Here is a 144,179-nt window from a genome sequence, read left to right as displayed (position 1 = left end):
AATCAAATACAAATTAGTTGTTTGTAATACCTCATTTTTTCATGATAGAAGTGTTATTCAGATTATGTTTATTTATATTTTTCAAATTAACACTTGGTATGTGTCTCTAAATCAAATTGGAATGCTTAAATCCCCCCCCCTTTAAATCTTACATGTTTTGGATCCTTGCCCTTATTAAGCATCCTAGTGATGATAATGTTAGAGGTAGGTGTTGTAATCTAGTATCTTGTATGATTTATTCCACTATAAAAGTGATTCTGATGTCACCTATTTTTCTTACAAGTTTGCTAAATATATTTGGCATTGGCTTAGTTACTTGTTAGAGTTTATTATAACTTATTTCTAAGTTTGACTTAGGCCAACTCTTGTGATTGTATTTAGAGTTAGTTGTAGTTGTTAGGAAGTTATGAGTTGTTAGTTGAAGTAATTATCCTTTCGCACAAGCTTTACAAGTTTGTTGCAAATCCCCTAATTCCTCCAATTTACAAATGGGATGCAAATCATCTTTCCAACACCATATATGAGGAGTGTGAGGCCTGAATTGTGCAAGACCAAACATTGTTCTCATGGATTCCATAAAAAAAATTGAGTTTGTGCTTCCTAGGCTTATTTCTTGCAAGCACTCATATTGAATTTAGGACCAAATTCACAAACATTTCAATGTGTAGCGGGAAATTCATGATCATCAAGCCATGGATAAGCAAGACATCAAATAACAAGAGTCGCCACCGCGCTTTTATTGTTTCCAAGGGAAAAGGGAAAAGTACGAACAAGACCCAAAAATAAGAAATTTTCAAATTAAAACTAATAAAATGCCAGAGATTACAGGTAAGGGGGTTGGTTACACAGAGGGAAGGTGTTAGCATCCAAAGTGTCCTAGGAACTCCTAGGGAGCCCTTTCTTGTGTGCATATGTATTTTGTACAAATGATGTTTGCAAACAAATAGAATGGGGGGATGCGAAAAGAATTCATTAATTATATTTTTGTGTTTGACAAGACCTTCGGACTTGCGCCTACGTACCAACGTAAAAATGAGAGATCAAAACCTCGTAGTTCGTGGTATAAATTCCAAAGTGGATGCATTGCTTTTAACAAAAATTTAAGTTTGAAAGCCACAAAAAGCCTAAAAATGGTTTGGATGAGTTAGTTCTTTTTGGCTTTTGAAAATTTTAAGTCAAGTATAATTAAGTATATTTACAAGTTTGATTAAGAAAAAGAATTTAAAAAGGCAATGGCATAGGGCCAAAGTTTCTAATTTGCAAAAGTGGTCAAAGTTTAGAAATCAATCAAACACAAGAAAAGAAGATTTTTGAAAGGAGGGAGAGATTTTGAAATTAAAGAAGTGGGGAGGAGATGAAGAGATTAATCCTAAGCATAAATTTAAAAGTTAAGAGTTGAAAAGATCTAACCAACGGGCTATAATCCAATAGACAAGAATGTCATATAGAAACCCAAATTCCCTTTGACATTAAAATCAAGCAACAGACAATGCACACAATATTAACTTGAAGAGAAAGGCATCAAATAAAGATAGCCACATCCAAGCTTAGCAACTCCATGATCTTCTTCAAATTTACCCATGTAGCAGATGAATTCCACAATGCCATAAGTCACAGGTTCAAAATAACAGCTTCACAATGATCATGTTGCAAATGAACTCAAATGGATCTTCAATGATGTATCAGATGAAGTTTTAGATTACAAGCACTTGGTTACATGAAAGTTGGCATTGGCCAAGTCCTTTGCATAGGGAGTGTTGCCTAAATTCTAAGTCCAATTGCCTCATATCAAACCAACAGTTCACACAAGATGATTTTTATTGTTTTGGTTTTTATTATGTACATTAATGGTCAAAGACCACACAAACAAACACAATATACACAATCAAAATATATCACAAAATATGGTCCAAATGGACAAAGTGAAAAGGACATTAACATAAACATTTAGAATGGTATGAATAATGGCAGATGAATAAGGCTTAAAAATAAAGTGCATTAAAGTAAATGACTTAAAATTAAATGTTAGTTGTTAATAGTTAGAAGTTAGTATTGCTTTTGCTTTTTATTTTAAGTCATTCTTTGGAGAATACTCAACCCACTTACCACAAGTATGGATCCTTGAACCAAGACATCTTCCAAAGAAAGGAAAAAAGGCCAAGTTTCCACACAATACCATGAAAGAGGGGAGACTTACAATCTCACTAACTAGAATGCTATGCCTTTTGTATAAAAAATTTAGCGCTATGTTAAGCAATTGTAATTGGACTTATGTAGAAGTCACAACTATTTGAGGTCGGGCAATAGAATCTTGGTGTTAATGCATGTTAGAGACATAGTATAATGGACTATGCTCATGAAACATACCACACACAAAAATAATATGCAAAAGTGATAGCCTAATCTCATCCATACTTATGTTGATTTTGCAATCAACTAGCCTTAGGATGTAGAGATATCATAGGTTCATGATATGAATGCATAAAGAAAGGGAATGAGATGAAAAGGGAGGGGAATGGATCAAAACTCAAATTGGACAAAGGAGGACTTTTACATAATTAAGATCATTCATTCATTTTGGGAGATGGAATGTACATTCCATCAATCCCCTAAATCCAATGATCTTAACTTAATAAAGTCAAATCAACCTTGACCAAGGCGCAACAACACAAGTCAAACTTATACAAACAATCAAAATGGCTCAACACAATTATTTGGCATTTATTCAATTTTAAAATACTAAAAACAATGCATTAAATTAAATATGGTTTGTCGAATTCCTAAAACTTCATCAAAACACCAAATAAACGGCCATGAGATTTATCATATGTCAAACAAGGTCAAAGGACCTTGGAGAAAAAATTTCAGAATTTTTAGAGACTTAAAAGTATTTTTAAACAATTAAAAATAATCACAAAATCAATTAAATCATGACAAATATTAATAATGATCCAAAAAATAATTTTAATTCAAAATATGAAAGAGGATTTTATTTAAATTTTTTTCGTGAAATTCTCATATTTTTTGGATCAATATTAAAATTAATATGAATTAATGAAAATCAAAGGAATAAACTGAACATCAGAAAATATAAAAAAACGTGGGCCACTTGATCTCCCTCATTAATTGAGGTGGCAGATCAAGTGGTCACAAGTGCGCTTTCCACCATAGTCACTAGTCAACGCGTAACACAAGTGGTATTTACAAGCAACGAGATTAAAACAATTTGAAAAGGATCAATGGCTCTGAACCATGCCAACACATCACCGGCGTTAAACCTCCGGTCACCTTCTCAGGTGAACCTCACCTGACTGGTTCAGTCATCACCATCACATAAATGAAAAAGAAGGACATGATCTGAAAGAAAAAATGGCGTAGAGCACGAATCTGACCTCAATTTTAACTAACTTCAAAGATATAGAAATATATGAAGAGTTAAATTTTGAGGTGTGTCAACTGAGTTGCTTCGATTTGACCTCAAAGCAACTCAATCTTCTTGCCTACATTGGTAGGACTTCAGACAACCAAAGATCCAAGAGAATTGATGAGGATTGAGTGAGAATCAAAGAGAAATTTTTTTTTGGAAAATACCTTCAATGTTTTGCAGAACTTGCTCTTCCTTGCTTCAATTCTTGTTTGATCTTGCTCCAATGACTTGCAGAAGTGGATTAGGAATGGAAAGAAGCTTTGGATCCTGGAGTTTTTGAATCTCCAAATAGTGAGACTCAAACTCAATTTTCAAGTGAAAACTATCAGGTTTTCCTTTGAATTGTGAGGGTTTTAAGAGAGGGGGCAAAGCTGGCGCGCAAGGATCCTTTCAAATGAGCTCAGAGGGTCCATATTTATAGCATTTGGAAGTGTTATTTGCACACTTGAATTTTCTTCCAAATTTGGAAATGTCATGCACAAACTTGCATGGGCGTGTACAAGCCCATGAAACAATCCAATTAGGTCCAAATGCATCTGAAATGAGGTTGGAATGAAGCTTGAATGGCAAGGCAATGCTATGTGATCATTTGAACTTTGATTTCCACCAATGATGCATGCCTGTTAAAAGCATGCACAACCCTAGCAAACTTGGTCCAAAATTAATGAATTAAGACTCTTTGGAAAGCTTAGATCAAGAGGAACAACTCTTATGTTGAATAATTTTACATTTGAAACTTGGATCAAGGTGAATTTTGAGGTGGAAGTTTGGAAATTTCAACATGTTGAAATTTTTTCTAAGTGTCAAGCCATATACCTCAATGTCCCACCTTACTAAACTTTTTATGTGAGGTCCAAATGAGAAAAGTGTATTCATAAAAGTTGTATCTATTTTAAATACCTTCAAAATGGTCACCAATTTGACATCATTTGGATTTAAAATTAGAGAGTTATGCATTTTTAAAGTTGAGGAAAATCACTTGTTCAATGGTATTGGTCCAAAATGACCTATAATGTATCCTCATATCAAATGCTCATAAAAGTTGATTTAGATTTTACTCCAAACATCAAAGTTGAAGTAGACATCTTGAATTTTATTTTGAAACTTCGAAATCTTTCATATCATAAAAATTGAGCAAGTTATGGCCTTGGGAATTTGACTTTCAAATTAGGGTTTAGACAAAATAACCTATAATGTTTCAAGATAGAAATTGACTTTCCAAGAAACATTAGCTCTAGACTTCAAAATGAAAGTTGTTTGTAATATCATTGATAGTAACTTTGCTTTTGGAATCATTTTCATATGGTGAAAAGTGTAGGAGATAGGGTCTAGGGGGACCCAGTTTTGATCAGATGAATTCATCTGGCCAACCTGGTACGCCCCTAAAGCTTGTCCGGTCAAATGTAACATTAATGGTGTTACCCTTGGTAGCACATTCCTTATAGTCTGTGGATGCATCTTTAGAAATAATTTTCCTTCTACTTTTGGTAGATTTTCTCAAAATATTTTCATCAATACTATTTATATTTTTAACTTATTGGTATGAAATTAGCCATTGAAATTACCCACCATAAAGGTTATTTATTTTAGACAAAATCAAATTCACAACTAGAAAATATAGCTTTCAAGAACCATAACATTGTACCTTTGATGTAAAGGTTTATTGACCTTGCTAAAACTATTGTAGAGATTGGAAAAATTGTAGGGCTTCGAATTTCCCCAATCAACTCTTGATGGAACAATATCTTATTGCACATGAACGAATCAACAGGTCACTAACTCTTGGAGTATTGGATCTTCTTATACTAGAGGAGGAGAAACCTCATTAGCATCAGTGATTGTAGCAATGACGTGACATTAAGCAGATGGCCTACTAATATTCAATGTCACCATGGCTTTGTGAGTTCGATATATAATCCATTAGAAAAAGAGATCAATGTTTCTTGAAAATTAAATCAGTTATATATGTTTTGATGTAGAAATGATGGATTTTATGGAAAAATGACGGGAATTTATTGGACCAATTACTCCAAACACAAGAGGGAGTGAATTGTGTGAGTTTGAAAAACGATGATGTCCAATGAAATATTATTTGAGAAATATGATTGTTTAAAATTATTTTGTAAACTAAACAAAGAATAGGAATCGTAATAAGTAAAGAAATGAATTCAAAGTAAAGGAAAGAACAAAAAACAATGGAAATAAATAAATATTGGAAAAATAAAGAGATAAGGGTTGAGAGATTCACACCCAGAGATTTATAGAGGTTCGGCCTAACCACTTGGCCTAATCCTCTTCCCGAGAATTTTTATTTGAGATTTTCCATTATAAATGTGATTTTTTCATAGGTTATACACTATCTATATTTCAAACCAAATGCGGGAGCTTAAACCATGTGAATCTCGGAACCAAGCGAGAGCTTTTACACCTGGATAAGCTTATGAATCAAATGGAGACTTTGATAGACAATATCACGAACCAAATTAGAGCTTTTACATAATTCTCAACTCATAAACCAAACAGATATTTTCATTGACAATCTCACGAACCAAAATGAGATCTTTTACCGGCTTAGCTCACAGGCTAAACACCAACTTTTCGCAAGAGATATTACACAAAAGATACGATCATCTTGAATAAATTTCAATAGCAACCCTAGCACCATAACTAATAAAAAACCTCACTAGATATTTTCACTCTAAAAGAACTAATTCAATTTAGTGAAAAAGAAATAAATGAGAAAGTAAAGAGTTAGAAAGTGAGAAAGTATATAGAAATATGTTTTCTGGTTTGTTTTGAAAATGAAGAGAATACCTTAATTTATAAGTGAAAATTTTGGCCTAAAAAGGAAAAGTATACATTGTCCTTTAATTTTCATAATCTATTAGACCATACAGTTAATAGATTATGAGCTTCAAAATACAGCACCCTAATTCCCCAAAAAATAAAACCTATAATGGCTAGTATCTTAATTGAGTAAGAAAGTGTATGCATTTCTCTAATCAATTGGCTAAGAGCCTTAATAGATTATAAAGTGTATAAAAACTTCCTAAATCTTTAGGAACATTCTTGATCAATCCCATAAGCACTTTTATGGTTCCTATAAAGGTTTTAAGGTGTTGCACATAAGCACTGGACACCGCTTGACATTAGGTCTTGCTCTTAAAGATATTTGATGGGACATCTTGATCTCATAAGCAAAATAAAATTCATCATCTTTATTAGAAATTCAGATGAAAAATTCATATCATAGTGTTGTCATCCTCAAGCCCATTAAAATCATTATATTGCTTGAGACATTGTATTTACAAGCACATAAATCCATATTCTACCCCTTTTTGATGATAATGACGCATCTCTCGGGAGGTGGACAAAAAGAAAAACAATGATAAAGGTTTGGAGTGGTTAAACTCCACTTAACAAATATAGAGAGTATACCATACTCCCTTTGAGAAAATACTTCTCCCCTTTTGTCAATATGAAAAAGGCAGGAATAAACTGATAGGGAAACATAACCAAGCTCATAGATCATGCATTTCAAATAAGGAAAAGGAAATATAACACATTGATTCAATTTTGATAAATCAAAGGAGAATATGATTACAAAGGGAAAAACATATCCAAGGGAAAGATAGAAATAAGCAACATACAAAGAAAAGCAAGCATGCAAACAGGTGAAGACTACTTTGCGTCATTATCACCATTCCTGAACAACTCTGATGGAATTGGTATCTGAGTGAGTGGACGTGCCAAAATGTTGATCTTCTTGTTGTCCCTTCTTTGATCTTTGATGCGAGGTTGGAGAAGAGCTTTAGTTAGAGGAGTCTAAGGGATTTTGCAATCCAAACCATCTAGAGTTAAAGGTCTTGCCTGCTAAGGCACCTCTTTAGGTGCTTACCAGAAAGCTTGACTTTGAGCGATATTATAACTTTGGGAGGCTTATGCGTCAAATTTCCTTGTTGATATTAATCTGCATCTTCCCCACTGCACTATTTCCTATCCTTGTAGTATTTTCTAGGGATTCCACATCCTGAAATAGAAGCCATTATGCTCCAAGAATTTCAATATTAAGTGACAATATGGTAAGCATATAACCCCTTTTCTCTTACTCCCGATCATGTTATGGATCACTGTGTTAACCAATAACCAGGTTATGGTAACATCAGTTGTTGATGAATATCTCAAGTTATGTTTTCTTGGGATTAGAATTTGGTTCACCATATAGTGAATAAGACGAATGTCTAGGCATACACTGCCCACAAGTAAAGGAGAAGGATACCACTATTTGGATCTAGAAGAAAGGAATGAGAAAAACTAAAAGTAAAATCTTCACATTGACGTGATTAAGTGTATATGGGATCAATGTAAGGAATATTTCAGATCTCAGCGAACTCTTTAAGAGATAGAGAAATATGATGCTTTTGAAATTTAGATTTAATAACACCATATACATATATAAAGTTGGAGAAGACCTTCTTTACTAAATTTGGATAAATCTCATGTGGAGCATCATTGATGAGGCTTCTCATATTTGTCTCTTCAAACATCATGAAGAATTTGCAATCTTTGAAAACACACGCAAACGTGAAGTAGGATATCAAGATCTCTCTAGTAGCATACTCCTTGTTGAATTTGTTTTCTTGCTCCAAGGATGAGAAATTTTCTGAAAAGTATGTTGGTGCAAAATGGATTCTTGATGTTCTAAATCTTTTTGGTTCCATGATGATGGATGAAGACCAAGAGTAGAATTCACATAAGTTTGCAAAAGTAGTGCAATTAGAGAGCAAGAAGGTGAAGAAGAGGATGCAAGATGAGATGAAAAAAGGTGAGGAGCGGTTTACCTTTTATAGGTCACTACTAATTGATTATTTGGCATGTTAATTGATTAAGCAATTAATCTCATTAATCCTGATAATTGATTGATGGAGGGCCATGTGCATTAAAGTCATAATCGAATAACCCATTAAGGTTAATCGATTATATTACATAAAATTTGAATTTCAAATAGAGGATAGTCGATTAAACTTTTAGGTTTTATCAATTATGGATCCCTTTATTCAACTTTCTAGTCTTTTAGGCCTTGGGTGGCATTGGGCTTGATTTTCTCTTTTCTTTCAGCACCCATTTTTCACTAAGATTACACCTCTTTAGTAAATATATCATTTTGCATGACAACCTTGTTTAATATTCAAGTTTATGTCAAACAAAAAAGGTTAGTGATAATAAAATAAATTTATAAAACATATATAAGACCACTTGCTCAAGGATTTCTTCAATGTTTTCTGATTTAATATCGATAAAGTGTTTCACCTCAAAAAAGTCTCAAAATATCTTGAGAAAACTCCATCTTTATCAAGAAATTTGGATCAAACTTATTAAGAGTGATAAGACAATCACACCGTCTTTAAATTCAACTTTCCACAAGGTTCCGTTATCGTCAAAATCATCAGAGCCATTTAAAGTCATCTTTCTTCAGGTATACTCGAGGTATATTCATGATTTGCATAACTTCTTTAAATTTTCAACTAGCTCATTTAAAGTTGCAAAGCATTAACGCAAAACAAATTAATTTTTCACCTTTGGTACGCAAGAGTTCTATAGTTATTTCCTTTAGACCATCTTAATTCATTAATTTGGTGTAACTATAAGGTTCCAAGTGACCAAGCTTATTACAAAAACTGCATTTAAAAGCAAGACGGTTGGATTTATTTCTAGCATGGTGATATTACTAAATGATCTATTAGATTTATAATCTAATCCATTTTTATGGTATTTATATCTTCGATTAAACAAGATTAGATTTTCCTAGTGTTTCATTCAATTTGGTTACTTCATTTCTTAATGTTTCACATGTTTCACATTTATTCGATTTCTAATATTGGTTTCTAATATTAGATATCTCTTCACCAAGAATTTTATTAGTATTTTCAAGAAATTCAATATACTCTTTAAATTCATAAGCTCTTTAATAATTTATCATTATCTCTACTGAGCCTAACACTTAACTTAAACATTTGTTTATAAGTTATATTTGTTACCTCAATGTTGTTGTCTTCTTTAGTGGTTTTGAAGTAGATGTGTTCCTCTTTGCCAGATTCCTCTTTTTGAGATAATATTTTATGAGAATCTTTTGACGTGTTGTTGGGGAAATTATTGAAGACACATTTTCATGTGTTTCTTGAGGTTACATCCTCTTCATGTGATGAATCTCCGTAAGTTTTTCTCATCTTTCAAAGGTTCTTCTAGATCCAATTTCTCCATCATTTCTTCTCTCAAAGATTATACTGGATGAAGCTTCTTCAAATATTATATTGGATGAAGCTTATTCGTTTATTTTATTGGATAAATATTATTCATCATTTTCATCAAAGATCGGTTCTTTGGATGATCGTTCATCTATCGTGATTGTTTTTGAAAAAGATACCCCTAGTGTTGATACTTCATTTATTTCTTATGATGAAGAAGATGACGATTCTTCCTAAATTCATGAATCCATTTCTTCATATTTCTATAACCGTGATTATTTTTTGAACATTCAAGGAGAAGGACATATCCTTCTTCTTGTATTCTTCTCGAAACTCAACAAACACATTTCTATCTTTTGAATAAAAAATTGAATGAGATTTTTTGCCCTAATTCTCGAATCTTAGATATATCTTAAATATCAGGATTTTAGTACATTCTCTAAGGATTTCAATGTTTTAGCTCCACCTATTGATCATGAGATTATGAATCTATTGGATTAACTAACTGCAAGTATACAATCTATCGCGTAGTTTTAAAAGATATCGATCCCACAGAGACCTATATGTCAATCTATCGTTTCTAGTTGCTGCTGTGTTTATCTAAGGAGAATGAATTAAGCAAAGGAGAGATGAAATAAATAACTTTAATAAATTCAGACAAATAATATTGGGATGTGGCTCTCATCAAACAACATTACTCTTGATTATTTCTAAATAGGACCGCTCTACGGGGCAATATTTTCTACTTTGAAAAGAATGTAATTGAACAGGAATTGTCGCCTTCGCGTATTCAGAACTTGATTTGACTCTCTAATTTATATTGTCCACTATCACGTGTGACCGACGCTTATTGCGTTAAAGTAGTAAATCCTATTTTAAGAAATCAGACTCTTTACTCAGTTGAAAGGTAATTTTTATTGGAAAATTTAACCTAAAATAGTTCCATGCTTTCGCTCGGATAACCAGATCCTAAACCTATAAACGTGTTCACAAATAGTTTTAAAATCTGTTTCTAGAAATATTAGACTTTCCTAATCAATTAACAAAATGCTTTCGCGGTATTCGTTAAATAAAAACAAACCAATCTTATTCTTTAATGTCAGACGACTTTCGATCTTACCCGATGTTTTCTCGACTCTACTTTCGTAGTGACCAATTAAATTAAGTTCAGAAAAATTGAATTAAAATCAAAACATCCCACAATTGAAATCCTAAAGAAACAATAGTTAGAGTACCGCCAAATGTAGGTTCTTACATCCTAGCATCAATAAATTAGCTGCACATGTTTATGACAAACATAAAAGCGTAGCTTAGAAACTTAAAAGCAAACATTTCAGAAAGGTAACTGAATTTAAAAGAGCGGTTCGGGAATCAGTGTGAAAATGAAATAATGATAAGAACATGCGATTAACAAAAGTAAAGTAATATGGTGCGAGAAATAAGACTTGAAAATAAAAAAAAAGTAGTGCGAGATGAGGAAACTAAAGTGAGAATAAATAAACAAATAGATATAATGAAAATGCATAATATAATGAAAATCTGCTCCAAATGGAGACTTGAATCTGGTACGGAATAAATTGCTGAAGACTTGTAAAGAAATATAAGTGGCGGAAAGATTAAAGGACGGAAAAATAAAGTGCTCCAAACTTCGTACAAACTCAATGCTCTCTGGTGCTATAACCCCTCGATGTGACGAGTTATAACTTTAATTGGTACTTCTAGTGCTTAAGATTGTGCTAAGCTTGGATACCTCGGAAAGTGAAGCGTATCGCCTATTTATAGTGTTCCAAGATCCAAAATGTCAAGTGGGAAGTTTCTTCATTTGTGGGAGAGAAAGATAGGAGTGCATGGAGTGAGTGGGAAACCAAGTAAGTCTATTTTTTAACTGCCTGCCCTTCACAAAGGATGGCGAACGCCATCTTCCCAACGTGTGGAAGAGTGGGTCAATCAACTGTTGGTGAGTGGGACACATCATTCTTCTTATGGCATTCTCTATGGCGAATGCCACATAGATCACCTTGTGTGTAATTTTCTATTTTTTCTTTGTTTTGCATCTGAATTGCTTCGTTTCTTCGCACATGGCTCCTACATGGTCAAATACCTGAAATGCAGACAAAATACCATCATAACACTGGAAATAAAGGTAAAATGATAATAAGACATGTACAAAATGAGTCAAAATAACGGTATAATTTGGTGTTATCACCTATGAAGATGACATTCATGTTCATTTGGTATTTCAGCTTCCTGGATGTTTATGTTCATTCTCACTTGTTCGGTATTAGGAAAATCTCCTTGGATCATATCAAGAGTTTCTCATACTTCATTGACCGAAATACAATAGAAAACAAAAAGGTACTCTTGGGTTCTTAGAGCCCTCATCATTAAGTACTTGCCTTTAAAATTGAATTGAATTTTTCTTTTATCTTCTTCGGTCCATAAAAAATCTAGTTTATTTATTATTTTATTATTCATACAATAAGTAGGAATAAATGGATCATGGGTGATTAAATCCCACATTTTAAAATCATTTGCTTCAACGAAAACATTTATTCTTTGTTTTCATTATTCAAAACTCTTACCATCAAATGGTGGAGGCATACTCATGAAATGATTAGTCTTATGAAAAGAGTTAGCCTCTGATGCCACTTATTGGAGAATTGACTCCAAATACAAGAACGGGTGAATTTTGTGAGTTTGAAAAATGATGCCCAGTTAAAATATTTTTGAAAATATGGTTGTTTAAAACAATTTAGTAAAACAAACAAAGAATAAGTAACATAATAAGTAAAGATCGAAGGAAATCAGAGTAAAGGAAAAAATAAAACTCAGTGGAAATAAATAAATAGAAGAAAAATAAAGAGATGAGAGTTAAGATGTTTGCACCATTCGGCCTACCCACTTGACCTACTCATCCTACCAAGAATTTCTTCTTGAAAGTTTCCACTAATAATATTGATATTTTCACAGGTTATACCCATGAACCTTCTTACGAACAAACTCGAGTTTTACACTGGATATCCTAAAAAAACCACAAGATTTTACATCAGGATAATCTCGGAACCAAGCGAGAGCTTTTACACCATGCTAATATCACAAATCAAACAGAGATTTTGATGGACAATCTCACTAACCAAATGAGAGTTTTTACACTAGGCTCAGCTCATGAACCAAAATGATGTTTTCACCAACAATCTCACGAACAAAATTAGAGCTTTTGTTGGTTTACCTCACAAACCAAACACCAACTTCTTGCAAGACATATTACACAATAAATAAAATCTCAGTACAACACTAACCCCAACACAAGAACTAACAAAACCTCACTAGATATTTTCCACTCCCAAAATGCTAAGGCAATTTAGTGAAAAAGAAAGAAAGGAGAAAGGAGAAAGTTAGAAAATGGAAAAGTATGTAGAAATATGTTTGCTAGTGTGCTTTGAAAGTGAAGAGAAGCCAAACCCTCTATTTATAGGTGCAAAATCTGACTCAAAAAGGAAAAAGATATAGGGCCTTGAAATGACATAATCTATTATACTATAAGGTTAATCAAATTAGGGCAACCTTAATTCACAAAAAGAAAAACCTACAACTGCCGGTGTTTTAAATGATTAGGAGAGTTCTTAATAAATTAAGAAGTTTTATGTCTTAATCTAATTGATTGGCTAAAATCCTTAATTGATTAGGCAGTACATACAAGCTTCTTAAATGTTTATGAACATCATTGATCAATCTCACAAGCATCCTTGTGGTCCCTTTAAACATTTTAAGATGTTTTAGAAAACTTACAGATTTTGAAAGAAAAAACAAGGTGATTGTGTGGATTGCTTTAGTAATTTAAGAATTACTCTAATGTCTTTACAATATGTGATCACTCAGGATCGGGTCAGGCGAGCTTTTCCACTTCTTCTTTTTCACAATCTTTGAAGCTTCAAGATCTTTTACTTAATTTATTAATAATTCAACACTTCATCAGAGACTTGACTTCTTCTATCTGATGAAGCTTGTAAGACTTCTTGATAGACATCATCATTAGAGGTTACTTGATAGAGATCGTTAGGAATTTCAACGAACACCACTTGATATTAGGTGTTTTCCTAAACAGATTGACTTTGACATCTTGATTTCATAAGCAAGACCAGTTTGATCATCGTGATCAGAACTTCAGATGAAGACTTCACGTCATAGTATTACCATCATCAAAACTATTGAGATAATCTGACTTCTATACACATTGTACCTACAAGCACATATATCTATAAAATCAAAACTCGATTCTCATAGATGGTGCTAATGTTCCGCTCAAGAAACTAGAGATAAGTGATTGAGTGATAAAATGAAGCTCATACACATTGGAACATTCCTCAAATGCGGTGGATCGATTTTTCGATGCGGCGAAGAAGGGATGAACATACAAGGTTAACACTGCAACCCCAAGTCAACGACCGAGCGAAAAGTAGTTTGTGAGTTGAAATGAATTGAATACCTAAAGTGGTATGCTCGAATATTCTTATAGCATGGGCGGTTAAAACCGTCTGCATGTAATTTTGTACGTTATACGCGTTATAGATCGATGGAATTCAACAATGAAAGATATGATAGAGATCATGGCCATATGTCCTTTGTAGGGATGAGGACTCACATGCTATGTTTTGTGCGTCTTCCTCCTCAACCATTGTTATTAGGCCTTAATTGTAGGCCTTTGGAATGATATGTAACAATTAAAATTACATTTGATTAAAAATTTATTTTTTGTTTTAGATTTTTTTTTCTTTTCTTATAACATAAATACCCGTACACCACTTATATACATATTTTAAAGTCATATATGATAACCAAATTAAGCCTTCTCATCACAATGATAAAAACTTTGTTGGTGGAATCTTGTCGTGAGAATAATAATAAGTGTCATCAAGTACAGGTAATCGAAGCTTAAAGCATCCAAATAAAAGACATGAAAGAAAAGCAGAATATGCAACAACGAGTGAAACAAAAGATAGTGACAATAGCTTAGAACACATTGGGTTGAGAAAGAGGAGAGAGAGAGAGAAGCCCTTTCTAGATTAGAATTGTTTAAGCCTTGGTGGTCGTGTTCTGTCTAGCAATACCGTATAGTTGTCATTTAATAAATACTTGTTCATAACTTTCACACTTTTCCCTGTCCAGTATATAGTATAGCCACCAACATATAGACCTCATCCAAATGTACAATATGGCCCCATGCTAAACCCCACCTAATTATTAATATTCCCTACACAAAAACACCGCAAAAAAAAAGTATTCTCTTTACTACAAAGTTAGACATTATATGACTTGGTGATAGCAAACTTTTAGAAAGACTCGTCGTATACTTAGCTAATCCCCATTGCAAAAGTACAATCAAGATAGTTCGCTAGAGACACTCCATACATTATAGATTAAAAATGGTGTTAGTTCAACACTCACTTGAGGATAGTAAGGACCTTCAAACTCAGGTCCAAGATATCCAGCAGCATAACTTTAAAGAAAATTTTAGAAGATAATTTTAAAGATAAGTAGGACGACCCTCAACCGTTATGCCTAGATATCTACGAGGACCCCCTTATAGAGAATTTTAAACCTCTCATAATTTTGAGACTTTTGACAGAAAGTAAGATCTCCTACATTACTTGGTAGAACTCCACACACAGTCGGATGTCATTGGATCTAAAACGTTTAAAATGTAAACTCTTTTTCAGGTTGTTGAATATGGTTCATATTAGTAAGATAATTATGCGTTGTTGAGATGACTATGTGTTGTTGAGATAACTATAGGTTGTTGAGAGTATAATTTATATTGTTGAGATAATTATGGATAGAGATAATGATTTGTTGAAGGAAACTAGGAATTATGGTTTTAGATGACCTAAAACCTATTATTATATAAGACTTATAACACTGTAATCCAATGCAATTCACAAGACATAAATAAAGGAAACTATAGCTATTCTATAGTCGTAGACGTAGGCAATCAGGCTGAACTGCGTGAACAAAGTTGTTGTATGTTTCTCCTTACTCTGATATGTATTCGTGTTTCTATTCTAACAATTGGTATCAAATGACGTTTAATCTTGGACGTGCGAAATTCGAAGTGACTTGGTTCGAAGGAACAGACAATTTTGATTTATGGCAAATGAGGGTTAAGGATTTGTTGGCTCAACAAGGTTTACAGAAGACGTTTTGTGATGAGAAATTGGCGGACATCACAACCGTTGATTGGAATGATATGAAGGAGAAGGTTGTGGATTTGATAATACTTTGCATTTCTGATGACATGATGAATCATATCCTAGACCTCACACCTCCGAATGATGTATGAGAAAAATATGAAAATTAGTACATGCCCAAGATGCTCATGAACAAATTACTCGCGAAGCAGCGTCTCTATAGCCTGAAGATGCAGGAAGGGGGCGATTTATAGGCTCATGTCAACACTTTCGATAACATTCTCGTTTATTTGACACAGCTTGGTGTGAAGGTTCACGATGAGAATAAAACCATTATTTTGTTGTGTCTTTACCAAGCTCTTATGATCACTTGGTGACCACTCTCACATACGAGAAGAAAACAATCACGTTGGATTTTATTTCTTCTACCCTTATGCAACACGCACAACGTCACCAAAGTGTAGAGGAAGGCGAAGGAAGTTTAGGTGAAGGTTTGTTTGTGAAGGGAGGTCGAGACCATGGCGGAGGCAAGCGTAAAATAGTGGGTTCTGGAAAGAAAAGAAGGTTAAAGTCCAAGAGCAAATAAATAGCAGAATGTTATGGTTGCAAGAAAATTGGTCATTAGAAGAGGGATTGTCCAAACAAGTCGAGCAACAATAGTTTACCAAATGTAGTTCAGACTGATGGTTCCTGTAGTGAAGAGGATTTTCTTTGCGTTTCATATGCAAAGTGCATTGATGTATGGCTCCTTGATTCTGAATGCTCCTACCATATGAAGCCGCATCGGGAGTGGTTCAACTCTTTTAAATTAGGTGATTGTGATTTTGTCTATTTACGTGATGATAAAACTTGTAGCATCACTGGAAAATGGAAAATTAAAATTGCTTTGGATGATGGTGGCGTACGCACGTTGAGTGAGGTGCGTTATGTTCCAGAATTCAGGAAGAATTTGATTTCTCTGGGAACTCTTCAAGCGGATGGTTATTCATTTCGGTCATATGGAGATAGAGACATCATGAGGGTTAGCAAGGGTGCAATGATAGTGATGACGACAAGGAGATATGCAGACAACATTTATAAGTTGTTGGGGGCACAATTATGGGTGATGTATCATCTGTTGAAACTGATAAGGATTTAACCAAACGATAGCACATGTGCTTGGGTCATCTCAATGAACGTGGAATTATGGAACTACATAAGAGGAATTTACTGGAGGGTTTTGTAGTTGGACAATTGGATTGTGCAAGTATTATGTTCTTGGGAAACAATGTAGAGCTTATTTCAAGATCGGGCAACACAAGACCAAGTGAATCTTAGACTATGTATATTCTAATATTTAGGGGCCTATAAAAGAGTTGTTCGTTGGAGGTTCCAGGTACTTTGTGAAATTCACGGATGATTTTTCTTGTAAGGTCTGGGTTTATTTCCTGGAATATAAATCTGAGGTCTTTGCCAAGTTCAAACTATGCAAGGCAGAGGTTGAGAACCAAACTTGGAGAAAAATAAAGTATTTGCGATATGATAATGGAACTGAATACACTCCTAAGAAATTCATGCATTTATGTGAGGAGAATGGAGTCTGAGGACACTTTTTTATTAGGAAGAAATACAACATAATGGTGTTGCAGAGGGGATGAACAGGACTTTGACGGAGAAGGCAAGGTGCCTTCGGTTGAACGCTGGTCTTTCAAAAGGTTTATGGGAAGCAACACTCAATATGGAATTCTATCTAGTAAACAGATCACCACGAGGTTCGTTGGATGGAGAAGTTGCAGAGCAAGTGTGGACAGGTTACCCCATTGATTTGAGTAATTTGAGAATTTTTGGATGTCAAACATATGTGCATATTTCCAACGTGGACCAATGTAAACTTGACCCCAAGTCAAAACAATGCATCTTTATTGGCTACAATAAAGGTGTGAAGGGTTACAAGTTATGGGATCCGGTTAAGAGGAAGATGGTTGTCAGTAGAGATATTTTATTTGATGAGAAATCGATGTTGAAATAGCTAGATGTGACAGTGCGCTAGATACTTAGGTAGAAAGTTCCACTCAGGACAAGATTCAGGTGGACATTAAGAAGTCACTAGTGAGTCCAAGGCAGATTGTGGCCCAATAACAAGAACACGATTAACCAGACTCATATTTAGGTAGAGTGCAAGATTCAGGTGGAGTATAAGATTATACATTTATGCGTGATAGGGAGCCCCATCGTATTACACCTCCAGTGAGATATGGGTTTTAAAACTTAGCAACATATGCTCTTCTTACCATTTTAGAAGACCCTTCTAACTTTTTAGAGGTTATGGCTAGCTAGGAGAAAGATGTGTGGATGGGTTCTATGGTGTAGGAAATGATGTCGTTGAAAAAGAATGAAACTTGGGATCATGTTCAACTTCCATGAGGAAGAGACCTATTGGTTGCAAGTGGTGTAAAAAAAAGCCAGGAGTAACAGAAAAAGAAGAGGAAAAGTTCAAGACTCACCTAGTTGCAAAGGAGTATTCACGTTGGAAGGGGATTGATTATGATGAGATTTTCAGTCTAGTCGTTAGACACACTTCTATCATAGAAGTATTGTCCCTAGTAGCTAGCAAGAATATGCATTTAGAGCATATGGATGTAAAAACAACTTTCCTCCATGCTAATATAGAGGAGAAAATCTACATGGAGCGGCCAGAGGGATTCAATGATACTGGACATGGAAGACTTGTTTGCAAGTTGAAGAGGTCTTTGTATGGCTTGAAGATATCTCCAAGGAAATGGTACAAGTGCTTTGATTCATACATGCTCCTGTTTGCCTATAGAATGTGTGATTATGATTGTTGTGTTTATGTGATGAACCTTGATGATGGCTCTTTTATTTTCTTGTTACTTTATGTTGATGATATGTTGATTTTTGCCAACCATTTGCATGGTGTAAATGAGTTTAAGAGCAAGTGGGTAAGGAGTTTAATATGAAGGATTTGTGTGTTGTAAAGAAGATTCTTGGGATGGAAATTCACATGGACATAGGAGCTCAAAAATTATGGTTGTCTCAGAAAAGCTATTTTGAAGGTGTTTGAGTAGAGTTGACATGAGCAAAGAAAACCATGTGAGTAATCCATTGGATAATCATTTTAAGTTGCCTTTGGAACAATTTCCAAAGATAGAATCAGAGATTTAAGGTATGTCTAAGATGCCTTATGCCAATGCAGTAGGTTGTTTAATGTATGTAATTGTCTATAGTAGACCGGATTTGGCACAAGCAATTAGTAAAGTGGGAAGTTCATGTCCAAGTCAGGGAAGCAACATCGAGAGGCAGTCAAGTAGGTCCTAAGATAATTTAAGGGTACAACTGATCGTCGTATCATGTTCAGCATGAAGCAAGGTATTCCATCAGTTTTGGGGTATATTGATTATGACTATGCAGGTGATCTGGATGATAGGAGGTCTACAATAAGGTATGTCTTTACTCTTGTGGGGGGACCAATATGCTGGAAATAATCAGTTCAATCAATAGTAGTTATGCATACAACTGAGTCATAATACATGGCAGTAGCCGAAGCTATCAAGGAAGCATTATGGCTTACAAGGTTAGTGAAAGAGTTAGGTGTTGAGCAAGGTGGAGTTCAGTTGCATTGTTATAGTCAGAGTACTATCTATTTGGCAAACAATCAGGATTATCATTCTAAGACCAAGCATATTGATGTGAGGTTCCACAAGATCGGGGAGTTTTTGTCGTCCAGAAAAATATTACTTTAGAAGGTTCACACTTCAAAGAATGAAACTGATATGTTGACCAAGCCAGACACCGGTGACAAGTTCAAACTGATTATGCAGGAAGTCTTCATAAGGGTTTGATATTCACCAAGGTGGATATTGTTGAATATGACTCATATTATGAAATAATTATGGGTTGTTGAGATAATTATGGGTTGTTGAGAGTATAACTCGTTGTTGAGATAATTATAGGTTGTCGAGAGTATAACTCATAGTGTTGATATAATTATGGGTAGAGATAATTATGACTTGTAACACTATAATTCAATGCAATTCACAAGACATAAATAAAGGAACTATGGCTACTCCATAGTCATAAACATAGGCAATTTGAGCAAACTGCGTGAACAAAGCTTTTGTGTGTTTCTTTCTATTATGATTTGTATTCGTGTTTCTGTTCTAAAACATGTAATTTAAAAGTTTCACATTTTTGGTACATGAACCTGCCTCGCCACACAATCACCAGATACATTGATTTTTCTTTAAAATAATCGACGAGTGTTAACTGGTGTTTTTGGTAAACAATCACGAGTTTAGAAAGTCCGTGAGACTAACTCAAAAAATCACCAAAGAAATTTGTGCAAATGATTTTATGTGATCACACATGCGTGTGAATTGAATGCAATCATCGTGTGAACAATAACGACGTAGAAAAAGACTTTAAATGAAGTTAAGTTGAGATAAATGACAAGGTAAAATACAATAAATGACATTAAAAAAAGAAAAAGTAAAGGTAGATGTTCCGTTTAAGGAAACAAAAAACTAATGAAAAGACTGGACGTAGACACATACATGTTTCTCGCTTAACTATTTCGCTCTTTGACTTGAGTACTCTAGTGATATGAAGAGTATGTATAAAATTTTGCGACCTTTGATCCCATGTATGAGTCTTCCTATTATTCTATTTACAAAGTAACTGTAGATGGTGGTTATAACCACTAAGGAATTGTTGCATTCACTCCACGTTTAATCTTCAGGCTCCTATTAGCGTGTTTGCATGTCATCCACGTCTCTATCTATTTAAAACCCATATTGAGTTGTAATTGCTTACATTTTCCTCGTGAGTCCTTGATAGTGACTTCTCTAACATGTTGTCGATGCTGCCTACGTGGTTTACTTGATTGGTCTTCTTGCTTAAATAAAGGCCCCTACCAACTATCCTTTTCGAGATTCAGGACATGTTTCCAAGTGATCCTAGTCTTGGTGGTTTATCCCTGAGATTCCTCCAAACCATATTTCCCTGTGTCGACAGCTCGGTCGATCCTTCGTTATTATTTTGTCGACGCTTCATTATTAATGCTCTTTACAAATTCATTAATGATTTCCTATATCAAATGTCTTTTCATTGACAATCTTTGTTGACATTCTACTAGCTGAAAAATCCAAGTGTAACATATGCCCCTAAAAAAATGTCATTGTCGACCCATATTTGAAGGGAGAAAAGTGGCATTTTTGTAACCACTTTGTCAATGTTCATATTATGTTCCACATCATCTCAATCATTCTTGTTGTCAGTCATCATGACTTACTTTTCTGAAAAAACATTATGTCTTAAAACGTGCAAACGACAACACATAATTACCCTAAGTTCCAAGGTCATTAAGTAACCATGAAACCGGGATTTAAACTTTCATTTTTTGATTTTATTAATCATATTTTTCCCCGATTTGAGGCTATTCATTGGTTGTAAACACTCCATTTGTCCGCATGCTTGGGAAAAAAATTCGCCACCTTTTCTTTGTCTATTTAAGCTTGTCCTTTCTCTAGCATCTACTCTCTTCCCTCAGTTTCCTCTTTGAAGGCAACGAAATCGAAACTCTAAATAGTGTTATCCATTATTTTTTTTTCCTTTCTAATTCACTACGTCTTCTATCCTCGTGGAAACCATATCACTAAGATGTATGTATCCATGGCCACCCAACTTCATGAAGGGTGGATGTTTACCTTAGAAAATTGATCATGGAAAGTCTTTACGAATAGATGGGACATGTGTCTTACGACCTTCGATAAGAGGTTGATAGTCTTTAAATCGAGGGACCTATTTGGCTATTAGAATTGTGGCTCAATGCCATTTTTTCTCATGCCCTTGATGTTCAAATCCCTTCTAGCACTAAGGTAGGTAATAAGGATACGCGGCTTTCTCAAATCACTCTTGATGATTAAAAGGCGATGTTATAAAAATTCTTTGAGAAGTACTGCTATATTTTTTTTAAATGAAACACTTTTGATCCAACAACGGCACCATTTGCCACTCGCCAGTGTGGCCCGACATTTTTTCCTGCATCGTTCCTAACTCTGCTATCGAAGAGGAGGAGGTTATTCATGGTGTGTTTTTGAGATTTCTTCATCCTACACGTCTGTGGACGAAATTTACCATAAAGAAAACTAGGATAAGCCTTGGCCTACACTAGCCTAACTTTGTTGCTAGGCAATTTGGCCTCATCCAATTACTCAATAATCCTTTGGTCGAGGATCTGTAGGGTATGACCATTTTCAATGACGCCACAAAGGATGATATTCTAGAAGTCTGTCTTGAATTCTTTCAGGATAAACTTGATTATCTCCATTCTTTCGACTACTCCCTATATTTCTGTTGTACGAAAGAATTTGACGACTAGTGGAGTTCTTATTACACAACAATGGCATCTTCCCAATGCATATCAAAGTGAATCTCTAAGGCTTTGCCTTCCAATTGGCTAAAGGTCGAACCAGCTAAGGTATGTTCCCTCGACGCTTTTCCAGTTGTCAGATGCCGTTCTTGGTTGCCTCTTTTAACTTATGCCTTTTTTGGTTTATTTTAGATACCTCCTGACATCCAAAAAAGTCTTCTCAGGGAACCATTTCTTCTGAGAGATACCCTGGAGTTGCTCAAAAGGATTCACATGTAGGGTTATCAGATGTTTTCCCATTTAGACTCTTGCTTTTTGTACCCATATGATATTCAATTGTACTCTTCCTCAGTGTAAGGCAAAGCATGCCACCTCTTCAAGTGTTGGTACTTCCAAGCATTGAGGTATGGGAAAAATACCCCTCAAGGTCTCGACTAGACAAGAAGCATTGGTTCATACTAGATTGTTTATTTCCTTACTACTTATCTTATTTATTGGTTTAACCTCCACTTTTGTTAGTTTCCGCATAAGGAGTCAGAGTTCTACAGTGAAGAAGAGACTCTTAGTTATCTTCAACCATCTCCCCAAAAATCCAAAGTCTCTACACAACAGGCTCTACCAGACTCGAGTTATACCAGGATATTGAAATGTTGAGCCTTCTGGTAGGAAGAAGAAAAATAAAAAAAGGCTCTTACTTTAGTCCTCTGTTTCCTTTAACATGGGGGATGCGAGAGAGGCTGGACGAGTTAGCTCATAGAAGAAGAAAAAGACAAGGGCACACAATTTTTCAACTCAATCACCTCCAAGCTATCATCTTGCATCTTCTACCCATGCCACATCTATTGCCCAAGTACTTTAATTCTCTATTGACTCCTTATTTATGTATTTTTACTTGGGTTATAACTCCCTTTTTTTGTGAAGGTTTTGGTAACCAATCCCAATGGTTCCCATAGCTCATATGTTTTTGTTCCACCTCTTATTCCCATGATTATTCTTTTAGCATCAAGTACACCACTCATACTGCTATTGTTTCACTATCTACCCAAGATGGTGATCTTCTGGTTAATCAAGGGGGAAAGATAACAAAATAGGGTTTGGCAGTTGTTCTGGAGGAGACTGGAACTTTGGTAGATAAGAGTGCATTTTCAAATCTTGCCCATTTGATCATCAAAGAGATATTTCTCACTCAGTAGGAAATCGATCACTTTCAAGGTCCACATGATTCTCTTTCTCCTGCGGATAAGCAAAAATGCATACACTCTTCGCCCAATCCTGGTTTGCAACCCAAGGTTTATGTGAATTTGAATATCCAGAACACTTTTTATGTTTTTGAATCAGCTACTAGCCCATCGAGCATGAGTGAGGAGCCTCAAGAAACTCCGATCAAACTCTTTAAGCGCCTCGTTGAATCGTATGACGATCCTAATGTGAATTCTCCTGCCTCGCTTGAAGAACTTTTGGTTTCAAATTTCAGCGAGCTCTTTCAACAACTGAAGTCAAAGATGGCTGACCTAAACCTCTTGGAAGTCGTATGCGACAATCCTCCTATTTTTAGTGAACTACAAGAATTAATGTCGAAACTTAGTCAACCATAGCCTCCTTCCTTAATCATTATTATTGTCTTGGATATGGAAATCCTTTTGGACCAAGCCATTCAAATTATAGCCCTTAAAAGGAATTATGTCAGATGTGTCAGGGAGAAAGTCGTTGTCTTGGCCTAGCAACAACATCTAGTATCATATTCCCAACTAAATTTTGCCCACTAGGAAGCCAAAGTTGCCAATAAAGAGGTGTTGGCCTCTCTCGACAAAGATATATTGTCATGGACCCAACAAATCAATTGGATGCAGAAGGCTTTTGAGGAGGCAAATAAAAAAAAGGGATACAATAGTTACCAATGGCTTAAATTCCCTCGAGGCAAAGATAATAGAAGAAGTTATCTTAGGCGTTGAGTAGGCTAAAATTCCTCACAAGATGGCGAGAAAGGTGGATCGGCTGAAAGCTTTGGACCTTCGACATGACCAAAAGCTTGAGCTTGTAAGCTGACCATTGCGCCTTCTTCACTTTCTTTTGTAATAGTATCCCCATGTTTTGGCCTTGTATTATTTGTCGCTTTCAGTGCTTTTGTAATATTGTCGTTCTGACCAAATCAATGATATTTTGAGTACTATTTTCCTTTTGTTTTATTGATTTCCTAAAGCATAAGCCTATACTTTTTTAAGTATTTCCCATTTATTCGTAGTGTTCGATTATCAGGGCCTAATTCCTCAATTTCATATGCATTATTTGAAAAAACTGGATTAATTTTGAAATATCGTTCCCAATTTGGCGACCATTTTCCCAAAGACCTGTCTTTCTTGTCGACATGAAGTATAACTTTCCAGACATGATCTTCGATAGAAAAGACTTTTGACTTAACCTTTTTGTTGTAGGATTCAAGAGTTTATGTATGAAGTCAATTACAGTGTCTTGGTCGACGTTAGTCAAAGGCACTGTCTCGACCCATTTTGTAAAGTAATCAATACCCACTAAGACATATTTATCGCTTTTAGAAGACGTTAGTTTGATTTCACCTATTAGGTCTAATGCCCATTCACTAAATGGTCATATCTTGAGGATTGAATGTAATTCACTCGCAGGTACATGTTGTATTCCTCCATGTTTTTAATACTCTTGACATCCTTCAGAAAACTCAATGCAATCTTTCAATATGGTGGGCTAGTATACCCCCTTTCGACACAACAACCACTTCATCTTGTGCCCTACTTGATGAGTGCCACACGATCCATTGTGGGTGTCAAAAATTTCCAAGTAAGCTTCTCCCTCACTAAAACATTTGAGAAATACCTATTGTGGAGTCTTTTTGAACAACCGCTTCCCAATAATTGTTAGACCATTATTTTGTGTCTACAATTCATCTCTAAAGTTTTGATGATAACAAAGTATGAAACAAATTGGTACCCTGACAAATTTATCTAAGAATGCAGGACTCTAATAGAAAAAGGATCAGATAAACAACATCTGACATCACGTAAGTCGAGAATAGATAACTTAGAATCAATTGAAGAAGTCGCTCTGACTCTGAACAAAATGAAGCTCACAGAGTCTAACGGTAGAAGACTCAGACACTCAAAATCTAAAGAGTTCTACACAACTACTCTGATGATTTATACTCTGAAGAAGGCTCTACAGAAAAACATATCAAGAACTTCTGAAGAGAATTTACTCTCAGCAACTACCTAAAGAATACATGCTGAACAAGAAGATCTAGATTCCGTGCACTCTGATTCGAAGATCAACCACAAGACTTAGCTACGAACTATTCCACTTTTGGTAGGAATCTTTATTTGGAAAAGAATAAACACTCTCCAAAATTACTATGGAAAGGACAACGAACTTAATGCCAATTAAAGTCCATAATTGACAAGATATTCATTAATGCCTTAGCTAACGGTCTCATGTTCAAAACACTATATAAAGGCAGGACCATCATCATACCAGATACGAAGCTCTCACACAAGAATATTGAAAACTCAATTCCATACTCTCATTCATTCTTGTTCAAAATCTATTCACACGAGTTATTGCTCTAAGTGTGAAATCCTAACGTTCTTATTGTGTTAATACTGCTTACCTAGAAGCACTAAACACTTCATTGTAATTCCGAAATAGTTGTTGAATATTTCCTCAAGTGACTTGGGAACTTTGTAAACTTGATAGGGCTAAGAGATCTTTACTCTCTTAGACGTTTTTGTTGTAATCTTTCTAGATTATTGGATTAAGTCCTTGTTGAAGGAGAAATCACCTTGGCCGGGTGGACTGGGGTAGCTTTGAATTTCAAGCGAACCAGGATAAACTTCTATGTTGATTGCTTTATCTTTCGTGTGTGTTTTATTTGCAAAAGTTTTTATTACTTATGAAAACAATTCAAACCCCCCTTTCTTGTTTTTCTCTACCTTCAGTTGCTATTAGAGTTTTGGCTCTGCTATTAATTTTTAAATCAAACACTTAACAGTGTAGAGAGATCTAGCGTGAGAAAAACACTATGGCTAACACCAATGAAAAAGACAGCTACAATGCCAAACCTCTAGTGTTTGATGGAGAAAAGTTTGATTATTGGAAAGATAGAATCAAAATTTTCTTTTTTGGTTATGACGCTGATCTATGGGATATAGTTACAATTGGCAATGTACCACTAGTATCTGATGCTGGTATTGTTATTTCCAGAAATAAAATGACTGATGATCAGAAGCGTGATTTCAAAAATCACCATAATGCAAGAACAATATTGTTGAATTCCATATCCTACAATGAATATGAAAAGATCACCAACATGGAAACTGCTAAAGAAGTACTTGACTCCCTAAAGATGACACACGAAGGAAACTCTCAAGTCAAATAGACAAAGACTTTGGCTCTATTTCAAAAATATGAAGCATTCAAGATGGAGGACGACGAAGTTGTAGAGGTAATGTTTTCTAGATTTTAAAATTTAATTGCAGGACTCAAGGTTCTGGACAAGGGCTACACAACTGTAGATCATGTCAAAAAGATTGTCAGAAGTTTGCCAAAGAAGTGGAGACCTATGGCCATTGCCTTAAAACTATCAAATGATCTGAACAAGATAAGCCTGGAAGAACTCATCAGCTCCCTCAGGAGTCATGAGATATAACTTGAGGAAGATGAGCCCCAAAAGAAAAGCAAATATGTGGCTCTGAAGTCTAGATCTGAGAGACGCAAACCAAAAAGGAACAAAGCTCTCCAAGCTGAAGAAGAAGATAATGATGACTCTGAAAAGGATGATTCTGATGATGAAGAAGAGTTATCCCTCTTAACCAGAAGAGTCAAACAACTTTGGAGAAAAAGAAATAACAACTTCAGAAGACCAAGACATAAGGGAGATCGCTCATAATCAACTTCCAGAAGCAAACCAAACAAAGAGGTAACATGCTATGAATGTAAAGAACCAGGATACTATAGAAACGAATGCCCAAAGCTCAAGAAAGACAACTCTAGAAAAGAAGGATTCAAGAAAAATTCCTTTAAAAATAAGAAGGGAGTCATGGCCACCTGGGATGACTCTGAATCTGATGCCTCAGAATCATACTCTGAAGAAGAACATGCAAATGTGGAATTCATGGCTACCACATTTGGAAGCTCATCAGAAAGAGAATCTGATCCTAAAGAGGTATTTTATGATCTTTCTCGCTCTGACCTTGAATCTTGCTTATCTGAATCTCTAAGCTCATATCAGAAGCTTCGACAAAAGTTCAAGGCTTTAAAGAAAGTCCTTGAAGGAACTGTTGAAGAATGTGATAAGCATGAGATGGAAGTTTCTGAATTAAAAAGGCAACATTTTTGTTTTGGAAATAGAAAATGAATTTTCAACTAAAAAATGTTTAAAACTTGAAGAAGCTTTATCTCAAGCCCCACAAACTTCTAATACAATCATATACAAATATGAAAAAACATTTCAAAAATTTATGAAAAATGGGGTAGAAAGAAGCATAATGGCTTCTATGATTTATGGAGTTAGTCAGAATAAGAAAAGAGGAATAGGATATGACTCTGATGAAGACGAGCAAATACCTTCTGCATATGATAAACCTAAATCTCCTTTTTATTATCACTATACACATGTACAAACACAAATTTTTACTAATGCTAGAAAACCCAAAGTTTCCAGAAACTCTGAGAGACCCAATCACAGAGGACCCAAAAGATTCTGGGTACCAAAGGATAAAATAGTCTATGTTGTGGATATCCTATGCAATAGAGTTAAGACACCAATCATGGCACCTGGACTCTGGATGCTCGCGACACATGACGGGAAGAAAGAATATGTTCCAAAGCCTGGAACTTAAAGATGTTGGCTTCGTAGGTTTCGGAGGAAATCAGAAAGGAAGAATCAGAGGCTCCAGAACAATTGGTAATGGATCTCTTCCCTCAATCTCTGATGTTATTTACGTAGAAGGATTAATGCATAACCTGTTATCCATAGGTCAATTAAGTGATAACGGTTATGATGTAATCTTCAAGCAAAAAACATGCAAAGCAATTAATCAGAATAATGGAACAGTTCTTTTCACTGGCAAGAGGAAAAAAACATTTAAAAAATTAATCTTTCAGATCTAAAAGATCAAAATGTAAAATGCTTAATATCTGTAAGTGAAGAGCAATGGGTATGGCATAGACGCTTGGGTCACATTAGTATGAGGAGGATTTCTCAGCTAAATAAACTCGAGTTAGTCAGAGGTCTACCTAAACTGAAGTTCTCTTCAGATGCTCTTTGTGAGGCATGCTAGAAAGGAAAATTTTCTAAAAATTCTTTCAAAAAGAAAAATGTTGTTTCTACCTATAAGCCTTTGGAACTCCTTAACACTGACTTGCTTGGACCTGTTAAAACATCTTCAATCAATGGTAAGAAGTATGGACTGGTCATTATTGATGATTATAGTCGTTGTACATGGGTAAATTTTCTAAGACACAAGGATGAGTCACACTCTGTATTCACTAGTTTCTATTCAAAAAGTGCAAAACGAATTTGACTATAAAATCATCAAAGTCAGAAGTGATCATGGTGGTGTCGCATCCGCGAAAAACAACCGGCGGGAAAAACAAAACAAACAGAGCCGCCACCATGCGTTATTTATCCCAAAAGAGGGAAAGGAAACGCTCGAAGTAAACCTGGAAAAGACATGGTCTCGTGACCAAAGAGAGATGGGATCGGGAGTCGGTTATGCGAAGGGAAGGTATTAGCACCCCTACGCATCCGTCGTACTCGACGGGATCCACGCTCAGAAAGATAGAAGAAAGGTTGCTAAACACTGCTCAAAAGAACGCACACACACACGGGAAACAACACAGGTGGAAGAAAAGGGGAACGGGGCTCGCTAGGATATCGCATCCTATGCCTACGTATCTCATCGGGAATGAGAATCAGAGCTACCGTAGTTTGGCTCACGCACGCCAAACAAAACACACGCAGGAAACCGACTGCCAATCGCTGGGCTTATGTCAGACTCCACACAAACAAGCAAACATGGAAATCGAATGCCAATCGCTGGACTTACATCAGGCTCTGAACCAACAAACGCACACCGGAAACCAACTGCCAATCGCTGGACTTACGTCAGACTCCTACATACACAAAGGGTTTAACCGGACGCTGAATCATCAAAAGCAACAACAAAGTTGAACAAACAAGCTAACAGGAAGTCTGGTACTCGAGCCTGCTAGCTGTCAAGCAAACACACACAAAAAGAAAAAGGGTGAACACACAGACTAGAAGGGAGTCGGGAACTCGGACCTAATAGCTGTCAAGCAAAACACACGCAAAAAAGGAAAAGGGTGCCCGGAGAGATCTCGCACGATCTCCTGCCTACGTACCTCGTCTGGTATGAGGATCAGGGCGACGTAGTTCCCCTTAACAGGGGAGAAACTTTCTCCTAACCAGAGACTGGGAAATGACAAACTAAAAGGGAGACTGACTCGAGCCTAATAGTTATCATGCAATCCACCATGGTCCTAGGTTGAGGTTTCTATCTAACTTACACAGGCAGCAAGCTATCCTAAACAGCACAGGCAAAGCAAACATACACACAATTAGCACACACTATATATAAACAAAGTGAGCTCACACAAGGTTAGGCTGTGAAACACAAGCCAATTGGAATCGGGTGTAGTTAGCTCTTAACCCTAACACTGAGAGTTAGGGTGAAGCAGATGAAATGGGAAGTGAGGATAAGACCTCACAGCTCTTATCCCTGGCCTGGGAGAGCTTCAGACAAATGAAAGTGTGGGAGTTCAGAAAGTGGGAACTCTTCTCCACATATGACTGACTCAACAAAGATCTTGGGTTAATATCCACAATGCATCAACACAAGGTGTGTGAGCAAAGTGGATGACACACTGAATAGCAGGAGATGGATTGCACATCTCTTTTATCTGTCAATTGCCTTATCAAAGGACTTTTCCTGCTTGGCACAAAAATAAACAAACACAAGCATTGCCTCTTAAGGAGGGCTTCAGACAGGTGCCTGCCCAAGTAACAGGACAGGTCTTCCAGACTACATGAAGTCAGAGAGTTATACCTCAAATGGTTAAGCAACCAAGCAAAAGCAAGTTCAAATTGAACTTAAGCAACTTATGTACCTGTGGAAACATCACACAAGTCAGTTCAACTGTACAAACAACCAGACAATCATGAATATCAAACAGTCAAACCCAATGAGCAAAGGCATAAGCCACAACTCAAGCTCAAATGAGTTAACAACCCTACAAAACACACAAGGTTAGTAGTCACAAGTAAACATCAAAGCTCAAGTGATAGAGCATCAACAACTTATGGAACTTGAATGCTCAACCTGAAATCAAAGCTCAAACATGAGAGGCAAACCACTAGGTCAAAGCCTAGGGTCAAAGATGGAGAAAAAATCCAAAACAGAACATGAAATTTCACATGAATCAACTTCAATCAATTAAGAACACAATCCAAAAGGTCTCATCCCAATATCAATCACCAAATTCATTTCATTAACCAAACATGGCAAGGTATGCAAGTTGTGACCACATTGCAACATCAGAATGAACAAATGCACAATAATTCAAAAATGATTCAAATAATTTTGGCAAAGTTCATGAGTAAACAGAACATACAACATGATCATCACACAAAAAATTAGAGCATTTGGACAACATTAAGCATGGTAATTAAATTGTATAAGTCAAGGCAAACACAATCAAGCACATATGTGACACAACTTGGTACACCAACTTAGCACAAACCTAAAACAGAAATGGTAATTGGTAAAAACCTCAAACCAAAGCCAAAACAACCTTTAACATGCCTATAAATAGTGTGCAAAATTTCACATCCATTGGATAACCCACAAGCATTTCACGAACAAATGAAATTCAAGACACTTCAAAAGCTCAAAAATGACCATCCAGAATGAAAACACTCAATCAAATCAGAAATGATTCCAAAAATTCCACAAAATATCATGAGCAATCACAACATTCATATCAAGCACCATACAAAAAATCAGAACATTTGGAATTCATTTGATAAGGCAAATTCATCAATCATGTTGGACATCACAAGGTGTGACACAAATTGTCACACCTAACTTAGAAAAATCATAAAACAGAAATGACACATGATAAAAATGCAAACTCAACATCAAAATGTCCAGCAAGATGTCTAGTTATAGTATGCAAAATTTCATGAGCATTGGATTAAAATTGAGCATTTCACAAAGGTAGAAGCAAGGCAAGGTACAAAACATGATACATGTACAAGAACCCTAGGGCAAAACAAAATCCAACCAAGCACAATTTAAGGAAAAATAATGATAAAAAACTAGACACAAAATGTGACACAATGCAAAAATCCTGGTATTTTTTGGATCATTATTTAATTTATTATGATTTTATGAAGTGAGAAAAAAAATAAAAAATGCATGAAGAAGCATGTATGAACATGTGGAGGAAAATGAAATGAAGCATTGGAAAATCGCACAGCCAAGGTTCGAATCGAGTAGCATTTTCAAAACAGAATTGGCGCGCTGCATGGCAAATCCATGCAGCCAATCAAGACGCAACCCTAGCGAACCTAAGGCCACGCTTTGGAATCAAAAAAAACCGTTGCCAAAAGGCCTGTGTTCATCTTCATCATCCTCACGCGCATGAACAGTAAATTCAACAAGAACATGATGAACAAATTTTCCAGTTTTTGAAATTGAGCACAAGTACATGAAGATATTTCATCATAGATCAAGAATCAACTATTGGCTAAGCATATAACTTCATATCCAAAGAGAATCGAACAAATTAAGTTTCATGCACAAAACTTTAAATCACCATAACTTGTTCAATAATGCATGGATTTTAGTGGTTCAAAGCTCAGAATCATCACAGTTAACAGATCTACAACATTCACACAACAATTTCAAGAAATAAAGAGATCGAATCTGTGACCTCTTGAAGAGCAGCTTTATGAAATCGCGTTTTTCAGGCCTGGCAATGCTTCAAATGTCTTCTAGGATGCTTATACAAGTGAATGGATGAATGCTTGAGGTCCAATTGCTCACGATTCAACAGAATTTTGATTCCACCATTGATGCTTCCATAGCTTCAAGCTGCTCCAATGTGCACAAAATCTCTTGAATCTTCCTTCAATCTTGCTCCATGATGATTCCAGATGATGAATTGATCCAAAAAAAATGCAAGTTGTTTGAAGAAAATTGAAGAAAAAATTGAGAGAGAATTTTGAGAGACTTTTTTGATTCTAGATCTAAACTTGGGAATTGTGAAAAAACAGTTATGATTAAGCTTATATAGGCAATGCTAAACATGATTAATTAAGCTTAAGCCCAAATGCTAATGTAATTAGCAATTATGAGGTGTTTTGGCAAAATTGGGATTTCACCCTATGCATGAAAATGCATGGATGAACAGTACGAATTTGGCCTTAATTTTACTCAAAAACCTGTTTTGGAGCCAATGGTGATGGTCACATGTGCAAATAATTCACCAATTTTGAATTTCATTTTTCCCTCCAAAAATCAATTGAATTTTCAAATATTTATGTGAATGTAATGCATGTCATGTAATGCCAAATTTGGAAACTAGAGGTTAAGACAAAAACAATGCAAAAAGAGCCACTTGATTTGGAGTTTTGGTTGAGAAGTTATGCCCCTTTGAAGTTCCATGTTCACTTGGCCAAGTTTGATCCATATCTCCTTAACCACACATGAGAAATTGATGATCTTGGACTTTTTGGAAATGGGAGAAAAAGATATACAACTTTCATATTCAGCAAAATTTCATTTGAAGCTTTCTTGATGACGTAATCTTGAGTTGAAAACCTTTCCATTTTTGGCAATTTCAAATTACAAGTCACTTTCTATTTTTGGAAAGTTTTGTCCTGACTTTATTTTCTTCAACGTTGATGTTTGAAATGTCAAATGAGACTTTTTTGAACATGAATGAAGTATTTCCACTCACTTCCCACCTCCAAATCCATGGTTGAACTGACAGTTGACTTTTGGAGTTGATAGATGACTTGGTCATGTACAGATGAATTTGAGCCTCAACCTCTTGATAAAATGGCTCCAAGATGAAACCCTAGCTTGTACAAGCTCAATAAAATCATATGATGATCTCCATCTCCATAAAGACCTCATCTCCTTGAAAAACCCTGATTGGCATAATGCAACTGATTAGGGTTGACTAGAGGTCAAAACCCTAATCCCAAGGAACATGATCAGGCACAATGAACCTCTTGGTGATGATAAGACCATGATGATGGTGATGTACCATTGCAATCAAGATAATGATCAATCTCCATGAGGAACCAAGAACCCTAATTGAAGCACAAACCCTCAGATGATTAGTGATCAATTCATGAAACCCTCAAGCTTGAATCTTTTAACCTCTTTATCTTCTGAGCAAGACTTAGGAGGATGACTTGTTTATTGTTTCCACATGATATGCAAATATGCACTGACTAATGTCCTAAAAAATGAAATGCAATATGCTAAGCTAGTCCCAAGAGAGGAGGGCAAATTTTGAGGTGTTACAGGTGGCGAATTTGAAAATAAAATTTTTGAATAACTTTTTGTCTCAAATGGAATATCCCATGATTTCTCCTGTCCTAGAACTCCACAGCAAAATGGGGTTATAGAAAGGAAGAATAGGACTCTCCAAGCACTTTTGGGATGAAGCAATAAATACAACATGTTATATTCAGAATATAATCTCTATAAGACCTATTCTAGAGAAGACTCCTTATGAACTGGGTAAGGGAAGAAAACCCAACATTTCTTATTTTCATCCTTTTGGATGCCCCTGTTTTATCCTTAACACTAAAGAACATCTAAATAAGTTTGATTCAAAAGCACAAAAAGATATTATGTTGGAATACTCAGAGCGTTCTAAGGGCTACAGAGTATACAATACAGGAACTAAAATTGTGGAAGAAATAATACATGTCAGATTTGATGATAAGCTTGACTCTGAAAAGTCAAAGCTAGTTGAAAAACTTGCAGATCTAGAGATAACACTTATAGGTTCTGACGAAAAGACTAAAGAATCTGAGGAAGCTGAAAAGCGAAACCCAAAAACAATTGAAATCTGAAATATACAGAAAAGATCAAGAAATCGACTAAACGTCTCTGAAGAATTTATTCTGGGAAACAAGGATGAACCTATCAAAACAAGGTCTACATTCAAAGTATCCAAGGAAACCACTCTTGGATTAATTTCTCTGATAGAGCCAACATCCTGTGATTAGGCACTTCAAGACAATAAATGGATTCTGGCAATGGAAGAAGAACTTGATCAATTTGCAAAGAACGAAGTCTGGGATCTGGTACCAAAGCCAAAAGGAACCCACGTTATTAGAACAAAATGGGTGTACATAAAAAAACTAAATGAAAAAGGAGAAGTGGTCAGAAACAAAGCACGACTGGTAGCACAAGGTTATATCCAACAAGAAGGCATTGATTACAACAAAACCTTTACTCCAGTCGCTAGGTTAGAATCTATTCGTTTACTTGTATCATTCGCTGTAAATCATTCCATCATATTATATCAGATGGATGTCAAGAGTGCATTTCTGAATGGATATATCTCTGAAAAAGTGTATGTTCACCAACCTCCAGGTTTTGAAAACTCCAAATGTCCAGACATGTTTTTAAACTGAAAAAATCTCTGTATGGTCTAAAACAATCTCCTACCGCTTGGCATGAAAGACTAAGCACCTTTCTTCTAGAACATGATTTTATTAGAGGCAATGTTGACTCTACACTCTTCTATAAAAACATCTGAAATGATCTCATGATAAGTCAGATATACGTTGATGATATAATTTTTGGTTCAGCTAACCCTTTTATTTGTCAAGAATTCTCTGAGTTAATGCAGGCATAATTTGAAATGAGTTTGATGCAAGAACTAAATTTCTTTCTGGGAATTCAAATCAACCAAGCTTCAGATGCTACATATGTATATCAAAGCAAATACATAAAAGATATTCTGAAGAAATTTGAAATGTCAGAAAGCAAACTAGCAAAGACTCCCATGCATCCTACTTGCATTCTAGAAAAAGAAGAAGTAAGTCAAAAGGTTTGTCAGAAGCTCTATTGTGGTATGATAGGTTGTCTTCTCTATCTGACTACTACACAGCCATATATTCTTTACAGCGTTTGCCTCTGCACCAGATTTCAATCAGATCCAAGGGAATCTCATATAACAGTTGTTAAGAGAAACCTAAGGCATCTGAAAGGAACACCTAACATTGGCCTGATGTATGAGAAAACATCAGAGTGTAGGCTCTCTGGATATTGTGATGCAGATTATGCCGAAGACAGATTGGAACGAAAGAGAACTTCTAGAAACTGCCAATTTTTTGGGAAAAATCGTATATCTTGGGCTAGCAAAAGACAATCAACCATAGCACTCTCTACTGCAGAAGCAGAATATACTTCAACTTCACTATGCATTACTCAGATGCTCTGGATGAAGAATCAACTAGAAGATCTTCAGATATATGAAAGTAACATTCCTATCTTTTGTGACAATATTGTTGCCATATGTTTAAGTAAGAACTCTATTTTGCATTCCAGAGCAAAGCACATAGAAATAAAACATCATTTTATCAAAGACTATGTTCAGAAAGGGGTAATTTCATTAAAATTCATAGATACAGACCACCAATGGGATGATATCTTCACAAAACCCCTTGCTAAAGATAGATTCTCATTCATTCTGAAACATTTAAACATGAAACATTGCCCAGAATGAGTCAGATATGTGCGTCTCCGAAATGGCAAAATAGGCTCTAACTTAAAACCTCTGGCATCTGGATCTGAGTCTGATGCTTCTACCAGTTAGAAGTAATCTGAATCAGAAATCCTTAGGACCCAATCTCTTGGTATTCCTGAAGATCAGATATATCAACATGTGGCCTCTCTTGCATATGACTTTGGATCTCCTAGACAACTATCTAGCACAGAACTCAAGAGACAGACTATTAAGAAATCCTCGAGCAGTGTGCAGATTTTTGGGATTAGACATCCATCATAAGCTGCAATTAATTTTCCCTCTAGCGTGTCAACTCAATTTTTGTGCTATTAATTAATTGTTGTTTAATATTCCCATGAAATGGTGTCGTTTTGCATGCTAACCTTGTGTACTTATACTTGCCACAACTCTCACTTTCACACTATTCACTCACATCCCACACAAACCCTCGCTCACAACTCTCTCTCAGTTCTTCAAGTGGTCTTCAAGAGTTCTTCATCTTCTACATGGATTCTTAACAACAACAAGTATACAACTTTTCTCAACAGACAGAATCAACGGAACAACATTCAACTTCTTCCTAGCAAACCACCACTAAAAGTGTTGCCATTTATACTCCCATCTACAAGGAACCTCACATTTTGGATCGTCCTCCTTGTAAGACCCTAATTTTGGCCCTAAGATCCCTCATGACATCATAACATTGCATTTGCATAGCCTCAAGGATCATAAGCATCTTGGTTCCCTTTGCCTTTGGGTGGGACCTCTTTTGAGTTGGTTTGAGATCACCAAGAATGCTTGAATTGTATATTATTGATTTTCTCATTTTATTTACTAACCAAAAGCACAAAAATATGTCACTAACATCTCTTGTTTGTAGTTTGAGCATTCACAAGGTCTAAAGCTTCTAGGAGGTCCTTTGTGCATTGATATGGCCAAGAGAAGATGTAAGAAAACATGGAAATGGTTCCCAAATCAAAGGGGTTTGAGGTTTGTTTCCCAAGGAAACACTAATTCATCTATTCATCAATTGTGCCTTGCTCATGAAGCAACCTCAGCCCATGGTCAAATACAATCAAGGGAAGTTCTTTAATTCATCATTTCCTGCATATTTGAACCTATTTGAGTGTCCTCAATCATTAATTCATCAAGATATGAGGTGTGGACTGGAGAAGTTGATCAGTCAATTCATCTGACTATTTTGAAATGCACTGAGACCTAACTTTTTATGTATTGGTCAAATGGAGATGATCCCAAGAGAACAAATTCTCTTAAGAACCATATGAACAACTTTCATGTTCATCAAAATTTGATTTGAAGCTTGGAAGGTCATCATCCATTCTAAGACATTATAGGTCATTTTGATTGAAACCCTAATTTTAGGTCAACTTCCCAAGGACATAACTCATTCATTTTTCATGATTTTGAGGTGATATTTAATTCATTGGAAATATTAATGTGTCTAATTCAAATGTTATGTTGAGAAAAATTACAAAATCTCAAAAGAATTACATGTGATAATGCAAAATATTATAGGTCACTTTGGGCCAAATGCATTGAAATGTGAAAAAGTCCAACTTCAAGTGCTCATACCTTCTACATAAAAAATCCAAATGATGCAAAATTTAAGTCCAAATTTATTGTATTGAAAATATCTACAACTTTCATGTTTAAGATTTTGTCATTTGGAGGTTGCATCATTGAGACAGAAGGGCTTGAACATTGGCCAAATTTGGAAATTTCACATATGCATGTTTTGCACCCTACACTTCAAGCTCATATTTCATTAATTTCTAAGGCCCAAATGAAGTTTTGATCAGTATTAAATTTGTTCCTTATGCAACAAGCTTTCCAACCATTACTCATAAGGTTGCATTTGGATTTTGGACATGGCATTTTCGAAGGCTTCAATGAAATAGTGCATTTTATGAAAATCATTCCAATTGCCATGCATGATCCATTAATACACAATCTGCATGTTCAATTCATATTTGGTGATGTATATCTTGCAATTCCAATCAGAATTGGACCCTCCATGCGCCTGTACAGGCCCATGCATGGAGGCCCTCTTCTCCCATGCACACGAGTTTGATGATGCTTGCAGCTCCCTCCATCTATAAATACAAGTGCTTTGCTCTTCAATTATTCAACCTTAAGGCGCCCTACATGCTGTGCAACTGAAATCCCACACCCACACCAAAGGAACAATCTCAATTTTCTCTCAAATTCCAGATCTGAATTTTGATTTCCTCGATTGAAATTTCAGATCTAAAGTTCCTAGTCCTCTTCACATTGAACCATAGAGATTTCCGTTTGCAAAAGGACTCAAGGATCGTGACTCAATTCTTCACAATTCAAAGGTTTTACTCAACTGCATTTTGCTTCGAAACAGCTCATATATCGTTCCATTTGCCTTGATTTTGTGTGATCTGAAGTCCTCTGCATAGAGGCATCATTATTGAGCTTTGAATTTTTGAAATCAAGCAAGTTCAGTTGAACACCATTAAAATTCAACCTCTGATTTCTCTCTCAATAGGAATCTAGAGTGGAATTAAGTGGCATAAGAGTGATGTACATCACTCCACCTTTCGTTTGGTACCTGGATCGTGCATTTTAGTTGATGTTTTAATCTCTGCAAATTGTGACCTTCGGCGGAGCTAGCCGGAGAAGACGGTGGCGCTGGCCACCGTCTGGTCTCCAGATCAGATCAGGACCGTTCATTGCTTTGTTCAGATCTTATCTAAACTCTCCATTTTTATGATTTTATTTAATTCGTTATGTTTCTCATTGACTTTGGACCATAGTACGCGCGCAACTCATTGCCATTAGATCCTCCACGTCAATTAATGAGCCATCATCCAACGCTTCTCCTTTTTTCTTATTTTTATTTTCTGATTTCTATTTTCTTTTATTACTTTTAATTCCATTTTATTTCTAAAATTCATATCTCTTTCATTATTGGTCCAAAAATTATGGGACCAATTGCATTATTTCTCTTTTAATTTCTAGTTTCTAAAAATGATTCTTAATATTTTTTATTTCATCATTTTCTATGTTTTAGTAATTTTCTCTTTTCTGGTCATTTTTAATTCATTTTAAATAGTTTTTGATATTCAAAAAATACAAAAATATTTTCTCAATCTCTTTGAACGATGGTAGATCTATGAAAAATATTCTCATCAATTTATTAATTGATTTGAGATTTAATTGAGATTTTAGTTCAATTAGGTTATTTTTATGCATTTTTAATTGATTTAAAATAGTTTCTGACTTCTAAAAATGCTGAAATTTTTTGTCAAACTATGTTTGACCTTGTTGAGCTTGGGATAATTCACTTGGACTTTTCAAAGTTGATTTGAAGTGAATTTGAAGTTTGACCTTCCTTTATTATTTTAATTCAAGTTTTATTTTAAATATTAAAAATGCCAAAAATATTTTATTTGTTTCTTGACTTCTAATCTTCATTTTGGTTCTGTTTTCTATTGTTTGATCTTGATCTTCTCTATCTTTGGTCATAGCTTGTTGATTATCTCATTCCATTTCATTTAATGCACTTTAATTCTTCATCTTCTTCTTCTCCTTCTTCTTTTTCTTTTTTGATCAATGAGTTAAAGATTGGTGGTTAGCATTGATTAGGGAAGTTTAATCTTCCTTGATTCAAATCTAATTCATCTTGATCATAGATCAAGTGAATGGCTTTGCATTAAGGATAGATTGCTTCCTAAATCATGCAAAGGACCTAAATCAATACAAGATCATTTCTATCTTCTTTTTGGCATGGCATGTTGTTGGAGTTTGATTCACTAATCAAGACCTCTAACTTGTGTTGTTGCCTACATTATTATTGACCAGCCTCAGATAATTGTGACTTCTACATAAGTCCAATTACGATTGCTTAACATAGCGCTAAATTCGCCTTAGGGCACACTAACTACTAACACTAACCATTAACCATTAACATTTACTTCTTGCACTTTACATTTATGCAATTTACTATTCTTGTACATATTACTCATTTGCTTTTTCCTTTGCTCATTTGAGCACATGTTTATGTTAATGCAATTTGCCTTTTGCTCACTTGAGCACATAATTGTGTATATATTATTGTGCTTGTGTTTTGTTTTGATTGTTGTGGACCAAATGCAAAGAAATGGACAAATGGGCTTATTTTCTAGGACATTCCCTATGCAAAAATTGGAGTAAAAGGACCCTAATGTTGAAGATGGATTAGAAGGACCAAACCTCCAAACTCACTCTTGTCCATTCTTCATTTACTTCATAGAATTCTTTGATGTGTGTGTGCTTTTGTGCTAGGGAATCCTATGAGAACTCACTTGAAGAATCATTGCCATGTTCATCTAAAGTGAAAGATACAAGAGCCATTGGGGATCTTCTAAGAAGCTTGTTTGATTGTGTTGATTGCTTGAGTTTACTATTATCTTGCTGCATATTCCAAAGGATGGGAGCTACTTGGATCATCCATATGATCTCAAGAGAGGAACTCCATTTGTGGTCTTGTTTCTTATCCCTCATCTCTTGTATGATTAGGACTTTAGCCATTCTTTTTCTTCCCTCCACTCTAACCCAAGCCAAAACTTTTTGTGCAAACATTTAACACTTCTTTTCAAACATTAGAAACCTAAGCCTTATGATTTTGATTTTCAAACTTTCTTTTTCATAACACTTATTTTGAATTGAACTTCTAAGTCAATTTTGACCATATTTTGTACATACTTTTCATTGGTAAATATAACCCATTCAAATGTTTTTGGTGGTTTCAATGGCCACTTCCTTAATCAAAACTTTTCATGACCTTTAGCTATTAGGTTTGATTTATCCTTGAGGTAGATATAATACTCACCTATATCCTTAGTGATGGACAATGTGTCTTCCATGCTTATTATATGGTTAACCCCTCACTAGTATGTTGAAGTTATCCTCACATGGTGGATTTGTGGTTTTAAGTTGAGTTTTCTCCCTTGGATAACAAAAGACCTTAAGGCTTTTGGACCAATCAATCCACCAACTCATTTTGAGATTTTTACCCCGAACTACGAGGTTTTGATCCTAATCTTTTTTTAAGATGGTACGTAGGCAATGGGTTTATCCATCCAAACATAAAATGTAAATAACTTGTATATTCTCTTCTCATCTCTTCAATCATGTTTGCACAATTAAATTTTTCACAAAATACCAACCTTACAACAAATGTGAAAAGGGCTCCCTAGGAGTACCTAGGATATTTTGGGTGCTTAAAACCTTCCCATGGCATAACCAACCCCCTTACCCAGATCTCTGACATTTTTACTAGTTTTTGATTCGATAAAACTTTTAGGTTTTTGTTCGCTTTCTAACCATTCCTTGGGATAAATAGAAGTGCGGCGGTGACTCGACTTGTATGGTTTATCTTGGATTTAGTCAATATCTCTAATGGTAACGAATACCCCACTACAGAAAAGTGGCGACTCTACTGGGGACATTTGCCTAGTGGGTTTTGCCTACTTTTCATATTTGTTATATTGTGTTGTATATTATTTTTGTGACATATTTTTGTGCAATTTGGGATTACTGTATTGTATGTAATGATTGAATTGCTTGAATATTAATTCCTTGTATGCTTGGTGATCTTTGTGAGATGAGTTCTATACCCGAACTCGAGTGCACTTAGGATAGGAGAATGGCATAGTCTTGTTGACTTGTGTAGAGTTATTCCTTAGTAAGTTGACTTGCAAGCCCATTCACTTGGTGGAGGTCATGTTAGGATCAATAATGTCACACAAGTAGTTGTGGTTAGACATTACTCTTTCCAATGTAGACCTTAGAAGCCAAGGACCTTAGTTTACCAAGCCCATCTTGGCCTATTTTAGGATGTAGTGTGAAAGTCGTTCAAGTGTAAGATTTGATACGATTGTTACGCGATACTACACTCATAAGAGTCTCTCTTGAGAATATTTTTGGAATACGAGTAGTCGTTTATCCGATAATATCCTAAAGATGTGATGATTACTATGGGAACCTCTTGTAGAACATGTTTGGCAGGTTTAAACCCTAGTACACTCTCTTTGGGTGGTTCTTAACCAAGACTCCATGCTCGTGACTTGCAATAAACCCTTGATTCATGGTTGATCCATTCTTATATCCTTAATATCAATGGAACTTGGGTGTTGATAAGGTGTAAACCATAATCCACCAAAATGGATGATTGATATTAAGGATGACATGATCCATCCCATGACCTTTGTTTGGTGTGCTTTGCTTGATCCTTGAGTGTGATTGTTGCATTCATGCATTCATGCACCCATTTGCATCCATATCATCAATAATAAGAAAATTTTCAAGGAACTTAAGAGGTCTATTTGCAAATTTTTAGACATGGAAAGACAAAGAAGGAATACAAAGCAGTACAATTTCAGACAACCAGACTTGAAAGAGCTAAGGAAGTTGGCATCCTATGTATTAGATCCCTTGGGTTTCAAGGCTCGTTTTGGGAAGCTTCTATCTGTCCTGACTACTCAATTGGACGAAGGATTGATGAGTGTATTGGTGCAGTTTTATGATCCCTTGTACCGTTGCTTCACATTTCCGGATTTTCAGCTTTTGCCCACGCTTGAGGAGTATGTCTACCTTGTGGGTATACCTATTCTAGACCAGTTGCCGTTCAGTGGCTTAGAGAGTATTCCTACTTCTCAAGAGATAGCTGATATGTTGCATATAGATGAATCTCTGGTTGGTGCTCATATGACTACCAAAGGTGGAATTCAAGGTCTCCCTTCTGAGTTCCTCATTGCTCAAGCTACTATGTATGGGAAGGCCATGAGTGAGGACGCCTTTGAAGCCATATTTGTACTTCTCATCTATGGGCTAGTGTTACTCCCCAACATCGACAAGTTTGTGGATGTGAATGCTATTAGGATTTTCTCTACTCTTAATCCCGTTCTGACTCTGTTGGGTGACACTTACTTTTATTTGCATATTAGGAATGCAAAAGGTGGTGGTACCATTGTGTGCTGTTTGCCCCTGCTGTACAGGTGGTTTATTTCGCACGTGCCGCAAACGGTCACCTTCAAGGAGAACAAAGGATGTCTACGGTGGTCCACGAGACTTATGTCTCTCACTTATGATGATATCTCTTGGTACAACCGTGTATATGATGGTGTGCAAATTATCCATTCTTGTGGTGAATTCTCCAATGTGCCTCTTCTTGGTACATGTGGTGGGATTAACTACAACCCTATTTTGGCACGTCGTCAGCTTGGGTTTCCCCTAAAGGATAAACCCAATAACATTCTGTTAGAGGGAGTGTTCTTTAAGGAGGGTAAAGATCCCCAAGGCTTGAAGGGCAGGATGGTCCGTGCTTGGCACAAGATCCATAGGAAAGGAAGGAAGGAGCTAGGTCCGAAGAATTATATCGCTTTGGAGCCTTATACTTCTTGGGTTAGGAGGAGAGCTTCCGAGTACCTCATTTCCCTACGAGTATCCAAGACCTACACCTTTGGTAGTGGCTAAGCCTTCAACCCTCCCTGACTAAGGAGTAGAGGAGTTGAGAGACGAAGACCGTTCGCGTGCTTGGATCTGTGAACGAGAGGAGTTGCTTCAGCAGATCAAGGAGAAGGATGCTTTGATAGAGTTCCTCGAGCACCAGGTTATTGATGATCTTGATGATGCATGCACTTCTCTACTTCCTCAGTCTTCCAAGTTTTTGAAGAGGAAGTATGATCGACTCGCCAAAGAGAAGGTAGATATTGAGGCAGCCTATGAGAGGGAGGTGAAGATGCTTTGTGCATCTTATCTTCCTGTGTCCAGAGCTTTAGATGATTGCTTCTAGGGTTCCATAGGATGTTCATTTTTCTTTCCTCTTATATTTGGTTACCAAGACTGTACTTCTTTGGTGTAAAAATATTTCCAAATATTATTTGATGAGATATTTCCATTGTGATAAATGTTTAATATTACCAATATTTGCAAATAGAACTCTAAAGTTCCTCTGATACAAAAAATTAAATCATATGCATTACATGCATCATGTGCATAAGCAGGTTTTGTTCCAGGCTTCTTGTTCTATCGTATAACTCTGTGTTCTTCATTTATTTTGAAGAAAAGCTGACTCACCAATACTACACCCGAGCCAACATTTCAAGACAGATGGATCATTTGGAACAAGAGAACCGTGAGCTTAAGGAGGAAGTATCCAGATTGACTGCCCTAATGGAGTCATTCATGGCTGCCCAGAGCCAAACATCTGCGACACCTTCAACTCCTCCCCAGAGGACAGTCATCTCTGAGATTGTCTCTTCAACTGTGCCTGCGGCCAGCGCACACTTCGCTCCAACAGCCATGCCAGCCGGGTTTCCATGGGGGATGCCTCCTAAATTCATGTCTGAGGGTTCTGCATCCACCTTTGCTTCTCTGCCGGCATCTAGCCCAGTCCTTGCTGTTCCTCCTCCTGTCTTGCATGTTATGCCCAGAGTAGACGACACCATCTATCATTCTGAGCCGTTTGAGGGCCCAGATGTATATGAAAATATGGATGCTATGAATGATCAATTTCTTGAACTCCGCAAGGAATTGAAGACTCTTCGAGGAAAAGATCTTTTCGGCAAGTCTGCTGCCGAACTCTGCTTGGTCCCTAATGTGAAGATCCCCGTAAAGTTCAAGGTCCCTGACTTTGAAAAGTACAAGGGAAATACTTGCCCGCTCAGCCACCTGGTCATGTATGCCAGGAAGATGTCGACTCAGACCGACAACGACCAACTGCTCATCTACTACTTTCAGGACAGTTTGTCCGGTGCTGCCCTACGTTGGTATATGGGCTTGGACAGTGCGAACATCCGATCCTTCAAAGACCTTGGCGAAGCCTTCATCAAGCAATACAAGTATAACGTGGATATGGCTTCCGATAGGGATCAATTGAGAGCCATGTCCCAGAAGGACAAGGAAACTTTCAAAGAGTACGCCCAGAGGTGGCGAGAGCTAGCAGCACAGATAGTGCCCCCGCTGGAGGAGAAAGAAATGACCAAGATATTTCTGAACACCTTGAGTTCTTTTATTACGAGCGGATGATTTCCAGTGCTCCTTCTGACTTCACCGAGATGGTGAACATGGGGATGCGACTGGAAGAAGGACTCAGGGAAGGGCGCCTGACCAGAAAAGAAGGCTCTTCTGCCAAACGATATGGGACGTTTGGGAAGAAGAAAGATGGTGAGGCACATGATCTGACCTCCCATGCTAAATCAAGAAGACCCTCAGTAAGGAGGAAGACCGTGCGTCCTGCCGGTAATCAGCACCAGGTGGCTCATATAGCACCTATTTTCAGAGATAATCAACAGTATCAGCATCACAGCAATAATCAGCAACAACCACATCCGCAATACCAACAACAGCAGGCCTATTAGCCTCAAAACAGTAATCAAGCCAGCACAAGCTACGAGAGGAAGAGGGTCACCTTTGATCCTATTCCCATGACATATGCAGAGTTATATCCCTCTTTGATAGAGAGGAAGTTGATTACTCCACGAGACCCACCGGCTATACCTACCAACCCTCAGTGGTGGTATAAGCACGAATTACACTGTGTCTATCATTCCGGTGCTCCCGGACATGACGTGAAAATTGCTACCCTTTGAAGACCAAGGTTCAAGACCTTGTGAGATGTGGTATTCTGTGTTTCGAGGACGTAGGTCCTAATGTAAAGAAGAACCCATTTCCCGAGCATGGGAAATCTGTCAACATGGTCCAGGGCTGCCCTGGCAAATACAAAGTCAAATATGTCAGCCATATTCGACAATCTCTGGTCGAGATGCATAGATTGTTGTGTGATTACAGTCATTACGAGCACGACCATGATAGATGTCGAGTTTGTTCTGTTAACCAAAGAGGATGTCGCCAGATGCGCAAAGATGTTCAAGAAATGCTAGATGAAGGAGTCATTGAGATACTTCAAAACAGAAATGTTGACGAAGATGCTGATGAAGTCAACGTAATTTCTCCAGTATTCCGGATCCCTGAGCCTGTTATTATCAAGTATGATGGTAGCAAGCAAAAGGCTTCTCCTACTTTGATCATTAAGCCAGCTGGCCCTATACCGTATTCTTCTGAGAAGGTGGTCCCCTATCGCTATAATGTTGTAGCATTGGAGAATGGGAAAGAGGCGCCTCTACCCTCTTCATCTGTTGTTAATATTTCCGACGTCAGTGACCTGACCCGTATCGATCGTGTTTTCTCGGCTTCGCCGAAACCTTAAGCTGATGGTTGAAGGACTGATACTGGTGATTATGATGAACGCCCGGTTGGGAATGCTATGAATGCGCCGAATCCGGCACTTGTTGCCAAACCTGCCTCCACATTAAGAACTCCTGCTTCTGCTGGCTAGAGCGATAATGCGAAAGAAGACTGTGATGAGATGTTGAGGCTCATCAAGAGAAGTGAGTACAACATGGTAGATCAGCTTCTACAGACCCCATCCAAAATCTCCGTATTATCATTGCTGATGAATTCAGAACCACACCGAGAAGCTCTGTAGAAGGTGTTGGATGTGGCGTATGTAGATCATGACGTCACAATAGAACAATTCGACAGTATTGTTGCAAACATCACCGCTTGTAACAATTTAAGTTTTCGTGATGCTGATCTCCCCGAGGAGGGAAGAGACCACAACTTGGCATTACACATCTCCATTAGCTGCAAAGATGATGCCATGTCCAATGTGTTGGTGGACACTGAGTCATCATTGAATGTATTGCCGAAGACCACTCTTGCAAAGTTATCATATAAGGGGCCTCCCATGAGGCAGAGTGGGGTAGTGGTGAAAGCTTTCGATGGGTCGCGTAAAACTGTGATTGGAGAGGTTGATCTCCCAGTCAAAATTGGACCAAGTGATTTCCAGATTACCTTCCAGGTTATGGACATTCACCCATTGTATAGCTGTCTTTTGGGCAGACCATGGATTCACGAGGCAGGCGCCGTGACATCCACCCTACACCAGAAATTGAAGTTTGTGAAAAACAAGAAGCTAGTGGTGGTATGGGGAGAAAAGGCTCTCCTGGTGAGCCATTTGTCTTCCTTCTCTTATATAGATGTTGAGGATGAAGTTGGAACTCCGTTCCAAGCTTTATCTATTGCTGAGCCTATTAAGAAGGGAACTTCTTCATTTGCGTCCTATAAAGATGCGAAATTGTCCATCGAGCATGGTGCAACTGCTGGATTGGGGCAAATGATTAAGCTGGAAAACAACAAATCCCGGGATGGCATAGGCTATTCTTCTGGTGTCTTCAACAAGCAAGGTGTCATACGGTGAACTGACTTAGTGTGTTTTGCTTTGGAAAGCAAATGTCGCGGTTAGCAAGAGTCGCCACCGACTTTTCTTTTATCCAATAAGGAAAGGTGGAAAAGAACAGGAAAGACCTTAATTAGATTTTAGGTTCGGGAGGTACATTATACAAAGGGAAGGTGTTAGCACCCTTTGTATCCATGGTTATCCATGGGCTCTTAATTGCTTGATCACTTATGTTTGTCTGAAAAAAGTGGTTGTGAATTGTTTAGAAAATGTTTTGAAAAGAGAATTTAACTTTGTAATGATTCTTGTATGAATGTATACAAAGTGGTTATCTCGTTTAGTTTTGAAAGTTGTTTGGAAAAATATAACTCGGTAGTGATTCTAGTATGAATGTATACCAAGTGGTGATTTTCTAAAAGATGTTTTGAAAGGTGTGGGGGGTGAAAAATATTTTAGATTGTGAGCCAGCAATTAAGAGTTATACCTTCCTAGGGTCTTTATGGGTATTTCCTATCCTTATGAGGGTAAAACTGTCCTTACTATTGAGAAGTAAGTAGTCTTGTCCTTTTGGATTTAAGGGTCATCGTAGGGTCATCGATTGGTCATTGAAGGCAACATTTGTAAGGATACCTTAGCATTCGAAGGGACGATCATCATTTAACCGTAGGCTACACCGAAGGGTCATCGAGGGACAAAATCATATATTCGAAGGCAACATCCGAGGGACTATGATTTATTTTATGATGATTTAATCGAAGGGTCTCGGCTAAGTATATCCCCACATTCGCGGGACATGACCATTATACCGTAATACCGTAGGGCAACAAAGAGAGGTCCAAGATCGCACATTCAAAGGCCGTATTTTACAATCAATTAGGTAATTAGGAGGAATCCCCACATTAAAATTAATACATTAAGATCCATTAAGCGATTTAGGGTGTATCTTTGCCATAAAATTAATACATTAAAATCAATTGAGCAATTCAGGGTGAATCTCCACAAGAGTATCCCACAAATAAAGCGGGATACCTAACAAGCAATCTTTTCCTGGGATATGTGAACCTTTACAAAACTCAACAAAACATGTCAGAACACCAAATCAGGGTGTAATCGAGGATTACACCACAAAAAAAAATCACAACTGTAAATAGGGTCGGGTAAATGATGCATGGCTATGATAAAACATGAGTGAAAAATCAGAACAGAAAAATCAGCTACTGTCACGTTCGCTCCTGCCTCGCCTAGCGAAGGCTTAGCGAATACTCGCTGCATGCTCGCTTAGCGAGGTGCTAGCGAGTGGCTGCGGATTCTGGTTTTGATATCAGTACAATTTCAACCAATTTTATGCCTTATGGCTTTCATTACAACAATTATATGGTTAATCATTTAAGGTATTCAGGTACATACTAAAATTCACATGCCAAACTTAAGATATTTTCATAAATTTAATCATAATGCCACATGCAAATTAAGAACATAAGGTAGTAATAGCAATGTAACCTGTTTGCAATTGAATTGCAACTTCGAATCGGCAAATCAGATTGAATTGGGCAGAAGTAAACCTTGATGCCGCCGAGTTCCTTCAGGGTTTGCCTCCCGTGAGTGTTAGAGTTTGCTTGCTAGGGTTCTCGTTTCTCCGTTTTTCGTCCTCTTTTCGTGACTGAAGTGTCGGTATTTATAGTGATTGTGGTGACCTAATGGGCTCAGAATGAAGCCCAAAAATTCTGATGTTCGCAAGCTTCGCTAGGCGAGCGTGTAGCGAAGGTTCGCTAGGCGAAGGAATTGCTCGCCTAGCGAGCAGGCCAGTTTGGGCCATTTTCTGGATTGGGCCTGTTGTGAGCTGGGCTTTTGTTCCTTTACGGTCAGTGTCTTGCAGAACAAGTTGGAGTGCTTCGAGAAATGTTTTGCAAGATTAATGGGCAAATTTTGGGGTATGACAGCTGCCCCTGTTCAATATTCTTGAACCGAGAGAGTTAGGATGGCATGTATGCCATTCGTGGTCTGGAGGTGGAAGATTATTGAACACTAGAATGCCCCAAAAATTTACACTTGTCAATTAGTCTTGATAGAGATGGGCTTAAAGATGCCATCCAGGAAGTTTGATGATGAGAGCTTCAGATTTTGTCGTACGTTAGACCAATTTGCAGACATGGGTGCCACACCGGGTCATACGCTAGACCGTATAATGAGCCATCCATTATGCTGTCGACTTCGCTGGGGAGTCAGAGTGTGTCATACACTGCTGGAGATAAGGGATCAGAATGGATCATACGCTAGACCGTATCTGAATAGCAGAGTGAGTTGTTCCTTAGGCGGGTGACTCCGCCGGGGATGCAAGATCAGAAGGGATCATACGCTAGATCGTATCTGAGTTGCAGAATGGACCGTCCATTAGGCAGTATCTGAGAGGGGTAGTCGTATGCTAGGCTACACGTCAGAATGTACCGTACGCTAGGTAGTCTCTGAGAAATGAAAGGTCCAACTGGGTCGTAAATTAGACCGTATTGGAGTAGTTGAAGGTCAGAATGGATCGTCCGTTAGATCGTATCTGAGTGGAAGGAGTCATATGTTGAGCTGAATCAGAATGAACCGTGCGTTAGACTGTATCTGATCGTATTTGTAGATGCTGTATTTGCAATAAATGGCCGGGATGGGCTTAAAGATACCATCCTTAGGAGGATAATTAACCTGAAAAATAAAGTTAGCTTCATGCCATGTCATGATGCATGAGATGTTTTATGCTTTTGACAATGAATGCGAACAATGTATGCATGCGTATGCTGTGAAATGATGTAATGAATGAATTATGCATCTGGAAAGTTCTTCCCGAGGACTCCACTGGGGAAATAAATCTCAGTCTTCTGGTTGGAGATACTGGTATCGGTGATCCTTTCTTAGCTGGGGATACTTGATTCTTGTCTGATGGTGGGAATATCTACTGGGGATAGAAGAGATGATCCGTCTGTCTGGTGATGCCGACCTCTTCTGGGAAATAGCTGGTTTTTGTTGGGGAATAGAATTAGCAATCGGACTTGTTGGAAAGCATGGTTAGACCTTTTTCTCGATCCTGAAGTCTTTTAGTAATTGATATTGCTATTTTATGTATGTATTTTTGGTAAACATTGATCATATTCAAATGCATATATTAATTCAAATTAAATCAATGGACGTTTACGCAAACAAAACAGGCAAAGTAAAAACAAAATCATCTTTTAGGAAATAAAATTGTATTGATTTTGAAAGAGGGCCTATAAACAGGCAATTCATGTACAAAGAGACAGAAATCCTAGTAAGAGGAAATTGTCGAGAAAACAAAGAAAAAGCTATGAAGGAAAAGCCCTGTTGATTTTAATTCTGCTACTGTCATTATGTCTTCAAGTATCTCATCCCTTGCTGTCGGATGGAAGTGATTAGCTTGTTCAGTCCTTTGAATTGGGTTGAAGCTGACTGAGAACGGGACATAGTCTTACGCTTTAATCCCTAATTTTTGCCAGGACCGCCTTTTCAGGTTTCAGTCCACCAGGATACCCTTTTTTGCCCAAGCCGCCTTTTCAGGTTTTCGACTTGCCGGGTGTACATTTTTATATGTTTATCCCTAATTTTTTCCCGAACCCTTTTTGGCTCGCCGGGATGCCCTTACTTTTGCCTAGACACGTCGACCTAGCGGGTCTTTTATGCGTAGTATTTTTTAACTATGTCCGCGTTCACCGGATGCGGGAAATCTTCACCATCCATCGTAGCAAGTATCATGGCTCCACCGGAGAATACCTTCTTAACTACAAATGGCCCTTCGTATGTGGGAGTCCATTTTCCCCTGGGATCACCTTGTGGTAGAATGATACGCTTGATAACTAAGTCGCCGATTTGGTACACTCGTCTCTTGACCTTTTTGTTGAATGCCTGGGTCATGCGCTTCTGATATATCTGCCCATGACAAACAACCGCGAGTCTTTTTTCATCAATCAAATTTATCTGATCGAGTCGAGTCTGAATCCATTCATCCTCATCTAAGCTTGTCTCTTTCATGATTCTTAGAGAGGGAATCTGAACTTCCACCGGTAAGACGGCTTCCATTCCATAGACTAAAGAGAAAGGAGTTGCCCCTGTCGAAGTGCGTACTGAAGTGCGATAACCATGAAGAGCAAACGGTAACATCTCATGCCAGTCTTTGTACGTTACTGTCATCTTTTGTATGATCTTCTTGATATTCTTATTAGCAGCCTCCACGGCGCCGTTCATCTTTGGCCGGTACGGAGAAGAGTTATGGTGTTTTATTTTGAACTGCGTGCAGAGTTCAGCAATCATCTTGTTGTTCAAATTAGTGCCATTATCAGTGATAACTCTTTCAGGGATGTCGTATCGACAGATGAGATTATTCTTGACGAATCGTGCCACCACATTCCTGGTAACAGAAGCAAATGAGGCTGCCTCTACCCACTTTGTAAAGTAATCAATAGCAACAAGGATGAAGCGATGTCCATTAGAAGCCGTAGGTTTGATCTCTCTGATCATATCAATGCCCCACATTGCAAAGGGCCAAGGGGCCGTCAACACGTTTAATGGAGCAGGAGGCACATGTATTTTGCCCGCATAGATCTGGCACTTGTGACAAGTTCTGGCATGATGGTGGCAATCAGCTTCCATGGTAGACCAATAATACCCTGATCTCAGAATCTTCTTGGCCATTGTATGTCCACTAGAGTGAGTCCCAAAAATACCGTCATGCATGTCTTCCATAATCTTTTCTGCTTCCTTTTTATCCACACAGCGAAGCAAAGTCGAGTCATGATTACGTTTGTATAATACTCCATTACTCAAAAAGAATTTAGCGGAGAACCTCCTCAGGAATTTTCTGTCATTGATGGACGCCCCTTCAGGGTATTCCCGAGCTTCTAAATACCTTTTTACTTCGTGGAACCACGGTTTCTCTTCTACTTCATCAGTGTTAAGTTCATAACAATATGCTGGTTCATCTAGTCTTTCAATGGTGATCCTGGGAGCTTCATTGTCCCATCTGACTCTGAACATAGATGACATGGTGGCCAAGGCGTCTGCCAACTGATTCTCCTCTCGTGGAATATGTTCGAATGTAATCTCTTCAAAGTATGGGATTAATGTCAACACCCGCTCTCGATAAGGGATGAGATTCAGATGTTTAGTGTCCCATTCTCCTTTGATCTGACTGATTACTAAGGCTGAGTCTCCGTATACGCTTAAAAACTTGATTCTCAGGTCTATAGCAGCTCTGAGTCCCAAAATACATGCTTCGTACTCGGCCATATTATTGGTACAATCGAAACATAGTCTAGCAGTGAAAGGCGTGTGACAACCCTTGGGGGAAACGATTACAACACCAACACCATTGCCCAACGCATTAGAAGATCCATCGAAAACCATAGTCCATCGGGATCCTAGTTCGGGTCCTTCATCCGGTCCAGGTTCTTCATAATCAGTAACAAGCATGACATCCTCATCTGGGAACTCAAAATTCATAGATTGGTAATCATCCACCGCCTGATGAGCCAAATGATCGGCCAGCACGCTTCCTTTGATTGCTTTCTGGGTAGTATACTGGATATCATACTCTGTTAAAATCATCTGCCATCTCGCTATTCTTCCGGAGAGGGCAGGTTTCTCAAATATGTATTTGATGGGATCCATCTTAGAAATCAACAAAGTGGTATGGTTCAACATATACTGTCTTAGTCGGCGAGCAGCCCAGGCCAAAGCACAACAAGTTCTCTCGAGCAGCGAGTACCTTGTTTCACAGTCGGTAAACTTTTTGCTCAGGTAGTATATGGCATGCTCTTTTCGACCAGACTCGTCATGTTGCCCCAACACACACCCCATTGAATTTTCTAACACGGTCAAATACATGATTAGAGGTCTTCCTTCAACTGGTGGTATCAGGATCGGAGGTTCCTGGAGATACTTCTTGATTTTGTCAAAAGCTTCTTGACATTCGTCATTCCATATCATCTCTTGATTCTTCCTCAGTAGTTTGAAGATGGGTTTGCAGGTAGCAGTCAAATGGGAAATAAATCGGGCAATGTAATTCAATCGTCCCAAGAAACCTCTGACTTCTTTATCTGTACGGGGCACTGGCATTTCTTGGATAGCTCTCACCTTAGCCGGGTCAACCTCAATTCCTTTACCACTGACAATAAATCCCAAGAGTTTACCGGATCTTACTCCAAAGGTGCATTTGTTCGGGTTCAATCTCAGCTTATATTTCTTCAACCTCTCAAACAATTTGTACAGATGATCGAGGTGTTCTTTTTCAGTATGAGATATGGCTATCATGTCATCCACATATACTTCTATTTCATGATGAATCATATCATGGAACAAAACCACCATAGCACGCTGGTACGTTGCCCCGACGTTCTTTAAACCGAATGGCATTACTTTGTAACAGAAAGTGCCCCATTGCGTCACAAACGTAGTTTTCTCCATGTCTTCAGGTGCCATCTTAATCTGGTTGTAACCCGAGAATCCATCCATGAAGGAGAATACTTTGTGTTGAGCGGTATTGTCTACCAGAACATCAATGTGCGGGAGTGGAAAGTCATCTTTGGGACTCGCTTTATTCAAATCTCTGTAATCTACGCACATTCGTACCTTACCATCCTTCTTCGGCACTGGTACCACATTAGCAACCCATTGAGGATAAGAAGTAACGGCTAGAAAACCGGCATTGAATTGTTTCATAACCTCGGCTTTGATTTTCTCAGACATTTCAGGGCGCATGCGACGAACGTTTTGCTTAACAGGACGACACTCTTCCTTCGTTGGCAAACGATGCATTACTATATCAGTGTCCAATCCTGGCATGTCTTCATAAGACCAAGCAAAAATCTCTATATAGTCATGTAACATCTGAATCAATCTTTCTTTGATACTGTTTTCCAAGCCTGCTCCTATTTTGACTTCTTTCTTGTCCACTTCAGTACCCAGGTTTACAATTTCGATTGACTCTTCATGCGGCTCTATAGTCTTCTCTTCTTGCAGTACCAGTCTGGCAAGTTCTCCAGGTACTTCACAATCTTCCTCACCTCCATCCTCGGCTTGGTATATCGGATTTTCAAAGTCAAAATGAACAGTAGTAGAACTATTATCAACAGGATCCAGAGTGGGTATGGATCTGCAATTCGTTACGTGAGTGTGTGTAAGAAAACATAGCTTTTTTGGAAGATGACAGGAAAGATAAAGAGCGCAATATTTGAATGCAAAAAGTCCATTGATTTATTGAATATGAATATGCTTATGAAAATGACAAAACCCTTAACAAATTAGCTATTGTGCCCCGGGCATAGACACAATGCTTTAAGAAGTTCAACTATAAAATTTAAAAATTGCAACACTAAAACAGACAATAGCAATTACTCCTGACTAAAGGAAATCGGGATAGTGTCTTCAGCCTTCCAATTATTGAGTCTTCACCAATTGTTGGGAAAATCCAGCTATCCAGATCGCAATCGCTATCAGCATCTTCTACAACATTAATTTGACCTTTGACCATCCTTTCAGAGTTAAATCCCAGACCAGACTTGTCAGACTTGTATGGTACGTTGATCAGTTGACCCCAACCAGTACGACCACCATTTTCAACCACGGCTCGAGCGTCCTTCAGAGAAATCATGGCAGGAGGAGCACGAATAACCTTGGGCACACAGGACGTCGGCTTAAGGACAGGACTGGTCGGAGGAACTACTTCAAATGACTGAGAAGGAGTCTCCAAGAATTCGCCATCCATCTCAACGTATCTGAAGGCCTGCACACTACTGACAATGTACTCTTCTTCTCCATACACGGTGACAATCCTACCCTCTATTGGATATCTCAGCTTTTGATGGAGAGACGAAACTACAACACTTGCCCCATGAATCCAAGGGCGTCCCAGCAAGCAGGAATAGGCAGGACGGATGTTCATCACGTGAAAGGTAGTGTTGAAGACTTGAGGTCCTATCTTGATAGGGAGAACCACTTCACCATGGACAACACTCTTCGCACCGTCGTAAGCACGCACCACAATGTCACTAGGCTTCAGTTCAATGCTTTTACAGTCAAGTTTATCGAGCACGGCTTTCGGTAGTACATTCAAAGAAGAGCCATTATCGATCAACACATGAGCCAAGGTGATCCCCTTACACTCAATGGAGATGTGCAGAGCTTTGTTATGATTCTTTCCTGCTGGTGTCAGATCAGCATCGGAAAAGCCTAGGCCATTGTCAACAGTCAGGTTAGCAACATAGTTTTCGAACTGATCGACAGATGTCTCCTGAGGTACATGAGCGGTCTTCAAGAATTTGATCAATGCATTGGCATGAGATTCAGAAGATAACAACAAGGATAACATCGAAATTTTAGACGGGGTATTCCCCAACTGTTCTACCACATCAAAATCACTCTTACGGATGATTTTCAGCATTTCCTCCATTTCCTGCTTGGCAACATTTTCAGCAGCAACTTCGACCGGTGTCTTTGACTGAGGAGGGTTGACTGGTTCCTCGCCTCGAGTTTCAGAGGCGGGAGGTGAGATTTCTGGAGAGAAGATCCTTCCACTTCGAGTCACTTTACTAGTCCCAACAATGTCATTAGGATTAGCAGAATTACCAACTTGCCTTACACCATGGATGTAAACATCACCTCCATAACTCCACGGAATGGCTTTGCTGGACGAATACGGTACTGGGCCAGGTGCAGTAATGATTAGGGGAGCCACCTTGGGCTCAGCAGTAATCTTCACTGGAACTTTGGACCTAGCAATCACAGATATTTCTTCAGTAGGGTTTTCCACCTTAGGAACCTTTTCGAAGAGAATTGTGCGATCATCCATCAGCCGTTGAATACCATTCCTCAACTTCAAGCACTCATTGGGTCGGAGTATACAGCGATCGCAATTTTCAGCACAACCTGGAAATAAACCAGCTTGCAATAAATTCTTCTTGATGATCAGGAGAGGAGATGTTAAATCAGCTACATTAGAAATGTGAGAATTGTCATCCATAGCATTAACAGCCTTGTCATGATTAGGCATAGGTGCAGTGATGACGTTAGGAGTCTCCGGAGGCTCAAATTCAATTTCTCCAGCTTCGATCATATCCTGAACCTTATTCCTCAATGACCAGCAATCGTTTGTATCATGTCCGGGGCTATCGGAGTGATATGCACACCTGGCATTGGGATTATAACGAGAAGAAGCAGTGTTGGGTTTCGTAGGAGGATCTCTGAGGGTGATCAGATTTGCCTTTAGCATTCCCTGTAGTGCCTGTGCCAAGGTCATATTGATCCTGGTAAACTGCCTTCTTGGCTTGTCTTGTTTGGGCTGGAAGTTTTGAGATGGCGGTGCTGCAATCGTAACCGCTCCAATGGTATGGTCACGATTTTTCTTGTTACGACCCTTTTGACCGTACACAACATTTGATTCATTCCTCCCCTGATAGGACCTTTTGGTGCTTGCAGGGGTAGCCGCCTGTATCTTTCCACTTCGGATGCCGCTTTCAACACGCTCACCTGTCAATATAAGTTCAGTGAAACCTGATGAAGAATTTCCCAGTAGATGGCTGTAGAATGGGCCAGTCAGTGTACCCATGAACATGTCCACTAATTCTCGGTCAGTCATAGGGGGTTTGACTCTGCCAGCCAAATCTCTCCATTTCTGAGCATATTCTTTGAAGCTTTCTTTGGATCCCATAGTCATATTCTGCAACTGTAGCCGAGTAAGCGCTAGTTCAGAGTTATACTGGTACTGTTTATAGAAAGTTGTTGCTAAATCAGTCCAGGTGCGGATGTCAGAGCTCTCGAGCTGATAATACCATTCCAACTGTGTGCCAGACAGACTCTCTTGGAAGAAATGGATCCATAGCTTCCTATCAGTGGTATGCGGCTGAATCTTTCTCACATAAGCTCTCAGATGCATCTGAGGACAGGACGCACCATCGTACTTAGTGAAAGTGGGGATCTTGAATTTGCGAGGAATGGTCACATCGGAGACCAGACCCAAACTTTCGAAATCCAGACCGGGCGCCTTCTGACCCTCCATGGCTAGCATACGTTCTTCCAGTAACTTGTACTTATCATCTCTTGGAGAGTACTGTTCACCTTCATAATCTTCATCGTCATCCTCAGGGTTGGAGAAATCAACATTCTCCTCCTCTGAATCATTCTCCGTCTCCTCTTCTGGACCATTCGGAATTCCAAACTTGACTCCCGCGGCCTGTCTTTTAAGCCTTCTTCCCGTGTTGATGTAACTCACGGCTTTCTTGTCTTTCTTCTTTTCGAGCAAGAGAGCCTTCAGTTCCTCCTGCCCTTTGGATAAGCTCAACATCATCTCCTGGAATTGAGCATTCTGAGCCTGGAGATCTTTGACAGTTTGTTCGAGAGCCATTTTTCTGTTTGGAAGGAAGATCGTTATGCAATGTCATGTCATGCTATGCAATGTATGAAATGTTTTCAAGGACTTTTAGGAATTTAACTTTGCATAAACCACCCAAAAGAGGGGAACTTTTATTAATAATTTCTTTAATCAATGTTCATTACAAAAAGGACATAATGAAAATACAATGAAAGCTCAAGTCTCCCAGGGACGGCTTCTTTTTGGGCGAAGATATGCATTGAGTCTTCGTTCCTCATTAAGCTGGCTGGTAAGTTCTAACACTTTCTTCCTCTCGGCACAGAACTGGGCTTCAAAAGTATCCCTTTCCTCTCTCAACTGGATCCCGGATCTCTTCAATTCTTCAACATCGGTAGGCATATCTGGATAAGGAATGATCTGAGGAGTACCTCCCTCAACTTCTGGTTCAACAATCAGCGGTCCGACTGCAAGATATGGCATGACAAGCTCACGAGCTCTGGCGCGTACCCATCTGAGATAAGGTTCCATAGGAACAGAGTTTTTCTGTCCTAAAGTGCTTCTTTTCACCATGCCCCAAGCTCGTACAAATCTTTGACGGAGACCTTGAGAGTCGTTGTCATAGTCAAACACAGTGCCTTGAATAATTACTTCATGTGGACCATCTCTTCGAGCATAACCAAACTGGCGTAGGGCTAAAGCTGGGTTATAAGTAATACCTCCTCTTATCCCCAAGAGTGGTACGTTAGGGAATTCTCCACAACAGTCAATGATGATAACATTTTCTTTGAGATGAGGACACCAACGGATGTCTGAATGGGAGAGCGACATTATCCTTTGAGACCATTTCAGATTTTGCTCATTCTTCAAGGCTGATTGAGGAAGGTGCAAAATAAACCACCTAGACAATAGAGGTATACAGCACATGAGAGTCCCTTGCCTTTTCATAGTACGAGTGTGAAGGGAATGCAGAATGTCTCCGAGCAAGGTAGGCACAGGGTTATGAGTGAGAAATATCTTAATAGCATTCATATCTACGAATTGGTCTGGGTTAGGAAATAGCACCAAACCATAGATTAGCAATGCTAGAACATCTTCGAAAGCATGGACATTCATATCCTTTAAGAATTCTCGGGCCTTATTTATCAGAAACTTGGCAAGTAAACCCTTAACTCCACTTCTTGTTACGCAATTGGTTTCAATATCGGACTTTGTCATGTGTAAAGCCGCGGCCACTTCTTCAGGCTTCAGAATCTTTTCCAAACCACTGAAAGGTATTTGATCAAGGATAGGTATCCCAAGCAGCCTGGAGAACTCTTCTAATGTGGGTACCAACTGATAATCTGGGAAAGTGAAGCAATGATGTTTAGGATCGAAGAACTGGAATAGAACTCTCATCATATCTTCCTTGAAACCAGTAGTAACCAAATTGAGGAGGGAACCATGTCTCTTGATGAACTGAGCCCGATCAGGAAGTTCTGACACTAAATCCTTGAGTTGAGGAGAGATTGCTACAAGATTAATCCGGATAGTCTTCCTGGGAGCCATAGCCTTACAAAACAGAGCAAAGTTAAATCCCTAAGTCCTTGAAATGATGTTATGATGTTATGATGTTATGATGTTAAGTAAATAACACGCACAAGCAAGTCACACAACAATCATTCCTAAGTTTTGAGGCTTGCATGAGTTCCATAGGTAAGTACCCTCCCCACTGAAGTTTGGTTGGTTCAACCTGTCCTAGAATAGTAACCGGGTTCTAGAAGGATCTCAAATCATCGACCTTTCTTTAAGTCCACTTCAGTGCAACACCAAGTGGTTGACCAAAGCTTCCCTAAAGTCCAATCTCAAAGAGTGTAGTATCGAGTATCAACCAACCCCAGTCGGAACCGAAGTCAGTTATCTCACTACTTTCTAATGGCTAGGATGAGTCAATTAGGGTTCTAAAGGTCTGGTTAATGCTTTGATGACACCACGCGAATGCCAAATTTTTCCTCAAGTAAACATGAGGAACATCAGGACATCCAAAGTGTCACATTAACCGTAGCCATCATTTTAACCATTCCGGTATACGCCGGATAGTCGCGATGATCTATTGCTACTTACCTAAGGTACACTAGATCCGGGTGTAGGATCTTTCACTCAAGCATAACATACCCAAGCAATCCCTTAAAAGTAAATCAGACAATTTAAATAAGTGATCTTGTTTTTAAGGTAACCTCTCTTTTTAAGACTCCCCAGTAGAGTCGCCAGTTCTGTCATACAGTGAACTGACTTAGTGTGTTTTGCTTTGAAAAGCAAATGTCGCGGTTAGCAAGAGTCGCCACCGACTTTTCTTTTATCCAATAAGGAAAGGTGGAAAAGAACAGGAAAGACCTTAATTAGATTTTAGGTTCGGGAGGTACATTATACAAAGGGAAGGTGTTAGCACCCTTTGTATCCATGGTTATCCATGGGCTCTTAATTGCTTGATCACTTATGTTTGTCTGAAAAAAGTGGTTGTGAATTGTTTAGAAAATGTTTTGAAAAGAGAATTTAACTTTGTAATGATTCTTGTATGAATGTATACAAAGTGGTTATCTCGTTTAGTTTTGAAAGTTGTTTAGAAAAATATAACTCGGCAGTGATTCTAGTATGAATGTATACCAAGTGGTGATTTTCTAAAAGATGTTTTGAAAGGTGTGGGGGGTGAAAAATATTTTAGATTGTGAGCCAGCAATTAAGAGTTATACCTTCCTAGGGTCTTTATGGGCATTTCCTATCCTTATGAGGGTAAAACTGTCCTTACTATTGAGAAGTAAGTAGTCTTGTCCTTTTGGATTTAAGGGTCATCGTAGGGTCATCGATTGGTCATTGAAGGCAACATTTGTAAGGATACCTTAGCATTCGAAGGGACGATCATCATTTAACCGTAGGCTACACCGAAGGGTCATCGAGGGACAAAATCATATATTCGAAGGCAACATCCGAGGGACTATGATTTATTTTATGATGATTTAATCGAAGGGTCTCGGCTAAGTATATCCCTACATTCGCGGGACATGACCATTATACCGTAATACCGTAGGGCAACAAAGAGAGGTCCAAGATCGCACATTCAAAGGCCGTATTTTACAATCAATTAGGTAATTAGGAGGAATCCCCACATTAAAATTAATACATTAAGATCCATTAAGCGATTTAGGGTGTATCTTTGCCATAAAATTAATACATTAAAATCAATTGAGCAATTCAGGGTGAATCTCCACAAGGGTATCCCACAAATAAAGCGGGATACCTAACAAGCAATCTTTTCCTGGGATATGTGAACCTTTACAAAACTCAACAAAACATGTCAGAACAACAAATCAGGGTGTAATCGAGGATTACACCACAAAAAAAAATCACAACTGTAAATAGGGTCGGGTAAATGATGCATGGCTATGATAAAACATGAGTGAAAAATCAGAACAGAAAAATCAGCTACTGTCACGTTCGCTCCTGCCTCGCCTAGTGAAGGCTTAGCGAATACTCGCTGCATGCTCGCTTAGCGAGGTGCTAGCGAGTGGCTGCGGATTCTGGTTTTGATATCAGTACAATTTCAACCAATTTTATGCCTTATGGCTTTCATTACAGCAATTATATGGTTAATCATTTAAGGTATTCAGGTACATACTAAAATTCACATGCCAAACTTAAGATATTTTCATAAATTTAATCATAATGCCACATGAAAATTAAGAACATAAGGCAGTAATAGCAATGTAACCTGTTTGCAATTGAATTGCAACTTCGAATCGGCAAATCGGATTGAATTGGGCAGAAGTAAACCTTGATGCCGCCGAGTTCCTTCAGGGTTTGCCTCCCGTGAGTGTTAGGGTTTGCTTGCTAGGGTTCTCCTTTCTCCGTTTTTCGTCCTCTTTTCGTGACTGAAGTGTCGGTATTTATAGTGATTGTGGTGACCTAATGGGCTCAGAATGAAGCCCAAAAATTCTGATGTTCGCAAGCTTCGCTAGGCGAGTGTGTAGCGAAGGTTCGCTAGGCGAAGGAATTGCTCGCCTAGCGAGCAGGCCAGTTTGGGCAATTTTCTAGATTGGGCCTGTTGTGAGCTGGGCTTTTGTTCCTTTACGGTCAGTGTCTTGCAGAACAAGTTGGAGTGCTTCGAGAAATGTTTTGCAAGATTAATGGGCAAATTTTGGGGTATGACACAAGGGTTGTTCAAGAGTGGTGGATTCATCCACACTGGTCAGGATGAAGAGGTTGCTGCCATTTTGGAAGAGGATGCAGAGGATTCTGGCAACTTCATCATCCCTGGAGGGGTCTGCAATAATTGGGTCGCTGTTGATGTTCCAACAATTATCCATAAGTCAAAGTAATGTTCATTGGGTTTGAAAACCCTCCTCCCATGTCAAAAGGAGGAATGATGACATTGTTTGCGCATAAATACAATGATATTTTCATTCAATAAATTCATGGTAAATGTTTGTTTTTCCAATTATTTTCCCTTTTCGCTTTTGCATGAAATTGGTGATCACATAAAACCCTAAAATAAGAATAAAATCAATCTTTTCATCTGCATAATGATTTGCCTTGTTTGAATTCTAAAGTCTCTTTATATCCAAAATCATTATGCAGGTTGATCAAACCCATTGAACATAATGATCCAACACCATCTCCCAACTTTGAATTCCTTGTATTTGAGGCAGAAGAAAATGATGTTGAAGAGATTCTTGAAGAGATTACTCGTCTACTTGAGCATGAAGAGAAGATCACTCAGCCACATCTTGAGAATCTGGAAACAACCAACTTGGGGTCTGAAGATTGTGTGCGAGAAGTGAAGATTGGGGCACTCCTGGAAGAGCCTGTTAAGAAGGGGTTGATTGAGTTACTACGAGAATATGTTAACGTCTTTGCCTGGTCATATGAAGACATGCCTGGTCTGGATACTGATATCGTGCAACATTTCCTGCCTTTAAAGCCTGAGTGCGTGCCTGTGAAGCAGAAGCTCAGAAGAACTCATCCCGATATGGCAGTGAAGATTAAAGAGGAAGTTCAGAAGAAAATTGATGTAGGGTTTCTAGTGACTTCTACATATCCTCAATGGGTGGCCAATATTGTGCCCGTGCCTAAGAAAGATGGAAAAGTCCGAATGTGTGTGGATTATAGAGACTTGAATAAAGCTAGTCCAAAAGATGATTTCCCTCTACCACATATTGATATGCTGGTAGATAATACAGCTAAATTCAATGTCTTCTCGTTTATGGACGGATTTTACAGATATAATCAAATTAAAATGGCACTCAAGGATATGAAGAAGACAACATTCATCATACCTTGGGGAACATTTTGTTATCGAGTGATGCCCTTCGATTTGAAGAACGCCAGATCCACGTATCAACGAGCTATGACTACCTTGTTTCATGATATGATGCACAAGGAGATTGAGGTATATGTTGATGATATGATTGCAAAGTCAAGAACGGAAGTTGAAGATGTACAACACTTGTTGAAGCTTTTTCAGCGTCTAAGGAAGTATAAGCTTCGTCTGAATCCTAACAAGTGTACATTTGGAGTCCGTTCCGGCAAGTTATTAGGCTTTATTGTCAGCGAAAGAGGTATTGAGGTTGATCCTGCAAAGGTCAAAGCAATACAAGAGATGCCTCCGCCCAAAATAGAGAAGCAAGTCCGAGGTTTTCTTGGCCGCTTGAATTATATTTCCAGATTTATATCCCACATGACTGCCACATGTGCGCCGATATTCAAGCTCCTCCGAAAAGATCAGTCTCATGATTGGACCGAAGATTGCCAAAAGGCCTTCGACAGTATTAAAGAGTATTTGTCCAAGCCTCCGATTCTGTCTCAGCCTGTTGAAGGAAGACCCTTGATTATGTATCTGACAGTTCTTGAAGACTCAATGGGTTGTGTCCTTGGTCAGCAAGATGAATCGGGGAAGAAAGAATATGCTATATACTACCTGAGTAAGAAGTTCACTGATTGTGATTCTCGATACTCGATGCTTGAGAAAACATGATGTGCTTTGGCTTGGGCTGCTAAGCGCTTACGCCAGTATATGTTGAATCATACGACTTGGTTGATATCCAAAAAGGATCCAATCAAGTATATTTTTGAGAAACCCGCTTTAACTGGGAGGATTGCCCGGTGGTAGATGTTGTTGTCTGAATATGATATTGAGTATCGAGCTCAGAAAGCTATTAAGGGTAGTATCTTGGCTGACCACTTGGCACATCAACCAATTGAGAATTATCAGTCAGTTCAGTATGACTTCCCAGATGAGGAGATTCTGTATTTGAAAATGAAAGATTGCGACGAGCCTACGCTCGATGAAGGGCTAGAGCCTGGTTCCCGATGGAGCATGGTGTTTGATGGCGTTGTAAATCAATATGGAAATGGTATTGGGGCAGTAATTATTACTCCTCAAAGCACACATTTTTCTTTTACAGCAAGGCTAACTTTCAAATGCACGAATGATATGGTTGAGTATGAGGCATGTATTATGGGATTGGAAGAATGTATTGATCTTAGGATCAAGCATCTTGATGTTTATGGTGATTCGGCCCTCGTTGTTAATCAGATTAAGGGTGAATGAGAGACGAATCAGCCTGGCCTCATCCCATATAGAGATTATGCGAGGAGAATTTCAACATTCTTTACTTAGGTTGATATCCATCATATTCCTCGAGACGAGAATCGGATGGCAGATTCTCTTGCTAAACATGCTTCAATGATCGTGGTTAGACTTTGGAATGAAGTTCCCAATATCACTGTGATGCGCTTGGACATACCAGCTCATGTATTTGCAGTAGAGGAAGTGCAAGATGATAAGCCATGGTATTATGACATCAAGTGTTTTCTTCAGAGCCAGATTTACCCGCCTGGGGCATATGTGAAAGATAGAAAGACTTTGAGGAGATTATCAGGCAGATTCTACCTCAATGGTGATGTTCTTTATAAGAGAAATGTTGACATGGTTCTGCTCAGATACGTGGATAGACACGAAACAAACCTGTTAATGACTGAGGTCCATGAGGGTTCATTTGGTACTCATTCCAATGGACATGCCATGGCTAGAGAGATGTTAAGAGCAGGCTACTATTGGCTGACAATGGAGTCTGACTGCTGCAAATATTTGAAGAAATGCCATAAGTGTCAGATTTATGCGGATAAGATTCATATTCCTCCGACACTTCTGAATGTGATTTCATCACCATGGCCCTTCTCCATGTGGGGAATTGACATGATTGGCATGATAGAGCCGAAAGCGTCCTACGGTCACAGATTCATTCTCGTAGCAATTGATTACTTCACCAAGTGTGTTGAAGCGGCGTCATATGCAAATGTGACCATGCAGGTGGTCGTAAATTTTATCAAGAATCAACTCATATTCCGTTATGGTGTGCCATATAAGATCATTACTGACAATGGATCTAACCTGAACAAAAAGATGATGAAAGAGCTGTGTAGCGAGTTCAAGATAACACATCATAATTCTTCTCCCTACAGACCTAAGATGAATGGGGTTGTTGAAGCTGCTAATAAGAATATCAAGAAAATTATCTAGAAGATGGTTGTTACGTATAAGGATTGGCATGAGATGCTGCCATTTGCCTTGCATGGGTACCGTACATCTGTCCGCACTTCAACAGGGGCAACCCCTTTCTCTCTTGTTTACGGCATGGAGGCTATGCTCCCAGTAGAGGTGGAGATCACATCAATGAGAGTCTTGATGGAAGCCAAGTTGACTGATGCTGAATGGGTTCAGAGTCGTTATGACCAACTGAATTTTATAGAAGAAAAGAGATTAACTGCTATGTGCCATGGTCAGTTATATCAGCAAAGGATGAAGAAAGCCTTTGATAAGAAGGTCAAGCCTCGTGCGTTTCGAGAAGGTGACCTTGTGCTCAAGAAAGTCTTGTCTTTCGCGCCCGATTCCAGGGGCAAGTGGACTCCAAACTATGAAGGTCTATATGTTGTTAAGAGAGCCTTGTCAGGTGGTGCTTTGATACTTACTACTATGGATGGGGAGGATTTCACTCGTCCTGTGAATTCAGATGCAGTCCAGAAATACTTCGCCTAAAAATAAAAACAGAATAGCTCGCTAAGTTGAAAACCCGAAAGGGTGGCTTAGGCAAAAATGAGTGTCTCGGTGGATTGAAAACCCGAAAGGGCGATCCAGGCAAAATTTAGAGACATAAAAAAGTGAATATGTATCCCGCTAGATTGAGTACCTCACCCTAAGGCAATCTAGGCAAAAATTAGGGATTTGGCAAGTAACTGCATCCTGACAAGACTTTGTTCTACAAAATGTCATCTGTCAAAGATTCTTGCTCAGTCATCGTCAACTGAAGCTTCAAATACATCGGATTCAGAGTTGGTGGAGAAATGGTCATTATGTTCAATGTAGCCCTTTTCCAATATATATCACCAATTTCAAATTTGTAAAAATCTATGGAGTCTTATCATTTGCAGACTACCATTCTATCAAATAAATTTGAGCCTTTATCCAATTATTTGCACTCCTATTTGTTTCTATTCAACAAATGTTTTGCATGTTTTAATTGAGAAATATCATTGTTTTTAAATAAATAAATTTTCATAACTTGTTTTAAACAAAGTGAACATTCACAATGATAAAAGGATACTTGGGATGTCTTCAGTGCTCTCCCAAAGATTGTATGATTCCCAACAGGGTAAGACATTTGTTCATATTCCTGGCATGCTTGTATCCTCTTCCTCCGGAGCCTTTTGTGGTTTTCTCCCGAGCAGAGTGTTTGGTAAAGATATTCATCCCTCTTTCCTTCAGCGGAGTAGTGATCCTTCCTCCTCAGCAGATGTGATCTATTTGGTAGTGCAGTATTTAGTGGTAACCTTCGAAGCTTCTGATTAGTGGTTGTTGCCCACAGAGATCCATCCTCCCCCCTGGCAATTTCCCCAGTAGAGTTGCTTCTACAGCGGATTTTATCTGTGCGTTGATCCTGTCCCCAGCCGGAATGACTGATGTTCATTCCCCTACAGAGGTCCTTGTTTCCTGGTATCTCTGATCCCCATCAGATTGGATGTTCTCAATTGGGCATGGCTTTCTCTCTCGAGATGTAGTACCAGATGTTTGTTCATCATTCGTTGGACCTATTTGTGTTAGATATGTCTATTTTGTCAACATTCATCATACATAAACCACACATATATGCATAATTTTACCATTCCGATATTCATGTTGTGCTCTTTGCCATATATCTTTGTTTGTTATCTCCTGCTAGTTGGTAATATATTTCCCCAAGCAGATGGTTGTGTCTGATCTCCCCATGTAGAGTCAGCCCCATAAGCAGAAAGTGTTTATCCTTCCTTCCATATTCCCATCTGAGTTATGTCCTCGTGGATGATGGTTGTTTCTGTTTCCTCCCAACACATATACTGGGATGGAGCTCCCCCCTGAGTTATATCCTCATAGGGATGAGTCTTGTTTCATCGTGCCTCTCTAGTTTGATCCTAGGTTGGCTTTTCGCGTCTTTCCTTGCGCTTCCCCGTGGTTTAAATGAATGATTGCTCAGTAACCAGTCGTTATTCATCTTTTTCCCTGGCGGAATCTGTGGTTTTCTACCCTCATACCGGTAGTTGTAAATCCTATTTTTATCCCCTTGCAGAGTTAACCTTATGTTGATCATCCTAACCGATGACGGTTACTCTTCTGTGGTTTTCTTCCCAGTATTCGGTAGATGTAATCCCCTCTTTGACGGTTATCTTTATCCAATACTCGGTATTGATATTCCTTCACCTTTTTGAGTATATCTCCCAGTAACCGGTGATATATCTCCTGGATCATTTCCTTTTGTCAATGAATCCCCAGCGGGTCATCTTTCATTTACCGATTGTCGGTAATGATTGTTTCTCCCCTTGATTTGGTCATCTCTTTACCTAGTACTTGGTATCCCGATGTCTTTTCTTTCGGTCGATTTATCCTTCATTAACCCAGTAACCGGTTGTGGATAATCTTCCATGCGAGTGTGTTATCTACGTTCTGGCGGTAATAGATAATATATCTCATGCACTCTTTGGTCGAAGTCTTTTGTTCTTCCCCAGTCGAGTAAGATTCGTATCCCCTTTGTGGAATCGAATGTCCATCCTGTAAATCGAATTTGCCTTTTAGCCCTCTTTTGGATGATGAGTGTCTTGGAAATATTCCCCAATTCACGCCTTTGGTCGGTCACCTATTACATGCCCAGTAACCGGTATCCCTGGTGTTCCTTCCTTTCTGCTCCCTATTATGACTTTTTTTGTCCCCTGTGGAGTCAGACTTTCCTGAGTTGAAATATACCTTTTTTAGGTTTTCCTCAGATGATTTTGGATGTTTGATATCTCTCACCCTTATACCGGTCTTAGATGTTCATTCCCCCCGAGCATGTTGTACTTTCACCCTCGTACCGGTGTTTTGATCACATGTCTCCTTGAGCTTATTACACAGTAACCGGTAATACCCCGCCCTCGTGTTTCCTCAGAGGAGTCCTGTTTGGACATTCCTCAGTGGAGTCCCTTAGTGGATTTTCCCCATATGAATCCGGATTTTCATCCGAAGTATCCTTTGTGGATAATTTCGCTGTATTGACATATTCACCAATACATGCATTTTTGAGTCAGCTCAAGTCCTTCCATTGATTTATTTTCATGGAATCCCTCTCGTGTCTCAACAAGTTCTAAGTCGTGACCTATTCACGCATTTTATTCCCTTCCTTATCCCCATTAGAGTCCCAGAGTCTCTGTCCCATGGAGTGAATTACTCATATGGATTGTCAATTTCTCTGGATTTCTTTTCTTCTTTGGGGACACATATCTCCACAGAGTATTACCTTTTGCATACACACATCTGCATCATGAGGTCTCTTAAGGACCAAAATTCCTCTCTTTGTTATTATTTAAGCCAATTCTACCTCGTCGAGACAAAGATTCTAACCATCACTTCTCCGGCTATAATGACCTTAAATAGGGGCATCTGTAAGACCCTAATTTTGGCCCTAAGATCCCTCATGATATCATAACATTGCATTTGCAAAGCCTCAAGGATCATAAGCATCTTGGTTCCCTTTGCCTTTGGGTGGGACCTCTTTTGAGTTGGTTCGAGATCACCAAGAATGCTTGAATTGTATATTATTGCTTTTCTCATTTTATTTACTAACCAAAACCACAAAAATATGTCACTAACATCTCTTGTTTGTAGTTTGAGCATTCACAAGGTCTAAAGCTTCTAGGAGATCCTTTGTGCATTGATATGGCCAAGAGAAGATGTAAGAAAACATGGAAATGGTTACCAAAGCTCTCATCTATCAAATATGCCTCCCAAGTATCTCAGTTCATCATTTTGATCAAGCAAATCAAAGGGGTTTGAGGTTTGTTTCCCAAGGAAACCCTAATTCATCTATTCATCAACTATGCCTTGCTCATGAAGCAACCTCAGCCCATGGTCAAATACAATCAAGAGTAGTTCTTTAATTCATCATTTCATGCATATTTGAACCTATTTGAGTGTCCTCAATCATTAATTCATCAAGATATGAGGTGTGGACTGGAGAAGTTGATCAGTCAATTCATCTGACTATTTTGAAATGCACTGAGACCTAACTTTTTATGTGTTGGTCAAATGGAGATTATCCCAAGAGAAACAATGTTCTTAAGAACCATATGAACAACTTTCAGGTTCATCAAAATTTGATTTGAAGCTTGGAAGGTCATCATCCATTCCAAGACATTATAGGTCATTTTGACTGAAACCCTAATTTTAGGTCAACTTCCCAAGGACATAACTCATTCATTTTTCATGATTTTGAGGTGAGACTTAATGAATTGGAAATCTTAATGTGTCTAATTCAAATGTTATGTTGAGCAAAATTACAAAATCTCAAAATAAATACATGTGATAATGCAAAACATTATAGGTCACTTTGGGCCAAATGCATTGAAATGTGAAAAAGTCCAACTTCAAGTGCCCATAACTTCTTCGACAAAAATCCAAATTATGCAAACTTTAAGTCCAAATTGATTTTCTTGAAAATATATACAACTTTCACGTTGAAGATTTTGTCATTTGGAGCTTGCATCATTGAGACATAAGGGCTTGAACATTGGCCAAATTTGGAAATTTCACATATGCATGTTTTGCACCCTACACTTCAAGCTCAAATTTCATTAATTTCCAAGGCCCAAATGAAGTTTTAATAAACATGACATTTTTTCCTTATGCAACAAGCTTTCTAACCATTACTCATAAGGTTGCATTTAGATTTTGGACATGGCATTTTCGAAGGCTTCAATGAAATAGTGCATTTTATTAAGATCATTCCAATTGCCATGCATGATCCATTAATACACAATATGCACGTTCAATTCATATTTGGTGATGTATAGCTTGCAATTCCAATCAGAATTGGATCCTCCATGCGCCTGTACAGGCCCATGCATGGAGGCCCTCTTCTCCCATGAACACGAGTTTGATGATGCTTGCAGCTCCCTCCATCTATAAATACAAGTGCTTTGCTCTTCAATTCTTCAACCTTAAGGCGCCCTACATGCTGTGCAACTGAAATCCCACACCCACACCAAAGGAACAATCTCAATTTTCTCTCAAATTTCAGATCTGAATTTTGATTTCTTCGATTGAAATTTCAGATCTAAAGTTCCTAGACCCCTTCACATTGATCCATAGAGCTTTCTGTTTGCAAAAGGACTCAAGGATCGTGACTCAATTCTTCACAATTCAAAGGTTTTACTCAACTGTATTTTGCTTCGGAACAGCTCATATATTGTTCCATTTGCCTTGATTTTGTGTGATTTGAAGTCCTCTGCATAAAGGCATCATTATTGAGCTTTGAATTTTTGAAATCAAACAAGTTCAGTTGAACACCATTAAAATTCAACCTCTGATTTCTCTCTCAATAGGAATCTAGAGTGGAATTAAGTGGCATAAGAGTGATGTACATCACTCCACCTTTTGTTTGGTACCTAGATCGTGCATTTTAGTTGATGTTTTAACCTTTTCAAATTGTGACATTCGCCGGAGCTAGCCGGAGAAGACGGTGGTGCTGGCCACCGTCTGGTCTCCAGATCAGATCAGGACCGTTCATTGCTTTGTCCAGATCTAATCTCAGCTCTCCATTTTTATGACTTTATTTAATTCGTTATGTTTCTCATTGACTTTGGACCATAGTACGTGCGGAGCTCATTGCCATTAGATCCTCCACGTCAATTAATGAGCCATCATCCAACGCTTCTCCTTTTTTCTTATTTTTATTTTCTGATTTCTATTTTCTTTTATTACTTTTAATTCCATTTTATTTCTAAAATTCATATCTCTTTCATTATTGGTCCAAAAATTATGGGACCAATTGCATTATTTCTCTTTTAATTTCTATTTTCTAAAAAAGATTTTTAATATTTTTTATTTCATCATTTGCTATTTTTTAGTAATTTTCTCTTTTCTGGTCATTTTTAATTCATTTTAAATAGTTTTTGATATTCAAAAAATACAAAAATATTTTCTCAACTTCTTTGAATGATGATAGATCTATGAAAAATATTCTCATCAATTTATTAATTGATTTGAGATTTATTTGAGATTTTAGTTCAATTAGGTTATTTTTATGCATTTTTAATTGATTTAAAATAGTTTCTGACTTCTAAAAATGCTGAAATTTTTTGCCAAACTTTGTTTGACCTTGTTGAGCTTGGGATAATTCACTTGGACTTTTCAAAGTTGATTTGAAGTGAATTTGAAGTTTGACCTTCCTTTATTATTTTAATTCAAGTTTTATTTTAAATATTAAAAATGCCAAAAATATTTTATTTGTTTCTTGACTTCTAATCTTCATTTTGCTTATGTTTTCTATTGTTTGACCTTGATCTTCTCTATCTTTGGTCATAACTTGTTGATTATCTCATTCCATTTCATTTAATGCACTTTAATTCCTCATCTTCTTCTTCTCCTTCTTCTTTTTCTTTTTTAATCAATGAGTTAAAGATTGGTGGTTAGCGTTGATTAGGGAAGTTTAATCTTCCTTGATTCAAATTTAATTCATCTTGATCATAGATCAAGTGAATGGCTTTGCATTAAGGATAGATTGCTTCCTAAATCATGCAAAGGACCTAAATCAATACAAGATCATTTCTATCTTCTTTTTGGCATGGTTAGTTGTTGGAGTTTGATTCACTAATCAAGACCTCTAACTTGTGTTGTTGCCTACATTATTATTGACCGGCCTCAGATAGTTGTGACTTCTACATAAGTCCAATTACGATTTCTTAACATAGCGCTAAATTCGCCTTAGGGCACACTAACTACTAACACTAACCATTAACCATTAACATTTACTTCTTGCACTTTACATTTATGCAATTTACTATTCTTGTACATATTACTCATTTGCTTTTTCCTTTTCTCATTTGAGCACATGTTTATGCTAATGCAATTTGCCTTTTGCTCACTTGAGCACATAATTGTGTATATATTATTGTGCTTGTGTTTTGTTTTGATTGTTGTGGACCAAATGCAAAGAAATGGACAAAAGGACTTATTTTATAGGACATTCCCTATGCAAAAATTGGAGTAAAAGGACCCTAATGTTGAAGATGGATTAGAAGGACCAAACCTCTAAACTCATTCTTGTCCATTCTTTATTTACTTCATAGAATTCTTTGATGTGTGTCTGCTTTTGTGCTAGGGAATCCTATGAGAACTCAACTTGAAGAATCATTGCCATGTTCATCCAAAGTGAAAGATACAAGAGCCATTGGGGATATTCTAAGAAGCTTGTTTGATTGTGTTGATTGCTTGAGTTTACTATTATCTTGCTTGCATATTCCAAAGGATGGGAGCTACTTGGATCATCCATATGATCTCAAGAGAGGAACTCCATTTGTGGTCTTGTTTCTTATCCCTCATCTTTTGTATGATTAGGACTTTAGCCATTCTTATTCTTCCCTCCACTCTAACCCAAGCCAAAACTTTTTGTGCAAACATTTAACACTTCTTTTCAAACATTAGAAACCTAAGCCTTATGCTTTTGATTTTCAAACTTTCTTTTTCATAACACTTATTTTGAATTGAACTTCTAAGTCAATTTTGACCATATTTTGTACATACTTTTCATTGGTAAATATAACCCATTCAAATGTTTTTGGTGGTTTCAATGGCCACTTCCTTAATCAAAACTTTTCATGACCTTTAGCTATTATGTTTGAGTTATCCTTGAGGTAGATATAATACTCACATATATCCTTAGTGATGGACAATGAGTCTTCCATGCTTATTATAGGGTTAACCCCTCACTAGCATGTTAAAGTTATCCTCACATGGTGGATTTGTGGTTTTAAGTTGAGTTTTCTCCCTTGGATAACAAAAGACCTTAAGGATTTTGGACCAATCAATCCACCAACTAATTTTGAGATTTTTACCCCGAACTACGAGGTTTTGATCCTAATCTTTTTTTAAGATGGTACGTAGGCAATGGGTTTATCCATCCAAACACAAAATGTAAATAACTTGTATATTCTCTTCTCATCTCTTCAATCATGTTTGCACAAACAAATTTTTCACAAAATACCAACCTTACAACAAATGTGAAAAGGGCTCCCTAGGAGTACCTAGGATGTTTTGGGTGCTTAAAACCTTCCCATTGCATAACCAACCCCCTTACCCAGATCTCTGATATTTTTACTAGTTTTTGATTCGATAAAACTTTTAGGTTTTTGTTCGGTTTCTAACCATTCCTTTGGATAAATAGAAGTGAGGTGGCGACTCGACTTGTATGGTTTACCTTGGATTTATTCAATATCTCTAATGGTAACAAATACCCCGCTACACTCCTCACATTCATCTTGCAACTCCATTCGATAAACTTGAAGTTCTCTGCGAATCCTTGGTAGATTTTGAGAATATGAAGAGAAATGGCGTTGAACTCACGGATGAATTGAGAAAGCAAGGCTGGGAAAACTATTTTCAGCGTCTCTACGACCCAATATACACCTTTCTGGTCAAGGAGTTCTGGAGATTTGCAGATTCAGACAACCACTGCATCGTCTCACATGTGATAGTTATCACTGAGAAGTCCATAGCCAAACTTCTGAGTATGGAGAAGACATGGGGAAGAAGAATCTACAACGTCAACCCTAGGGAAAAATATATGTCCCGGAAGATCATCCCAACAATCTTCAAGCAGAGCGCTGCAGGAAACTCCTCCAAGAACAAAGAACTTCACAAGAACCTAAGGGTCTGGCTGAAGATTATTCTGGGGACTATTCATCACCGCCCATCATTCAACTCGTCATATTACATCAACACTGACCAAAAATGCATCCTCTATTACCTCCACAAAGGACTCAAGCTGAATCTGCCAGCTCTCTTATTCAAATATCTAAGGGATTCTGTTAGGGACACCAAAAACAACATGAAGCCCAAAACATACATTCCATTGGGAAGGCTGATCTCCGATGTTCTGATAGAAAACGGATTGGTTGATCATCTGATTCACCATAATCTGATGGAGGATGTGATGGTAGACACCGGAAGGCCTCTGAACTCAAGGAATCTGAAGAGCATGGGAATTATAGTGAGAGTTATGGTCAATCCTTCTCTGGACACCTCCTGGGAAACTCTGAAGGATTAGAGGAAGATATCCAATGGTCTCTATCTCTTCTCAAAGATAGATCCCCCAGAGGTTATCACCCACTATCTATAGGATCTGGCTAATCAAGGGGTAGACATCTCAGACTTTTTAGTAGATTGGCTACCTAAATAACCACCAAACTTCATGAAGAGGCAAAGAGATCCCTTTGAGAAGACGAATAAATCTAAGACATCAAATTTGGGAGAACCTTCTGTGTCCAGACCACCTGCGCATCTGGTCTCATCTCCATGTAAGTCTCCACCCTCTGTATCTCCTTCTCTACATTTAAGGCAATTTCCCTTTCCTTACCTCAACCTTCCCCTATATATACACACTCTGAACTCACAACCTCCACCACAAATCCTTATGAAATTCCCACCTCTAACCCACCATCACCCCTCTTCAAAAATTCAATCTCAACATCACAACCCTACCTATATCTCAAGCTCAACTTTTCAATGAACCCATATCACCACCCTCCTCCATTCCCTCATCTCCACCATACTACAACATCTCTTCTTACTCTGACCAATATGACCCTTAATCCCCTACTCTTGCTCAACTCTAGGCTCGCTCCCTCTTTGCTCAAAACCCACCTGAGCAAAAAAAAACAGCATTCCTTCACCATCTGAACAACCGCCAACACCACCCTCTGAACCTCACATAGAAACTCCCTATGAAAACCCCATTACCCAACAATCTGAACATCCCACTAAAACCATCCCCACACCATCAACACCTATACCTCCCACCTCTGAACCTGAACCCACCTTTCCCACACTAGAAGAGGTAGTAGCCTTATTTGCTGAGTCTTTAGTGGAGAAGATCATATCGCTATCTGAAAACTCTAGAATCAGTGATGATCCCTCTGCAGTGAGGATTCACTGGAATAGAGTGATTAGATGGATAACATCTGAAGCCTTCAAGCTGAAAGGCCTCTTTAAAAAAGTCTGAAATGACTTCATCAGAGAAGCTGCAGAGAGGTTACAGGACCGTCTGGCCAGGGAGGCAGAAGAAAATGCTCGTAGAGAAGCTGAGGAAAAGGCTCATCTGGAAGAAGAAGAAGAGAGAGCAAGAGAATCTGTAGATAAGGCTTCCGCTGAGGCTACTGCTGCTGCTAAAACTGAAGCCAAAACCAAGGCTGACCCTGAAGAAGCAGCACACTTTGTTGCGGAAGAAGCTACCAAGGCTAGGGACGCTGCTCTGACTCAGGGGGAGAAATCTTGTGAAGACATGACTTCTTAAATGTTTTGATAACGACAAACTTCTCTACAAGTCTAAGATTGATTAACAAAAAGGATTGATCAAGATTCAAGCTCATGAAGGAAGTTTTCAACTAAATGATCAAGTCTCGATGAAACTCATGAAGATTCGTATTTCAAATGAATAGATATAACACTTGACCTCTAGATGATTATACAAGTGTTTAAAACATGTCTCATTCATGCCATAATCATTGGAAGTAATTTTATGCATCAAAGAAATCATAACACTTCATTTTTAAGCTATTTTTCAAATCTGGGATGAAGTAATCAATTATCCATTTTAAGGTAATCAATTACTCTATGAAAAATCAAAATATTTTTGCACGTTGGAGGCAAGTAACAGATTACCCATATTCAGGTAATCGATTAGCACTGAACCAGAGGCAAAAATCAGTGCATCTCTTCATGGAAACTTTTTTATTTTCTTTACCAAGAACCATGGCATCCTTTGGATAATTGCATCCATTTGAGGAGGTGTTTAGACAACATATATGCATCATTTTTTTTTCAGATTTCAAATTAACCTCCTTGCAAAAATTTCAAATCAATTACTCGTTTTCTTTCAAACATTTTTTAAGTGTTCTTCCAAATTTTCTTAAGAGTGAAACCATGCATAAACCTTCTTTTTAAGCATCATAGTTTCATTCCATACAAAGAACACTTGTATAATTATTGTGAGAATTAAGTGTTAAAAGGAGAAGATCAATTGATAAATTGTTATACTTCAAATTTTCAACTATTTCATCTTCTACAAAAATTCAGAATTGTATCTCTTAATTACAACTTATTTTTAGGATTGTTAAGAATAAGTTTGTAAGGTTTTATCCTTGCTATCCGGTGTGTGGATGCAAGAGGTCCTTTTGTGAGAATTTGAGTATCGATTAGACTTTAAATATTGTAAATCCAAGAGGATTGTTCTTGGTTGGTTAGAATTAGATAGAAAGGCCTTAAGGTGTCTTGTCTAGGAATCTAACATTATAGTGAATTCTCTTTCGTGTTGAAAAGGGAGCGGAGTACTCTCGATCTGTGAGGGGATCCACTATACATCGTGGTGTTCTTTACTTTTTGCACTTTACCGCTTTTCATCACATAAGCATCTCAAGAAAGTAAAAATCAATAAACTGTAAAAAATCCAGAAAATCGTCTAAGTGCCTCATTCACCCCCCTCTAAGGAACTCCTTAAACTTACAATTGGCATCAGAGTAGGTTATAGGTAACGTGTTCCTAAAAGATCCGCATGGCTTCCGCAAGCACGAATCCGGTTTTCAAAGACGGTGGAAGTAGTAACAAACCACCACTTTTCTCTGGAGAATATTTTGATTTTTGGAAGATCCACATGAAGGCAAATCTAGAAGCCCAAGGAGAAGGCATATGGGAAGCCGTTGAAGATGGTCCCCATAATCCTATGAGTGTGGTCAATGGCATTGGTACTCCAAAGATAAATAGTTCGTATGATGAAGATGATAAGAAAAAAAATCTTAAATGAAAAGAAAGCAATAAACATTCTTCAAAGTTCTTTAAGCATGGACGAGTTCTTCCGCATATCTCAATGCAAATCGGCGAAACAAATATGGGACACCTTAGTGGAGACACATGAAGGCACCGCCTAAGTAAAGAGAACAAGGTTGAATACATTAAGTCAAGAATATGAGATGTTTAGAATGCTGCCCGGAGAATCCATCGTGGCACTACAAAAGAGATTTGTTCACTTGACTAACCACTTGATTGCTCTCGGAAAAACATTTACAAATGACGATCTCAATCTTAAAGTACTAAGATCATTGACTCGAGAATGGCAACCGAAGGTGACGGCTATCTCCGAAAAGAAAAGTCTTTCAACAATGACGTCCGCATCACTCTTTGGCAAACTTCAAGAACATGAGTTAGAACTTGGTAGGCTTGAGAAACATGAAAGTCAAGAAAAGAAATCTAAAGGAATTGCCTTGAAGGTAGACTCAAAAGAAGATAAAGATGATGACGCATTGGAGGAAGATGAGAATTTCATGCTCCTTGTTAAAAGGCTTGGTAAGTTCTTTAACAAAAATGATAAATCCTTTAACGCTAAAAAGAATAGACATTTCAGGAAAAAGGAGACCACCACATCTACGCAAGATATAACATGCTACGAATGTGGAAAGCAAGGCCACATAAAGCCGGAATGTCCTAAACTTTCAAAGAAAGGAGGATTCAAGAGCAAGAAGGATTTCAAGAATAAAAAGGCATATGTTGCATGGGAGGACAATGAAATTAGTTCTTCATCCGGATCGGATAGCGAGGAATGTGAAAACTTAGAGATAATGGCTTCTCATCATTCCGATGATGAAGAAGAGGTTAGTAATGATTTTTATCTTTTTGATGATGATGCACAAGGTGCAATTAATGAATTGTTAAATGTATGCAAAATTCTTTATAAAACTATATCATCTCAAAAGAAACAAATTTCTTCCTTGAAAGAAAAGATTGAAATTTTGGAAAAAGATTTTGAAAATGAAAAACAAAAGATGATTAGTGAAAAGAAGAATTTTGTATGTCTAAAGTGTGAGTATCTCTATTTCCAAATTGTCCAACTTAAAAGAATCCTTGAAAGGTATGAAAAAGGACAAATTGGTTTGGAAGGGGTTCTTAGCCAGCAAAGGTACTCAAATGACAAAAGTGGACTTGGTTACTCCAAATTTTCTAAACCAAGTTCAAATAAAACTATCTTTGTTAGGCCTAAGGATCAATCTCCAAAAGAAAGAGTCAACACACCAAAAGTTGTGCATCAACGTCCTAAAAAGAAAAGGTTTACAAAGAAAAAGTCTTATGTTCCTAGATATAAAAGCAATTTTGAACCAACTTGTTTTTATTGTGGTATTATTGGCCATACATCTAATGCTTGCTATGTTAGAAACTTTAGTGTAGCAAAGGGGCATTATGTATGGGTTGAGAAAGGTACTAATTTTGAAGGACCCAAAGCAATTTGGGTACCTAACAAAACTTAATTTAGTTTTGTAAGTATGCTTGAATGCCACATCAAATCTTTGGTATTTGGATAATGGGTGCTCCAAGCATATGACTGGTGATGTGCACAAATTTTCAGATCTAATGCTTAAGGCCAAGGGTTATCTTACTTATGGAGATAACAACAAAGGAAGAATTTTTGGCATAGGAAAAGTAGGTGCACCAAATTTTATATCCATAGAAGATGTGCTATATGTCGAAGGACTAAAGCACAACCTCTTAAGCATAAGCCAACTTTGTGACAAAGGATTCAAAATAAGGTTCACAAAAGATTAATGTTTAATTGAAGACAAAGTCACACAAGAGGTAATGCTTATAGGTAAGCGAATTAATAATATTTTCATGTTTTCCCTTGATGATGTTTCTTTGAAGGTTAAGTGTCTTGTGGAAAATAACAACGACTCATGGTTATGGCATAAGAGATTTGCTCACATTCACATGGAGCACTTGAATAAGTTAGTAAAACATGACCTTGTCATTGGATTGCCAAAGATAAAATTCATCAAAGATAGACTTTGTGATGCTTGTCAAAAGGGGAAGCAAACCAAATCAACTTTCACATCCAAGAATGTGGTGTCCACTTCTAGGCCACTACAGTTGTTACATATGGACTTATTTGGTCCATCAAGAACAAGAAGCTTCGGAGGTAACTTATATGCTTTAGTTATTGTTGATGATTATTCTAGATATACTTGGACATTCTTTTTAGTGCAGAAAAGTGATGCATTCAAAGCGTTCAAGAAGTATGCAAAGCAAATTCAAAATGAGAAATCATTAACAATTGCCTCCATAAGAAGCGATCATGGTGGAGAATTCTAGAATACTTCTTTTGAAAACTTTTTTAAAGATCAAGGAATATTTCACAACTTCTCGGCTCCAAGGACTCATCAACAAAATGGAGTAGTTGAAAGAAAGAATAGGTCATTGGTGGAACTTGCAAGAACAATGCTTAGCGACTCAAATCTTCCTAAGTATTTTTGGGCGGATGCGGTTAGCACGGCATATTTTGTAAGTAATAGAGTTAACATAAGACCTATCCTAAAGAAGACTCCATATGAACTCTTCAAAGGAAGGAAACCCAACATTGCTTTCTTTCATATCTTTGGATGCAAGTGCTTTGTCCTTAACAATGACAAAGACAACCTTGGTAAGTTCGACGAAAAATCGGATGAAGTATTTTTCTTGGTTATTCTCTTACAAGTAAAGCATATAGAATTTATAATAAAAGAACCTTAAATATAGAAGAATCGATGCATGTTAAGTTTGACGAATCGAACCCCTCGAAAGAGGAAATTTTTGTTTGTGATGATGATGATGATGATTTTGTAGAAATTCCTAAAGAAGATACTTCAAACAAGAATCAAGAAGAACCGATTCAACAAGAGTCAAATGAAAATGATCTACCTAAGGAAGGGAGGACTCATAAATATCATCCTATTGACAAAGTAATTGGTGACATTAGTCAAGGTGTTGCTACAAGATTGAATCTCAAGGATGCATGCTTAAACATGGCGTTCGTTTCGCAAATAGAATCCTCTAAAATTGATGAAGCTCTAGGAGATGATCAATGGATTGTTGCTATGCAATAAGAATTAAACCAATTCGAGAGAAATCAAGTTTGGGAACTTGTTTCTAGACCAAGTGGTAAGCACATCATTGGAACAAGATGGGTGTTTAAGAACAAACTTGATGAGAATGGAATAATTGTTCGAAACAAAGCAAGATTGGTCGCTTAAGGGTATAATCAAGAAGAAAGAATCGACTTTGAAGAAACTTTCTCTCCGGTTGCAAGGTTAGAAGCTATTCGTTTATTACTTGCTTACACATGTTCAATGAATTTTCAGTTATTTCAAATGGACGTCAAAAGCGCCTCCTTAAACGACTACATCAACGAAGAAGTCTATGTCAAACAACCCTCAGGCTTTGAAGACTTCAAGCATCCTTCACATGTATACAAATTGAAGAAAGCGCTATATGGATTAAAACTAGCACCAAGGGCATGGTATGATCGTCTAAGTAATTTTCTATGTGAAAAAGTTTTTGAAAAAGGCAAAGTAGACAAGACTTTATTTATCAAGAAGATAAAAGGGAACACCTTACTTGTTCAAGTCTACGTATACGACATAATCTTCGGTTTAACCAACAAATGACTATGTGAACAATTTGCGTTGATAATGCAAGGTGAATTTGAAATGTTTATGATGGGAAAGATGAACTACTTCCTTGGATTGCAAATCAAGCAACTAAAAGATGGGATCTTTATCAACCAATCAAAGTATTGCAAAGAGTTGTTAAAGAGATTTGAAATGGATGGTTGTAAAGCAATTTCAACACCAATGGGCTCCAGAACCTATGTTGATCAAGAGGAATCGGGTGTGTCAATTGATATTACGAAGTATCGAGGTATGATTGGTTCTTTATTATATTTGATGGCAAGTCGTCCTGACATAATGTTTAGCGTGTGTTTATGTGCTCGCTTCCAAGCAAATCCAAAGGAGTCACATCTCACGGCGGTCAAAAGAATCATGTAGTATCTCAAAGGAACAACCAACGTTGGCTTATGGTATCCTAAAGGTAGTGTTTGTAAGTTAATTGGTTATTCTGACGCGGATTATGCAGGTTGTAAAACAGATAGAAAAAGTACTAGTGGAACATGTCACTTCCTTGGTAATGCATTAGTCTCATGGTCATGTAAGAAACAAGCGTGTGTTGTTCTTAGTACGGCTGAAGTAGAATACATAGCAGCAGGTAGTTGTTGTGCACAGAATCTTTGGCTAAAGCAACAATTAAGTGACTATGGAATCGATCTTGGATGCATACCACTCCGCTGCGACAACACAAGTGCGATTAATATTACAAAGAATTCTGTCATGCACTCAAGGACCAAACACATAGACATTCGACACCATTTCCTTCGTGATCATGTGCTTAAAGGCGATGTCGAAGTTACCTTTGTCGATACTCATAATCAACTAGCGGACATTTTCACAAAACCACTCGCAAAAGAACCATTTTATAAGATTCGAAGAGAACTAGGCATTTTGGATGAAGGTGATATATAAATCTTCCATAATTATTCACTATACATTATAATGAGGCCAAGGTACACAAGTTTTTAATTTTTTTTATTTGTGAAATTTCTCTTTAAAATGTGTATATGAAATTTTTTCCTTTTGTTGATTTTATATTAGGTAAATTTAATTTTTTGATAAAAAATATTTTCACTCAAAATTGCATTAGTATGTATATTACCTTGTCAAACTTAAAGTTTTTAAAAATCCTTCATATTTTGGGCTGTGCAAAGCTACTGTTTTTTCACTTTTTTCTTAGAGTAATCGGTTACTCCAAATTGGGTAATTGATTACCCTGCCTGTTTTTGCCTTCCTCGCGCGTTTTTCATCTATGTAACCGATTACCCTTTTTAGAATAATCGATTACCACTGTTTCTTCCAGAATTTTTTTTATAAAAATTTTAACACACGTGAGTTTTTGTCATAAAGAGTACTTTTGGTCTTAAGTATTTTTTCTTATATTTTTGCTTAAGTCAATCACTTCAGCATTGGTACTCTATATCTCTCTCTTTCCATTCCGTACTAAGTTTGGTTTATATTATGTTTGTATTATCTTTTGTTTCATTCTTGTGTTATGTGGTGCTTGGTGTATGTTGTTTGCATATTGTTACTTATTTCACCCTTTTTGTTAATGACAAAGGGGGAGAAGAGATTGTTATTGTGTTATTTCTTTATTTTTTGTTTCTCTCTAACAAAATGCAGATTTTAAAAGACTCCTTAAATCATAAATTAAGGAGGAGCATCAATTAAGGGGGGGGGGGATTTGCTAGAGAAACATGCTTGGGTCGAACTTTCATTTTTTTTGGGTTGTCATCATCAAAAAGGGGGAGATTGTGAAGACATGACTTCTCAAATGTTTTGATGACGAAAAAATTCTCTACAAGTCTAAGATTGATTAACAAAAAGGATTGATCAAGATTCAAGCTCATGAAGGAAGTTTTCAACTAAATGGTCAAGTCTCAATGAAACTCATGAAGATTCGTATTTCAAATGAATAGGTATAACACTTGACCTCTAGATGATTATACAAGTGTTCAAAACATGTCTGATTCATGCCATAATCATTGGAAGTAATTTTATGCATCAAAGAAATCATAACACTTCATTTTTTAAGCTATTTTTCAAATCTGGGATGAAGTAATCGATTATCCATTTTAAGGTAATCGATTACTCTGTGAAAAATTCAAATATTTTTGCACGTTTGAGGCAAGTAACCGATTACCCATATTAAGGTAATCGATTACCACTGAACCATAGGCAAAAATCAGTGCAGCTCTTCATGGAAACTTTTCTATTTTCTTTACCATGAACCATGGCATCCTTTGGGCAATTGCATCCATTTGAGGAGGTGTTTAGACAACATATATACATCATTTTTTTTTCATATTTCAAATTAACCTCTTTGCAAAAATTTCAAATCAATTACTCATATTCTTTCAAACATTTTTTAAGTGTTCTTCCAAATTTTCTTAAGAGTGAAACCTTGCATAAACCTTCTTTTTAAGCATCATAGTTTCATTCCATACAAAGAACACTTGTATAATTATTGTGAGAATTAAGTGTTACAAAAGAGAAGATCAATTGATAAATTGATATACTTCAAATTTTCAACTATTTCATCTTCTACAAAAATTCAGAATTGTATCCCTTGATTACAACTTATTTTTAGGATTGTTAAGAATAAGTTTGTAAGGTTTTATCCTTGCTATCCGGCGTGTGGATGTAAGAGGTCCTTTTGTGAGAATTTGAGTCTCGATTGGACTGTAAACATTGTCAATCCAAGAGGATTGTTCCTGGTGTGTTAGAATTAGATAGAAAGGCCTTAAGGTGTCTTGTCTAGGAATCTAACATTATAGTGAATTCTCTTTCGTGTTGAAAGGGGAGTGGAGTACTCTCGATCTGTGAGGGGAACCAATATACATCGGGGTGTTCTTTACTTTCTGCACTTTACCGCTTTTCATCACATAAGCATATCAAGAAAGTAAAAATCAATAAACCGTAAAAAATCCGGAAAATCGTCTAAGTGCCTCATTCACCCTCCCCCTCTAAGGCACTCTTTAAACTTACAAATCTGACTCTAAATTCGCTTCTCTAGTGTTGAAGACTCTGGAAGAGCTACAGAAAGAGCAATTGATTATGAGAGCAAGACTGGATCAACATGACTCCATCAACTCCAACATTCAGAACCTGCTAACTCAGTTGCTTCAGAGGATTCCGCCTCCTCCGAACCCTAAGGCACACTTAGAATTTTCTTGCTATTTTCTCTAAGTGCTTATCTTATATGTTTTCCTCTAAGTGTTTTTCCCTATGTTCCTTTATGTACTTTTTATCTGTACTTCTCTCTCATCAATGAATTATGCTTTGCCTCATTTACTGTGCTAAGTCTTTTTTAGTCTGACAAAAAAGGGGGAGAATAAACATAACAGCCTCTGATGAAATATTATCTAAGCCTCATAATGCACCGCGCACATTTAAAACTATTATTATGAAGTCTTAAGCTCTGCAGGAAGTATCTAAGTTAAACATCAAAGAAACAAGCTATACAACGTAAGGAGATTTGGTAAGAACATCTAAAACTTCTTAAGCATCTAAGTTAAGGGGAGATTCCTTATCTCACGGGGAGTCGTCATACATCTGACTCTGAGATAACTCCTTTAAATTTTTATGAAGTCTCATTGTTTCATCATCAGTCTGAAGTTTTTTTCATCATCAAAAAGGGGGAGATTGTTAGAACAAGATTTTGTGTGTATAATTCATCTCTAAAGTTTTGATGATAACAAAGGATGAAACAAATTGGTAAGCTAACAAATTTATCTAAGTATGCATGACTCTAACAGAAAAAGGATCAGATAAACAACGTATGACATCACACAAGTCCATGAGAGATAATTAGAATCAATTGAAGTAGTCGCTCTAACCCTGAAGAAAAAGAGGCTGACAGAGTCTGGCGGTAGATAACTCAGACACTCAAAATCTAAAGAGTTCTACACAGCTACGCTGATGATTTGTACTATGAAGAAGGCTCTACAGAAAAACATATCAAGAACTTCTGAAGAAAATTTACTCTCAGCAACTATCTGAAGAATACGTGTTGAACAAGAAGATCTGGATTTCGCGCACTCTGATTCAAAGATCAACGACAAGACTTAGCTACGAAGTATTCCATTTTTAGTATGAATCTTTATTTGGAAAAGAATAAACACTCTCTAAAATTGCTATGGAAAGGACAACGAACTTAATGCCAATTAAAGTCCATCATTGCCAAGATATTCATTAATTCCTCAGCTAACGGTCTCATGTTCAAAACACTATATAAAGGCAGGATCATCATCATACCAGATATGAAGCACTTACACAAGAGTACTGAAAACTCAATTCCATACTCTCATTCATTCTTGTTCAAAATATGTTCACACGAGTTGTTGCTCTAAGTGTGAAATCCTACCGTTCTTATTGTGTTAATACTACTTACCTAGAAGCACTAAACACTTCACTGTAATTCCAAAATAGTTGTTGAATATTTCCTCAAGTGACTTGTGAAGTCTGTAAATTTGAGAGGGCTAAGATATCTTTACTCTCTTAGACACTTTTGTTGTAATCTTTCTAGATTATTGGATTAAGTCCTTGTTGTAGGCGAAATCACTTTGGCCGGGTGGACTGGAGTAGCTTTGAATTTCAGACGAACCAGGATAAACTTCTGTGTTTATTTCTTTATCTTTCGTGTGTGTTTTATTTGCAAAAGTTTTTATTACCTATGAAAACAATTCAAACCCTCATTTCTTGTTTTTCTATACCTTAAATAATGCCGTAACTTAGCGCCTTGAATTTAGTTTCTAGATTCTTCGTTCCTAATGGGTTCTTAAGGAACTCTAATAAATTCCATTTGCCAGTCGTCGTTTGCTATGTGGTCAATAGCAAAAGATTCAGAAAAAATTGGTATTAACTTTTATGCCCCACCAGTTTTGGCGTTGACAACTCTGGTCAGATAACCTTATGTGAGTGACTTATCTCCATGTTAAAAATCTATTTTTTCTGTTATTTCCTTCACACACACACACACACACACACACACACACACACACACACACACACACACACACACACACACACACACACACACACACACACACACATATATATATATATATATATATATATATATATATATATATATATATATATATATATATATATATATATATATATATATATATATATTATATATATATATATATATATATATATATATATATATATATATATATATATATATATATAATATATATATATATATATATATATATATATGCATTCATGCATTATTTTGAAAGCATTGAAATCAAGAATATACAAATAATTTTCTCAGCATCTTCAACCTTTTTCTATGCATACACACAACAATTACACATTATTATTTTTGTTGGGTGCCATCTATAAATAAGATTGATAAGGTCCAATTTAGGATTAGTGTAATCAAATTGGGTTGAATATTCTTTTTGGGTTTCATTGATAAAACCAATAAGGGTTTCCCTTCCAAGATCAAGGGTGATTTGGGAGTTTTAGCACAAGTCTTTACAATTTGAATTCAGCCGAGTGAAAGCTTTGAAGAAAGGAGTTTCATTTAAAGGAGTAGCGGCAACCGGATGATCAATTGAAAGGCTTGGGACAAGATGTTTCAATTTGGATTCAGCTAAGTGAAAGCTTTGAAGAAAGGAGTTTCTTTCAAAGGAGTAGTGTCAGCCTGATACAGCCAGTGTCATCCTAACACGGCCAGTGTCAGCCCAAAACGCTAATTTTTCCAGTTTTTGGGCTTTTTCATTGGACTTAAGCTGCAGGGAAGTTTTGGAGATTTCCACCTTCTGTCAAGGGATTTTCACTATATTAGGAGAGTTTCTACAATAGAAAAGGGGATCTTGGAAGGAGGCGGACACATAATTGTTAGAGGATCAAGGATTACAGAGATCAAGGAATTTGATGAACAGAGGGTTTTCATGAGCGGAAGCGATTGAAGATCCAAGTCATCCAATTACTTGTAATGTGTATTTTTATTCTTGAATTTGTTTTGAACAATATGAGTAGCTAAACTCCCCAATGCTAAGGGATGTCCTTGATTTAGAATTGTAATGACTGTGAGTTTACGATTGCATTTATAATATTGTTTTTACGGTAATCTTTTGATGTGTTTAATGCTTTCTCTTTTAGACCAATCGAGATTGTTGTATGGTTATGAATAGGGCTAGACCACCATAGATAAGGTTTTCATTAGATTACCCTACAGTAGATATCACCTAGGACTAGGGATACCCTGTATGAATCAGAGCATTCTTGATATAATAAAGCTTAACTTCACCCTAATTGCCTATGGACATAGAAATTAGGGTTGAATGGTTAAAGGTTTTCTCACCAAGGACTTGGGAGAAAATACCCTTGAGAACTGGTAGTAATTGATATTTGTTGATGCAATAGTGACTCAGAGTTGTTACAGGGATAAATCATACACCTTCTCTGACATTGTTCCTCTTACCATGCAAACCCTTATTTTTCATTATTATTTTCTTTTGCCTTTATTTTTTATAATTTTGAATTTAAAAACCCCAATTATAATTTTTTTTAATTGAATGATGAATTGAACTCAATATTAACTTCCAGTCCTTGAGATCAACATTTGGGGAATTTCCCCTTTATTACTATAACAAGAAAAATAGTACACTTGCTATTTTTACGATCAAGTTTTTGGCAAACAACCCCATTTCACTTGGTAAAATAGTACAGTTTCTATTTTACTTCTCAATTTTTTCATTCCCTTTTTTTTGAAGTTTCACACTTATATTTTTTTTTCAACCGCACTTATCTAGTTCCCACCGGTGTCCCAAAAGAAAAAAACAAACTCTTAGTTGAACGATTGAACACAATGATGAGGATAGCAAGACAGACTCTGAGCCTAACCCACTAGTTTCCCCCTTTTGTTTGTTTTTCCCCACCTTGCACCTAATCCCCATTACAACCTAAAAAGCCTTCGAATAGTGTGTGTGATATGTTTTTGAAATGAAGATATCTGTTATTCAATCTTATGAGTGCACTCTACATGCCCTGGCTTTTGAGTGAAAACACTTTGACCCTGAGAGATTTGGCGAGAGTGTGAAAAGCTACAGGTGAAAAGGTGCTTCGATGTGAAAGTGTAGCGGAACGTCGGAGGTCAGGGAAGAGTAGAATAGTGAACGAAGAGTGAAAAGGGAGGCGCGAAAGATCACAGTAGTATTGCGGGAAGTGAATTGGAAGAATTTGGGGGTACCCGTCCTGCTGTCCCGAGTATCACTTGAGGACAAGCAATGAGATAAGTTTAGGGTTGTGATCGGTCTCCAATTCTACTTATTTTCTGACACTCATTCGGCATTAATTCACAAAGTCGATAACACCTTATTTTACCTGTTTATGTTATTTTGTTTAGTAAATTAGATGTTTGCATTTCCATTTTGTTTTGATTATTATCTTCGATTTTCGTCAATGTACTCCATTTTATGCCTCATTTTGGTAGTTTGGTTGGTTTCACGTGCAATCAAGAATACCCCAAAGACTCGCCAAGGGAATCGGGCATTCTGGGCTCTTCGGATGAAGAATTTGAAGTTACAGTAGCCCTGACACGGCCACCCGTGTTGCCTGACATGACCCGTGTCAGGGGAAGGAAAAAAGGGGAGGCCTTACAGCTAAAATAGGGAGCTGACACGGGTGCCCGTGTCAGCAGTCCTGGAAGGGGCGTGTTGGAGAGTTGGCAGCAGTAAGCCAACACGGCCGGCCGTGTTTCCTGACACGGCCGGCCGTGTTTCCTGACACGGCCAGTGTTGGCATGGACGCCTCATCTTCTAATTTCCCAGTTTTTTGGCATTGTTGATCCCGAAGGGCATTTTGGACATTTTCTACATCAAATATTTGTTCAGTAACTATTTAGGGGACTTTTGGAGACAGAGAACAGGGACCTTTACACGAGACATAATTGGTATGATTGAGATTGGGACGATCAAGAGTTGCAGAGAACGGAGGTCCTTCAAGAGCGGATGCAATTGAAGGTCAACATAATCCTCCTATTCTTGTAATGTCTAAATTTTATGTTGTATCTTCTTTGAATAATATGAGTGGATAAACCCCCCAATGTCAGGGGGTGTCCCTGATTTGATTGTGTAATGATTATGAATTTGTAATTCGCTCAATATTATGTTTGTTTATCAATTTCATTGTGCAATGTTTTTAATGCTTTCGTTATCAGAAAAATAAGGATTTTTATATGGTTAGCAATTTTTGGGATGGAAATTTTAAGGTTTTTGCATTGTGAAACTGTAGTAGATATCACCTAAGATTAAGGATACCCTATGGTTACTGGGTATATCTTGTTATTTCAAAAGGCTTGGTTTCATTATAATCACCTAAGGACTTAGAGATTAGAATGAATGACCAAAGGTTTCCCTCTAAGGTTTTAGGAGGAAACAATTTTAAGATCTGGTAATTGTATTTTTGAACTATTTGAGGAGATATACATTCAAGGTCATTACATGAGATATTCAAACACCATCCTTGGCATAATATTATAAATTGTGTAAAAGATTTATTTTGTATTACTTCTAATTCCATTAGAGAGTGGCTTATTACAAACCTTCAACTATTTGTTTTGTTTAATTGAATCACAATTTTAACTCATATTAATGTGCAGTCCTCGAGATCGATATTTGGGAAACGTCCCTATTATTACTACATTGGCAGTACACTTGTTATTTTCCCGATCAAGATTTTGACGCCGTTGCCGGGGAGTGTTTGGATGTGAAGAAATTGGGTTGTTTGTTAAAATGTACCATCAGTACATTAAGATAAATGGAGTGAAGCACTCCGACAAGAATCTCATAAACTATAGAAGACAATAAAATTCCTCAAAGAAAGATGAGAATAAGAAAGAAAAATCTAAAGTTTTATGTTGTAATTATGGCAAAGTCGGTCATTATAAGCCATATTATCCATTGCTTAAGAAGGATAAAGGAAAAAGTCAACACAATAAGCCTAGCAAGCCTAGAAGAGCACACATCACTTCGGAAAGTGATAGTGAATCCTCGAGTGAAGGTAGCTCAAGTGAAAGTGATAAAGCAGTACATTTTTTTCTCATGGCCCATCATCATAAGAAGAAGAATGTAAGTCATTCTAAATATGAAACTATTGATAAAAATTCTTATTATGAGTTACAAATTTCTTTTGCAAATATTCATGGTGAAGGAGTAAAAGCTTTAAAAAGTTTGGTATTAAATAAAAGAATATTTTCATACTTAGAAGACAAAGTTTTAGAAACTGAAAAACAAATGGAATCTCTTAAGCAAACCATGTTAGACTATTTATAAGTTGATGATGAAGATGAGAAGTCTTCTTGGTTTGGTTGTGAAACTTGTCACATTTGGAAAAAAGAGGTTATTATTCTAAAATCCAAATTTAACAAGGCTTTAGAACCAAAAGTTACCTTCACTATTAATCCAACAAAATTTAGAATATCTTTAAATGTACCATACAAAATGTATAATTTTGTTCTAAGAGATTCAAATAACGAAAGTCACTCTCATCATCACTTGACTTGTCATTATTGTTGCAAGAAAGGACGTACCATTGCTAAATGAAAATTTAGGAGATACTTTGTTCCTAAAGGTGTATTTCAATGGTTTCCCAAATGAAACAATATTTCCATTCATTCTCGGGGATCTAGATAAAATTAGATACATATCACTCTTGTTGGATCTTGTAGGTTTATTGTCTTGGCTCCATGGAAAGAATGTGATACTCATTCGTCCTATTTTAAACAAAACACCCTATGAACTTCTCAAAGGTAGAAAGCCAAATTTATCACATCTTCATGTCTTCGAATGCAAGTGCTTTATATTGAATACTATTAATGAAAACATCGGACAATTTGATGCGAAAGCTGACGAAGGTATCTTCCTTGGATACTCTCAGCCAAGAAAACCCTATAAAGTGTATAATAAGATATTAGTTACTGTTAAGGAGTATGTGCATGTCACTTTTGATGAATCTTATCCGAGAAATGTCGGAAAAGGTATTTCTTTTCATGATGCATATGTATCTTTAAAACACATGGTCAAACACATCAAAGAAAGAATTGATCAACCTGAAGTGGTGAAACCTGAAAAGGAGGAATATGACAACCCTGAAGAAGAGAAGGATGAGAGTCCAACTAAAGTGGAAGATCTTCACATAGCTTTGAGGACTTCCATGGACCATCAAATCGACAACATTCTTGGAGATATCACCAAAGGAATATGACTACACACTCTAAGATAAGTAATTTATGTTATCACTTTGTATTCATGTCACAAGTTGAACCTAAAAACACAAAAGAAGCCTTAATTAATGAGCATTAGCTTATGGCCATGCATGATGAGCTAAATCAATTTAAAAGAAATAATGTGTGATACCTTGCTCCATACTAATTGGGTTTTTAGAAATAAACTAGATTAAAACAGACTGATAACGAGGAACAAGGCCTGGCTAGTGGCTCAAGGATATAACCAAGAGGATGGTATAAATTATGAGGAAACTTATGCTTCGGTTTCCCGTCTCGAGGCTATACACCTTTTACTAGTGTTTGCATGCTTTAAAGATTTCGAATTATTTCAAATGGACGTGAAAAGTTTGTTCCTTAATGGTTATATAAGTGAAGAAGTGTATGTTTCACAACCTCCCGGTTTTGAAAATCAAGAGTATCCTAACCATGTCTTGAAGCTAAAACGAGCTTTGTATGGTCTCAAACAAGTCCCTAGGGTTTGGTATGAGCGACTTAGTAAGTTCTTAATTAATCAAGGATTCTCTAGAGGAAAGGTTGATACAACATTTTTCATCAAATGTCAAGGAAAACATATTCTCCTCGTTTAAATTTATGTTGATGACATCATATTTAGTTCTACTAACATGCAATTGGTCAAAGAGTTTTCAAAGTTAATGCATGAAGAATTTGAAATGAGTATAATGTGTGAGTTAAACGACTTTCTTGTACTTAAAATCAAGCACCTCAAAGAAGGGGCATTTGTGTGTCAAACAAAGTACTGCCAAGAGTTTCTTAAACACTTTAGAATGGTAAATGCAAAGTCAGACGACACTCTAATGCCCACTAACAAGAACTTGGACAGAGATGAAAATGGTAAGGATGTTGACATCAAAAGGTATATAGGTATGATCATATCTCTCTTATATCTTACCGCATCTAGGTCTGACATTGTGTTTAGTGTTTGCATGTGTGCTCAATATTAATCTGCTCCTAAGGAATCACATTTAAAAGTTGTAAAGCACGTCCTTAGATACCTTCATGGTACATCTAAGTATGGGATTTGGTTTTTCAAAGGTAGCGATTGGTTTTGGGATGGTCATTCTGATTCCGATTTTTCCATTTGCAAATAAAATAGGAAAAGTACTATTGGAACATGCCAGCAAAAATTCTTCCAAGCTCTTTCAACGGATGCTCTTCATATGCCCTAGTCCTTGCCTCTTTCACTTTCCACCAAATTCTGATTTTATGTATCCAAAACTCTCAAAACTCCTTACTAACCTTTTTATTAGTAACATAATCCCTCAATTAAAGACTTATAATAATACCCTCACTTACTCTATTATTTACCACCATGCGCTTACCATCTCCAATTTTGTTTTAATAAAACTACTACTAATACTCCTTATTTCCTATTATTCTATTTTCTCATTTTAATTAAATAATTCAATTGAAATACTATTATTTAATTATTAAAAATGGACTCTAATAGTTCTAGCCCACCTCTATCAATCTCTACTCACTCTCCACACTCTCACCTCAAGGTCACACACCCCTGATACCCACATTAATTCAATTATAACACATAATAATTAAATTAAATCATAATAATTCAAATAATTCGGTAAATCAAGAATTGGGGTGTTACACTTGTCGTCCAATCCTGGTTTGCAACCCAAGGTTTTCGAGAATTTGGATAGCTACGACACTCTTTATGTTTATGGATCAGCTACTAGTCCAACAAGCATGAGTGAGGATCAGATAAACAACGTCTGACATCACACAAGTCCAGGAGAGATAATTAGAATCAATTGAAGCAGTCGCTCTAACTCTGAAGAAAAAGAGGCTGACAGAGTCTGGCGGTAGAAGACTCAGACACTCAAAATCTAAAGAGTTCTACACAGCTACGCTGATGATTTGTACTCTGAAGAAGGCTCTACAGAAAAACATATCAAGAACTTCTGAAGAAAATTTACTCTCAGCAACTATCTGAAGAATACGTGTTGAACAAGAAGATCTGGATTTCGCGCACTCTGATTCAAAGATCAACGACAAGACTTAGCTACGAAGTATTCCATTTTTGGTATGAATCTTTATTTGGAAAAGAATAAACACTCCCTAAAATTGCTATGGAAAGGACAACGAACTTAATGCCAATTAAAGTCCATCATTGCCAAGATATTCATTAATTCCTCAGCTAATGGTCTCATGTTCAAAACACTATATAAAGGCAGGATCATCATCATACCAGATATGAAGCACTTACACAAGAGTAATGAAAACTCAATTCCATACTCTCATTCATTCTTGTTCAAAATATGTTCACACGAGTTGTTGCTCTAAGTGTGAAATCCTACCGTTCTTATTGTGTTAATACTACTTACCTAGAAGTACTAAACACTTCACTGTAATTCCAAAATAGTTGTTGAATATTTCCTCAAGTGACTTGTGAAGTCTGTAAATTTGAGAGGGCTAAGATATCTTTACTCTCTTAGACACTTTTGTTGTAATCTTTCTAGATTATTGGATTAAGTCCTTGTTGAAGGCGAAATCACTTTGGCCGGGTGGACTGGAGTAGCTTTGAATTTCAGACGAACCAGGATAAACTTCTCTGTTTATTTCTTTATCTTTCGTGTGTGTTTTATTTGCAAAAGTTTTTATTACCTATGAAAACAATTCAAACCCTCATTTCTTGTTTTTCTATACCTTTAATAATGCCGTAACTTAGCGCCTTGAATTTAGTTTCTAGATTCTTCGTTCCTGTTGGGTTCTTAAGGAACTCTAATAAATTCCATTTGCCAGTCGTCGTTTGCTATGTGGTCGATACCAAAAGATTCAGAAAAAATTGGTATTAACTTTTATGCCCCACCAGTTTTGGCGTTGACAACTCTGGTCAGATAACCTTATGTGAGTGACTTATCTCCATGTTAACAACTATGACACTTAGTATTTGTGTACACTGGACATTTCTCTCCATGTCTAGATATGCATTTTCATCTTAGGACATTTAAAAATAGGTTAGAAATATTTTTACAAGTCAAAATTATGGTTTTATATGAAAAACAAGGTTATGAGTCGACACATTCATGTTATGGGTCGACACATCTAAAGGAATTTTAAAATAAAAGTTTTTGCCTTTTATGTGTCGACACACAAGGCTCTTAGGTCAATGCATAGGACAGGTGGGTCGACTCCTACTGAAACTTTTGCAAGCCAAGTAACTCTTCCCACTTGGGGTCGATTCCTAAAAAGCATAGATTGATAGATAGAATCTTACATACTTTTATTGGTCAACTAACACATATTTGGGGTAAACACGTACTATTATAATATTTACATATTTCTAATTTTGCTAAAAATCTATTTTTTCTGTTATTTCCTTCACACACACACACACACACACACACACATACACACATACACACACACACACATATATATATATATATATATATATATATATATATATATATATATATATATATATATATATATATATGCATTCATGCATCATTTTGAAAGCATTGAAATCAAGAATATACAAATAATTTTCTCAGGATCTTCAACCTTTTTCTATGCATACACACAACAATTACACATTATTATTTTTGTTGGGTGCCATCTATAAATAAGATTGATAAGGTCCAATTTAGGATTAGTGTAATCAAATTGGGTTAAATATTCTTTTTGGGTTTCATTGATAAAACCAATAAGGGTTTCCCTTCCAAGATCAAGGGTGATTTGGGAGTTTTAGCACAAGTCTTTACAATTTGAATTCAGCCGAGTGAAGGCTTTGAAGAAAAGAGTTTCATTTAAAGGAGTAGCGGCAACCGGATGATCAAGTGAAAGGCTTGGGACAAGATGTTTCAATTTGGATTCAGCTAAGTGAAAGCTTTGAAGAAAGGAGTTTCTTTCAAAGGAGTAGTGTCAGCCTGATAAGGCCAGTGTCATCCTAACACGGCCAGTGTCAGCCCAAAACGCTAATTTTTCCAGGTTTTGGGCTTTTTCATTGGACTTAAGCTGCAGGGAAGTTTTGGAGATTTCCACCTTCTGTCAAGGGATTTTCACTATATTAGGAGAGTTTCTACAATAGAAAAGGGGATCTTGGAAGGAGGCGAACACATAATTGTTAGAGGATCAAGGATTACAGAGATCAAGGAATTTGATGAACAAAGGGTTTTCATGAGCGGAAGCGATTGAAGATCCAAGTCATCCAATTACTTGTAATGTGTATTTTTATTCTTGAATTTGTTTTGAACAATATGAGTAGCTAAACTCCCCAATGCTAAGGGATGTCCCTGATTTAGAATTGTAATGACTGTGAGTTTACGAATGCATTTATAATATTGTTTTTACGGTAATCTTTTGATGTGTTTAATGCTTTCTCTTTTAGACCAATCGAGATTGTTGTATGGTTATGAATAGGACTAGACCACCATAGATAAGGTTTTCATTAGATTACCCTACAGTAGATATCACCTAGGACTAGGGATACCCTGTATGAATCAGAGCATTCTTGATATAATAAAGCTTAACTTCACCCTAATTGCCTATGGACATAGAAATTAGGGTTGAATGGTTAAAGGTTTTCTCACCAAGGACTTGGGAGAAAATACCCTTGAGAACTGGTAGTAATTGATATTTGTTGATGCAATAGTGACTCAGAGTTGTTACAGGGATAAATCATACACCTTCTCTGACATTGTTCCTCTTACCATGCAAACCCTTATTTTTCATTATTATTTTCTTTTGCCTTTATTTTTTATAATTTTGAATTTAAAAACCCCAATTATAATTTTTTTTAATTGAATGATGAATTGAACTCAATATTAACTTGCAGTCCTTGAGATCAACATTTGGGGAATTTCCCCTTTATTACTATAACAAGAAAAATAGTACACTTGCTATTTTTACGATCAAGTTTTTGGCAAACAACCCCATTTCACTTGGTAAAATAGTACAGTTTCTATTTTACTTCTCAATTTTTTCATTCCCTTTTTTTTGAAGTTTCACACTTATATTTTTTTTTCAACCGCACTTATCTAGTTCCCACCGGTGTCCCAAAAGAAAAAAACAAACTCTTAGTTGAACGATTGAACACAATGATGAGGATAGCAAGACAGACTCTGAGCCTAACCCACTAGTTTCCCCCTTTTGTTTGTTTTTCCCCACCTTGCACCTAATCCCCATTACAACCTAAAAAGCCTTCGAATAGTGTGTGTGATATGTTTTTGAAATGAAGATATCTGTTATTCAATCTTATGAGTGCACTCTACATGCTCTGGCTTTTGAGTGAAAACACTTTGACCCTGAGAGATTTGGCGAGAGTGTGAAAAGCTACAGGTGAAAAGGTGCTTCGATGTGAAAGTGTAGCGGAACGTCGGAGGTCAGGGAAGAGTAGAACAATGAACGAAGAGTGAAAAGGGAGGCGCGAAAGATCACAGTAGTATTGCGGGAAGTGAATTGGAAGAATTTGGGGGTACCCGTCCTACTGTCCCGAGTATCACTTGGGGACAAGCAATGAGATAAGTTTAGGGTTGTGATCGGTCTCCAATTCTACTTATTTTCTGACACTCATTCGGCATTAATTCACAAAGTCGATAACACCTTATTTTACCTGTTTATGTTATTTTGTTTAGTAAATTAGATGTTTGCATTTCCATTTTGTTTTGATTATTATCTTCGATTTTCGTCAATGTACTCCATTTTATGCCTCATTTTGGTAGTTTGGTTGGTTTCACGTGCAATCAAGAATACCCCAAAGACTCGCCAAGGGAATCGGGCATTCTGGGCTCTTCGGATGAAGAATTTGAAGTTACAGTAGCCCTGACACGGCCACCCGTGTTGCCTGACATGACCCGTGTCAGGGGAAGGAAGAAAGGGGAGGCCTTACAGCTAAAATAGGGAGCTGACACGGGTGCCCGTGTCAGCAGTCCTGGAAGGGGCGTGTTGGAGAGTTGGCAGCAGTAAGCCAACACGGCCAGTGTTGGCATGGACGCCTCATCTTCTAATTTCCCAGTTTTTTGGCATTGTTGATCCCGAAGGGCATTTTGGACATTTTCTACATCAAATATTTGTTCAGTAACTATTTAGGGGACTTTTGGAGACCGAGAACAGGGACCTTTACACGAGACATAATTGGTATGATTGAGATTGGGACGATCAAGAGTTGCAGAGAACGGAGGTCCTTCAAGAGCGAATGCAATTGAAGATCAACATAATCCTCCTATTCTTGTAATGTCTAAATTTTATGTTGTATCTTCTTTGAATAATATGAGTGGATAAACCCCCCAATGTCAGGGGGTGTCCCTGATTTGATTGTGTAATGATTATGAATTTGTAATTCGCTCAATATTATGTTTGTTTATCAATTTCATTGTGCAATGTTTTTAATGCTTTCGTTATCAGAAAAATAAGGATTTTTATATGGTTAGCAATTTTTGGGATGGAAATTTTAAGGTTTTTGCATTGTGAAACTGTAGTAGATATCACCTAAGATTAAGGATACCCTATGGTTACTGGGTATATCTTGTTATTTCAAAAGGCTTGGTTTCATTATAATCACCTAAGGACTTAGAGATTAGAATGAATGACCAAAGGTTTCCCTCTAAGGTTTTAGGAGGAAACAATTTTAAGATCTGGTAATTGTATTTTTGAACTATTTGAGGAGATATACATTCAAGGTCATTACATGAGATATTCATACACCATCCTTGGCATAATATTATAAATTGTGTAAAAGATTTATTTTGTATTACTTCTAATTCCATTAGAGAGTGGCTTATTACAAACCTTCAACTATTTGTTTTGTTTAATTGAATCACAATTTTAACTCATATTAATGTGCAGTCCTCGAGATCGATATTTGGGAAACGTCCCTATTATTACTACATTGGCAGTACACTTGTTATTTTCCCGATCAAGATTTTGACGCCGTTGCCGGGGAGTGTTTGGATGTGAAGAAATTGGGTTGTTTGTTAAAATGTACCATAAGTACATTAAGATAAATGGAGTGAAGCACTCCGACAAGAATCTCATAAACTATAGAAGACAATAAAATTCCTCAAAGAAAGATGAGAATAAGAAAGAAAAATCTAAAGTTTTATGTCGTAATTATGGCAAAGTCGGTCATTATAAGCCATATTATCCATTGCTTAAGAAGGATAAAGGAAAGAGTCAACACAATAAGCCTAGCAAGCCTAGAAGAGCACACATCACTTCGGAAAGTGATAGTGAATCCTCGAGTGAAGGTAGCTCAAGTGAAAGTGATAAAGCAGTACATTTTTTTCTCATGGCCCATCATCATAAGAAGAAGAATGTAAGTCGTTCTAAATATGAAACTATTGATAAAAATTCTTATTATGAGTTACAAATTTCTTTTGCAAATATTCATGGTGAAGGAGTAAAAGCTTTAAAAAGTTTGGTATTAAATAAAAGAATATTTTCATACTTAGAAGACAAAGTTTTAGAAACTGAAAAACAAATGGAATCTCTTAAGCAAACCATGTTAGACTATTTATAAGTTGATGATGAAGATGAGAAGTCTTCTTGGTTTGGTTGTGAAACTTGTCACATTTGGAAAAAAGAGGTTATTATTCTAAAATCCAAATTTAACAAGGCTTTAGAACCAAAAGTTACCTTCACTATTAATCCAACAAAATTTAGAATATCTTTAAATGTACCATACAAAATGTATAATTTTGTTCTAAGAGATTCAAATAACGAAAGTCACTCTCATCATCACTTGACTTGTCATTATTGTTGCAAGAAAGGACGTACCATTGCTAAATGAAAATTTAGGAGATACTTTGTTCCTAAAGGTGTATTTCAATGGTTTCCCAAATGAAACAATATTTCCATTCATTCTCGGGGATCTAGATAAAATTAGATACATATCACTCTTGTTGGATCTTGTAGGTTTATTGTCTTGGCTCCATGGAAAGAATGTGATACTCATTCGTCCTATTTTAAACAAAACACCCTATGAACTTCTCAAAGGTAGAAAGCCAAATTTATCACATCTTCATGTCTTCGAATGCAAGTGCTTTATATTGAATACTATTAATGAAAACATCGGACAATTTGATGCGAAAGCTGACGAAGGTATCTTCCTTGGATACTCTCAGCCAAGAAAACCCTATAAAGTGTATAATAAGATATTAGTTACTGTTAAGGAGTATGTGCATGTCACTTTTGATGAATCTTATCCGAGAAATGTCGGAAAAGGTATTTCTTTTCATGATGCATATGTATCTTTAAAACACATGGTCAAACACATCAAAGAAAGAATTGATCAACCTGAAGTGGTGAAACCTGAAAAGGAGGAATATGACAACCCTGAAGAAGAGAAGGATGAGAGTCCAACTAAAGTGGAAGATCTTCACATAGCTTTGAGGACTTCCATGGACCATCAAATCGACAACATTCTTGGAGATATCACCAAAGGAATATGACTACACACTCTAAGATAAGTAATTTATGTTATCACTTTGTATTCATGTCACAAGTTGAACCTAAAAACACAAAAGAAGCCTTAATTAATGAGCATTAGCTTATGGCCATGCATGATGAGCTAAATCAATTTAAAAGAAATAATGTGTGATACCTTGCTCCATACTAATTGGGTTTTTAGAAATAAACTAGATTAAAACAGACTGATAACGAGGAACAAGGCCTGGCTAGTGGCTCAAGGATATAACCAAGAGGATGGTATAAATTATGAGGAAACTTATGCTTCGGTTTCCCGTCTCGAGGCTATACACCTTTTACTAGTGTTTGCATGCTTTAAAGATTTCGAATTATTTCAAATGGACGTGAAAAGTTTGTTCCTTAATGGTTATATAAGTGAAGAAGTGTATGTTTCACAACCTCCCGGTTTTGAAAATCAAGAGTATCCTAACCATGTCTTGAAGCTAAAACGAGCTTTGTATGGTCTCAAACAAGTCCCTAGGGTTTGGTATGAGCGACTTAGTAAGTTCTTAATTAATCAAGGATTCTCTAGAGGAAAGGTTGATACAACATTTTTCATCAAATGTCAAGGAAAACATATTCTCCTCGTTTAAATTTATGTTGATGACATCATATTTAGTTCTACTAACATGCAATTGGTCAAAGAGTTTTCAAAGTTAATGCATGAAGAATTTGAAATGAGTATAATGTGTGAGTTAAACGACTTTCTTGTACTTAAAATCAAGCACCTCAAAGAAGGGGCATTTGTGTGTCAAACAAAGTACTGCCAAGAGTTTCTTAAACACTTTAGAATGGTAAATGCAAAGTCAGACGACACTCTAATGCCCACTAACAAGAACTTGGACAGAGATGAAAATGGTAAGGATGTTGACATCAAAAGGTATATAGGTATGATCATATCTCTCTTATATCTTACCGCATCTAGGTCTGACATTGTGTTTAGTGTTTGCATGTGTGCTCAATATTAATCTGCTCCTAAGGAATCACATTTAAAAGTTGTAAAGCACGTCCTTAGATACCTTCATGGTACATCTAAGTATGGGATTTGGTTTTTCAAAGGTAGCGATTGGTTTTGGGATGGTCATTCTGATTCCGATTTTTCCATTTGCAAATAAAATAGGAAAAGTACTATTGGAACATGCCAGCAAAAATTCTTCCAAGCTCTTTCAACGGATGCTCTTCATATGCCCTAGTCCTTGCCTCTTTCACTTTCCACCAAATTCTGATTTTATGTATCCAAAACTCTCAAAACTCCTTACTAACCTTTTTATTAGTAACATAATCCCTCAATTAAAGACTTATAATAATACCCTCACTTACTCTATTATTTACCACCATGCGCTTACCATCTCCAATTTTGTTTTAATAAAACTACTACTAATACTCCTTATTTCCTATTATTCTATTTTCTCATTTTAATTAAATAATTCAATTGAAATACTATTATTTAATTATTAAAAATGGACTCTAATAGTTCTAGCCCACCTCTATCAATCTCTACTCACTCTCCACACTCTCACCTCAAGGTCACACACCCCTGATACCCACATTAATTCAATTATAACACATAATAATTAAATTAAATCATAATAATTCAAATAATTCGGTAAATCAAGAATTGGGGTGTTACACTTGTCGTCCAATCCTGGTTTGCAACCCAAGGTTTTCGAGAATTTGGATAGCTACGACACTCTTTATGTTTATGGATCAGCTACTAGTCCAACAAGCATGAGTGAGGATCAGATAAACAACGTCTGACATCACACAAGTCCAGGAGAGATAATTAGAATCAATTGAAGCAGTCGCTCTAACTCTGAAGAAAAAGAGGCTGACAGAGTCTGGCGGTAGAAGACTCAGACACTCAAAATCTAAAGAGTTCTACACAACTACGCTGATGATTTGTACTCTGAAGAAGGCTCTACAGAAAAACATATCAAGAACTTCTGAAGAAAATTTACTCTCAGCAACTATCTGAAGAATACGTGTTGAACAAGAAGATCTGGATTTCGCGCACTCTTATTCAAAGATCAACGACAAGACTTAGCTACGAAGTATTCCATTTTTGGTATGAATCTTTATTTGGAAAAGAATAAACACTCTCTAAAATTGCTATGGAAAGGACAACGAACTTAATGCCAATTAAAGTCCATCATTGCCAAGATATTCATTAATTCCTCAGCTAACGGTCTCATGTTCAAAACACTATATAACGGCAGGATCATCATCATACCAGATATGAAGCACTTACACAAGAGTAATGAAAACTCAATTCCATACTCTCATTCATTCTTGTTCAAAATATGTTCACACGAGTTGTTGCTCTAAGTGTGAAATCCTACCGTTCTTATTGTGTTAATACTACTTACCTAGAAGTACTAAACACTTCACTGTAATTCCAAAATAGTTGTTGAATATTTCCTCAAGTGACTTGTGAAGTCTGTAAATTTGAGAGGGCTAAGATATCTTTACTCTCTTAGACACTTTTGTTGTAATCTTTCTAGATTATTGGATTAACTCCTTGTTGAAGGCGAAATCACTTTGGCCGGGTGGACTGGAGTAGCTTTGAATTTCAGACGAACCAGGATAAACTTCTCTGTTTATTTCTTTATCTTTCGTGTGTGTTTTATTTGCAAAAGTTTTTATTACCTATGAAAACAATTCAAACCCTCATTTCTTGTTTTTCTATACCTTTAATAATGCCGTAACTTAGCGCCTTGAATTTAGTTTCTAGATTCTTCGTTCCTGTTGGGTTCTTAAGGAACTCTAATAAATTCCATTTGCCAGTCGTCGTTTGCTATGTGGTCGATAGCAAAAGATTCAGAAAAAATTGGTATTAACTTTTATGCCCCACCAGTTTTGGCGTTGACAACTCTGGTCAGATAACCTTATGTGAGTGACTTATCTCCATGTTAACAACTATGACACTTAGTATTTGTGTACACTGGACATTTCTCTCCATGTCTAGATATGCATTTTCATCTTAGGACATTTAAAAATAGGTTAGAAATATTTTTACAAGTCAAAATTATGGTTTTATATGAAAAACAAGGTTATGAGTCGACACATTCATGTTATGGGTCGACACATCTAAAGGAATTTTAAAATAAAAGTTTTTGCCTTTTATGTGTCGACACACAAGGCTCTTAGGTCAATGCATAGCACAGGTGGGTCGACTCCTACTGAAACTTTTGCAAGCCAAGTAACTCTTCCCACTTGGGGTCGATTCCTAGGAAGCATAGATTGATAGATAGAATCTTACATACTTTTATGGGTCAACTAACACATATTTGGGGTAAACACATACTATTATAATATTTACATATTTCTAATTTTGCTAAAAATCTATTTTTTCTGTTATTTCCTTCACACACACACACACACACACACACACACACACACACACACACACATACACACACACACACACACACACACACACACACACACACACACACACACATATATATATATATATATGTATATATATATATATATATATATATATATATATATATATATATATATATATATATATATATATATATATGCATTCATGCATCATTTTGAAAGCATTGAAATCAAGAATATACAAATAATTTTCTCAGCATCTTCAACCTTTTTCTATGCATACACACAACAATTACACATTATTATTTTTGTTGGGTGCCATCTATAAATAAGATTGATAAGGTCCAATTTAGGATTAGTGTAATCAAATTGGGTTGAATATTCTTTTTGGGTTTCATTGATAAAACCATTAAGGGTTTCCCTTCCAAGATCAAGGGTGATTTGGGAGTTTTAGCAGAAGTCTTTACAATTTGAGTTCAGCTGAGTGAAAGCTTTGAAGAAAGGAGTTTCATTTAAAGGAGTAGCGGCAACCGGATGATCAATTGAAAAGCTTGGGACAAGATGTTTCAATTTGGATTCAGCTAAGTGAAAGCTTTGAAGAAAGGAGTTTCTTTCAAAGGAGTAGTGTCAGCCTGATACGGCCAGTGTCATCCTAACACGGCCAGTGTCAGCCCAAAACGCTAATTTTTCCAGTTTTTGGGCTTTTTCATTGGACTTAAGCTGCAGGGAAGTTTTGGAGATTTCCACCTTCTGTCAAGGGATTTTCACTATATTAGGAGAGTTTCTACAATAGAAAAGGGGATCTTGGAAGGAGGCGAACACATAATTGTTAGAGGATCAAGGATTACAGAGATCAAGGAATTTGATGAACAGAGGGTTTTCATGAGCGGAAGCGATTGAAGATCCAAGTCATCCAATTACTTGTAATGTGTATTTTTATTCTTGAATTTGTTTTGAACAATATGAGTAGCTAAACTCCCCAATGCTAAGGGATGTCCCTGATTTAGAATTGAATGACTGTGAGTTTACGATTGCATTTATAATATTGTTTTTACGGTAATCTTTTGATGTGTTTAATGCTTTCTCTTTTAGACCAATCGAGATTGTTGTATGGTTATGAATAGGGCTAGACCACCATAGATAAGGTTTTCATTAGATTACCCTACAGTAGATATCACCTAGGACTAGGGATACCCTGTATGAATCAGAGCATTCTTGATATAATAAAGCTTAACTTCACCCTAATTGCCTATGGACATAGAAATTAGGGTTGAATGGTTAAAGGTTTTCTCACCAAGGACTTGGGAGAAAATACCCTTGAGAACTGGTAGTAATTGATATTTGTTGATGCAATAGTGACTCAGAGTTGTTACAGGGATAAATCATACACCTTCTCTGACATTGTTCCTCTTACCTTGCAAATCCTTATTTTTCATTATTATTTTCTTTTGCCTTTATTTTTTATAATTTTGAATTTAAAAACCCCAATTATAATTTTTTTTAATTGAACGATGTTCATAAACTCAATATTAACTTGCAGTCCTTGAGATCAACATTTGGGTAATTTCCCCTTTATTACTATAACAAGAAAAATAGTACACTTTCTATTTTTACGATCAAGTTTTTGGCAAACAACCCCATTTCATTTGGTAAAATAGTACAGTTTCTATTTTACTTCTCAATTTTTTCATTCCCTTTTTTTTGAAGTTTCACACTTATATTTTTTTTTCAACCGCACTTATCTAGTTCCCACCGGTGTCCCAAAAGAAAAAAAAACTCTTAGTTGAACGATTGAACCCAAAGATGAGGATAGCAAGACAGACTCTGAGCCTAACCCATTAGTTTCCCCCTTTTGTTTGTTTTTCCCCACCTTGCACCTAATCCCCATTACAACCTAAAAAGCCTTCGAATAGTGTGTGTGATATGTTTTTGAAATGAAGATATCTGTTATTCAATCTTATGAGTGCACTCTACATGCTCTGGCTTTTGAGTGAAAACACTTTGACCCTGAGAGATTTGGCGAGAGTGTGAAAAGCTACAGGTGAAAAGGTGCTTCGATGTGAAAGTGTAGCGGAACGTCGGAGGTCAGGGAAGAGTAGAACAGTGAACGAAGAGTGAAAAGGGAGGCGCGAAAGATCACAGTAGTATTGTGGGAAGTGAATTGGAAGAATTTGGGGGTACCCGTCCTGCTGTCCCGAGTATCACTTGAGGACAAGCAATGAGATAAGTTTAGGGTTGTGATCGGTCTCCAATTCTACTTATTTTCTAACACCCATTCGGCATTAATTCACAAAGTCGATAACACCTTATTTTACCTGTTTATGTTATTTTGTTTAGTAAATTAGATGTTTGCATTTCCATTTTGTTTTGATTATTATCTTCGATTTTCGTCAATGTACTCCATTTTATGCCTCATTTTGGTAGTTTGGTTGGTTTCAGGTGCAATCAAGAATACCCCAAAGACTCGCCAAGGGAATCGGGCATTCTGGGCTCTTCGGATGAAGAATTTGAAGTTACAGTAGCCCTGACACGGCCACCCGTGTTGCCTGACATGACCCGTGTCAGGGGAAGGAAGAAAGGGGAGGCCTTACAGCTAAAATAGGGAGCTGACATGGGTGCCCGTGTCAGCAGTCCTGGAAGGGGCGTGTTGGAGAGTTGGCAGCAGTAAGCCAACACGGCCGGCCGTGTTTCCTGACACGGCCAGTGTTGGCATGGACGCCTCATCTTCTAATTTCCCTGTTTTTTGGCATTGTTGATCCCGAAGGGCATTTTGGACATTTTCTACATCAAATATTTGTTCAGTAACTATTTAGGGGACTTTTGGAGACAGAGAACAGGGACCTTTACACGAGACATAATTGGTATGATTGAGATTGGGACGATCAAGAGTTGCAGAGAACGGAGGTCCTTCAAGAGCGGATGCAATTGAAGATCAACATAATCCTCCTATTCTTGTAATGTCTAAATTTTATGTTGTATCTTCTTTGAATAATATGAGTGGATAAACCCCCCAATGTCAGGGGGTGTCCCTGATTTGATTGTGTAATGATTATGAATTTGTAATTCGCTCAATATTATGTTTGTTTATCAATTTCATTGTGCAATGTTTTTAATGCTTTCGTTATCAGAAAAATAAGGATTTTTATATGGTTAGCAATTTTTGGGATGGAAATTTTAAGGTTTTTGCATTGTGAAACTGTAGTAGATATCACCTAAGATTAAGGATACCCTATGGTTACTGGGTATATCTTGTTATTTCAAAAGGCTTGGTTTCATTATAATCACCTAAGGACTTAGAGATTAGAATGAATGACCAAAGGTTTCCCTCTAAGGTTTTAGGAGGAAACAATTTTAAGATCTGGTAATTGTATTTTTGAACTATTTGAGGAGATATACATTCAAGGTCATTACATGAGATATTCATACACCATCCTTGGCATAATATTATAAATTGTGTAAAAGATTTATTTTGTATTACTTCTAATTCCATTAGAGAGTGGCTTATTACAAACCTTCAACTATTTGTTTTGTTTAATTGAATCACAATTTTAACTCATATTAATGTGCAGTCCTCGAGATCGATATTTGGGAAACGTCCCTATTATTACTACATTGGCAGTACACTTGTTATTTTCCCGATCAAGTTTTTGACGCCGTTGCCAGGGAGTGTTTGGATTTGAAGAAATTGGGTTGTTTGTTAAAATGTACCATAAGTACATTAAGATAAATGGAGTGAAGCACTCCGACAAGAATCTCATAAACTATAGAAGACAATAAAATTCCTCAAAGAAAGATGAGAATAAGAAAGAAAAATCTAAAGTTTTATGTTGTAATTATGGCAAAGTCGGTCATTATAAGCCACATTATCCATTGCTTAAGAAGGATAAAGGAAAGAGTCAACACAATAAGCCTAGCAAGCCTAGAAGAGCACACATCACTTCGGAAAGTGATAGTGAATCCTCGAGTGAAGGTAGCTCAAGTGAAAGTGATAAAGCAGTACATTTTTTTCTCATAGCCCATCATCATAAGAAGAAGAATGTAAGTCATTCTAAATATGAAACTATTGATAAAATTTCTTATTATGCGTTACAAATTTTTTTTGCAAATATTCATGGTGAAGGAGTAAAAGCTTTAAAAAGTTTGGTATTAAATAAAAGAATATTTTCATACTTAGAAGACAAAGTTTTAGAAACTGAAAAACAAATGGAATCTCTTAAGCAAACCATGTTAGACTATTTATAAGTTGATGATGAAGATGAGAAGTCTTCTTGGTTTGGTTGTGAAACTTGTCACATTTGGAAAAAAGAGGTTATTATTCTAAAATCCAAATTTAACAAGGCTTTAGAACCAAAAGTTACCTTCACTATTAATCCAACAAAATTTAGAATATCTTTAAATGTACCATACAAAATGTATAATTTTGTTCTAAGAGATTCAAATAACGAAAGTCACTCTCATCATCACTTGACTTGTCATTATTGTTGCAAGAAAGGATGTACCATTGCTAAATGAAAATTTAGGAGATACTTTGTTCCTAAAGGTTTATTTCAATGGTTTCCCAAATGAAACAATATTTCCATTCATTCTCGGGGATCTAGATAAAATTAGATACATATCACTCTTGTTGGATCTTGTAGGTTTATTGTCTTGGCTCCATGGAAAGAATGTGATACTCATTCGTCCTATTTTAAATAAAACACCCTATGAACTTCTCAAAGGTAGAAAGCCAAATTTATCACATCTTCATGTCTTCGAATGCAAGTGCTTTGTATTGAATACTATTAATGAAAACATCGGACAATTTGATGCGAAAGCTGACGAAGGTATCTTCCTTGGATACTCTCAGCCAAGAAAACCCTATAAAGTGTATAATAAGATATTAGTTACTGTTGAGGAGTATGTGCATGTCACTTTTGATGAATCTTATCCGAGAAATGTCGGAAAAGGTATTTCTTTTCATGATGCATATGTATCTTTAAAACACATGGTCAAACACATCAAAGAAAGAATTGATCAACCTGAAGTGGTGAAACCTGAAAAGGAGGAATATGACAACCCTGAAAAAGAGAAGGATGAGAGTCCAGCTAAAGTGGATGATCTTCACATAGCTTTGAGGACTTCCATGGACCATCAAATCGACAACATTCTTGGAGATATCACCAAAGGAATATGACTACACACTCTAAGATAAGTAATTTATGTTATCACTTTGTATTCATGTCACAAGTTGAACCTAAAAACACAAAAGAAGCCTTAATTGATGAGCATTGGCTTATGGCCATGCATGATGAGCTAAATCAATTTAAAAGAAATAATGTGTGATACCTTGCTCCATACTAATTGGGTTTTTAGAAATAAACTCGATTAAAACAGACTGATAACGAGGAACAAGGCCTGGCTAGTGGCTCAAAGATATAACCAAGAGGATGGTATAAATTATGAGGAAACTTATGCTTCGGTTTCCCGTCTCGAGGCTATACACCTTTTACTTGTGTTTGCATGCTGTAAAGATTTCGAATTATTTCAAATGGACGTGAAAAGTTTGTTCCTTAATGGTTATATAAGTGAAGAAGTGTATGTTTCACAACCTCCCGGTTTTGAAAATCAAGAGTATCCTAACCATGTCTTGAAGCTAAAACGAGCTTTGTATGGCCTCAAACAAGTCCCTAGGGTTTGGTATGAGCGACTTAGTAAGTTCTTAATTAATCAAGGATTCTCTAGAGGAAAGGTTGATACAACATTTTTCATCAAATGTCAAGGAAAACATATTCTCCTCGTTTAAATTTATGTTGATGACATCATATTTAGTTCTACTAACATGCAATTGGTCAAAGAGTTTTCAAAGTTAATGCATGAAGAATTTGAAATGAGTATAATGTGTGAGTTAAACGACTTTCTTGTACTTAAAATCAAGCACCTCAAAGAAGGGGCATTTGTGTGTCAAACAAAGTACTGCCAAGAGTTTCTTAAACACTTTAGAATGGTAAATGCAAAGTCAGACGACACTCTAATGCCCACTAACAAGAACTTGGACAGAGATGAAAATGGTAAGGATGTTGACATCAAAAGGTATATAGGTATGATCATATCTCTCTTATATCTTACCGCATCTAGGTCTGACATTGTGTTTAGTGTTTGCATGTGTGCTCAATATTAATCTGCTCCTAAGGAATCACATTTAAAAGTTGTAAAGCACGTCCTTAGATACCTTCATGGTACATCCAAGTATGGGATTTGGTTTTTCAAAGGTAGCGATTGGTTTTGGGATGGTCATTCTGATTCCAATTTTTTCATTTGCAAATAAAATAGGAAAAGTACTATTGGAACATGCCAGCAAAAATTCTTCCAAGCTCTTTCAACGGATGCTCTTCATATGCCCTAGTCCTTGCCTCTTTCACTTTCCACCAAATTCTGATTTTATGTATCCAAAACTCTCAAAACTCCTTACTAACCTTTTTATTAGTAACATAATCCCTCAATTAAAGACTTATAATAATACCCTCACTTACTCTATTATTTACCACCATGCGCTTACCATCTCCAATTTTGTTTTAATAAAACTACTACTAATACTCCTTATTTCCTATTATTCTATTTTCTCATTTTAATTAAATAATTCAATTGAAATACTATTATTTAATTATTAAAAATGGACTCTAATAGTTCTAGCCCACCTCTATCAATCTCTACTCACTCTCCACACTCTCACCTCAAGGTCACACACCCCCGATACCCACATTAATTCAATTATAACACATAATAATTAAATTAAATCATAATAATTCAAATAATTCGATAAATCAAGAATTGGGGTGTTACACTTGTCGTCCAATCCTGGTTTGCAACCCAAGGTTTTCGAGAATTTGGATAGCTACGACACTCTTTATGTTTATGGATCAGTTACTAGTCCAACAAGCATGAGTGAGGCGCCTCAAGAAACTCAGATAAAATTCTTTAAACGTTTCGTCGAATCGTTTGACGAGCCTGGCGTGAATTCTCCTGCCTCGCCTGAAGCACTTTCGGTTTCCAATTTTGATGAGCTCTTTCAACAGCTGAAGTTGAAGATGGCTAACCTAAACCTCGTGGAAATCGTTTGTCAAAATCTCCCTGTTCTTACTGAACTCTAAGAATTAATGTCCAAATTGAGCCAATCGAAGGCTCCTTCCTTAATCTCTATTGTTGTCTTAGATCTAGAAATCCTTTTGGAAGGTGTTAGGCACCCAAAGCATCCTAGGTACTCCTAGGGAGCCCTTTTCACTTTGTTGCTAAGGTTGTTGTTTTTTTTTTTGAAAATTTATTTGTGCAAACATGATTGAAGGGATGAAAAAAGCATGTATGTTTATCTAATGTACTACTTACTAAAAGAAGGGTCAAAAGAAAATGACTCGCACGGACGTCGTATGCACTGCATACGTATCTCATCTGAATCTGAGAATCAGAGTCTTCGTAGCTCGGCTACCTATGGGTTAAAGAGGAGTGTGCTCGCTAAGACATCGCGTCTTATGCCTACGTATCTCATCTGGGATGAAAATCAGAGCAAAACGTAGTTCGACCACCTATGGGGTAAGGGTTGTGTTTTGGGGTGAACAACGTTATTACGCAATCTACCGGATGCTCGACCTTTGGAGACTTACTCGTCTGTAGTAGAAGGAGATAACGTGTTCTTAGGAGAAGAAAAATCAATGAGTTTGGGGTGTTTAGGGATGCTCATGCAAAAAGGCAGTCCTAGATGAAGGAACCGCACAACCTTAGTTGACATGCCACGAGAGGCTATACGAAACCTAAGAAAGCAGTAAAATGCGGGAAAAATAAAGTACCACGCGGATAAAGATCCGAAGCAACAACAATTTATGAAATTCTAGTTAACAGACTTTCGATGTCACACGGGTTGTTCTGACATCCAATTCTGCGCAGACAAGAATTATGTAGAACTTAAAAAGTAAGTGCAGTAAATAACACAAGGAATTATTTACCCAGTTCGGTCCAACATGACCTACGTCTGGGGGCTACCAAGCCAGGGAGGAAATCCACTATTAGTAGTATTAATTCAGACCTTAAACCAACTGTTTAACCCTATCACTTAATACCTACCCAATGTAATTTCAATCTTACACTATGATCAGAGTTCCTACTCACTCCCCCTCAATCACCTCAGTGATTACAACCTTTAATTAAGATTAAAGACAATTATGAAGTCACACTTCAAACAACTCTTGATTGTGCTTAACAGCTTTAATTAAGATACACAACACTCACGCTTAAAAGCTTAGAGTGACACAACACTTACAACTCAATGAACACCCTATACCAATGCAATCATCTCAGTGATAATAGCTTGGCTCACAAGATACACCTAATACAAGACACACAAAAATACAGCAGTGAAGTATGATGGACACACAAAATCTTCACGCCTAAAATCCCCGAGTTCTGAAAGAAGGATTGCCATCCTTTTATATTGCAGCACTTGGGCCTCGTACTTGTATTTCCTGAATTTAAGGTCAAGCGAGTTAACCTAAATTCCACAACTAGGTTACTAACAAATAGGCTATTTGTTAGGTTCACTTATTGTAGCTTAGTTGTTGGTTTCCTAGATTTTAGCTCAGCTGTTGACTTCCTGAAGAATAGCCTGAGAAAAATGTTGAAACACAAAAACTAAACAACCTACAATTTAGCATATGTTGCCAGGAGTGAATGTCACAACATTTAGTTTGACATCCAAAGCATAGACCATATGCTAAGTCTGTTATCTTCCTGAAAATAGACTGTACAAATTTGTTGCACTGTACAGGACCAATCTGTCCATACTTCAGTAACAACGTACATTCATAAATGTCAAAGCATCTAATTTGACATTTACACAATGAGCCTTACGTCAGGTGTGTTATCCTCTTGATAAGCAGACTGAGAAATATACTGAACTGTAGCAGACAATCAACCTGCCTATTATTCAGTATATGCTGTCAATGATGAATGTCATAACATCCAGTTTGACATTCAGACAGTAGGCTTTGTGTCAGGTCTGTTATCCCCTTGATAAATAGACTGGAAATAAATACTGAGTTATTAAAGAACACCAGTTGTTCTATTCCTCAGTAACTGCTGACAGGGATGAATGTCATAACATCTGGTTTGACATTCAGTAGATCCTATATTAGCTAAACCTGCAGCGTACAACTCAAGTATGTCATGACATCAGTCAAGACATCAGAGTACAGTTAGATATTCTAACATACAATGCAGTCAAACAGTCATCTCCACAGCATGTCATGACATCAGTCAAGACATTAGAATCCAGCTAGTGTTTTACCATACAATGCAGCCAATCAAACATCTACAAACTCCCCCTTTCGTAAATTTTTGGCTAAAACACTTTGGCCTCACAACAGAGTCCACAGCAGCGGAAAACACACATCTAGCAGGAAATTAACCTAGCTAATACACTCAGAGTAGCAGCACACTCACACAGATGGAAGTTAAATAAAAACTTCACATATCAGCACACATACAAAAGTTAAATAAAAACTTCTAATCGCAACACACATACAGAAGTTAAATAAAAACTTCTAATTGCAGCACATACACACACTCACACTCATAGAAGTGGAACATCAGCTGCAGCACAACCTCTGGATTAAAGGATCTTCAATATCTGTTTAGCAAAACAATCTGTTGTCCTGGGGAATCACCATCACAGGTGTTACTCCCCCTTTTTGTCAAAAATGTTGCCAAAGCAACACTTTAAATTACAGACCATCATAACAAAAATAGAATTACACACATGACAAAATTATAGAAAATGATTTATTCATCTGAATTAGAGTCAGCCTCATCATTAGTGCCATCATCAGAACTGGCCTCCTCCTCACCCTCTGAACTTTGCCTTGCAGCTCCATCTGTAGCCTCAGCAGCTTCACCAAGCACACCATCATCAGACATCTCCAATTGGATAATCAGCTTTTCCAAAGTGAGCTTCCTAGCCTCCAGCACTTTGCAAGTCTCTCTGAGTACAACAATGACAGCAGCTTTATCTGGTTGGTTGCCAACACTGGATGTTTCTCCAGTTGTCATGACAATGTCAGAGACATGCTTACCCAGGAACAGTTTGTAATTGAAGGCCAACGGACTCTCTCTTCTTTTCACAAAGTCATTGTCTGTCAAGATGTTTGGGAATTGATTCAGCACAATGCCACATATGAGGGAAGGAAAGGCTATAGGCCCCTTCACACTGAAACTCCCAACATGTTTCATGGTCTGATAAAAAATGTAGGTTCCATAGTCAAACTTTGCTTTGGTTCCAACAGCATAGATGAACTTTCCAAGCATCACAGACACAGTGGACTTGTGATTTGTGGGCACCCAGTTGGCAGCTCCAACTTTGTGTAGCATAGCATACTTCACACTGAGTTTGCTGGCCACAAGTTTCCCTTTAAGAGGCCACTTCCTGACTTGATTTACAGTGATGACTTGACAGATTCTGTTGTCAGTCACTTCAAGCTCTGGTTGCATTACATCATCTCTTCCCAAATACAGATTGATTACTGAGGGAGAGAAGTTCACACACTTGCCTCGCACATAGACCTTTCTGAATTCTCTGGACTTCCCATCTGCACATTCCTCAGACACATTGACAATGAACTCCTTCACCAAAGTCTCATAGCACTTTGGGAGTTGAGTCACAGTTCTCATTAGCCCTTCCTCTTTAATGAGGTCCACAATCTCCTTACACTCCAGGGCATTCTGAGCCAGTTCCCTCTCCAAGGCCAGCCTCTTGTGATAGACAAACTTCCACCTGTCCACACTAGAAGCGAAATGGAATGACACATTGTCAATAGGTACCTCAGGAACACTAGCAGCCAGCTTGCTAGTGGTTGGCTTCTTCTTAGACAGAGATGTTGTGACATCACATGGGACATCTGAATCAGACTCCACCACAACAGACTTGGTCTTCATTTTCTTGGGCACCTCTTTGCTCCAAGATTTCGCAGGTCCATGTCCTTTCCTTTTAAGGGAACTCTTTGTCACCTTTGGATTGGGAGAAGTTGCCACATCAACCTCCCTTGTTGGGGACCTCTGCACCACAATCTTCTTCTCTCTCCTAGTCCTAACCCTTTTGGCTATGCTAGGGACAACTAAGGTCAACAGTTCATTATCAGAGAACTCTTCCAAATTCATTGTGTTAGCATTAGGGTTGTCACTGACATCTTGAGTGACACAGACCTTCTCACCTCTCACATTGTATGAGGGTTTGTCAATTTTTGACCCCTCATGAGCATCAGGTTGCTCAGCATTGTCAGAGACATTCTTTCTTAACACGACTGCGTTTTCTTGACATGCAACATTATCAGGTATGATAGTGTTCAAGGGAACAGAAACCCCAGGAACATTCTGATTACCAGATAGTATGTTAGTGACAATAGTTGCAATGGCGTTATGCACATACCTCGAGCCTTCCCTGGTTTGTTCATCAAGTGCGATTGCTAAGGAGAATCCGGAGACTGTTTCTTTAGGTCTTCTTGCATGGGACGAAGTTGCAGCGTCAACAACAGGATCCCCCTGGTTAGGGTTGCAAGACTCAGTGCTGGGGGAATCAGACATGGTCGTGTAGGAGGTTGAGTCGGATTGGTGCGACATGATGAATATCTCGGAGGAGAGTTGAACAGTTTCTTTGGAAGAAAGTTTGCAAGACTGAAAGTTGAAGCGATGGAATAGGAAACGCTTGTTGCACGAGTAATGTCTATTATTTGTTGACCACTCAGAGTGCACTATTAATTGTTTAATAAGTTGACTTACTAAACAGTAACTAACTAACATCATTAGTTGCTATAATTTCTCAGAAGTGCACATTCCCTTTTTGCCCCTAACTTTATCAAACTGAGTAGCATCCAATGTCATGACATTCTGAGTGACATTGTACTCAGTCTGCATCAGGTTCATACATACCAGTGATGAACACCTGCTACCAGAAGCTAGGTACTTAGCTTCTGCAGTGGACAATGATACACACATCTGTTTATCCCTTGCTACTGCACCATTTGTATGATGACCAATAGGTGACAATGACTCACAGCTTTCAATCAGACATTTTCCACAGTCTGTTCTTTTATCCATAAGCAGATTTGGGATTCCTCTAATTGCTCCCTTGGATATGATCTTCTTCATTCCTTTTAAATGAAGTTGTCCATGTATTCCATGTCCCAGCTTCACTTCCTGCTCTCCCTTGGCTAAGGGGCACTTGAAGGAGTAGAGTGAGTCTTTAGCTTCCCATAGATAACAGTTATCTTTGGATCTGGCTCCTCTCATCACTTCCTGATTGCAACCATTCAACACCACACATCCTCCCCTAGTGAATTTCACATTGAATCCTTGGTCACCCAGCTCGCTTATGCTGATGAGATTAGCAGTTAGTCCTTTTACTAACAACACATTCCTCAGTTTTGGAGCTCCAGGACAATCCAGCTAACCAGCACCCTTGATTTCTCCTTTAGCTCCATCACCAAATGTCACATACCTGGTGGCATGGGGTTGTAGATCCACCAGTAAGTTGCTCATCCCAGTCATATGTCTTGAGCAGCCACTATCAAAGTACCAGTCTTGTCTGGTAGATGCCCTTGGAGATGTGTGAGCTAGTTTAGCAACACATTGTTGATTCTCAAGGGGAAGCTTAAGCTTAGATGCCTGCTGCTTAGGTCTGACTTGAGGTGTCTGATTAGCAGCCCATTTTTGTTTCTTAATGGGGGCATTATGCTTAGATGCCTTCTGCTTAGGTCTGACTTGAGTAGTCTGGTTAGGATAACCATGCAGCCTGTAGCAGAAGGGTTTTATGTGACCAAATCTACCACAGTGGTGACATCTCCATCTTTGAAATTTCTTCTTCTGATGGTTACTCATCTTGGTTCCCTGATGTTGAGACATCGGTTGTGACTTCTGCTTGAGTTTCTGAAATTCAGCCTTTGATCTTTTGAGTTCAGTTGAAGACTTCTTAGCTAAGCCTAAACCAGACATGGTTCCTGAATTTTGTGCCACCTTTAGAATCTCTTCCAAGGTGTCAGTTCCTTTATTCAACCTTCTGATGGATTTAGTCATTTGTTCTAGCTTAGATGTCAGCAAAGATATCTCACCATTCAGACCATCTATGACTTTCAGCAGCTTCTGTTTCTCAGCTTCCAGCTCTTTGATGAGTTTCTTCTGCTTTTCTCCTTGGATACACACTTCTGCACTTTTAACACATAGTTCTTTATATGAAGCAGCAAGTTCATCCAAGGTAAGTTCATCTCCGCTTGAGTCATCATCTGAGGCACAGACACTGGTCAGAGCAGTGACATGTTTAGCAGATTCTGCTTCAGATTCACTCTCAGAGTCTCCTTCTGACCAGGTGATAGATAGCCCAAATCTGCTTTAGAGGAATGAAGAGTGGGACATGGAAGACTTGGACAACTTCATTTAAAAGGAATGAAGAAGATCCATGGTAGACTTGGACCATAACCTTCACATCCATGGCACTGGATTCTCCTTCTTCATTCAGCTTTAATATGACCATAACCTTCACATCCATGGCACTGGATTCCCTTGCCTTGAGTGACCTTTTCTTCATATTTTGACTTTCTACTGATGTCATATGAAGAGTTCTTGACATTAGGTCTACCCTGTTGATCAACCTTCTTTATGAACTTGTTGAACTGTCTTCCAAGCATGGCTATGGCTTCTGAAATGCTTTCATTTCCTCCAATGTTTCCTTCTTCTGAATTCTCTTCAGTATTTGATACAAAAGCTATGCTTTTGTTCTTCTTTTCAGCATCCTCACAGAAGCCCATTTCAAAGGTTTGGAGAGAACCAATGAGCTCATCCACCTTCATATTGCAGATCTCCTGAGCCTCTTTTATAGCAGTGACCTTCATGGCAAATCTCTTAGGTAATGACCTGAGAATCTTTCTTACAAGTTTCTCTTCAGCCATTTTCTCGCCTAGGCCACCAGAGGTGTTGGCAATTTCAAGAATATTCATGTGAAAGTCATGAATAGTCTCATCCTCTTTCATCCTCAGATTTTCAAATTTGGTGGTCAGCATTTGAAGTTTAGACATCTTCACCTTGGAGGTACCTTCATGAGTTATCTTGAGGGTATCCCACACTTCCTTGGCCAACTCACAGTGGTTCACCAGTCTGAAGATGTTCTTGCTTATTCCATTGAACAATGCATTCAAGGCCTTAGAATTTCCAAGGGCTAATGCCTCTTGCTCCTTGTCCCACTCTTCTTCAGGAATTTGCATACTGACTCCATCGTTACCTGTCTTCGTTGGATGTTCCCATCCTTTGTTGACAGCTCTCCAGACTTTGCTATCTAGAGACCTTAAGAAGGCTATCATACGAGGCTTCCAGTCATCATAGTTAGAACCATCCAGCATGGGTGGTCTATTTGAGTGTCCTACATCCTTGTCCATGGTACTAGAAAGTAACTTCCCTAGATCTCACCCAGAAACTAACAGGCAGGGTGCCTGCTCTGATTCCAATTGAAATTCTAGTTAACAGACTTTCGATGTCACACGGGTTGTTATGACATCCAATTTTGCGCAGACAAGAATTATGCAGAACTTAAAAAGTAAGTGCAGTAAATAACACAAGGAATTGTTTACCCAATTCGGTCCAACATGACCTACATCTGGGGGCTACCAAGCCAGGGAGGAAATCCACTATTAGTAGTATTAATTCAGACCTTAAACCAACTGTTTAACCCTATCACTTAATACCTACCCAATGTAATTTCAATCTTACACTAAGATCAGAGTTCCTACTCACTCCCCCTCAATCACCTCAGTGATTACAACCTTTAATTAAGATTAAAGACAATTATGAAGTCACACTTCAAACAACTCTTGATTGTGCTTAACAGCTTTAATCAAGATACACAGCACTCACGCTTAAAAGCTTAGAGTGACACAACACTTACAACTCAATGAACACCCTATACCAATGCAATCATCTCAGTGATAATAGCTTGGCTCACAAGATACACCTAATACAAGACACACAAAAATACAGCAGTGAAGTATGATGGACACACAAAATCTTCACGCCTAAAATCCCCGAGTTCTGAAAGAAGGATTGCCATCCTTTTATATTGCAGCACTTGGGCCTCGTACTTGTATTTCCTGAATTTAAGGTCAAGCGAGTTAACCTAAATTCCACAACTAGGTTACTAACAAATAGGCTATTTGTTAGGTTCATTTATTGTAGCTTAGTTGGTTTCCTGGATTTTAGCTCAGCTGTTGACTTCCTGAAGAATAGCCTGTGAAAAATGCTGAAACACAAAAACTAAACAACCTACAATTTAGCATATGTTGCCAGGAGTGAATGTCACAACATTTAGTTTGACATCCAAAGCATAGACCATATGCTAAGTCTGTTATCTTCCTGAAAACAGACTGTACAAATTTGATGTACTATACAGGACCAATCTGTCCATACTTCAGTAACAGCATACATTCATAAATGTCAAAGCATCCAATTTGACATTTACACAATGAGCCTTACGTCAGGTCTGTTATCCTCTTGATAAGCAGACTGAGAAATATACTGAACTGTAGCAGACAACCAACCTGCCTATTATTCAGTATATGTTGTCAATGATGAATGTCATAACATCCAGTTTGACATTTAGACAGTAGGCTTTGTGTCAGGTCTGTTATCCCCTTGATAAACAGACTGGAAATAAATACTGAGTTATTAAAGAACACCAGTTGTTCTATTCCTCAGTAACTGCTGACAGGGATGAATGTGATAACATCTAGTTTGACATTCAGTAGATCTTGTATTAGCTAAACCTGCTGCATACAACTCAAGTATGTCATGACATCAGTGAAGACATCAGAGTACAGTTAGATATTCTAACATATAATGCAGTCAAACAGTCATCTCCGCAGCATGTCATGACATTAGTCAAGACATTAGAATCCAGCTAGTGTTTTACCATACAATGCAGCCAATCAAACATCTACAATTTACGAGGTAAGAAAACCAGAGATTCCCAAGCTAAACACCATTAAAGAAAGTGAGTCAGTACAGGTAATCGGAATAGACCTCCAGGTGGTATCCCACAAATAAAGTGGAACACCAAGCAAGTTATCCCTGTAAGAGTATGTGAGCCCTCACAAAACAAAACTCAACAAACAGGTTAGAGAAACAAGATAGGGTAATCAAGATTTGCCCCCCAAATCAAAATATAACCACATGAGTCATGCCATTAAAATTCACAAAAAGCTCACAAAAAGCAACCAAGGGTAGGAGGCCTAAACCTCTTGTCAAACACATGCATCAAAAGGGTATCAAATTCACCCAAAATACCTCATACATTCAGAGCATTCAAATTAAAAGCATAAAGTAATGGGAATAAGGCAAACCTGACTGGAGAGATCGAATGAAATTGAATTGCCCGGTTGGGTTTGCAAAGCAATCTGAGGGTTTATATGAGAGGGAATTGGTTCTTTGCTGATGAGTTCCCTTCAGTCTCTGGAGGTTGCTCTGAACTCTGTTAGCTCTTCTCTCACTATCTTTTTCCCTGCCAGGGTAATAGGAATAGAATCCTTTTGTTTCACTGAAACTCTGAATTTATAACCTGATTTTTGTGGACCTGTGGGCTAAAATGAGAGAGGCCCAAGTCCAAAAAATTTCTGTTATATTTTATTTATTTATTTATTTATTTACTTTTTTTTTCGTTTTTCGTTCTTCTTTTTTTTTTTAAACATGTGGGCTTCGCCTAGCGAGCATGATAGTTCAAGAAATTCCTCTGAGCGTAGGTGATTCTGGTGGCTTTTCTTGAGACTCGCTAGGCGACCCATTCTGCTCGCCTAACGAGCATGACAGCTCATGAACAAACTTTTGCTCCTTCAAGATTAACGTTTTGACTGACGAATAGACCCCATTTGAACCTGTTGGAAGTATCTCAAGCCATTCCCTTGTGTTGACTGATCATCTAAATAGAACCCACAAAGTGTCTTGGATGATACTCAAGCTTCAGACAAAAGATGTTAGTGACACATTTTTGTGCTTTTGGTTAGTAAACAAAAGTAAGAGAAACAATGATGTATAATTCAAGCATGCTTGGTGATCTCAAACCAATCACAAGGAGTCCCACCCAAAGGCAAAGGGAACCAAGATGCTAAAGATCCTTGAGGCAATGCAAATGCAATGTTATGATACCATGAGGGATCTTAGGGTCAAAATTGGGGTCTTACAGATGCCCCTATTTAAGGTCATTCTAGCCGGAGAAGTGAAGGTTAAAATCTTCATTTTGACGGGGTAGAATGGGCTTAAATAATAACAAAGAGACGAATTTTGGTCCCTAAGAGACCTCATGATGCAAATGTAGGTATGAAAAATGGTATCACTCTGTGGATATATGTGTCCACAAAAGCAAAGAAATCAGAAGCCACTGATAATCCATATGAGCAATTCACTCCATGAGACCAAGACCCTGAGGACTCTCCTGGGGATAGAAAAGGGATAAAAATGCGCGAGCAGGTCACGACTCAAAGCGTGGGGAACAGAATTCCAAAGGGAAAAGATCCAATGGAAAGACTCAAGCTGACTCGAAGATGCATGTATTGTGGAATATGCCAATACAGCAAAAACTATCCACAGCGGATACTTCGGATAAAATCCGGATGAAAACAATCCACTAAGGGACTTCGCTGGGGATGTCCACAAGGACACTCCTGGGGAAGCAGCGGGACGAGGTATTACCGGTTACTGGGTAATAAGCTCAAGGAGACATGTGATCTGAACGCCAGGTATGAGGATGAGAGATACAACATGCTCAGGAAGAGATGAATATCCAAGACCGGTATAAGGGTGAGAGATATCAAAACTTCAAAACGTCTGAGGAAAACCTAAAAGGTATACTTAAACTCAGGGATTCTGACTCCACAGGGGACAAAAAGTCATAATAGGGAGCAGAGAGGAAGGAACACCCGGGATACCGGTTACTGGGCATATAATAGGTGACCAACCAAGACGTGAATTTGGGAATCTTCCCAAAACACTCATCATCCAAAAGAGGGCTAAAAGCAAACTTGATTACAGGATGGATATTCGACTCCACAAAGGGGATATGAATCTTACTCAACTGGGGAAGAACAAAATGCTTCAGACCCGAGAGTGCATAAGATATACTATCTATTACCGTCAGAACATAGATAATATACTCGCATGGATGATTATCCACAACCGGTTACTGGGTTAATAAAGGATAAATCGACCGAAAAGAAAAGGCATCGGGATACCGAAACTAGGTATATAATGATGACCAATTCAGGGGAGAAACAATCGTTACCAACAACAACAAGGTAGACGAGAGATGACCCGTTGGGGATAAATTGCGTAATCAGGGCAATTATCCAAGCAGATGAGGGGATATCATCACCGAATATTGGATGAAGATAACTGTCACCAATTAAAGATGAGCAAAAATAGTTACTCTACAAAAAGGGAAGAAATAGGGTTTACAACTACCGGTATGAGGGTAGAGAAACACAGACTCCGCCGGGGATAATAATTACTAATTATTGAGCAATTATTCATTTACCACGGGGAAACAGGAAAAGAGTCTCAAGAGACTGATCTAGGATCAAATTAGATAGGCACACCAAATCAAGACTTGTCCCGGTGAGGATATAACTCAATGGGGAAAACCATCCCAGTATATATGTTGGGAAGGAACAAAAATAATCAACATCCACGAGGATATAACCCGGTGGGGAATATGGAAGAAAGGATAGACGCTTTCTGCTTATGGAGCTGACTCTATATGGAGAGATCAGACACACACATCTGCTCGGGGAAGTATATCACCAAATAGCAGGAGACAGCAAACAACGATATATGGCAAAGAATACAACATGAATATCTGAATGTTATAATTATGCATGAATATGTATGGTTTATGTATGATGTATGCTGACAGACAGACATATCTAACACAACCAGGTCCAGGAATCAACCACCCGGTACTACATCTCAAGAGAGAAAGCCAAGTTCACCGGGGAGTATCCAATCTGCTGGGGATCAGAGATACCAGGAAGCAAAGAACTCTGCAGGGGATGAATCATCAATCATTTCAGCTGGGGACGAGAGTTATCACAGACAAGGTCCACCACACCTCAACTCTACTGGGGAGTCTATCCAAGGAGATAAAGGATTTATCGGGATCAACCACCAAATACCGCTCTTTCCCAAAGAGATCCAAGCTGCTGAGGAAGAAAGATTGCTACTCTGCTGAAGGGAAGAGAGGTGACTCTCAACAAGCAATCCACTTGGTAGGATAAACCACAAGGGGTTCTGGATGGAGGAGATATAGTCATGCCAGGAATATGGACAAAAATCTTACCCTGTTGGGGATCGTACCACCCTTGGGAGAGCACTGAGGATCTCCTAAGTATCCTTTCGTCATTGTGAATGTTCACTTTGTTTAAAAACAAATTATAAAAAATTTGATCGTTTAAAACAATGATATTTTCTTAATCAAAACATGCAAAACATTTGTTGAATAGAAACAGATAAGAGTGCCAATAATTGGATAAAAGGCTCAAATTTATTTGATAGAATGGTAGTCTGCGAATGGCAAGACTCCATAGATCTTTACAAATTTGAAATTGGTGATGTATATTGGAAAAGGGCTACATTGAACATAATGATCATTTCTCCACCAATTATGAATCCGATGTATTTGAAGCTTTGGCTGATAATGAGCAAGGATCTCTGACGAACGACAATTGTAGAACAAAGTCTTGTCAGGATGCAGTTACTTGCCAAATCCCTAATTTTTGCCTAGATTGCCCCATGATGAGGTACTCAATCTAGCGGGATACATATATCATTATTATATATTTTTTGTGTCTCTAACTTTTTCCTGGATCGCCCTTTCGGGTTTTCAATCCACCGACACGATCATTTTTGCCTAAGCCACCCTTTCGGGTTTTCAACTTAGCGAGCTATTCAGTTTTTATTTTTTTAGGCGAAGTATTTATTGACTGCATCTGAATTCACAGGACGAGTGAAATCCTCCCCATCCATAGTTGTAAGTATCAAAGCACCACCTGAAAAGGCTCTCTTAACAACATATGGACCTTCATAGTTTGGAGTCCACTTGCCCCTGGAATCGGGCGCGAAAGACAAGACTTTCTTGAGCACAAGGTCACCTTCTCGGAACACACGAGGCTTGACCTTCTTATCAAAAGCTTTCTTCATTCTCTGCTGATATAACTGACCATGGCACATGGCAGTCAATCTCTTCTCTTCAATCAAATTCAGCTGGTCATAACGACTCTGAACCCATTCAGCATCAGTCAACTTGGCTTCCATCAAGACTCTCCTTGATGGGATCTCCACCTCTATAGGGAGTACAGCCTCCGATCTTGACTTAACGATCGTATCGTCACCGTACACCTCAATCTCCTTGTGCATCATGTCATGGAACAAGGTAGTCATAGCTCGTTGATACGTGGCTCCGGCGTTCGTCAAACCGAAGGGCATCACTCGATAACAGAATGTTCCCCAAGGTGTGATGAATGTTGTCTTCTCCATATCCTCGGGTGCCATTTTAATCTGATTATATCCGGAAAATCCATCCATAAACGAGAAGACTTTGAATTTAGTTGTATTGTCTACCAACATATCAATATGTGGTAGAGGGAAATCATCTTTCGGACTAGCTTTATTCAAGTCTCTATAGTCCACACACATCCGGACTTTTCCATCTTTCTTAGGCATGGGCACAATATTGGCCACCCATTGAGGATATATAGAAGTCACCAGGAACCCCGCATCAATTTGCTTCTGAACTTCCTCTTTGATCTTCACTGCCATATCAGGATGAGTTCTTCTGAGCTTCTGCTTTACAGACATGCACTCAGGCTTTAGAGGTAGGAAATGTTGCACAATATCAGGATCCAGACCAGGCATGTCTTCATATGACCATGCAAAGACGTCAACATATTCTCGTAGCAATTCAATCAACCCCTTCTTAACAGATTCTTCCAGAAGTGCCCCAATCTTTACCTCTCGCACACAATCTTCAAACCCCAAGTTGACTGTTTCCAGATTCTCGAGATGCGGCTGAATGATCTTCTCTTCATGCTCAAGTAGACGGGTGATCTCATCAGGAATCTCTTCAACATCATCTTCCTCTGCCTCAAATACAGGGAATTCAAAATTGGGAGATGGTGTTGGGTCATTATGTTCAATGGGTTTAGAAATCAACCTGCGTAATGATTTTTGGATATGAAAAGCTTTTAGAATTCAAACAAGGCAAATCATTATGCAGATGAAAAGATTGATTTTATTCCATTTTGAGGTTTTATGTGATCACCAATTTCATGCAAAAGCGAAAAGGGAAAATAAATGGAAAAACAAACATTTAACATGAATTTATTGAATGAAAATATCATTGTATTTATGTTGCCAACAATGTTATCACTCCTCCTTTTGGCATGGGAGAAGGGTTTTTAAACAAAGTGATCATTACGTTGACTTATGGACAACTGTTGGAATATCCACAGCGACCCAATTGTTGCAGACCCCACCAGGGATGATGAAGTTACCAGAATCCTTTGTATCTTCTTCTAAGACGGCAGCAGCCTCCTCATCTAGACCAATGTGGATGAAACCTCCACTCTTGAATAACCCTTGCTTGTTGAAAGTACCAGAAGAAAAACTTATGCCAGCCCGGGACTCGTTGTCTTCTAACTCAATCATTTTTCCTAAACCAGTGGTTGCACCACGCTCAATGGCCAACTTTGCATCTTTGTAGGAAGCAAATGAAGGAGTTCTCTTCTCAATAGGCTCAGCTATAGATAAAGCTTGGAAAGGAGTTCCAATTTCAACCTCAGCATCTATATAAGAGAAGGAGGACAAATGGCTAACTAGGAGAGCCCTTTCTCCCCCTACCACTACCAGCTTCTTGTTCTTCACAAATTTCAATTTCTGGTGTAGGGTGGACGTCACGGCGCCTGCCTCGTGAATCCATGGTCTGCCTAAGAGACAACTATACGATGGGTGAATGTCCATAACCTGGAAGGTAATCTGAAAATCACTTGGTCCGATCTTGATTGGGAGATCAACTTCCCCAATCACAGTTTTGCGAGACCCATCGAAAGCCTTCACAACTACTCCACTCTGCCTCATGGGAGGCCCTTGATATGATAGTTTTGAGAGAATGGACTTTGGCAATACGTTCAATGATGACCCGGTGTCCACCAGCACATTGGACATGGTGTCGTCTCTACAACCCATAGATATATGTAATGCCAAGTTGTGGTCTCTTCCCTCCTCGGGGAGATCAGAGTCACAAAAGCTCAGGTTGTTACAAGCAGTAATGTTTGCAACAATGCTATCGAATTGCTCCAAAGTGAAATCGTGATCCACATATGCCACATCCAACACCTTCTGCAGAGCCTCTCGGTGTGGTTCTGAATTTAAGAGTAAGGATAACACAAATATTTTGGATGGCGTTTGTAGAAGTTGGTCTACAACATTGTACTCGCTCCTTGATGAGCCTCAGCATCTCATCATAGTCTTCTTTCACATTGCCACTCGGGCCAACAGAAGTAGGAGTTTTCAGTACGGAGGAGGGCTTAACAGCAAGTGCCAGATTCGGAGAATTCACAGTGTTCCCGATCAGGCATTCAACAAAATCAGCATTAATTTGAGGCTTGGGCGGTGCTGAAAATACACGGCCACTACAGGTTAAACCGCTAACATCGGCAATATTCACAACAAAAGAAGAGGGCAAGGAAACCTCTTTCCCATTCTCTACTGCTACGGCGTTGTAGCGATAGGGAACTGCCTTTTCAGAAGAGTAAGGCACAGGACCAGCAGGCTTAATGATCAGAGCGGGAGAAGCCTTTTGCTTGCTACCAGTGTACTTGATGATAACAGGCTCGGGTATCTGGAACACTGGGGAGATCACATTGACCTCAGGCTCATTTTCATCAACATTCCTGTTTTGAAGGATCTCAATGACTCCTTCGTCCAGCATTTCCTGAACATCCTTGCGCACCTGGAAACAACCCAATCGGTTAACAGAGCAGACTCGGCATCTATCATGGTCATGCTCATAATGACTGTAGTCACACAACAAACGATGCATCTGGACCAGAGACTGTTGAATATGACTGACATATTTGACCTTGTATTTTCTAGGGCAACCCTGGACCATGTTGACAGATTTCCCATGTTCGGGCAATGGGTTCTTCTTCACATTAGGGCCTACATCCTCAAAACATAAAATACCACACCTCACAAGGTCTTGAACCTTGGTCTTCAAAGGGTAACAATTCTCCACGTCGTGGCCGGGAGCACCAAAATGGTAAACACAATGTAACTCAGGCTTATACCACGACTGGGGGTTAGCAGGTATAGCCGGTGGGTCTCTCGGAGTAATCAACTTCCTTTCTATCAAAGAGGGATATAACTCTGCGTACGTCATAGGAATAGGATCGAAGGTGACCCTTTTCCTCTTGTAACTCGTGCTGGTTTGATTACTGTTTCGAGGCTGGTAGGCCTGCTGTTGCGGTCGGTGCTGTTGTTGTTGATATTGCGGATGTGGTTGTTGATTGTTACTATGTTGCTGATATTGTTGATTGTCTCTGAAAGCAGGTGCTATATGAGCCACCTGGTGCTGGTTACTGACGGGACGCACAGTCTTCCTCCTCACAGAGGGTCTTCTTTGTTTCTCATGGGAGATCACAGCATGTGCCTCTCCATCTTTCTTCTTTGCAAACGCCCCATAATGTTTGGCAGAAGAGCCTTCTTCTCTGGTTAACCGTCCTTCACGGACCCCTTCTTCTAGACGCAACCCCATATTCACCATCTCGGTGAAGTCAGAAGGAGCGCTAGCAATCATCCGCTCATAATAAAAAGAACTTAAAGTCTTCAAAATAATCCTAGTCATCTCTTTCTCTTCTAGCGGAGGCACGATCTGTGCTGCCACCTCTCGCCACCCATGGGCGTACTCCTGAAATTTTTCTTTATCCTTCTGGGACATGGCTCTCAATTGATCTCTATCGGGAGCCATATCCACGTTGTACTTGTACTGCTTGACGAAGGCTTCGCCGAGATCATTGAAGGATCGGATGTTCGCACTGTCTAACCCCATGTACCATCTCAAAGCGGCACCGGACAGACTGTCCTGAAAGTAGTGGATGAGTAGTTGGTCATTATCGGTTTGAGTCGACATCTTTCTAGCATACATGACCAGGTGGCTGAGAGGACAAGTATTTCCTTTGTACTTTTCAAAATCAGGGACCTTGAATTTCACAGGGATCTTCACATTTGGAACCAAGCAGAGTTCGGCAGCAGACTTGCCGAAAAGATCCTTCCCTCTGAGAGTTTTCAATTCCTTGCGAAGCTCAAGAAATTGATCGTTCATGGCATCCATCTTCTCATAAACATCTGGACCCTCATACGGCTCAGAATGATAGATGGTGTCGTCTACCCTGGGCAAAGTATGCACGATAGGAGGAGGAACGGCAAGGATCGGGCTAGATGCCGGCAGAGAAACAAAGGTGGAAACAGGACCCTCAGGCATGAAATTGGGAGGCATCCCCCACGGGAACCCGGTTGGCATGGCTGTTGGAACAAAGTGTGCACTGGCAATAAGCACAGTAGTGGAGACAATCTCGGAGATAATTGTCCTCTGGGGAGGAGTTGAAGGTGTCGGAGAAGACTGGCTCTGGGCAGCCACGAGTGACTCCATTAGGGCAGTCAATCTGGCCACTTCCTCTTTCAGCTCGCGGTTCTCTTGCTCTAAGTGATCCATCAGTCTTGAAATGTTGGCTCTAGTGTAGTACCGGTGAGTCAGCTTGTCTTCAAAATAAATGAAGGACACAGAGTTAGACCACAGGGCAAGGGACCGGAAACAAAACCTGCTTATGCATATGATGCATGCAATGTTTGTGCATATGATTTATTTTTTATTTCAAAGGAACTTTAGAGTTTTATTTGCAAATTCTAGAAATATTAAGCATTTTATTACATATGGAAATATCTCATCAAATAATATCAGGGAAAAGAAGTGCAACATCGTCAATCATATACAAGAAAAAAGGAAAATAATCATCTTATGGGTCCCTAGAAACAATCATCTAAAGCTCGGGACACAAGAAGATAAGATGCGTGAAGCCTCTTCACCTCCCTCTCGTAGGCTGCCTCCATATCGGCCTTCTCTTTGGAGAGTCGATCATACCTCCTCTTCCAGAACTTAGAAGACTGAGGAAGTAGAGAAGTCCATACATCATCAGGGTCATCAATAACCTGATGCTCAAGAAACTCAATCAACGCATCCTTCTCCTTAATCTGCTGAAGCAACTCTTCACGTTCACGGATCCAGGCACGTGAATGGTCTTCGTCTCTCAACTCCTCTACTCCTTGATTAGGGAGGGTTGAAGGCCCAGCCATAATCATAGGTGTAGGTCTCGGATACTCGTAAGGCATGAGATACTCAGACGCCCTCTTCCTAACCCAAACAGTGTAAGGCTCCAAAGCGATGCAATTCTTAGGACCCAACTCTTTCTTTCCTTTCCTATGAATCTTGCGCCAAGCACGACTCATCCTAGATTTCAAGCCTTGGGGATCTTTACCATCCTGAAAGAATACACCCTCTAACAGAATGTTATTGGGTTTATCCTTTAAGGGGAACCCAAGTTGCCGACGTGCCAAAACAGGATTGTAGTTAATCCCACCACATGTACCAAGAAGAGGTACATTGGAGAATTCGCCACAAGAGTCAATAATCTGCACACCATCATACACATGGTTATACCAAGAGATATCATCATTAGTGAGAGACATAAGTCTCGTGGACCACCGTAGACATTCCTTGTTCTCCTTGAAAGCGACCGTCTGAGGTAAGTGAGAAATAAACCACTTATACAACAGAGGCAAACAACACACAATGGCGCCACCACCCTTTGCATTCCTCATATACAAAGAGAAGTAGGTATCGCCCAACAGAGTCGGAACGGGATTAAGAGTAGAGAAGATCCTAATAGCGTTCACATCCACAAACTTGTCGATGTTGGGGAACAATACCAATCCATAGATGAGAAGTACAAATATGGCTTCAAAGGCATCCTCACTCATGGCATTCCCATATATAGTAGCTTGAGCAATGAGGAACTCAGAAGGGAGACCTTGAATTCCACCTTTGGTAGTCATATGAGCACCAACCAGAGATTCATCTATGTGTAACATGTCAGCTATCTCTTGAGAAGTAGGAATACTCTCCAAGCCACTGAACGGCAACTGGTCTAGAATAGGTATACCCACAAGGTAAGAATACTCCTCAAGGGTAGGCAAAAGCTGGAAATCCGGAAACGTGAAGCAACGGTACAAGGGATCATAAAACTGCACCAATACACTCACCAATCCTTCATCCACCTGAGTAGTCAGAAGAGGAAGAATCTTCCCAAAATGAGCCTTGAAACCCAAGGGATCTAATACATAAGATGTCAAATTCCTTAACTCTTTCAAGTCTGGTTGTCTGAAACTGTACTTCTTTGTATTACTTCTTTGTCTTTCCATGTTTGAAATTTTTGCAAATAAACCTCTTAAGTTCCTTGAAAATTTTCTTATTTATTGATGATATGGATGCAAATGGGTGCATGAATGCATGAATGCAACAATCACACTCAAGGATCAAGCAAAGCACACCAAACAAAGGTCATGGGATGGATCATGTTATCCTTAATATCAACCATCCATTTTGGTGGATTATGGTTTACACCTTATCAACACCCAAGTTCCATTGATATTAAGGATACCTGAATGGATCAACCATGAATCAAGGGTTTGTTGTAAGTCACGAACATGGAGTTAGGTTAAGAACCACCCAAAAGGGAATGTACTAGGGTTTAAACCTGCCAAACATGTTCTACAAGAGGTTCCGATAGTCATCATCCCATCTTTTGGATATTATCGGAGAAACGACTACTCGTATTCCAAAAATATTCTCAAGAGAGACTCTTATGAGTGTAGTATCGCGTAACAATTGTATCAAATCTTACACTTGAACGACTTTCGCACTACATCCTACGAATAGGCCAAGATGGGTTTGGTAAACTAAGGTCCTGGGCTTCTAAGGTCTATATTGGAAAGCGTAATGTCTAACCACAACTTACTTGTGTGACATTATTAATCCCAACATAACCTCCACCAAGTGAATGGACTTGCAAGTCGACTTGCTAAGGAATAACTCCACACAAGTCGACAAGACTACGCCATTCTCCTATCCTAAGTGCACTCGAGTCCGGGTATAGAACTCATCTCACAAAGATCACCAAGCATACAAGGAATTAATATCAAGAAATTCAATCATTACATACAATACAGTAATCCCAAATTGCACAAAAATATGTCACAAAACAAAAAAAAATATACAATACAATACAACAAATATGAAAAGTAGGCAAAACCCACTAGGATAGTAGTCCCCAGCAGAGTCGCCACTTTTCTGTAGCGGGGTATTCGTTACCATTAGAGATATTGACTAAATCCAAGGTAAATTATACAAGTCAAGTCGCCACCGCACTTCTATTTATCCAAAGGAATGGTTAGAAAGCGAACAAAAACCTAAAAGTTTTATCGAATCAAAAACTAGTAAAAATGTCAGAGATCTGGGTAAGGGGGTTGGTTATGCAATGGGAAGGTGTTAGGCACCCAAAGCATCCTAGGTACTCCTAGGGAGCCCTTTTCACATTTTTTGCAAAGGTTGTTGTTGTTTTTTTTTTAAAATTTATATGTGCAAACATGATTGAAGGGATGAGAAAAGCATGTATGTTTATCTAATGTACTACTTACTAAAAGAAGGGTCAAAAGAAAATGACTCGCACGGACGTCGCATCCACTGCATACGTATCTCATCTGAATCTGAGAATCAAAGTCTTCGTAGCTCGGCTACCTATGGGTTAAAGAGGAGTGTGCTCGCTAAGACATCGCGTCTTATGCCTACGTATCTCATCTGGGATGAAAATCAGAGCAAAACGTAGTTCGACCACCTATAGGGTAAGGGTTGTGTTTTGGGGTGAACGACGTTACTACGCAATCTACCGGATGCTAGACCTTTGGGGACTTACTCGCCTGTAGTAGAAGGAGATAACGTGTTCTTAGGAGAAGAAAAATCAATGAGTTTAGGGTGTTTAGGGATGCTCATGCAAAAAGGCAGTCCTAGATGAAGGAACCGTGCAACCTTAATTGACATGCCACGAGAGGCTATACGAAACCTAAGAAAGCGGTAAAATGCGGGAAAAATAAAGTACCACGCGTATAAAGATCCGAAGCAACAACAATTTACGAGGTAAGAAAACCAAAGATTCCCAAGCTAAACACCATCAAAGAAAGTGAGTCAGTACAGGTAATCGGAATAGAACTCCAGGTGGTATCCCACAAATAAAGTGGAACACCAAGCAAGCTATCCCTACAAGAGTATGTGAGCCCTCATAAAATAAAACTCAACAAACAGGTTAGAGAAACAAGATAGGGTAATCAAGAGTTGCCCCCTAAATCAAAATGTAACCACATGAATCATGCCATTAAAATTCACAAAAAGCTCACAAAAAGCAACCAAGGGTAGGAGGCCTAAACCTCTTGTCAAACACATGCATCAAAAGGGTATCAAATTCACCCATAATACCTCATACATTCAGAGCATTCAAATTAAAAGCATAAAGTAATGGGAATAAGGCAAACCTGACTGGAGAGATCGAATGAAATTGAATTGCCCGGTTGGGTTTGCAAAGCAATCTGAGGGTTTATATGAGAGGGAATTGGTTCTTTGTCGATGAGTTCCCTTAAGTCTCTGGAGGTTCCGCTGAACTCTGTTAGCTCTTCTCTCACTATCTTTTTCCCTGCCAGGGTAATAGGAATAGAATCCTTTTGTTTCACTGAAACTCTGAATTTATAACCTGATTTTTGTGGACCTGTGGGCTAAAATGAGAGAGGCCCAAGTCCAAAAATTTTCTGTTATATTTTATTTATTTATTTATTTACTCTTTTTTTTCTGTTTTTCGTTCTTCTTTTTTTTTTAACACGTGGGCTTCGCCTAGCGATCATGACAATTCAAGAAATTCCTCTGAGCGTAGGTGATTCTGGTGGCTTTTCTTGGGTCTCGCTAGGCGACCCATTCTGCTCGCCTAGCGAGCATGACAGCTCATGAACAAACTTTTGCTCCTTCAAGATAACGTTTTGACTGACGAATAGACCCCATTTGAACCTGTTGGAAGTATCTCAAGCCCTTCCCTTGTGTTGACTGATCATCTAAATAGAATCCACAAAGTGTCTTGGATGATACTCAAGCTTCAAACAAAAGATGTTAGTGACACTTTTTTGTGCTTTTGGTTAGTAAACAAAAGTAAGAGAAATAATGATGTATAATTCAAGCATGCTTGGTGATCTCAAACCAATCACAAGGAGTCCCACCCAAAGGCAAAGGGAAACAAGATGCTAAAGATCCTTGAGGCAATGCAAATGCAATGTTATGATGCCATGAGGGATCTTAGGGTCAAAATTGGGGTCTTACAGTGGTGTTGGCCTTTCTCGACAAAGATATCTTGTCATGGACCTAACACATGAATTGGATGTAAAAGGCTCTTGAGGAGGAAAATAAGAAAAAAGGACTGGAATAGATTTTAATGACTTGGATTTCCTCGAGGCAAAGATAACAGAAGAAGTTAGCTTAGGCGTCGAGCAGGCTAAAATTGCTCGCAAGATGGTGAGAGAAGTAGATCGGCTGAAAGCTCAAGAACTTTGACATGACCAAGAGCTTGAGTGTGTAAAGGCACGTTTCGAAGCCTTGCAACGAACCTTTGCGCATTAGTTCTCTTCACTTTATTTTGTAAAAGTATTCTCATATTTTGGCCTTCTATTATTTCCCATTTTCGGAGCTTTTATAATATTTTCGTTGTGGCCAAATCAATGATATTTTGAGTACTATTTTCCTTTTGTTATACTGATTTCCTGAACCAAAGGCATATACTTTTTTAATTATTTCCCATTTATTCTTGTCGTTCAATTATCAGAGCCTAATTCTTCAATTTCATACGCATTATTGGAAAAAACCTAATTAATTTTGAAAGCTCCTTCCTAAATTGGCGACCATTTTAACAAAGCCTTGTCTTTCTTGTTGATAGGAATTATAAATTTACAGACATAATCTTCAATAGAAAAGACTTTTAACTTAACCTTTTTATTGTAGGTTTCAAGCGTTCCATATCTACACATGATATGACTATGTATGAAGTCAATCACAATGTCTTGGTCGATGTTAGTTAGAGGCATTGTCTCGACCCATTTTGTAAAGTAATCAATGCAAAGTAGGACATATATATGGATTTTAGAAGACGTAGGTTTGATCTCATCTATTAGGTCTAATGCCCATCCCATGAATGGCCATGGCTTGATGATTGAATGTAATTCACTAGAGGGTATATGTTATATTCCTCCATGTTTTTGACAATCTTGATATCCTTCAAAAAACTCAATAAAATCTTTGAATATGACGGGCCATTATACCCCCCTGTCGACACAACAATCACCTCATCTTGTGGCCTGCTTGGTGAGTGCCACACGATTTGCAGTGGGTGTCAGAGATTTCCAAGTAAGCTTCGCTCTGACTAATACATTTGAGCAACACCACTTATGGAGTCTTTTTGGACATATCATTTCCAATAATGGTGTAACTTAGTGCCTTGTATTTAGTTTTTTGATCTGTTGTTTCTATTGGGTTCTTAAGGAACTCGATAATTTCCCTTCAGCAGACACCGTTTGCTAAGTTTTCGATAGCAAAATTTTCAAAATTTTCTGGTATTAATTTCTCGGCCCTTACCAGTTTTGGCATTTACAACTCTAGTCGGATAACGCTATGTGAGTGCAGTATCCTCTTAGAAATGTTTTGAATGATGTTAAAACTATGACATTTAGTATTTATGTACATTGGTCCTTTCTATGTATGTCTAGATGTGCATTTTCATCTTAGGGCACTTAAAAATAGGTTAGAAACATTTTTACAAGTCAAAGTTATGGTTTTTTTATGAAAAACAAGGATATGAGTTGACACATCCATGTTATGGGTCGACACATACTTAAGGCATTTTAAAATGAAAGTTGTTGCCTTCAATGTGTTGATACACAAGGCCCTTAGGTCGACACATAGCATGGGTGAGTCGACTCCTATTGATACTTTTGCCAGCCAAGTAACTCTGCCCTCTCGGGGTCGATTCCTTAACGGTATAGGTCGACAAATAAAAGCTTTAAAACTTCTATGTGTCGGCTCACACATATTTGGGGTCAATACATACTATTTTAACTTTGCTAAAAAATCTATTTTTTCTGTTGTTTTCTTCTTACACACGCAATTCATCAATGTCAACAGATGCAACGTCTTCCAACTCAGTGTCTCAACCACTACATCGGCTTTACCACGATGGTAATTCAAACCAAAATCATAATCCTTTAACAATTCAAGCCACCTGCCTTGCCTCATATTTAACTCATTCTGATCGAATAGGTATTTCAAGCTTTTATAATCATTGAACACTTCAAATCTAGAGCCAAACAAATAATGTCTTCAAAATTTTAGTGCGAACACAACGACGGTCAACTCTAAGTCATGCATAGGATAATTATTCTAATGAAATCTAATTTGTCTTTATGCATAAGCCACAAGTTATCCATTCTACATCAACACACCACCTTGACCAATCTTGGATGCATCACGATACACAACAAAAGGTTTGGTTGTAGTTGAAAGAATCAAAATTGGAGCAGTCGTCAATGTTTTCTTGAGTTCTACAAAAATCAATTAACAAGCAACATCCCATACATATGCTTGACCCTTTCGAGTCAACTGAGTCAAATGCATTGTCAACTTCAAAAAACCTTCTGCGATAATAACTAGCAAACCCAAGGAAACTTCTAATCCCCACAACAGACTTCAAAGTCTCCCACTGCAACACATCATCAACCTTCGAAGTATCAACCGCAATACCACCACTAAAATTTACGTGGCCAATAAAAATCACTTCTCTTAACGAGAACTCACACTTAGTTAACTTAGCATATAATTACTTCTCTTTCAACAACTCCAACATAATTCTCAGGTGCTCAACATGCTCTTCTTCAGTCTTCGAATACATTAGAATATCGTCAATAAATGCCACCATTAACTTATCCAAGTATTGATGAAAATTCCAATTATATACTCCATAAACACACCTGGCGCATTGGTCACACCAAACAACATCACAGAATACTCATAGGACCATATCTCGTTCTAAACGCAGTCTTCAAAATATCTTTTGGTTTCACTTGAATATGATGGTAACCCGATCGCAAATCAATTTTACTGAAAATACAAGCATTGACTAATTGATCCATCAAATCTTCGATTCTTAGAAGAGAATATTTATTCTTAATCGTCACCTTGTTCAGTTATTGATAGTAAATGTAACACCCCAAATAAAGAAAAAAAGAATTTTTTAATTAAGTTGATAATATAATTATTAATTTAATTAAATAAATTGGATTATTGGATTATTATTATTATTATTATTATTATTATTATTATTTTGGAATAATAATAATTGGAATATATATATAAGTGGGAATAAAGAAAAGGGTTTCATTCTTAACAAAGAAATTTCACGTGAAACTCAGAGAAGCTGCAGAGAAGAGGAAAAAGGGCAAAGAGCCGAAAAGCACGGTTGAAGAACGGAAAAGCTAAAGCTTAGAGAATTGCCGGATTATCTCAGGTAAGGGGGGTTTATCGTCGTTTAATGGGTATTATAGAATAACATGTCATGGGTAGTGAGAAGCCGTTGATTTTAACCCTAATTGGAACTGTATATGCTGAAATTGACGTTGAATAAACCGTGTTAAAAACTGTAAAGTGAATTGATAGTTGTGTGAGTCGAAAATGTTAGACCAGGGTACGAATCCCAATTAAAAACTTGAATCGGCGCTACCAATTTACCGGACGAATGGTTCTGTTTAGAGATGGTTGTAGTTGAGGAAACGGCCGGAAAACCTGTGAAACGTAAGCTAACGGAACCCTGGAAAACTCAGAAAAATCTGAGTCTGCGCGCGAGCGGTCGACCATAGGGTCGGCGTGCGCTGAACCGTGAGGCCTGCGCTGACTGCATGCGTCGACGCATGGTAGTTTTGCGCCGACCAGTGAGCTAAGCGTCGACTGTATGCGTCGACGCATAAGGCTTTTGCGCCGACTCCCTCCAGTTGAGCAGAGTCTTTGCAGAGTGGAAAATAGTTAATCTTTCTATGTTGTAAATGTGATTGGTGATTGAACCATTGTAGTTAATCGTGAGGAATAATTTTGTTGGGTTTTATGCTGTGAAATGTTGATGCAAATATGTGATAAGTTGTTTTATTGAAAACTCTGAGTTGTAGGCTGATGAGCCAAAGTTGAATATAAGTTGTTTCGTTGAAAATACTGAGTAGTAGGCTGATGAGCCAACGTTGATTTTAAGTTGTTGTTGTTGAAAAAGCTGTTGTGTTGCTGTTGCTATTATGTTGTTAAAGTTGCAAGTCGTACATGCCATATACATTCATATGCATTAAGTCGGAGCTTTGTCTCACACCACGTTGGCCTGGATTGGCAAAAATATGGGGCTTTTGCTCACACCACGTTGGCCTGGATTGGCAAAATTTTAAGTTGAAAGTTGAAGGCTTATGCCTTGATGCCCACTAAACTGGCAATGATTTTAAGTTGGGAGTTTTACTCCAAATGGTACCACATGCATGAAGAGTCGAGTCTCATTGAGTTGCATTTTATGTTGTTATTGAGTTGCATTGTATGTTGTTATGGAGTTGTATTGACGTTGTGATTGAGCACGATATTTTAGTTGATATGCCGTAAATGACTGCAGGATATAATTAGGGTGATTAACGTGTAGAATTACTTAACATAACATGATAAATTATAATATTTGTTATATCGATTGAGGAACTCACCCTTACAGCTATATTTTTCAGGTAACGAGCAGTGAGTCGAATAGAAGTTAGTGCTTGAAGTCTAGTGTGGTTAGAGGGTCATGCTCTGATAGATGTAACATCGGGACGGGATGTTTGAATTGTTGAATAAATGTTAATTTTGATGAATTGCAGATGTTGAAATATTTATCCGCTGCGTATTGTTAAAGAAGATTTATGTTGAATAAAATTGAGCATGACTGATTTTACGTTGACTTTTGTGAAGAAGTTGTTATGTGACACCCTTGAGATGTATGATTACTCTGATATGTATGATTTAATTGTTGTTATTTTATTATTAAACATTGGGGTATTTTAGAAGGGTGTTACATTAGTGGTATCAGAGCAGGTCGGTCCGTCCGGCCAGTTGTCGTGTCGTTTTGTCTAACAATTGTGTATTGTTACCAATCTAACTTTAAGTTGTGTTGTATTGATAAGTTGAAATGGCTGGAAGGAATGACGCTGCAATGGCTGCCGCAATGCAAGCAATGGCACAAGCTGTGCAGAACTTGCCAAATGCTGGTGGAGATGCTGGATCACGTAGCTTGGCGACCTTTCAGAGAGAGAATCCGCCGGTGTTTAAAGGAAAGCATGATCCAGATGCAGCCTTGGGATGGTTGAAAGAGATTGAGAGAATATTCCGTGTTATGGATTGTACTCCAGCTCAGAAGGTTCGGTATGGTACTCACATGCTAGCAGTCGAAGCTGATGACTGGTGGCTAGAGACTCACGAGAGGTTGACCGCGGCAGGTGAAGTCGTTACTTGGGATGTATTCCGTAGGGAATTTCTGAGGAAGTATTATCCAGAGGATGTCCGTGGTAAGAAGGAGATTGAATTCCTTGAGCTGAAGCAAGGAAACATGTCTGTCACGGATTATGCTGCGAAATTTGTGGAGTTGTCCAAATTTTATCCTCATTACACTGGTGCTGGTGCTGAATTTTCAAAGTGCATCAAGTTTGAAAATGGATTGCGCTTTGAAATTAAGAAGGCTGTTGGGTATCAGAAGATACGCATTTTTACTGAGTTGGTTGATAGCTGCAGGATATTTGAAGAGGACAATAATGCTCATTACAAGATTGTCAGTGATCGCAGAGGCAAGCAACATCAAAACCGTGGCAAGCCGTATGATGTTCCAGCTGGAAAAGGGAAGCAAGTAGCTGCTCCGGCTCAGAGGACTAGTAGGGGAGGTGCTCCTACTGGTATAGTTTGCTTCAAATGTGGTCAGGCTGGTCATAAGAGTAATGTATGTACTGCTGAAGTGAAGAGGTGTTTTCGCTGTGGTAAGACTGGGCATGCAATAGCTGATTGCAAGCACAAGGAAGTGATTTGTTTTAATTGCGGAGAAGAAGGGCATATTGGAAGTCAGTGTCAGAAGCCGAAGAAAGGGAATCAGTCAGGAGGCAAGGTCTTTGCTTTATCGGGTTCTGAGACTTCTGCAGATGATCGTTTGATCCGAGGTACGTGTTATATTAATGGCTTTCCTCTTGTAGCTATTATTGACACAGGTGCGACTCATTCCTTTATCTCTTTGGATTGCGCTGTGAAACTTAAGTTAGAGGTATCTGAGATGTTTGGAAGTATGGTAATTGATACTCCTGCGAAGGGTTCAGTGACTACTACTTCGGTTTGTTTAAATTGTCCTTTGAGTATTTTTGGTAGAGACTTTGGGATGGACCTAGTGTGCCTTCCACTAGTGCAGATTGATGTTATTCTGGGTATGAACTGGTTGGTGTTTAACCGAGTTTCTATCAATTGTTTTGATAAGACTGTGATATTTCCTGAGAGTGAGGAAGGAAAGAGTTTGTTTCTATCAGCGAGACAAGTGGATGAGGAAGTAGCTGATGGGGCAGAGTTGTTTATGCTGTTAGCGACTTTGGAGGCTAAAGATAAACTGATGATTTGCGATCTACCTGTGGTGTGTGATTTTCCTGATGTGTTTCCGGAAGAAGTGAATGAATTGCCGCCAGAGCGTGAAGTGGAGTTCTCTATTGACTTGGTACCTGGTACTAGGCCGATATCGATGGCTCCGTACCGTATGTCTGCTGTTGAGTTAACTGAATTGAAGAGTCAGTTGGAAGATCTATTGGATAAGAAATTTATTCGTCCGAGTGTGTCACCGTGGGGTGCACCAGTGCTATTGGTTAAGAAGAAAGAAGGTACTATGAGGTTGTGTGTGGACTACAGGCAACTGAATAAAGTGACGATCAAGAATCGGTATCCTTTGCCGAGGATTGATGATTTGATGGATCAGTTGGTTGGTGCAAGTGTGTTCAGCAAGATAGATTTGAGGTCTGGGTATCATCAGATACGTGTGAAGACTGAGGATATTCAGAAGACTGCTTTCAGGACAAGGTATGGACATTATGAGTATTCTGTAATGCCTTTTGGTGTAACTAATGCACCTGGAGTATTTATGGAGTATATGAATAGGATTTTCCATCCATACCTAGACAAGTTTGTCGTGGTATTTATTGATGATATTTTGGTGTATTCGAAATCGGAAGAAAGGCATGCTGAGCATTTGAGAGTGGTTTTGGAAGTTCTACGAGAAAAGAAATTATTTGCTAAATTGTCCAAGTGTGAGTTTTGGTTAGAAGAGGTAAGTTTTCTTGGTCATGTGATTTCAAGAGGTGGTGTTGCTGTTGATCCTTCTAAGATAGAAGCGGTATCTAAGTGGGAAGCCCCGAAGTCTGTTGCTGAGATTCGAAGTTTTCTTGGTTTGGCTGGTTATTATAGGAAGTTCATTGAGGGATTTTCTAAGTTGGCGTTACCGTTGACGATGTTGACTAGAAAGGGGCAAGCGTTTGTTTGGGACTCAAAATGTGAAGAAGGTTTCCAAGAGCTAAAGAGAAGGTTGACTACTGCTCCTATTCTGATATTACCGAGTTCGTCGGAATCATTTGAAGTTTATTGCGATGCTTCATTGTTGGGTTTGGGTGGCGTGTTGATGCAGAATAAGCAGGTTATAGCTTATGCTTCAAGACAGCTGAGGGTTCATGAGAGGAACTATCCGACGCACGATTTAGAGTTGGCGGCTGTAGTGTTTGTTCTGAAGTTGTGGAGGCATTACTTGTATGGGTCAAGATTTGAAGTTTTCAGTGACCATAAAAGTTTGAAGTATTTGTTTGATCAGAAAGAGCTGAATATGAGACAGAGGAGATGGTTAGAGTTTCTGAAGGATTATGACTTTGGTTTGAATTACCATCCGGGTAAAGCAAACGTAGTGGCTGATGCATTGAGTCGGAAATCATTGCATATGTCTATGCTAATGGTTAAGGAGTTGGATCTAATCGAACAGTTTAGAGATTTGAGTTTGGTGTGTGAGAGTACTCACAATAGTGTTAAATTGGGAATGTTGAAATTAACAAGTGGTATTCTGGATGAGATCAGAGAGGGTCAGAAATCTGATGTGCTTTTGGTTGATAAGTTGACTCTAGTGAGTCAAGGTCAAGGTGGCGAATTCAGAATTGATGAGACTGGTATTTTGAAATTTGGTAGTCGGGTGTGTATTCCGGATGTTACAGAACTTAAGAAGAGTATTCTTGAAGAAGGACATCGTAGTGGGTTGAGTATTCATCCTGGAGCTACGAAGATGTATCATGATTTGAAGAAGTTATTTTGGTGGCCGGGAATGAAAAGAGATATCGCGAGTTTCGTTTATTCTTGTTTGACGTGTCAGAAGTCAAAGATTGAGCATCAGAAGCCGTCTGGGCTAATGCAACCGTTGGCGATTCCAGAGTGGAAATGGGATAGTATCAGTATGGATTTTGTTTCTGGTTTACCGAGGACAAGTAAGAATTTTGAGGCTATTTGGGTGATTGTGGATAGATTGACGAAGTCGGCTCATTTCATTCCGATCAGAATGGATTATCCGTTAGAAAAATTGGCTGAGTTGTATATTGAGAAGATTGTAAGCTTGCATGGTATTCCGTCGAGTATTGTTTCGGACAGAGATCCTAGATTTACATCGAAGTTCTGGGAAGGTTTGCAGAAGGCTTTGGGAACTAAGCTGAGATTGAGTTCTGCATATCATCCGCAGACTGATGGTCAGACTGAGAGGACGATCCAGTCATTAGAGGATCTTTTGAGAGCTTGTGTTTTGGAAAAGGGAGGTGCTTGGGATTGTTATTTGCCTTTGATTGAGTTTACCTATAACAATAGTTTTCATTCGAGTATTGGTATGGCACCGTTTGAAGCTTTGTATGGTAGGAGATGTCGGACACCGTTATGTTGGTATGAGTCCGGTGAGAGTGCTGTGATTGGACCGGAGATTATTCAACAAACTACGGAAAAGATTAAGATGATTCAGGAGAAGATGAGAATTGCTCAGAGTCGTCAGAAGAGTTATCATGATAAGAGGAGGAAGTCACTTGAGTTCCAAGAGGGGGATCATGTGTTTCTTCGTGTCACTCCGATAACTGGTGTTGGTCGAGCTTTGAAGTCGAAGAAGTTGACACCGCGATTTATTGGTCCTTATCAGATTTTGGAGAGGATAGGAGAAGTAGCCTATCGTATCGCTTTACCGCCGTCACTTGCGAATTTGCATGAGGTTTTTCATGTGTCTCAGTTGAGGAGGTATATTCATGATCCGTCGCATGTGATCCAAGTAGATGATGTACAGGTGAGAGATAACCTGACTGTTGAAATATCACCTATGAGGATTGAGGATCGAGAGTTGAAGCAGTTGCGGGGTAAAGAGATTGCCTTAGTGAAGGTAGCTTGGGGAGGACCAGCAGGTGGCAATGTGACTTGGGAGCTGGAGAGTCAGATGAGAGAGTCCTATCCAGAGTTATTTGCTTGAGGTATGTTTTCGAGGACGAAAACTCTTTTAGTGGGGGAGAGTTGTAACACCCCAAATAAAGAAAAAAAGAATTTTTTAATTAAGTTGATAATATAATTATTAATTTAATTAAATAAATTGGATTATTGGATTATTATTATTATTATTATTATTATTATTATTATTATTTTGGAATAATAATAATTGGAATATATATATAAGTGGGAATAAAGAAAAGGGTTTCATTCTTAACAAAGAAATTTCACGTGAAACTCAGAGAAGCTGCAGAGAAGAGGAAAAAGGGCAAAGAGCCGAAAAGCACGGTTGAAGAACGGAAAAGCTAAAGCTTAGAGAATTGCCGGATTATCTCAGGTAAGGGGGGTTTATCGTCGTTTAATGGGTATTATAGAATAACATGTCATGGGTAGTGAGAAGCCGTTGATTTTAACCCTAATTGGAACTGTATATGCTGAAATTGACGTTGAATAAACCGTGTTAAAAACTGTAAAGTGAATTGATAGTTGTGTGAGTCGAAAATGTTAGACCAGGGTACGAATCCCAATTAAAAACTTGAATCGGCGCTACCAATTTACCGGACGAATGGTTCTGTTTAGAGATGGTTGTAGTTGAGGAAACGGCCGGAAAACCTGTGAAACGTAAGCTAACGGAACCCTGGAAAACTCAGAAAAATCTGAGTCTGCGCGCGAGCGGTCGACCATAGGGTCGGCGTGCGCTGAACCGTGAGGCCTGCGCTGACTGCATGCGTCGACGCATGGTAGTTTTGCGCCGACCAGTGAGCTAAGCGTCGACTGTATGCGTCGACGCATAAGGCTTTTGCGCCGACTCCCTCCAGTTGAGCAGAGTCTTTGCAGAGTGGAAAATAGTTAATCTTTCTATGTTGTAAATGTGATTGGTGATTGAACCATTGTAGTTAATCGTGAGGAATAATTTTGTTGGGTTTTATGCTGTGAAATGTTGATGCAAATATGTGATAAGTTGTTTTATTGAAAACTCTGAGTTGTAGGCTGATGAGCCAAAGTTGAATATAAGTTGTTTCGTTGAAAATACTGAGTAGTAGGCTGATGAGCCAACGTTGATTTTAAGTTGTTGTTGTTGAAAAAGCTGTTGTGTTGCTGTTGCTATTATGTTGTTAAAGTTGCAAGTCGTACATGCCATATACATTCATATGCATTAAGTCGGAGCTTTGTCTCACACCACGTTGGCCTGGATTGGCAAAAATATGGGGCTTTTGCTCACACCACGTTGGCCTGGATTGGCAAAATTTTAAGTTGAAAGTTGAAGGCTTATGCCTTGATGCCCACTAAACTGGCAATGATTTTAAGTTGGGAGTTTTACTCCAAATGGTACCACATGCATGAAGAGTCGAGTCTCATTGAGTTGCATTTTATGTTGTTATTGAGTTGCATTGTATGTTGTTATGGAGTTGTATTGACGTTGTGATTGAGCACGATATTTTAGTTGATATGCCGTAAATGACTGCAGGATATAATTAGGGTGATTAACGTGTAGAATTACTTAACATAACATGATAAATTATAATATTTGTTATATCGATTGAGGAACTCACCCTTACAGCTATATTTTTCAGGTAACGAGCAGTGAGTCGAATAGAAGTTAGTGCTTGAAGTCTAGTGTGGTTAGAGGGTCATGCTCTGATAGATGTAACATCGGGACGGGATGTTTGAATTGTTGAATAAATGTTAATTTTGATGAATTGCAGATGTTGAAATATTTATCCGCTGCGTATTGTTAAAGAAGATTTATGTTGAATAAAATTGAGCATGACTGATTTTACGTTGACTTTTGTGAAGAAGTTGTTATGTGACACCCTTGAGATGTATGATTACTCTGATATGTATGATTTAATTGTTGTTATTTTATTATTAAACATTGGGGTATTTTAGAAGGGTGTTACAGTAAACACATAACCTCACGTTACAACCCTTCTTCTTTACTAACAATACCGGAACACTCCAAGGAGAAACACTTGGTCGAACAAATCTCTTCTCAAGTAACTTTTCCATTTGTTTCTTTAGCTCGCTTAACTCAGAAGCAAACATTTTGTATAGAGCCATAGAAACATGACTAGTATCGGGTACCAAGTTAATAGTAAAATCAGTCTCTCTCTCTCTGGTGGTAAATCACTGATGTCTTCAGGAAACACTCTCGGAAATTCACACACTTTAGGAAGATCACAAACGACTCCCTTTCCTTTAGATTCCAATGAAGCTAACTTCACAAACACTTGTGCCCCATCCTCCACGGTCTCTCTCACTTTCTTAGAAGATACAAACATCAACTCTTCACCTTCATCGAACTCATATTCATACTTTGGAGGCAAGTCACAGATATCTTCAGGAAAACATCAAGAATCACACATCACTTACATATCAATAGCTGTCACATTTCTCCTCACTCTCCGAGAAGCAAATCTCAACAATACTTGATTGTTCTCCCTCAAAGACATCCCAACTGTACCAGCAAACACGAATATCGAATCCACTTCCTCTTTGGATTCAAGAAACTGCATCGACTTATCAAAACAATTAGTAAACACTTAGTTTAACTCCAACCAATTCATTGCAAGAATAACATCAA

General features: G+C 37.9%; 2 protein-coding genes across 2 annotated transcripts; both read left to right on the top strand.

The window, feature by feature from the left end:
- The first annotated feature begins 18,256 nt into the window (after positions 1-18,256).
- Positions 18,257-23,819, top strand: LOC127094081 (uncharacterized). The gene is made up of 4 exons (XM_051032950.1): positions 18,257-18,618; positions 19,213-19,296; positions 23,225-23,285; positions 23,538-23,819. Exons 1-4 carry the CDS (start codon positions 18,257-18,259, stop codon positions 23,817-23,819), a joined length of 789 nt encoding a protein of 262 aa, XP_050888907.1.
- Positions 23,820-27,286: 3,467 nt separating this feature from the next.
- On the top strand, positions 27,287-75,541 carry LOC127094080 (eukaryotic translation initiation factor 4 gamma-like). Its single transcript, XM_051032948.1, has 2 exons — positions 27,287-27,573; positions 75,265-75,541. The coding sequence occupies exons 1-2, from the start codon at positions 27,287-27,289 to the stop codon at positions 75,539-75,541; spliced, it is 564 nt and encodes a 187-aa protein (XP_050888905.1).
- The last annotated feature ends 68,638 nt before the right edge of the window (positions 75,542-144,179 follow it).

This window comes from Lathyrus oleraceus, chromosome 6 (genome assembly GCF_024323335.1).
Source record: "Lathyrus oleraceus cultivar Zhongwan6 chromosome 6, CAAS_Psat_ZW6_1.0, whole genome shotgun sequence".
NCBI lineage: Eukaryota > Viridiplantae > Streptophyta > Magnoliopsida > Fabales > Fabaceae > Lathyrus > Lathyrus oleraceus.
Note: the sequence above shows the minus strand (reverse complement) of the source record. Positions and strands in the feature narration are given on the sequence as shown.

Excerpts from the sequence above, each read along its gene's own strand:
- LOC127094080 (XM_051032948.1), top strand. The coding sequence starts at position 27,287 with ATGGCCACCTGGGATGACTCTGAATCTGATGCCTCAGAATCATACTCT. Across the intron at positions 27,574-75,264 it reads GAAGTTTCTGAATTAAAAAG|AGAAGCTGCAGAGAGGTTAC; the intron begins GCAACATTTTTG and ends TGACTTCATCAG.
- LOC127094081 (XM_051032950.1), top strand. The coding sequence starts at position 18,257 with ATGAGGAAGAGACCTATTGGTTGCAAGTGGTGTAAAAAAAAGCCAGGA. Across the intron at positions 19,297-23,224 it reads GATAGGAGGTCTACAATAAG|CATCAAGTACACCACTCATA; the intron begins GTATGTCTTTAC and ends TTATTCTTTTAG. Across the intron at positions 23,286-23,537 it reads CCCAAGATGGTGATCTTCTG|AACACTTTTTATGTTTTTGA; the intron begins GTTAATCAAGGG and ends TTGAATATCCAG.